Source organism: Polypterus senegalus, chromosome 4 (assembly GCF_016835505.1).
Source record: "Polypterus senegalus isolate Bchr_013 chromosome 4, ASM1683550v1, whole genome shotgun sequence".
Classification (NCBI taxonomy): domain Eukaryota; kingdom Metazoa; phylum Chordata; class Cladistia; order Polypteriformes; family Polypteridae; genus Polypterus; species Polypterus senegalus.
This window is the reverse complement of record NC_053157.1, coordinates 508,994-653,172: the sequence shown is the minus strand read 5'-3', so window position 1 is coordinate 653,172 and position 144,179 is coordinate 508,994. Positions and strand designations below refer to the sequence as shown.

The following is a 144,179-nucleotide window of genomic DNA, read 5'->3' as shown; positions in this document are numbered from 1 at the left end:
ATTCTCAGCTCTGGTGGTCACTCTTGGGGTGAAATGTGCCAGTTCCCCCTGTGCCCACTTGGCAGTTCTCCACATATATATACCTGAGAGTGCCCACAGGTGGCCAGCCCAGCACAGGTTCCCGCCCAGTGCTGCCACATTGACCCGAAACGTTAAGAAGGTTTGCTAGCTGGACTGATGGACAGTCTGGACGTCACGACTTGAAGTCACCTGAAGGAAGGCCAGCTGGGCACGTCGAGAGGGTAGGCAGGCTGGGTGACATGCTCAGTTGGAGTCATCAGGCGCGAGTTACTGGCAGAGTCGGGCGGCTGACAGCTTTAAATTCACTTTGCCTGTGTTTACTTTGAGGGAAGCCGACAGAAGGAGATTGATGGCCCTGATCTTCATGAAGAGAAAGTCACGGCAGCAGGCGGCACTTCATCATCTGACAGTCGTAAACTGCGCGGTAATGGCGGCATCTCCAGCGACAGCTCTACAAATCAAACACCCACCTGGCATGTCATCCTCCTCCAGCTCATGTTATATAGCGCCTTACACCATAGCACAAACAGAACATAAAAAAGCAAATTAGACCACCGCGCTGTCACCAAGGTCTGCTAGAAGACAAATGGCAGCAGAGCGGTGACACACACACACACACACAGCCAGTCTCAGGAGCCAGTCCACCGATAACATGCAAGTCTCTGGGAGGAAGGCCAATGGGGAGACTCTTTTGTGGGACTGGGGGCTGATCCTGCCTCCTGGTGGTCCTGGTCATGTTGCCCCCCTAAACTGTGCTGACATGTACAAGCTGCTAGGTGACATCTGAAGAGGGACACTGACTCGCCTTTTGGTGGCATCTGCCTGTTCTTTCTTTCCAAGCAGGCACAAAGTGACAAAATGGAGGTGCCAGCCCACCACCCATTGTCATGGGGGCTAATTTAGAGCTTGTCATATCAGTGGGCCGCTGTGCCAGTCCACATTGTCTTCAGTTCATGACATCTGCAAGTCTTCAGGCCATGATGGTCATGAAGAGGAAGAGGAGAAGTCAGCATTCAGTAAACGCAGGTAGTTGGATGTAGAAACCCGCAGCCAGGAGGGAGTAGCAGGACTGGGGGGCTTGACAAGTTCAGATGTTCAGATGTTGCTTACATGAACATCCCTTCACAGACGTAATCAGACCCTTCATTCAGTACTTGGCAGAAGCCCCTTTTGCAGCAGTGCCAGCTCCAAGTCTTCCTGTGTAAGTCCCTATGAGGTTGGCACCGCTGGATTTGGGCAGGACATCTCCTAATGCTCTGCTAGACAAAGTGTCACCTTCAGGTCTCACCCCCCACGTTCAATGGGGTTTAAGTCTGGCCACTCAAGGACATTCAGAGACGTGTCCTGAAGCCACTCTAACTGTTGGCGTGGTGATAGGTGGGCACTCGAGAGCAGGTTGTCTTCAAGGACCTCTCTATGTGTTTGGCTCCATCCATCCTTCCCTTCAGTCCCACCAGCCCCCCAGTGCTCCAAGCGTGACGCTTCCACCACCACTTTGTCCCACTGCAGGGATGTCCTGGGCAGGTGAGGAGCAGTCAGTGGTCTTCACCAGGCTAAGTGCTAGCAGTTCTGCCCATCAGACCAACTCTCAGAGTCTCATTGTTGAGGACCTGAGTGGCTGGACCAGGCCCAAGTGACACCCACCTAACACCTGGCAGTGGCAGATAGAGGGTGGCACTGGGCAGCGTGTCTGCCTGGGGTGTGGCCAGTCAGGATCCTGAGCTGTTTTGTTGTGTGGTGGTGTACCAGTGACTTCTTCCCATCCTCCTCTGACCTGTCCCCTCAGTGTCCAAGTGGACCACCATACATCTTTTACTCAACAGAGGCTTCCATCTGGCCACAGACACCTGAGTGATGGTGGGCTGCTGAGAGACTGACAGCGGGCCGTCCTTCTAACAGGTGATCCCATCTCAGCAGAGGACTTCTGAAGCTCCTTTAAAGTGACCGTTGGCTTCCTGGTCACCTCCCTGGCCAAGGGCCCCGTGTCCTGGACATTGAGTTTGGCTGGATGGCTAACTCTGGTGGTGTCCTGCTGGCTCCAAACTCCTTCCATGTCACATTTCCTGAGGCCACTGTGGTCCTGGGGACACTTGGAGCTTTAGAGTTGGGCTCATCTCACCACCACTTCATCACTGAGATCTGCTAAGAGTTCCGTGGACTTTGTGGTGTGGACTTTATTGATTGGTTGATCAATTGATTGATTGATTACTGAATGATTTGCCCACTGTGCTGATTGGTTTGTTTCATTTGCTTGTTGATCAGCGGATGGATGAGTTCCTGATTGGCTGACTGTTTGGTTTGCTAATTGATTGACTGATTTGGTTTGATTGATCGTTCATTAATCGATTGATTGACTGTCTGATTGTCTGCTGTGTTTTTTATATTTTTCTTCTTTTTGATGTAGGGATTCTGTTATTGAGCTTTACTTTTTCATTTTGTGGTTTTTATTTTTTAATCTCGCTTTAGCGGTGCTGTCCAGATGTATCTCACTGTCACACTGATGACGTCACCGATGTGGTGACTTTGCAGTCCATTATTCCTTGGTGGGCGTCACACACGTGATGGGGGCTCGTCAAGTTGGAATTTCTCTTTGAGCCATGGGGTGGCGCTGTCACTTGATGCCTCTTCTCTTCCTCCCTCTGCTTAATGGCTGATTGATAGACGTAACCCTGATGATGTCACTTCCGGTTTCTGACCTCCGGAGCTCCGCCTCTTCCTCTTGTCGGCCATCTTGGAGTCACTCGATGACAGACTTGCGTCTGAAGAAGATGTCGCCTCATTTTTTGAGTGCTTTTCCTTTTGAATCTCTTTCATTTATACAGGGGCTGCCTTCTGGTGCCCCCATCCCTTCATCGTCTCTCGTGTTCTTCCTTTCACTTGGGTTGGTCTTCTGCTCTCTGACTCCCATGTTGTTTTCGACTCTTTGATTTTTGGATGTCGGATTATTTTTGATCTCCTGGTTGACTTTGACTTTGGCTCAGAAATCTTCTGTTGTCCTTTTGCTTTCACTGTTGGGGTCCCCAAGCAGTTTTCTGATGTCTTTGTTTGATTGATCACTGGACAGATGGATGGAGGATGAATTGGTGAAGCGGTGGCCTGTTGGTTTGGGTTGCTGATTGTTGACCACCTGAACTCCAGCAGCTGCTCCTCAGTCTGTTCTCCATTATTTTCTTTCCATTTTTGATGGAGGGGCTTTGACGGATAGATCGGAGTAGTGACTGATGGTCTCACCATTGACATGAATGACATTGTCACCTCTTTGTGACCACACCACACTCTTTGGTGACATCTCTGATTGATTACGCTGCAGAACAAGTTTTTGCTTCCTGAAAAGTTTTTGCTGATTGTGACAGGCAGGTGACAGTTTTGGTTTTACTGCCTCACGTAGGACTCTGAGACGTGGACACTTACATGTTTACTGACAATGATGAGTTCAGTCACGGTTATGTTTCACATAAGCTATTCGATTCAACAGAAGTCAAAGTGTTTTGTGCCTGATTTTCTTTTGTCCTCAATGTCTGGTGCCTCACGTCGCCGTGTCCAACAGTAGTCAGCAAGCATTGGCGGATTCCAGTTGGCCTGGTATCGTCTCTCCATCGTAGCAAACCTCTCACCGTGTTCATCACTGACAGCACTGAGATTTGTGGGGGAGAAGTCCAAGTGTGAGTGGAGGAAATTAATTGAGTGACGCGTGGCACTTCATTGTCTTGTATGCTTTGTCTACCAGCTGAAAGGACTTTGGGGCTCTGGAATTGCCCAGAAAATTGACAACAATGTCTATGAAGGCTTTCCAGGCCCATAGCATAACTTCCTTAGAAGGCTGGCGTCCTTCAACATCTGCAATAAGATGCTGCAGATGTTCTACCAGACGGTTGTGGTGAGCGCCATCTTCTACGTGGTGGTGTGCTGGGGAGGCAGCATAAAGAAGAGGGACAAACTGGTGAGGAAGGCAGACTCTACTGTAGGCACGGAGCTGGACAGTTTGACATCCGTGGCAGAGCGACGGGCACTGAGCAGACAGACTCCTGCCAATCATGGAGAATCCACTGAACAGGATCATCTCCAGACAGAGGAGCAGCTTCAGCGACAGACTGACAGACTGAGGAGACCCCACACTATGCGACTCGGGGGGTAAACGTTAACATTATACAAAGGTATTGTCTGTTATACCTGCATTGTTATCACTCTGATATTTAATATTGTTATTATCAGTGTGCTGCGGCTGGAGTGTGGGAATTTATAAAGTATCTATCTATCTATCTATCTATCTATCTATCTATCTATCTATCATTATATAGCGCCTTTCACTCTATCTATCTATCTATCTATCTATCTATCTATCTATCTATCTATCTATCATTATATAGCGCCTTTCACTCTATCTATCTATCTATCTATCTATCATTATATAGTGCCTTTCACTCTATCTATCTATCTATCTATCTATCTATCTATCTATCTATCTATCTATCTATCATTATATAGCGCCTTTCACTCTATCTATCTATCTATCTATCTATCTATCATTATATAGCGCCTTTCACTCTATCTATCTATCTATCTATCTATCTATCTATCTATCTATCTATCTATCTATCTATCTATCATATAGTGCCTTTCCATTATCTATCTATCTATCTATCTATCTATCTATCTATCTATCTATCTATCTATCTATCTATCTATCTATATTATATAGTGCCTTTCACTCTATCTATCTATCTATCTACCTAACATGTCTGATCTGGGAGCCAACAACAATGCCCTCTTTGTTCTTGGCATCAGTTATTCTTGGGAACATCGGTCTTAAATAACGAAACTCTTCGCCTTCCTTGTTCAGTTCTTTCACGAAATTCTCCATCAGTCCCGTTTTTATGTGAAGAGAAGGTAAATCTATCGCCGAGCGAGTCATGTGCCTCATTTTTCTGGCCAGTTCTGTCGACTCTTTGGCTCGGCCGTCCCGTTCTCAGATGTCCCAGCAGTACTTTGTGTAGCCGAGCTGCAGTCCCAGTAACAGAGCGACGACTTGCAGATCTCCACAGATATCCCAGCTGTACCCGCCGTACTGGACGTGTTTCAGCAGCAGCTCCGTATGTCGTACGTTTCTTTCTCGTGTGCCGCACAGCCAGCAGGTCCTGAAGGAGAAACGCTGCCATTGTGTAGCAGGACAGCTTTCCGGCTCAGCGTTGACTCTTCCAGGCTGTGATCACAACCCAAGGCCGAGAACAACCCTTCAGTGTCACAACAGAAACAGAGACCGTCGACTTGGTCATATCACCATGTCGGCCTCGAAACACAGAAATGTTCGTACCCGGTGACAGCAAACTCCATTCCTGAAGTCTCGATCTCAGCAGCTCCGCTTTTGCTTTTGACAGACCGACACCTCTGAGCTAATCGTTCAATTCGGACTGTGGGTCGCCTGGTGAGGACGGCTCAATATCCGGCTCAATGTCACTGTCAGTACCCTGCATTGCAGTTTCTTCATCTGCTTCATCTGAGGTCGAGTCCTCTGGTGGGTTCAGAATTGGCAGACTGTCGTCGTGTGGCACGGGTCTCATTGCTGAAGGCAGATTAGGTGACTCAGTTGGCAGACAAAGCAGACACATTAGTCAGACAGAAGTCACAGTCCGTCCATCACGTGGTCTTTCTGTTCTCGCCATATCATCGTCTTTCAAGTGCCAGGCTCTCAGACTGGCAGCACATGTGGCACAGCCCATTCCTTGTGTGGATCACCAGCCGAAATCCAGATGATAAGCTCACTTCACAAGAGCAGCCATCCAACGTCTCTGAGGCGCAAGTGTAAATTCGCCACACACAGATAGAGCAGAATGTATGGTGGCAGTTAGGACAGTGACGAGACATATCGCCATGACGACACGACAACGTCTACAGCATCAGGCTCACTTCCTGTTCTATCGCTACAGATACTCCACTTCACTCTACTGGTACTCGACATGCACACTGACTAGCGATATTAGCCAATGAGCAGGGTCGGTCTATGCCAGCCACCCTCATAGCCTGTGAGGCAGCGCCCAGCTCGTTCACTCCTGCCCAGGATGTTCACTTCCATAGCTGGACATGCCCAGGCTGCACAAACTGTTGTTGAGAAGTCACTGATGGGAGCGAAAATGTTTGGATACAAACAGAAGAACAACCAGGACAAGACTGAAACGCTACGTGACGAGTACATTTTGACGTGATATTCGTGATCAGCGCCAAAAACTCGAGAAGAATCACCCAACAGGGTTCAAGAAGCAAGAACTTTGTTGTGCAGTGGAATCGATCAGTGGGCTGATTGGCTGAGGAAATCTCGTTCAGTCCTGACCATTGTCACCATTTCATTCCGGTGTGCTGGCTGTCCCCACATGTCACATTAGCACCTGTTTTATGATTACTTTCTCCACCTGGGACACCGAGGTCACGTCACTATAATGCAACTCCTCTTACATTTCAGAGCATCCTGACTGAATGAGAAGTCAGAGTGAAGTGAGAAGACGGTCGGCATCTCGAATAACACCACAGGGGTGACGATGTGACAACCGGTGACAGGCACAAAGAGAAGAACCAGCGACCTCCTGTAACACCTGACAGGACAACAAGTCAGGAGTGGGTCTGCCGGGGGGGAGCACCCAGAAAATGAAGTCCACTGAGAAACATTTCATGAAATGATGACCCGCTTGGCGATATTACAAAAGCAGCTGTTGGTGTCGGCTACGTGTTTCACGTCTGTGAGCGAATGGATGAATTGTGCAAGTTGTGCGTTTCTGAAGGTCTGGGGGTCTTGAACACTTACAGGTTTATTATCTCCCTGTCCTCCAAAGCCAGACCTTCACCATTAGAACCATAAGAGCCACTGAAGTAAAGTGCCACTCTGTCAGGGTCGCCCATGTTTTTAGTTTAATCCCCACTGCGTAGTTTTTATTTTTTTATTTTTGTATATTCCTGTATTGAGTTGTCTTGGGTGTGACGTTCATCTGCGTCCAGCTCTGCATGTCGGCCCTCCAAAGTGTGGGGAAAAACCTGAGGGTTGGTGGCAGAATTGGCACACCAGCCACCATGAAGAAACCTTACACTGTGCCACTCCATCTGAACTGTGAGGTCACCTGGCTGCACTCGGAGTCCTAATCTGGGATCTTGAGGTGGTTTGTCAGGTGGTGTGGGTGGCAATGTGCTGTACCAGGGTGGGCTCCTTACCTCCTCCTCTCTCCTCTGCATTGATGGATCAGTTTTCTTTGTGATTGCAGTTCTTCTGTGTTTTTCGTATGAGCGTCGCTTTTTGTAAGAAGATGTTGTGGTGGGTTGTTGTACCACGTCAGCCATTATGGATGCAATGAGAAGCCAAGCAGAAGGACACTTTTTATTGACTAACTGCACAGATTACAATAGGCAGGCCATCGAGGCAACTCAGGATGTAATCATTATTATCGAAAGCCTGCATATTGTAATCTCTGTAGTTAGCCAATAAAGGGAGTCATTTTACTTGACTTCTCATTCTAAGAAAAGGTCACATAGAAATACATGTGGGTGTTGCTATTATTATTATTATTATTATTATTATTATTATTTAATGTTTAGTTTTTGTGCTTGAGTGTTTGAGACAGAGTTTGTCATCTTGGTGTTTTCAGACTACCTCGTCTTGAGTTCTGTGTGCAGTTTGGGTCTCCATCTTACAAACAGCCAAGCCAGCACTAGAGCAGGGCCAGGCCGATTCAGCACCACGGACAGCAGTCGACCGGGAGGGCCGCTAAACTGATTCAGCACCACGGAGAGCAACTGAGGCGAAGCGTCTGAGAAAGAAGAAGGGGATGGGCGTGATTTAGAAGAGTCTAGAAGAGGGGGGTCCAATTCTGGTCCTGGTGGGCCGCAGTGGCCGTTGGTTTTCATTCTCACCCTTTTCCTAATCAGTTTTCACTGCTCATTAACTCTTTTTCCCTTCATTCTATTAACCCTGTGTTTAAGGATTCGGCCCTCTGAATTGATTTGTTTCTTCATTCAACGGCAGCCAAACAGAATTGAGGAGTGAAACGAGCCAACAGATGAGCAGCTAATTGGAAATTCAAACTCCAGCCAATTTCATTCCAACCAGTTTCTTAACGAGACGCCAATTCTTGCTGTTAATTAACGCCGTTACTGCTGCTCTCAGACGGTTGATTTTCTGTTTTTTCTAAGACTACCATCAAAATGTTCTGGTGACCTGAGCAGACCAACGTGACCGAGACCCTCACCTTTCTTTATTTTCAGATGAGCTGGGCTTGTTTTGTGTCTCATTATTGTTTGGCTACTCGTTAAGTTAAAGAAACAACTCAGGGGTCCGATTCACGTCAATTAAGATGAAGGCAAAACAAGTGAATCATCAGAAAAACCGGCTCACTAATTAAGAAGATGGTTAGAATGAAAATCTGCAACCACTGTGGCCCACCAGGACCGGAGTTGGACACCCCTGGTCTAGGATGTTAGATTATATAGCGCCCCCTATGTGTGCAGTGCACGTCAAGGTAGCTTATACTTCAGCTTACTTGATTAACTGGAGTGTTGTATGCATTCTGTGTCTCTATATAACTATAAAGAGCAACCAAGCAGAAAGTGAAAGAGCTGAGCATTCACGATTTAAGAAAAAGAGGTGAACGGATGGCATGATTGAAGTATTTGAAATTAAGAAAAGAACTGGAATGGTGGAGCCCTTCTTTGACTTTTTAATAGTGGAAACTAAAGCAGAGTTATGCATCATCAACATAATACATTAGCGTGGCCTCATCTGGAGATCTGAGTGTAGCTTTGGTCTTCATATTACAGAAAAGAGAAAGCGGCACCAGAGAAGGACCCGAGACCACGACTTGGCAGATTCCACACCATAGAAACTGAAAGAGCTGAACAAAATGGAGATAAAGAGGACTGAAGTGGGCAGAAGTGATTGAGAGGCATTAGGTTATATAGCGCCCTTGATATGTGGAGCACAAGTCAAAGGACGTTAAGATGAAGCCTCCGTAATGCGCCAGAGGGGGCTTCACCTGGAGTTCTGCGCACGGCTTTGGTCACAGCATTACAAAGATGACAAAGCAGCACTAGACAAGGCAGGCGGATTCAGCACCATGGACAGCAGCAGCAGAGGAGGACGGACTGAAGGAGCTGAGCTCTCGAGATGGGGGGCTACAAGGAGTGAACTGGACGGAATGAATGAAGAAGGGCCACAGGACTTTAGGTTATATAGCGCCCTCCCTTTCGGATCTCAAGCCAAGGGAGGTCAGGTATATGACACGTGGCCGGGGCCTTATCTCCCGTATCCTGCTCAAGCGTTGGTCTCCATTTTATAGAAAGTCCAGAGGAGATGAATTGTCAGGTTCAGCACCACGGAGAACACCTGAGTAGGAAAGACTGAAAGAAGCTGAACGACACGGAGACCACCAGGTGGCAATGCTGAAGTGGGCAGACACGACTGAGGAGGTTAATAGCATGTTGGGTTATATAGCGCCTTTGGCGGGCGTCCTACTTGTGCTTCATACCTGACTACTCAGGCCTCTTCTGAAGTGCTGCGCGGCGTCTCCGTGTTACAAAATGGCATCTGGAGGGTCCGGGAGAACGAAACAGTGGGCAAGTGAATCTGTCAGCCCACCTGTGCAGGTAGGTCCAGACGGGCGGCGAGCTTCATGTCTGCTAGGTTTGCTCCCTTTGCTCATCCCTGCCTTGTGTTGTGGTGGTCCTCCTGTAATAGAAGACATGGGAAGCTTAGAGGCCTCCAGATAACTTTCATCCTTTCCTTCTCCTGGAAATCCATCTTTATGTTTGTCATTCCACGAGTGACCTTTTTGATTGGCTGTCAACATCAATCCATTTCCCGCCACATGCCAGCTTGGCTTTATTAAGACCCTCATATTTTATCTTCTGCACTCGATTTGCATTGCGCAGCGCAGTGTACACATATGCTATTAAAATGCAAAACTCAAGGACGCCTGTCAGACGGGCACTTTGGAGGCACAAGGCGAGGGCGAGGCCAATGGCACCTGCCAAATCAGATGAGATTTTATTGTGTCTGTGCCCTCGGGCCACCTCAGCTCTCTTCCTCCTCCTCCTCCTCACTGCATGCTCCCTTTGATCCTCCCCTCCATTACTTCCTGTGTCCTGTTGTAGGGGGGGTTCTTTAAGCTCATTGCTGGGGGTCCTTATTATTGTGCCAGCTTAATGGCACCTGGCATGCAGAAATTTGAAATTCAAAATTCAGAAAGGCATAGCAGGTGGGCTTCAAAGGTGGGAGGAGGAAGACAAACAGCTGGCTGTTTCATTGTGCCCCAAGGGTGCCCTGTGATGACCTGGCACCCAGATCCCACTGTATAAACAAGGAGACGCCGTATTATGAGTAAGTATTAAGTGGCACAGTTACAGCATTGGCACATCCATTTTATAACATAGGTGTCAAGTGGGGGAAGGCAGCCCCCTCAGTCCCTGGTGCTTTATTCACACCACAGGGGGCACCACCCCTAGTTGCCAGTCACAGTATCGCTGTTTAGGTAGCAAAGGGTCCCTAAACAGGACTTTAACACCTCCTCCATTTTAGATTCTGCCCGCTTTGTGCCTAACCTGGCAGTGCTGCTGGTAGGCAGTAAACAGCCCTGGCAGAGGGTGCCAGTTGACACTGGGTCTAATTAGAGGCATCAGTCAATCTTACATGTGTAATGAAAACCAGGGACCCCTCACAGACAGACATGAGATCTGAACCCGGGACCCTCACACTAAAATTAATCAGAACCAACTGCTGCCCCCCCCTGCCCCCCTAAGATAAAGAATTCTAAAGTTTGAAAATGACATCCCATAGAGGGCAGTACATTAGGAGCCATCTGTGGCTCTTGTTGAAGCTCTGAGGTCAGACCCCCGGTGTGTCCGCGGTGGGATTAGCGTCTCCTCCATCAACCCCACTTTGTGTTATTTAGATTAGAGTGTTGGTGGTCAGCACCATCTGTTGGAATGAAAAGTGCAGTGCATTGTGTCGGTACATGTGACTCGTGCCTTGTGAGTGTGACACTAGTGACGTCACCAGTATGGGCGACTGCCACTCCTCTCTGGTGAACGCTTTGATTTAAGCACTAGACCAGTAAGCTGTGGTTTATGGTGGACCAGCCAGAGCCCCAAAGTCGTGTCTGTGTGGATTTTCTGCCCACCCCAATGACACTCATCCATCCATCCAACCATTTTCCAGCCTGCTGAATCTGAACACAGGGTCACAGGGGTCTGCTGGAGCCAATCCCAGCCAACACAGGACACAAGGCAGGGTGCCAACCCACCGCAGGGCACACACAAACACACACCAAGCACACAGTTAGGATCGCCAATCCACCTAACTGGCATGTCTTTGGACTGTCGGAGGAAACCCACGCAGACACGAGGAGAACACGCAAACTCCACACTGGCAGGGAGGACCCGGGAAGCGAACCCAGACGGGTTCCCTAACTGCAAGGCAGCAGCTCTACCACTGCACCACCGTGCTGCCCCCAATGACACCCTCGTTGGGTTAATGGAGGACTCTTTCCAGGTGTGCCATGATCAGTGCTGCCCTCTGCTGGTCTGGCACTCTGACAACAGTTGGTTTACCCAGCTGGCACCCAGTGCAGCCAAGATCAGGAGGTGGCTGTGATAAGCAGCGCGTGATTGGGGGTCCCTACACCAGTTCATAGATTTCAAAGAAAGGCAAGTGCAGCTGGTGGGCACTGGCAGAGGGGTCTTCAATGGATCTTGTGGTGAATTTGCATCCTCAGCCATAATTAATAAAATGTCACATCAGGGGCTGAGCACGAGTGACAAAAAGTGGTGGCAACAGGCTGAGGGGGCACAGAGCTCATCTCTTCTGGTGCATCTGAATGATGAAAGGCGGGCATCTCGAGATTTCACTCCTCGCCACTCAAATCAAGCGGGCACTGCACAGAGGATGCCATCCACAGCTCTCCAGGTGTCCATTTAGCACATTTTCTGCTTCCGTCATGACTGAGCGAGGAGGAGGAGGAGGAGAAATGGAGAAGGTAGTGGCAGGATGGGACAGTTCAGGGGACGGTGGCAGGCCGAGGGGTCAGCCCAGATGGACCAGGGTTCAAATCCTGGGTGGAGTCGCCTTCATCCATTCAAATGTTTCGCAGCCTGAGTGGACCACCAGTGACGAGGCTGCCGGGAGCCAAGCAGGCAGTCTGAGGACGTGAAGCTCTGATCTTTGATTAGAGGAGGGCCACTCTGGGTGACCCCATGGACATCTCGGGGTCTCCTCACTTTTCTCTTTTGACTTTCTGACCATTTTGTTCGTTTTCACTCCTCGCTCTGGAAGGAGGAAGACATTTCAGTCCACTTGGGTTTCCTCTCGTCTGCTTATCTCCTGGTCTTGGCTCCTGCGGTTGTCAACTTCCATTTTCTGTGTCTTCATCCATAATCATAAAGGCCGAGATGAAGACTCGCAGACCCTGAAGACTTTGTCACTCAACGGAGTGTCCCCTGACACCATTCGGGGACAAGTTTGGAGGTCGCATCGCAGCTCACATGTCAGACTGGAGGTCATCGCCCAAGAAAAACTATCTAAAAGTCAGCCGGCGACCTATCAAAGCAACCTGAGCAGGAGAGCCCCCCTTAAATGGCAGGGTGACAGAACTCTCTAGAAACATCAGAATGAGACAACTGACGGGTGACAGAGCCGCTCCAATTAAAGGGAGACCAGCTGGAGACCCCCAAAGAGTAGGCCTCACCATCTCAGGCCGCCTGGCCCCAAACTCAAAGGCCAGGTTTACGACTGGGGTGGGCATCAGCCAGGGGACCTAAACAAAATGGGTTTCCTATTTAAATGCTGTTTTTTTTTTTGCCAAAGGGCAGCACAAAAAGACACGTTAGGAAAAAAGGGGCAAAAATGAGAAGCGGCAAATCTGTTGACTCACAAAGAGAGAAACGGCACCTTCAAGTAAAAGTGGGGGTCTCAACTGGTCAATCCAAACGGCAACAAAATCACCAAACACCGAATCAGAGTTAATGCCAATCCGACGTTCAAGAGTGACGGGAATCTCTCCTGAAACGCTAGCTGGGCGGGGCCAGCAGCCCACTGAATGACCGGGTGGCCCCGCCTCCTTAGGAGTCAAGGCAGACAGCCTATCAAACTCCATGGATCCTTCTGTTCAATTTCCAAGCCTGCTTGTCTCCTGGAGCTGATCCCACCAGGAGAGGGCGCCAGTCCGACGCAGAACTACAAATATTATTCATATACTGTAATACAAATAGGGCGGCACGGTGGCGCAGTGGGTAGAGCTGCTGCCTCGCAGATAGGAGACTCATCTGGGTTCACTTCCAGGGTCCTCCCTGCCAGTGTGGAGTCTGCATGTTCTCCCCGTGTCCTCCCACCGTCCAAAGACATGCCAGTTAGGTGGATTGGCGATTCGAAATTGTCCCTGGTGTGTGCTTGGTGTGTGCGTGTGCCCTGTGGTGGGCTGGCACCCTGCCCAGGATTGGTCCCTGCCTGGCGCCCTGTGTTGGCTGGGATTGGCTCCAGCAGACCCCTGTGTTTGCATTCAGCGGGTTGTGAAATGGATGGATGGATTATAGAAATATGCAAATTAATAAACACCACGATATTAAATATAAACACCGCCAAACAAACCAAACCCTGAATTCTTCACCAAATTATACTCAAAAATAACAAAAGGATTAAACAATACACTGAAGTCAGGACAACTGCTGTGGCTAGAGGGCGGCACTGTGCCAGCCTTATGATGGGCAGGACCCAACATTTTAGTGTCTGTTTCACTTTTCATTTATTTTCATATCCTGCTGCTGCCAATAATTTGGTGCCAGTTTGAATTCTGCTTCTGCTGCTGGCATCGTCATTTTGTGGACTTTTGGTAGGACCACCATGCCCATTGCTTGTCACGTGACCTGGAGGGCATACACTGATTATTCAGCAGAACTGCTTATTGTTTATTAGATGAGGATCACCAGGCTGATGCACCAGCCTTTATGTTGGCACCTGTCCTGTGTGCACCACCACAATGTATGATGCCACGGCTTGTGCCTGTGTGTCATGTGATTTCTCACAAATCACTGGGGCTGTAACTGTGGTCTTGGTCTCAATCGTATGACGTGACACACACAGATGAAGGACATCGTGTGCCTGGTAGGGACCTCCACGCCGTTATCAGGACTCGTGTCTTTCTTATCACCAGATGCTTGCCAGGGTGAGGTGGCAGAAGAGAAAAGAACATGTGCAACATGTGCTGAGCGGGAAGCAAATAGCAGGAGCTGATTCTGTGACAGAAAGAAAAATATGACAACTGCGGGGTCTGCTAAGCCCCCAATGCATTCAGCGTATCAAACTACTGGCACCGGACCCTCGACCTTGGGAGGACTGGTGGTCCAATAGGCAAACACAAAGACACAGAGCAAACGTGAGGGTCGGAGAGGAGCGACACCGGGCAGCTTCTTAAATCCTGATGGTGCCATCTGAACGTCACCCTTCACCTACTGGTCCATCTTCATGTGCTTTGGTTGGCCATTTTGAAATTCTGCTCTCCTGCACTTCTTCTTGTGTTCTCTGTGGAGTCAAACCCACCGTAGCGACTTTACTACAAATCAGTCGTCTCCCAGCCCAGCGGAGCACGCAGGGGGTCCTAAGACGTGGAAATCCATTAAGAACTCCAAGCTGAAGCTCTGAGCCCTCCTTAATATCCTCATTACGTCTACATGTGCGGTGGAGGCTTAAGAATGAAACAGTCGGGGGTCTTTATCTGCTACAGCGTCCTTGAGTGTCCTTAGAAAAGCAACATCAGGTCTAAACTTCACTGTCCATAAATACGAACACAAAGCCAACGGCTATCAGCGAAGGGTCTCAGGAGCCAAAGGGAGGATGGGACAGGGACGACCCCCCCGACCCCCCTCTCTCTTACACAAAGGGGTGCAGACTCGGACCCCAAGGCCAACACGTCACTGTCTTCTGCTTAAAAACGTCACACGCAGGAGGTGAAAATGTCAGAGTGGGGGTCTCAGAATCGAGAGACCACCTTAGAAGGAGGATCTGGGAGTCGAGCTTTGAGCCACGTCAGGTTATATAGCGCCTTGACATGAGTAGTACAAGTCACGGGGGGGTCTGCTCAGGCTGGAGTCCTGGGGGCAGTTTGGGGTCTCCATAAAGACACAGCAGCAGTAGAGAAGGTCCAGAGAAGAGAGACTGGGCTGATTACGGGGGGCTACAGGGCCTGAGTTAGGAGTCTTAAAGAGATGAAGAGGAGACCCGAGGGATGTGTTTAAAATGATGAAGTACAGGGGCTTGAGGGTCTACAGGGCTGTCTTAACAGCATCATAAGCCCCCCTGACAAAGTAGTGAGCTGGAGCCCCTGTTCTCATAGCAAATCAGAAACGTCGCAGACCCCCTGCTCCTGAGCCCCCCAGCCAGTGCAGATACGTGAAGACGACCACTTTCAAACTTGTGAAGGGTCCGCTTCATACAAACGCTAAGGACCACCGACTCGTGGAGTGTTTGGGGACTTTGGAGGAGTTGAACGGACAGGACTGGTGGGCTTCACTGAGCTGAGTGGCTCCGCCCCAAACAGGACACAAAGGGGGCAAAGGTCAAACAGCTCCGCCTAGAAACCTGCAGAGCCCTGAGGCCGAGTGAATGTAAAGGTCAGACATTCCAAAAGCCTGTGGACTCCACAAAGTCTGAGAAATCGAAAACCTCAACGAGGCCCAAGACGTCGTAAAAGAAAAAAATACAAAGACGTGGAAACTCAAAGTTTACCAAGGCACCCCCAAAAAGACCCCACAAATCAAAGAGTGTCCGAGGCCTAAAAAACGGAAAAGCTCTCAAGTCCAAAAACACAAAAGAAAAAGGCCTGAAAAATCAACGAGGCCCAAAGAAGCCGAATCCCTACAAGGGAGAGGAAACTCTGAAGCCCCCGGCCCAGAAACTTCACATCCATCCACCCATCCATCACCCAACCCGCTATATCCTAACCACAGGCTCACGGGGGTCTGCTGGAGCCAATCCCAGCCAACACAGGGTGCCAGGCAGGAACCAAACCCCTGGCAGGGTGCCAGCCCACCACAAGGACTTAACGTTTACTTCTTAAAACAAGAACAGAAGTTCAGTTCAAATGAGAGAGGAAATCCACAAAACCCTCCAAGTCCAAAATGAATGCAAACAAATTCCAAAGCCCAGCTCTGTCCCAAACAACAGAAGACCCCCAAAGACTCAACAGAAGACCCCCAAAGACTCAATGCCCCCTCCACCAGAGGCAGCACTGCAAGCATCAGAGCAGACTTGGCTTGTCGTGGTGGTCCTGCAGTCAGGGGGGCTGTGAGGCCCGTGGTTTAGCAGATATGCCCGGTAGATGTTGGCAGCTGAAGGTCTTCGGCTACTTCAACAGTCGCCTGGCAGCCACCTGTTATGAACAGATGATGGCAGCCTGAGCCCTACAACGGGGGGCTAGGTGTGAAGGTGGGGGGTGAGCCCTCTGGACATCAAACATCTAAGGAGTTGGAAGTGCAGGTTACCCACCTGGTGACCACCTCAAGAGGGTCTGCTGATTTAATGGATGGCAGCACCTGGTCCTGTGTGTTTGGACTACAACACGAAATCAGAACCTCGGGAAGTCGGCGATTTGGGCCATCCCATAATTTACACCACATAAGCAATGAGGGCCTCATTTCACTTTTCAGAGGGCTACCTGGGCTGAAGATCGGGTTCTCCTGATGTTGTTGGCTGTCCCGGTTGGCTCCAGCTGCTCGTGATGCCATGTTGAGGAAGACACGCCCACCTGCCTAAAGACTGCCAAAGGAGGCCACGCCCAGGAAGTGCCCTGCCCCGGGAGGTGTGCTGGATGGAGCGGGCAGGACGAGGGGCTTCTGGGCTCACCGCCTGGTCTTCATTACGTCTGACGATTTACACTCGAGTCCCTCACTTTGTCTCACCTTAAGGTCTAATTGTTTGTCACATTGGCAAGGTGAGGACCCCCCGATGACTCCCAGGTGCGTCTCACGTCTTTCCTTCCCACGTGTGTTACTTTGATTTCATCTTCCATGAATGCTTTGTGCTGCTCAAGCCCCCCGGAGTTGCTGTTTCCAGCTGGGAGGTATAAGTGGGGGCAGGTGGGCTGCGAAGTCCCCACAGAGCAGGTGTCGGGGTCTGCGATGTCACAAGAACGTTAGAAAGCTGCTCCTCGATGTGTCACCTGAATGGGGCACGAGAAGACCACCCAGGCCGACTCGGACGTCGGTCTTTATTGTCCGTTGCCTGTAAAGACTTTTCTCCACCACGTTGAATCCCAACACGTCACATTTGACTTTGAGTCTCAGAAAGTGACAGCAGACCACTCAAGGTGGCCTAATGACAAGTCGAAAGTCTGCAGCCCCCGTAACACGACGCATCACTGGTGCAGCCACATCATTAGCTCAATGGACATCACCTGCCGGACCTGAGGGTCCGACCTGTGGTGGCCTCAAGTGCACAATGAAGAGTAAAGGACAGGCTAAGGAAGTCGGTGACGAGCACCAGCTGGGGGGCTTCCTGTTACTTCATCATTATTTACTGTAACAACCCAATGAGCAGGAATGAGAGGAGCAGCCCAGTGAGGTGGTGGAGGAGCCCCCCGTCCCTTATGTCAAAGGGTGTGTCACTCGTCAGTTTGGCCTTCACGCTCCTCTGAATGTCCACAGACCACCACTGAAGTGCCAGCACAGCAGTGCCAGCCAGACCTCCCAAGACGAGGAGGTGGTGGGCACACCTCAGGCTCCATGTCCCTTTGGCGAGGCTGCTGCCTTTCATTCTGGAATGTGCCGGATGGACCCGGTGGTCCTCAGTAGCATCCCACTGAATGACATAAAGGGAGGTGTGAGGAGGTGACGCTGTAACCCCAATGAGGCCAGCAGTGCCACCTCTCGGAGGACGCCCCCTTAAATGCCCCACATGCCTGAGCTGAGTCTCATCAGGGTCCTTGTCACTTTGCGTGTCACTCCTAGACGGCCTGCTGATTTATGGGACGCGTTGTCCAGGTGTCGCTGCGCCTTCTCGTTATCCGTTTAGGGAGGACATGCTAATGCTGACCTTTACCTACGCAGGATGACATTTTAACTGCCGAATAATAGAAACCAAAGTCTGTTACCGCCGGCGATGACCTTTGCTGGCGGGCGAGTGTCACCTGTGATGGCGACTGTCACTCATGGGCTCGTTTCACAGAGATAAGCGCCGAATTACTGGCTGTGATTTACTCCTCAGCCCCCAATCCACACCTCCAGGCTGGACTCTTAGAGGGATTACTGGAGATTAGGAAATGCCAACAGGACGGCGAAATCCGTCTCAGGGGATCAGGCGCACCCCACTGACACGTCCCCAGGCCAGCGCTGGTGCCACCGGTCGTCATCGTTTGTCACATAAGGAGATGAGTGGAGTGTAGCGGAGTGCCGAGGACATCTGAGACGTTCACCTCCACAGCATTTAGAAGGACATAAAGCTGGCCGGGGTTTTCATGGCTCCCCTCTCCCTTTTCGGAGTTGACTGGATCAGGACACATGTGGGGGGCTCAGGCCACAAAGCCTGCTTCTTGAGTTTCTGGAGGTCCGCCTTGTGTTCTTCAGTCCTGTTTTATAAAAGTGACACCCAGCTGTGGAGGTGACGTCATCTGTCACAGCTCCGGCTGGACCCTCCCTTTGTCGGTCACTCGCCCTGTGATGCCACAGCGGTCTCAACTTTGAGTCAGTTGGATCTTCAAGTGTTGCCTTTATCGGTTAGCTGTGACGGCTCCACGGTTGGGGGGCTTGTCACTTTCTCCAGTGACACCTCAGATCTCCACAGCGGCCATCTTGGCAAAGCCTTTGATCGTCCCTCCCCTTCAGGTGTCCCCATGTTGTTCCCCTTTGTGTCATTTTGGGGTGAAGACATTGTGACTTCATCCAAAGCGACTTACAACATTGATGACACAATTGGTTTCATTTCATTTGGTTCTCCAATTGGAGCCCAAGCAGCTTGCTTAGGGTCACACTGGTGTCAGCGGTGGGATTGAAGCCCACAACCTCAGGGTCTGCAGTCCAAAGCCTTACCCTCCACGCCACACTGTCTGCAGTAGGACGGCTCCACATGAAGACCATTCTTATGCCCTCCTGCTGATGCCTGCTAGCGGCTCACTGGCTGGGCACTACAGATGCCCTCCTGGAGGCTGGCAGACACTCTGCAGCTCCTCCACTTCCCAGAGATGCCCCCCCAACCCCTGTTTGAAGCCCCTCTGGTCCTCTGCGTGTAGCTACAAAGCCCTTAAGCGTTCTTTTATCTCCTGATAACATCTTGTTAGGAGGAATCAGACGCCCCGGAGCTCGAGAAGGCTGAGGGCATCGGAGCCTGACAGCCCGTGAATAACAAATGAGTGACACCCGGCCTTCTCTGGGGCTTTGCTAACAAGAAACGCGAGGCGGAGGGGAGCGAAACAAACAAAGCGTCTCCGAAGGCTCGTTAGGAGGCAGCCAGACAGATCAATTGTGTTCGCCGGCACGTTTGGAATTCGCCTTCATTAGAGACGGCAGCGCAAAATGACAGAAATAAAGCAGAGAACTGGACCCGCTCTGTGCCCGTCCGTGTTGTTCCAGTTCAGACGTGGCCTCTGGTGGGACTTTAGCCCCTCGCAGGTCACCCACTCCTGGGTCCCCTGAGCTAATAAAATGGCGTTAGAGAATCTCCATGTCAGCCAGGCCCCCAGCGCCCATACTGTGCAGTGGTGATGGAGGCCAAGGCTGTGGAGCTGGCAAAGGGATGGGGCAGGGGGGCACATGCAGGAAAAGGACAGGGTCTCGTGGCACCAGACATGCAACTAGGGCTGCCACTGGACACTGTGGACATCACAATACTAGGAGAGGCAAGGGGGGACCCCCGGGACAGGAGAAGTGGGCCTGCAGTAATCACCACTTAGGCATTTAGATAACACAAGGAGGCCTTTACGGGGCGTCAGAGAGCCACTATGTGAACTGCACCACCAGGGGGAGCTCTGAAGAGATGACAAGAGGACTTTCTGAGAAATAATGAGACACCCGACCCGACCCCCAGTGGGGACATAAAGTCACTCAGTGCTGTGACTCCATAAGTGGGGCACCCGCTCAACCGTCTTATGGGGTCCTCACTGTCCTGTGTATGGAGAAATTCATAGCAGCACATGGTAATCGACAAGAAACACTGCGGTGGTCTCTGGTGCCGTGATAAACTTTTATTACATGTTATAGACATCATATAATGGAATGATAGAGAAAAGCACTATATTAAAGATAGATAGATAGATAGATAGATAGATAGATAGATAGATAGATAGATAGATAGATAGATAAAAGGCACTATATAATGATAGATAGATAGATAGATAGATAGATAGATAGATAGATAGATAGATAGATAGATGGATGGATGGATGAAAGGCGCTATATGATAGATAGATAGATAGATAGATAGATAGATAAAAGGCACTATATAATGATAGATAGATAGATAGATAGATAGATAGATAGATAGATAGATAGATAGATAGATAGATAGATAGATAAAAGGCACTATATAATAGATAGATAGATAGATAGATAGATAGATAGATAGATAGATAGATAGATAGATAGATAGATAGATAAAAGGCACTATATAATGATAGATAGATAGATAGATAGATAGATAGATAGATAGATAGATAGATAGATAGATAGATAGATAGATAGATAGATAGATAGATAAAGTGAAAGGCGCTATATAATAGATAGATAGATAGATAGATAGATAGATAGATAGATAGATAGATAGATAGATATGAAAGGCGCTATATAATTTCTATTACAAGCCCTAAAGGTCCAGCTGGCAGTGAAATTCTTACGTTTCTGACCAACATATAATGTGTCGCCACCCTCTGGTGGCACTGATGGAATCTCGGACTGATCGCCCTCTAGTGTCTGAAGTCTGCATTGCTCTCGACTATCTCTATTGCTGCTGATGGCACACTTGGCTAACGACTACATCGCCCTCTAGTGGCCACAGCTTCAGTGGTAGACAATGTCGTGAGAGGCTTTCAGAAGTCCATGCCCATTGTGTCGCAGGTTTTGTTCGCTTTGTCACCATCAGAAGCTTCATCTCGTAAACCTAAGATGGCTGCCACTTACCGTCTTGTTTTCTAATTTATTTCCTATGACAGTTTTCATCATTTTCTAGGACTTACAGCTCCTGAATGTCTCCTTTGTTGAACCCCGAGGTCACATTTGCAGGTTTTGAGTCCTCCAGTGCTTCTCGTCTCTCAATGGCGTCTGCCTAAGGAGGGCTGATTGATGGCGTCTTCCGTTTCTTTGACGTTCCTTCATTGCATCTCCATTTCTGATGCCACCCTATCCTTATGTCACTCAGGGTGGCTGTGGCTTTCAAACGCCATTGAGCTGTAGGTTGGTGACAGTAATGTGCACACAAGGCGGCCATGAGATACAAGTGGAGTACACGTGGGCTCACGCTGGGCCCTCACAGAATTCCTGTCATCTTCCACTCACTTCTGGTGACACATGTCAAGTGGCTTGTGCTCGTCTGCCACCACCCAGTTCTGAAATGACGTCTCCTGGGGATCTCTGGGTGGCCATCAGACAATTTAAAGAGCTAAATCTGCGAATCACACCAGCTGAGGCAAACTTGACATTAGAGTCCACTAATCTGCCGGAATGTTTCTCCATTTTAAGATTCCCAGGGTGATTCCAAAGTTTTCACAATTTCCAAAACGGGTTGTATGGGGGACACGGTGATGACAATGACGAGCCACAATGTCCTCAGAGAGTCAGCGTGTCAGACCTCAAGCAGACTGGGAGAGACCTGTGGACAGACAGACAGACACAGCTACTGCTCTTGTGTCAAAAAATTATAAATGTATTTTTATATTTAAATGCCAATCAACATAAATAATGTAAGAAATGTATTTTACAATAAAAAAAAAATACTTGACTTCATTCCAGAAGATCATTTCGGATGAACTTGTGCTGATCAGACTCCACACACAGCAAGGCCATCCTTATCATCTCTCTTCAGCATCTCAGGCCTTGAAATTCGGGGGACGTCTCTGATGGGCTGCAGCTGTGCACACTTGGAGACACAGATGGTGATTCTTGGCTGACCCTGTGGTAGCAGGAATGAAGATAAGCAGTGATTAGGAGACAAAGAGAACTGCATCTGGGCACTGAAGACACGTTGGCAGCATCAGAGTCCAGCTAGCAAGAAAAAAAAAGAAAAGAAATGGAGTGAAGACTCGAGCCTGAGATGAAGCGACTCCAGCAGCTTCAAACACGTCAGGGTGCAGAAGGAGATGCTGAGTTCACACATTGGGTCTCTTTGGAGCCGTGGACCCTTCACAGTGCACCTCCATTGGGTCCCTCCATCGATGTGAATTCAGGGCTGTGTCCTGCACAGGCTCTAACTGTCTGGGTTCAGGTGGATAATTGGGGTCCTGAATTGAGGAGGGGGAAGGGTTTTCCTCTTCTTCTTCTTGGTGGGCTCATTCCATTCCATTTGAAAGGACAACTTGTGAGAAGGACCTATGAGTCATAGTCGACTGGCGATGATCTACAAAGAGACGGTGATAAAAAGGCATTAAGAAGGCTGATAGGGTGGTAAGTTAAATGGAGTCCTGAAGTCGGGAGTAAACGTCAAGTGAGGTCTCATCTGCAGTGCTTTGTGCAGCTTTGGTTGTTAAACCACAAAAAGAAAAAGCAGAGAAGAAGAGCGAAAAGGCTGACACGGAACCATGAAGAGAAACTTACAAGGACACACTGAAGGAGCCGAACCTTTACAGTTTGAGCTAAAGGAGATTAGGCAGTGATGGGATTGAAGTGCTCAGAATTATGGAGGGAATTAGTAGATCAGAGCTGTGACTGATCATTGATGAACGCTAGCACAGAGCCTACCCTCAAGCTACAAAACACACTTGTTAAGGGCTCTTGTAAAGTTCTGGGCTCCAAAATACCAACAAGACACAGTGGAGCTGGAAAAAGTCCAGAGAAAAGCAAAGGAGATTATTCAGGACCATGGAGAGCAACCGGCAAGGAGAGCAACGGGGCTGATTCAGCACCATGGAGAGAGCAGGACGGACGACTGAAGGAGCTGAGTTCAATGGACAAGTTTGAAATGAATATGTCCATCCATCCATCCATCCATTATCCACCGCTTATCCGAGGTCGGGTGGCGGGTGCAGCAGCCTACGCAGGAAAGCCCAGACCTCCCTCTCCCCGGCCACCTCCTCCAGCTCTTCTGGGAGGACCCCAAAGCGTTCTCAGGCCAGCCAGGAGATATAATCCCTCCAGCATGTCCTGGGTCTGTCCTGTGGCCTTCTCCCAGTGGGACATGCCCGGAACACCCCACCCAGGGAAGTCTCCAGGCGGCATCCTAACCAGATGCCTGAACCACCTAAACTGACTCCTCTCAATGCGGAGGAGCAGCGACTCTACTCCGAGTCTCTCCCGGATAACTGAACTCCTCACCCTATCTCTAAAGGAAAGTCCTGCCACCCTGTGGAGAAAACTCATTTCAGCCGCTTTGATCCGCAATCTTGCTCTTTCAGTCACAACCCAAAGCTCGCAGATATACCTGAACTCCTCCACTCGAGGCAGTAATGTGTTCCCAATCCGGAGACAGCATTCCATCCTATTCTGGCTGAGAACCATGGCCTCGGATTTAGAGGTTCTGGCTCTTATCCCTGTGAACCGTTCCAGTGAGAGCTGGAGGTCACTGTCCGATGAACCCAACAGAACCACGTCATCCGCAATTAGCAGAGATGGGATTCTGAGGTCACCGAACGAGACCCCTCTGCTCCTTGGCTGTGCCTAGAAATTCTGTCCATAAAACTTATGAACAGAATAGGTGACAAAGGGCAGCCACCCTCAACAGGAAACGAGTCCGACTTATTACCGGTAATGCGGACCAAGCTCCTGCTCCTCCGTAACAACGAGCCTTGTACCCCGTACTCTTGGAGCACAGCCCACAAGATGCTTCAAGGGTCACGGTCGAATGCCTTCTCCAAATCCACAAAACACATGTGAACTGGTTGGGCAAACTCCCAAGCCCCCTCCAGGATCCTGGCCAAGGCGTAGAGCTGGTCCAGTGTTCCACGGCCAGAACGGAATCCGCATTGTTCCTCTTGAATCCGAGATTCGACCATCGACTGAACTCTCTTCTCCAGCACACCTTAACAGACCTTACCGGGGAGGCTGAGGAGTATGATCTCCCTATAGTTGGAGCACATCCTCCAGTCACCCTTCTTAAAAAGGGGAACCACCACCCTGGTTTGCCAATCCAGAGGCACTGCCCCAATGTCCATGCGATGTTGCAGAGATGTATCAACCAGAAGAGCCCCACAACATCCAGAGCCTTGAGAAACCCAGGGTGAACCTCGTCCACCCCAGGGTCCCACTACATCAGAGCTTTTTAACTACCTTGGTGACCTCAGCCCCTGTTATGGACTGCCACCCCCAGAGTCCTCCAGCTCTGCTTCCTCTAAGGAAAACATGCTGGTGGGATCGAGAAGATCCTCAAAGTATTCCTTCCACCGGTCAATAACGTCTAAAGTTGAAGTCAGCAGGGCCTCATCTCCACTGTACACAGTGTTGGTGGAGCACCGCTTTCCCTAATTGAGGCGCCTGAAGGTTTGCCAGAATCTTCTTGGTGCCAACCGAAAGTCGTTTTCCATGGCTTCCCCAAACTCCTCCCATGCCCGAGTTTTTGCATCTGCAACAGCCGATGCTGCAACACGCTTGGCGTGCCAGCACCCCTCAGCTGCCTCTGGAGTCCCACTGGTTAACCAGACCCAATAGGACTCTTTCTTCAGCTTGACAGCCTCTCGAACCGTAGGTGTCCACCAATGGGTTCATGGATTGCCACCACGATAGGCAGTGACAACCCTGCGGCCACGGCTCCGTTCAGCTGCTTTGACAATGGAGGCTCAGAACATGGCCCATTCAGACTCAATGTCCTTCGCCTCTCTCGGAATGAGATTGAAGTTCTGCCGGAGGTGGCAGTTAAAGATCTTTCTGACCGGTTCCTCTGCCAGACATTCACAGCAGACCCTCATTATACGTTTGGGTCTGCCTGGTCTGTCCGGCAGCCTCTCCTGCCATCTGATGCAACTTACCACCAGCTGGTGATCAGTTGAAAGCTCAGCCCCTCTCTTCACCCTAGTGTCCAAGACATAAGGTCACAGATCCCATGACATGATTACAAAGTCAATCATCAAGCTGCGACCTCGGGCAACCTGGCACCAAGTGCACTTATGGACACCCTTATGCTCGAACATGGTGGTTGTTATGGACAATCCATGGCCAGTACAGAAATCCAACAACTGAACACCACTTGAGTTTAGATCAGGGAGGCCATTCCTCAAAATCACGCCTCTCCAGGTTTCACTGTCGTTACTGACGTGATGAGCGTTTAAATCTCCCAGCGGGACAATAAGAGTCCTCAGGAGCTGCGCCTCACAGCACCTCTTCCAGGGACTCCAAGAAGGCTGGACACTCTGAACTGATGAAATGAATACGTGAATCATAAAGTTAGATGACATTATCAGGGAGCAGGGAGTGGGGTGGACAGCATGGACCTTCAGAATGGTGTTTGGTTATTAAGTTATGTCATCTGAAGACAATCTCTTCATTTCAATGTCTGTCTTATAAAACACTTTATATTTCTTTATATAATATTATATATATATAATATATATATATCTATCATGTAGTGCCTTTCACTCTATCTATCTATCTATCTATCTATCTATCTATCTATCTATCTATCTATCTATCTATCTATCTATCTATCATATAGCGCCTTTCATCTATCTATCTATCTTCTATCTATCTATCTATCTATCTATCTATCTATCTATCATATAGCGCCTTTCATCTATCTATCTATCTATCTATCTATCTATCTATCTATCTATCTATCTATCTATCTATCTATCTATCTATCTAAGACTAAAATTGTTAAGTTGAACTTTAGTAGGGCTAATTTTGAGCAGATGCGACAAAGTCTAAGTAGGATAGACTGGGATAAGCTTTTAAATGTGGAGACAGTCGAGGAGCAGTGGAACAGGTTTAAAATGTTTTACATGTAATGCAGGACAGATACATACCTAAATTTGGAAGTAATAGGAAACTAAAAAATCTCCACGATGGATTAATAAAGATTTAAAAAGAAGTTGCAAAGGAAAAACTGCTGTATAAGGCATATAAGACTAATGACTGCAAAGAGAACCGTAGCGTATGAGAACATGAGGGCAACCATTAAGAAGGATATCAGAGAGGCTAAAAGACAGTTGGAGAGGAATATAGCAGATAAGGCGAAAGAAGACCCCAAGAGATTCTTTCAGTATTTTAGTAGTAAAAGAACAGTTAAGGAGGAGGTCAAGTTCATCAGGAATAGTAAAGGGAATTAAAAGATACAGACAATGAAATAGCAGATGCCCTAAACTTACATTTTTCTGAGGTGTTTACAAGTGAGCAAGTGGATAACCTGCCAGAGGTAAACACAACTACTAAGGAGGTACTGAGGGATTTGGAAATTGTAGAGGGAGAAGTGCTGCTCAGATTAAATAAGATGAAATCAAACAAATCACCAGGCCCAGATAATATTTATCCTCGTGTTCTTAAGGAGGCTAGTGAGTACATATATAAACCCTTGACACATATTTTTAGGAAGTCACTGTGCACTGGAGAGATTCCAAAGGACTGGAAAATGGCAAATATCATCCCATTATATAAAAAGGGTGACAGGGCAGATCCAAGCAACTATAGGCCAGTAAGCTTAACAAGCATCACAGGAAAATTAATGGAAGGAATTATTAAGGATAAGATTGAGCAACACATGACAAGGACAGGAGTTATTCTGAACAGTCAGCATGGGTTCAGAAGGGGGGGTCGTGTTTTACTAACATGTTGGAATTCTATGAGGAGGCAACAAAAGGATACGATCAAAGTGGAGCTTATGATATTATTTATCTGGACTTTCAGAAAGCATTTGATAAGGTGCCACATGAGAGGTTGGGCATCAAGTTAAAAGAAGTGGGAATTCAGGGTGATGTTTTTAGATGGGTGCAGAATTGGCTCAGACACAGGAAGCAGAGGGTGATGGTGCGAGGAACCTCATCAGAACTGGCTGATGTTAAGAGTGGTGTTCCACAGGGGTCAGTGCTAGGGCCGCTGCTATTTTTAATATATATAAATGATTTAGATAGGAATATAAGTAACAAGCTGGTTAAGTTTGCAGATGATACCAAGATAGGTGGATTAGCAGATAATTTGGAATCCGTTATATCATTACAGAAGGACTTGGATAGCATACAGGCTTGGGCAGATTTGTGGCAGATGAAATTTAATGTCAGTAAATGTAAAGTATTACACATAGGAAGTAAAAATATTAGGTTTGAATACACAATGGGCGGTCGAAAAATCGAGAGTACACCTTATGAGAAGGATTTAGGAGTCATAGTGGACTCCAAGCTATCAACTTCCAAACAGTGTTCAGAAGCCATTAAGAAGGCTAACAGAATGTTAGGTTATATAGCCGATCTGTGGAGTACAAGTCCAAGGAGGTTATGCTCAACCTTTATAATGCACTGGTGAGGCCTCATCTTGAGTACTGTGTGCAGTTTTGGTCTCCAGGCTACAAAAAGGACATAGCAGCACTAGAAAAGGTCCAGAGAAGAGCGACTAGGCTGATTCCAGGTCTACAGGGGTTGAATTATGAGGAAAGATTAAAAGAGCTGGGCCTTTACAGTTTAAGCAAAAGAAGATTAAGAGGTGACATGATTGAAGTGTTTAAAATTATGAAGGGAATTAGTACAGTGGATCGAGACTTGTATTTTAAAATGAGCTCATCAAGAACACGGGACACAGTTGGAAACTTGTTAAGGGTAAATTTCGCACAAACATTAGGAAGTTTTTCTTTACACAAAGAACGATAGACACTTGGAATAAGTTACCAAGTAGTGTGGTAGACAGTAAGACGTTAGGGACTTTCAAAACTCGACTTGATGTTTTCTTGGAGGAAGCAAGTGGATAGGACTGGCGAGCTTTGTTGGGCTGAATGGCCTGTTCTCGTCTAGATTGTTCTAATTATCATAATTATCTATCTATCTATCATATAGCGCCTTTCATCTATCTATCTATCTATCTATCTATCTATCTATCTATCTATCTATCATATAGCGCCTTTCACCTATCTATCTATCTATCTATCTATCTATCTATCTATCTATCTATCTATCTATCTATCTATCATATAGCGCCTTTCATCTATCTATCTATCTATCTATCTATCTATCTATCTATCTATCTATCTATCTATCTATCTATCACAAATCCACATCAAGGACACACAGTAAGAAGTGAATGTGAAGGCCAGTCAGATGAGGGTCTCCAGTTAAATCACAACAACAGTCCAGGACTTCCCATTTCTAGGCCTCTGTAGGCCGCAGTCTGCTGGTTGCAGTTGAGGGCAGACTGAGGTGGGGTGAGCCTCTTCATGGTGGGCCAGTGAAAGTCCTGGCCTACTTGGTGTGTCTTTGGGGGGCTTCATGTTTGTGACGCGGTGTCATCTGTCATCATCTCTGGTCTCCCCCCACATTTCTTTTACATCTCACCTTTTCTTCTTGTTCAGTGTTCCTCTCCTAGATGTCTGCCCACTTTCCACAGTCAGCTCCTGGTGGTCTGACAGCTGAGTTTACTGGCATGAATGTCCCTGGCTGGTAAAAGAACTCTGCCTATCAGGCACCGCCAAGCCCCCCTGACAGATGGATTACTGCCCACTCTTTGGGACGGTGGGGTCACCGCATCCCAATAGGACTGAAGTGGAGTGGCTCTGTTGTCACACATGGACGGCGGTGACAGCCACAGAATGGAGAGCTCTGTAGAAAGAGCAGAACTGGAAGATCTGATCAGACGCAGAGCAGCTCAGGCATCCCATGTCCTGGCTGTCCGTCTGTCCATCCTCTCTTTAGTCTTCATAATCCAGTTGAAGATCACACTCTGCCAGCTCTGGTCCAGGTGGTCCAGTGTCAGCACTGGACTGGCTCTTGCAGTAGAGCCCACCCCGCCTGGGTTCATACTGGCGTCACCAGCTGACCACACACACGTCTTAAGTATGCAGATGAGGAAATTGGCGATGAGGAGTAAACCCAACATGCTCACCTGGAGAACTCGCAGACCCCGCATGGGCATTGAGCAGGCCAGGGTTTGAGCTCTGGTGGTCCTGCAGCTCTGCTGCCCTGCTGCCCTGCATTAATACCACACATGAATTCAATGGTATCCTCATCTTCAGGCTGAGTAAGATGGAGGTGAAAGCAGCCATGGAGTAGCAGGTGAAGAAGAAGGTGGGCCGTTCACCCCCACATGGACCACCTGCTCCCACCTGCCATTTTTTCCCCTCTTTGCTCCATCCAAGGGGTGGTCGGCAGTCCATTTGGCTTAAATTTGGGCAGACAGACAAGTGCTGTGGACTCCTTGTACAAATCTGGAGACCCCCGTAGCCTACACCTGATGTCTGTAGGCCGCTTTGGACATAAAGTCCTGCAGTTATCATCTAACACCAGCAGACCCCACACATCATGGGGTCAACCAGGGAGCGAGCCTTGAAATTGGTCAGCAGTGACGTCACCTCGTGGAACTCATGTGCCCCTCATTGCTGGATCTGACCCGCTGTGCCACTCTTCATTCCTTCCTTGTGCCACCTGTTAGGTTGTGAGGGGTGGACCGGCGCCCCCTACTGCTTTGTGCCTGTATGTCGCTGGCCGATGTGGAACCGCTGTTTTTTTCTTCGGCATCGGTCAGTGGCGCCCCCTACAGGCCTAGCGGTCTCAGCCCACCATTCTGCCACTCTCCCCTTTTAAGGAGTCTCTGATACGCTGAAGGGTGGCGTCCGTGTAGAAGGATTTGACTTTTGGTTTCAAATCGGCTCAATGCCCACGGCACGACACGAGTGAGAAGGTGTGAAGATGAAGGTAGGGCTCCTGTGTGTAAGATTCAGCGTTCCTCTCCCTGACGTCTCGCCTGCTGCATGTCTGACCAAATTAAAATTCTGCCCACATTTAGCCGACGCAAAGCTTTCTGCTAAGCCCCTCCATCTGGAGTCCTCAGCTTCTTCCTCTTCATGCATCTCAAAATCCCTCCATCCACTTTCTGAGTGTTGAGTCCAGCATGGAGCGAGCCTGCCCTGGTGGACCTGGGCACAACGGCCAGACTGTGCCTGTAGGGGGCGCCAGGCCGTCACTCACAATGGGAGTAACAAGTTAGTGCAACACGGACACGTTTGGGACCTGACGAGAAGGTGCCAACGTCACGTAGCTGGGAGATGAACCCATGCTCTCACTGCCCTGCCTGATCCTGTGCCATCAGTGGTGACCTTGTGTGTGGTTCCTCTGCCCACTCCAAGCTGGGGTCTTCAGAAAGCTCATTCTGCATGTGAGGAGGCGTCCAGCAGCAGAGACGCTCGCTCAGCGCAGTGCCAAAGGGCACGGCATTCCAGGACGTCTCCACGTCAGACACTGAAGGTTCCTTCTCCGCCTGGTTTTGCTCAGTCATACCGCAGACAAGCCATCAGCAGGACCCATCATCCTGAAGACCACCAGAATGGCAGGAAAAGTGGAAAAATCAAGAAGGGCTCAGGGGCCCAAGAAGGGGCTGAGAAGCTGAGGGCACACCCGAGTAAGAGTACAGAGGGAACACTGAGGGTCCGAGGGTAAACTGGCAGCAGATGAGCAGAGCTGGGCACAAACAAACGCTCAGAAAATCCAAAGTGATGGATTCCAGTGAGCAGATCCTGGGAAAGTGTGAGTCACAGGGACTCATTTGGGGTGGCGCTGCATGCTGTACCCGTATGTTAGGCTGGCAAGATGTGGGTACAAGTGGCTTAATGACCGCACCACAGTGCCACCTGCTGGTAAACAGGGTGAGGTGCCACACTGGCATACTGATACATACGGAGCGTAACAAACGGTGTCACTGCCTGAAGAGCCATTGGGACCGAGTCGTGGGCGCTGAATTCAAGTGGTGGTCCCGGGTGCTCGAGCCACCCCCCACCCCAAGTTAAACCTCACAAACGAATGGAGCGCCCATCTCCTACAGCAGCGGCAGGTCAGCCAGGGACTCGCAACATTCCCGGACTTTCCGTCTCTGCCTCTTCCCTCATTCCATAAAAAACAAATGAAGGACATGTGAACGGCTCCCCCGGTGGTCCTGTCACGCTGACCCCCTCAGTCCCAACACCTCCCCCTCCGCCATGTGCACCACCACTGGACACCTGGGGGGTGAGCTGTCACAGGAGGACTTGAGCTTTGAGGTCAGGAAAGACAGACGGGCATCATGTCACCCCAGGAAATGTGACAGTGGGCTTCACTGGGACTGCGGAGTGTGAAGTGAGTGAACGGCAGGATGCGAGAAACACCCAGCGAAAGGCACTTGATTAACCCTGAGACTCGGAGCTGATGGCAGTCAACGTGAGCACAATAATAATGACGGTGCCATTCAACCTCCTGGCATTTTAAAACCGAGTGCCCACAGGACCATTCCATCCTTATCATTGAACTTCATCTCCAGCCTGGCACAGCCACCCCCTCTTTAAAGGGACGATTCCCTTTGGATTTCACTGGCCTTTCATTAAAGATGAGGACTTTATCACACAAAGGAGATGCGGCACGCCTGGTCCTGTGCCAGGACCTCTCTGACGGCACACGTGCAGACGGCACTCTGCTCCTGTACCTGATGACACAACAGACAAAGAAAGGCTTTTCATTTTTAGGAGCCTGCTGGGGATGGCACAAATACAATAAATAAGGGGGGGGGGGCACTAGAGCCTGCCAGGTATGGTGCCCCAAGAAGGGCAAAAGACAAGGGAGTCAATGATATAGAAAGTGGGCCAAGTGGCATCAGAGGTGTGGTACTGCTTAGTGTCTGTTGAGCTGGCAAATGTCACATTAATTTGAAGCCCTCAGACTGAAGCCAATGTCATCTTTTCTTTGTGTGTGACACTGGCATGACACCAATGTCACCGTTCCGTGGGAGTCATACAAGTATGAATGTCACGACACTGTGACACATGACGGAAAACTTAACATCTGCCTGGGAGAACAAACACTACGGACATGACGAGCAAAACCAAAACCATGCTAGAGTGGCACTCTGTGGTCCTTGAGTGGCACAGCCTTAAACCCCACAGAACATGTCTGGAAAGACCAGAAGATGGCACTTCACAGACACTTCCCATCCAATCTAAAGGAGCTTGAGAGGACAAAATGTCAGGAAAAAAATGGGATAAACTACCCAAATCTGGACGTGCCAACCTGGTAGAGATGTCTAAACTCCTTCTGAATCCACCATGTGCATTTGTGGAGATCGAAGTGAGGACGTCACGCAGGCAGGTGGCAGCTTTTGTCACTATGTCACCCTGGCCTTCCCTTCTTAACACAGGACATGAGTTCAAATCTATCTATCTATCTATTATATAGTGCCTTTCACTTTATCTATCTATCTATCTATTATATAGTGCCTCACATTATCTATCTATCTATCTATCTATCTATCTATCTATCTATCTATCTATCTGTCCGTCTGTCTATCTGTCTATCTGTCTGTCTGTCTGTCTGTGTCTATCTATCTATCTAGTGCCTTTCACCTGTCTATCCATCTATTATATAGCGCCTTTTCCAGGTGTCTGTTGCGTATGTTAGGACTTCTGCAGACGCGCACAGAACCTCAGCTGATGTTGCTCCTGTTGCTTTTGAGAACTTTCCAGAAATCCAATGACTGAAGAAGCCGCAGCCTCCGGGCGCTCCGTGTAAACGGCCGACAAGATCATCGCTTCAATGAGTGAGATCACCGAGCTCGCGGTCTCCATTGACCCGCACTCGAGCTGACCAGCGGCGCGGCACTTTGGGGGATTACAGGCGAAATTATGCGGCTCTGCGGGACCCCGCCGAGGGTTGAACGAGAGAGCGAGCGCCGCTTTCACAGATACGAGGCAGCGGATCTTCTCCTTGGTACGCGCCTGATAAAAAGTGCGTGACAAGTCAGTCGAGTGGTTTATTTATACAGTGCCTTTCATCACAAAATCGCAGGGCACTTGGCGGAAAACAATGAAATACCCGCGAGATACACGAGAACGCGTCGACTTGGGGACTGGAAATCTTCAAGGATTTTATCAGAGCGACGCAACTAAACAGCGCAAATGAAAGCTCGGGAGGGTAAAAATAAAAGAGGAAGAAAGAAATCTATTTTTAGAGTTGACACCCAAACGAACAGTTAATCTCCCCGCTTCACGGCAGTCCTTTTACCGCTCCACGAGTGCGCGCCTGTGGGGCGTCCTCTCGCAGCTCTTTTGTGCGCTTGCGCGTTCGGTCTCGCGGCTCAGTGAGTGCGCGCTTTGCTTGGCTGGCGTCCAGTCCGCCCAGTGCGGGTTCGAACAATTCCTCCCGATTGTTCATGGTGGTAGCCTCCGTTTAAGGTTAATTTGGATTCAACGGGCCAGAAAATCGTTTTTTTTTTATTGTCTTACTTTTCTTATTTTTCGCCACGTAAGATTTACAAAAAGTTTAATAACTTCACCTGCACATGAAGAATTCATTAACGGACTGACATTGTTGGGCTACGCTTATGTAAATTTCTGTTTGAGCCAATCTGCCTTTATGTGAACTTCTTTTGTTATTTCGTCGTTTGTAACGTCTGCGCCTGCGCTCAGTGAAGGGCGCTATACAAAAATAAATTCGATGGAGCGAGAACGGCAACAAAGGTACGTTAAAAAAACGCCACCCTTCGTTCACAAGCACGTCCTAATGCTGCCAAAGGTGACACACAGCTGGCATGTGTCGCACGGGAGAACAAACAGTGTACAGATTGTAATTTATAGGCAGATAACGATCGATTAATATGTGTGTGAGGGGGCTTTAACGGGAACATATGGGGTCTGCATCTCTTAATGTTTCGAAGAAAGTTTGGAAAAAGGCAGACGACACTGTGCTGGTGGTCCGTGTCACAGCCACAGGTCTGCGAGGGACCCGCTCTGACACCACGGGTGACGTCACGAGAGGAATAAAGGAACACGTTAGACATACATGGGGAGCAGACATGACAGATAGATAGATAGATAGATAGATAGATAGATAGATAGATAGATAGATAGATAGATAGATAGATAGATAGATAGAAAGGCGCTATATGATAGATAGATAGATAGATAGATAGATAGATAGATAGATAGATAGATAGATAGTGTGAAAGGCGCTATATGATAGATAGATAGATAGATAGATAGATAGATAGATAGATAGATAGATAGATAGATAGATAGATAGATAGATAGATAGATAGATAGATAGATAGATAGATAGATAGATAGATAGATAGATAGATAGATAGATAGATAGATAGATAGATAGATAGATAGATAGATAGAAAGGCGCTAGATAGATAGATAGATAGATAGAAAGATAGATAGATAGATAGATAGATAGATAGATAGATAGATAGATAGATAGATAGATAGATAGATAGATAGATAGATAGATAGATAGATAGATAGATAGAAAGGCGCTATATGATAGATAGATAGATAGATAGATAGATAGATAGATAGATAGATAGATAGATAGATAGATAGATAGATAGATAGATAGAGAAAGGCATAGTATAGATAGATAGATAGAAAGATAGATAGATAGATAGATAGATAGATAGATAGATAGATAGATAGATAGATAGATAGATAGATAGATAGATAGTGAAAGGCACTAGATAGATAGATAGAGGCGATAGATAGATAGATAGATAGATAGATAGATAGATAGATAGATAGATAGATAGATAGATAGATAGATAGATAGATAGATAGATAGATAGAAAAGGCGCTATATGATAGATAGATAGATAGATAGATAGATAGATAGATAGATAGTGAAAGGCGCTATATGATAGATAGATAGATAGATAGATAGATAGATAGATAGATAGATAGATAGAGTGAAAGGCACTATATGATAGATAGATAGATAGATAGATAGATAGATAGATAGATAGATAGATAGAAAGGCGCTATATGATAGATAGATAGATAGATAGATAGATAGATAGATAGATAGATAGATAGATAGATAGTGAAAGGCGCTATATGATAGATAGATAGATAGATAGATAGATAGATAGATAGATAGATAGATAGATAGATAGATAGAAAGGCGCTATATGATAGATAGATAGATAGATAGATAGATAGATAGATAGATAGATAGATAGATAGATAGTGAAAGGCACTATATGATAGATAGATAGATAGATAGATAGATAGATAGATAGATAGATAGATAGATAGTGAAAGGCACTATATGATAGATAGATAGATAGATAGATAGATAGATAGTGTGAAAGGCGCTATATGATAGATAGATAGATAGATAGATAGATAGATAGATAGATAGATAGATAGTGTGAAAGGCGCTATATGATAGATAGATAGATAGATAGATAGATAGATGAGAGATAGATAGATAGATAGATAGATGAAGATAGATAGATAGATATATGATATATGATAGATAGATAGATAGATAGATAGATAGATAGATAGATAGTGTGAAAGGCGCTATATGATAGATAGATAGATAGATAGATAGATAGATAGATAGATAGATAGATAGATAGACGCAGTGAGCCTCTTTGAATCCTTGCACTTGATGACATCCACCCTTCAGACCCCAGTTAGGACAGAATGTTGTGCTTTTTACGTGTCGAGTCTCAACCCAACACCTGCTACCCTCGTGATGTTTGCATGTTCTCCCTGTACTGATGATGGAGTTCTTAAGGGTGATCAGTCACCTAAAGACGTTTATGGTCGATTAGTTATCCGAAATTGAACCCCTGGGTTCTTTCTATTTCAACACCCACAAATTCACACAGTAGAAATGTGAAGACTCCCACACACACACATGCAACCACCATGTTATCTGAAAGAAAGAAAGAAAGAAAGAAAGAAAGAAAGAAAGAAAGAAAGAAAGAAAGAAAGAAAGAACACATTAAAGATGAAGGTCATCAGTTGCCGTGGTTGTCCCTGCCGTGTGTCCCATGGCCGTTAGCACAGACTCCACTGCCCTGGATAGAAAGGCCGATCAGAAGATGACTGGCAGGCTGGGGGTCTTTTATTAAAGAATCGACGTGAGACCTGCAGATGCTACGATAGTCCAAGTGCCGAGTGAGCCCCCTGTGCCCTCTAAAACGGAAGGAGAGCGCCATTGACTTTCAAACGCGAGTAGAAGCGCAGGAGAACTCGAGCGCTTCTGGACGGAGACTTGCCAATGAATGTAACCTGACATGTTAATTGACTGAAAACAACGTAATAGTTAGGGAATCATTGTATTTAAATTTTACAATTACTTAAAAACTGACCAGAATCACTTTAAAATACATTTTAATATTTCATAAATTAAAATCCTTTCGGGAATATTAAAACTCGTAAATGCTGCTGCATTTACTGCTCAATACAAGAAACAACATTAGGATGGTAATGCGTTTGGAGTTCCGTTATAATCACTTATAATAGGCTGCATATTAAGTACAGTTTAGCATTCACAAAGAAACATAAATAAATAAATAAATAAATGGCACCAGGTTTCTATCATTTCTGGGGGGGCTTGAGGGTCCACATACGGATGGTGCGAACGGGGGTCTTCGTCGGTCCCACTAACAGACTCGCGCATTGCCCACCACAGAACTAAACGCCGTGTCGCACGCTCTTTCTTCTGCTAAAAGTGACAATGCGCTTATTATGCAAAGATCCGCTCGGTGATAAACGCTCCCCTTTGTCCGTTACTCATTTCCGTGCGCCACGATGTCACTTCGTGTGCTGTGAGCGTAGCCGTTTGAATCTGACCAGAGAACATCCACTCGAGTGCAGTCACACCGGCGCTCTTTGTCATATCGCCGGACTGCTTTTCGCTTAGTGTGTCACGCCGTCTAAGACTCGGGGAGAGAAAGCAAACCATCAGCAGCCACTCCGTTCTCCAGGCGAGCCCAAGTATTGCCGCCTGGCTTTCTGTCCTTTCATTTGCTCTTTCATTGCGTCCCCTGTGAAGCCAGCTGAGTGGCCGCGCTCCTGAAGGCGGTCTGCTCCGTAATGGGATCAGTGAGCTTTTGTTAAAGGTGCTTGTAGTGAGCTGATGAGTGGCACGCGCGGTGTGTGGCTGTGGCACCGCAGATGGGAGGTGTGACGAATGGGGGGAGAGAAAGAGAAAGTGAGAGAGTGAGAGCGAGACAGAGAGAGAGAGAGAGAGAGGGTTACCGAGCCCAAACCGGCAAACGGCGCTCTCGCTCTCTCTGTGTCGCACACCGAGCCTTTCAGACGGACTCTGCTTACTCGATGTGCGCCTCGGTGCTCCGAGAATAAAAAGAAGGAAACGGAAATCCGGGCTGCGAGCGCATCCCCCGAGCTGAAGGCGGTATGCCGAATGTGCAGAATGCGCTGTGCCCGATGACAAGCCCGCGATGCTGCTGACATCATGCCCGCCAAGCTCAACAGTAAGTAAGTGAAGGGAGCGCGTGCCGCGTCGGCTCACCTGAGGTGCTCGCCGGTGTCCTCGTGCCCGTGTGGCTGCCCTCTACGCTCCCCGGGCTGGGCTCGTTCACACCTGCACGTGCCTTGCCCAAGTGGCTGCGCGCGGAGGTGAGGCGCAGGTGTGGGAGTCACGCCTCTTGCGTGCCCACCCGATGACTTATGCATAGACGGCACCAGATTTATTGCAGGGCTTAAGAGAAGGGCCCGCGGGGCGCGCTCCATTTGTCAGCAAGTCGCAGTTGCTCCTGCGGACCGACGAGGACACGCGTGGCTGGCCATCTGACCCGTTCTCCTGTTTGTTGACAGGTACAAGTTGTTCTGTAGGTCTCAGAGAAAGTGGACCCCTGCAGCGGCGATGGACCTCGCTCCGGGTCGCTCCAAGTCGGGGAGCGCGCTGCACCGCTGGGTCTGGTGCACTATGAAGAGGAGGCAGAAGCGGGTGCTGCAGATGACTTTCGTGTTCATGGTGGCCTTAGTCTTCCTTCCCAATATCGGCCTGTGGTCCCTTTACAAAGAGAGGCATCTAATGAAGTCGCCGGACGTCGAGGATCAGGTAGGAGTTGCCATTTAAGTTCAAGTAACGCCTGGTACTGGAAAGCAGTGGGCTCGTGGGACCGCTTTGCTATGGCAGGGGGTCTGGTAGATCTGCACTGAGAGAGTTTTTTCTAAGGAGGGGACCGACGGACTTGAGAACTTCTGGACAGGCTGCGATCAAAAGTAAAGCGCGTGCACGTGAATTCTCGTCGGCGGGATCGCAAAGGCAGCGGCAGAGAAGCAAACGGCAATGGGCAGCGAAACGAAGGGGTTAACGCGACCCCAGTGTTCGGGATATTCAGGGAGGGGGCGATGTCAGCGGTACATCTGACGAGGGGGTCATGGGGGGATGTTGGTAGTTGGGGGCTTCTGCTGTAAATATTGGAGTTTGGTTCATCTACACTGCGGACAACAAAACTGATGCTCCAGTGGGGAATGAGCTTCATCACCGTAAGAACAGACACGAACATACAAACAAACAAACAAACAAACAAACAAACAAACAAACAAACAAACAAACAAACATATAAACGAACAAACAAACACGCAAACATACATAACGCGCGGGATCAATGCCTCGGCGCCAACGCCGTTCCTTACAGATGACCCAACATGAAGGTTACATCGACGTACAGTTTTTTATGTGTCACCTTACGGCTTCAACTCCATCAGTGTTACCTTGGGGGCTCCACTGATTTTCCGTGTCATCTTCAAGTGTTTTATGGGTGATAAGTAATACTGAGACCGTCAAACATAACATTGTGAATATCCCCTTGGGATCAATAAAGTATCTATCTATCTATCTATCTATCTATCTATCTATCTATGTAATATATAGCGCCTTTCATATATCTATCTATCTATCTATCTATCTATCTATCTATCTATCTATCTATCTATCTATCTGTTATATAGTGCCTTTCACTCTATCTATCTATCTATCTATCTATCTATCTATCTATGTAATATATAGCGCCTTTCATATATCTATCTATCTATCTATCTATCTATCTATCTATCTATCTATCTATCTATCTATCTATCTATCTATTATATAGTGCCTTTCACTCTATCTATCTATCTATCTATCTATCTATCTATCTATCTATCTAAAGGCGCAATGGACTCTCTTACCGTAAAGTGGGCGCAATGCCGGTGTGCTTCAGACGAAGGCGCGCAGTGACCGTTACAAAGTTGTGACGGGGCCTGAGGTGACCCGCCGATGTCATAAATGCACAAGTAGAACAGCGAGCTTCGTGCCATACCAGTTTAGGGCCCGTGTCCCCGGTGATTGTCCCAGTAAGAGGCCCGATAACGTGCGAGATTCACAATTTCGCGGACGAGCTTTAAGCAGGCGCCTGTCCTCGTGACAAATGCAGCAGGCTTGACGTGGGGACATTCCATTTGGGGGTTGTCGGGTCACTCACCTATAGAGGGTCTTTAGGTCTGAGTGGTGAGGGTCTCAGTCGTTTTTTTTTTTGTTTTTTTTTTTTTCAAGTTTGCAGTCCTGTGCCTCGCAGGTTTGATTTGCGTTTGTGCGTCAACTTCTCGACATGTCGTCCCACTTCACTTAAGGCCGCTGTGAATTGTGCCCCGTGTGCCCCGATAGTCCACGATGAGCGCCTCCGGTTGGTTCCTGATGGCTTAGAGTCCAAACACTTGCGTGCCGCGCTGACACCGAATGACGTCCTGCAGAGACGTCTGGACAAGAACATGGCGGGCAGTTCGGCTCATTAAGGCTTTCGGCTGAAGACTCTGAGAAGGTCAAGTCGAGACCACAAGTCCCGGTGCTGCTCCGTCAGTCCTTCCAAGGTAGACTTGTGACAGGCAGGTCTGGGGATGAAGACGTGACACCCAGCTTCTCACTGCGACCCCCGTCTCCTTGAAGAAGAAAGTCAATGCGAAATGAAGCTCGCAGCCAACATTGTCGTCCATACTGAGGGGCTAATGAAAGCCACTTCTGTACACAGAGACCCTCCACAAAAAGAGCCCGACGACGTGAAGCGACCACACCGGCCTTAACTGTCCCTAGAACCGCTGATGGCCGTTGGAGAAACTCGTGTCACTGCGCTGATGAGCATCTGATGAGGGGGACACGGGCGCCCAACTGCCTCTGTTAAGACCACCCTTGTCCCCGAATGACAATTAAAGCCAACGATGTAATCCTTTAGGTGTCATCTGCTGATTTTGTGGCTCGCGATGTGTTGGCATTTTAAAAATGTCCTGAATGTGAGGTCACCAAACGTTTGTACTGAACTGGCGTCCCTTCCACTAGAGCTCGTAGGGTCGGCGGCGCCCCCCGAGACCTTTTAGGTCGTCACCTCTCTTTATAAAATTCAGCTTTTCATTAAGAATCGTGGAAGTTCTCTCTGTTTCTTTTACGGGGCGTCCTGCATGGCGGAGTTCAAGATGTTGATGGGGGTCTTCGTTGAGCTGCAGGCATCGTGGAGGGACGGCGGCCGCGTGCTCGGGTTTCTCTGTTGTTTCTGATGCTTTGACGCCGTCTGCTCCTTCTTGGATGTGCTGTAACTCGATTTGTAAGTCGCCTTGGATTAAAGGGTCTGCTTCATAATAATAATAATAATAATAATAATAATAATGGATAGGAGTACATGTACATATTTATTTATACAGAACTGCAGAGGAGCTCAGAGTGTCCACAAACTTTGGACAGCATCTTGTCACGGGCATGGTGGTCGTCACCAAGATCAGAAATCTTTAGACAGAAGCATTGCACTTTAAACAGAATGTCCAAGCAATTATTATTATTATTATTATTATTATTATTATTATTATTATTATTATTATTATTATTGTTGTTGTTGTTGTTGTTATTATTATTATTATTATTATTATTATTATTATTATTATTATTATTATCTGCGGTTGTTTATTGCTTACGACGTATGCAGCACTGAGGCAGAGGTGACAGAAGAGTGTCGCTCAAAGAATGAAGACACATCGGGGACTACAGTGGCGCTGCGCAATAAAATGACGGCAAATGAAACAACGCGGAGACGTGAAGGACACCTCGGCCTGCTCCCCTCTCAGTTTGATTCGTAGGGGGTCGTGTGCTGGGGTCGACTATCAAATGCATTTCTATTCACTTATATATTTGTGCTCCCCTTTGTGCAGCACCGCCATTTCCCCTCACAGTTTTTCGGTACATTTTAACTGTTGTTGTCCTGGACATGATAGTGAAGGGGGCGGCGGGGTGATTGGGGGGTCTCTCCTAAGCCCCAAACGTTCATGAGTAGCGCTATACTTCTTCAACCACCTGCTGTGTGTATATGAAAGAGCATCGACAGAACACACACACACACACACACACATCATATATTCGCGTGTGTCTGAAAGTCACACCATCGGGCACGCGGCTGTTAACGGAGCTGACGGGACTCCGCTAAGTCCACCTTACCGTACAGAGCGCGTTCACGTGTCTGTTGGCTTCTCAGAGACCTCCGTGAGCTCGCAGTGGGGTCTTCGATTTGTAGAAATGAAACCAGAGGTGGTCGCCCAGCCATCTGTGGGTTGCTTGCCAAGTTATTTTAATAAGACGGCAGCCAGGAAGTTAGTGCGCAAAGCTTTACCAGCTACTCCAGCTGGCGACCCCTCTCCTCGGTGGTGGTCCGTCCTTATTTTTTAAATGATCAGTACAATCTGTCGGCCTCTTTGTTCGTGTCTTTGAGCTTTTTCCAGGTATTCCCCCCACATTCTAAAGCCCTTCACATGCGGCCGAGGAGAGCCTCTAAATGTGTAATGGACAGGATCCCCCGGACTGTTGCTTATTTATTTATTTATTTATTTATTTATTTATTTATCTATTTAATTATTTATCTATTTAATTATTTATCTATTTAATTATTCATTCATTCATTTTTGAATCCTTAATAGTCTGCGGTCGGCTGGCGTCCTGCCCAGGGTTTGTTTCCTGCCTTGCACCCTGTGCTGGCTGGGATTGGCTCCAGCAGCCCCCCGTGACCCTGTGTTAGGATATAGCGGGTTGGTTAATGGATGGGTAGTGAAATTGCCGGCTGTTTTTGTCCCCCGTCTGGTTCCTGTACCTCTTGGTGGTTCTTAATGACTCCTCCAGACCGCTCGATGATGTCGACCTCCTCTCTAAGTTGCTTTAACTTAAAGCCTCTGCTGAGTAAATACGTGCAGATGGCGCGAGAAGAGCAGAATGAAGTCGTCGCACACAAAGTGAACTTTCAGCCTTCGGTTTGCCCAGAATGTGCGGTCCGGTGGTGCAGCGCTCGGCCCCGCTGCCTGACACTTGGATCACGTGGCCCGGGCTCCGCCTCTTTGGTTTCTTCTCCGCCTCCGAGTTCGGTTAATTGGCTGCTCTAAATTGGTGTCACGTGAGTGGGCGTGGCGTCCAAGTCAAGTGACGGTAATCGTCGTGTCTGCTCAATGCAATGAAAATTGGTGTTCCCAGTGGATTTCATTTTTACTTTTTTTGACTCAGTGATCACGAAAACAAGCGCCTTTGATATCAAAGTGAGAACAGATTTGTGCATGAAATACAAAGATAAAACTCAAACAGTCACGTTTTTACACAATTTAATGGGTCCACACTAAATCATCAGTGGTGTGGCCAGTTCAATGGAGGTCATCTGCCCATTTTGAATCAGGTGTGTCCGACTCCGGTCCTGGGGGGCCGCAGTGGCTGCAGGTCTTCATTCTGACCCCTATACCTTAAGCAGTTGTTGCTAATTAACTCTTTTACTTTCATTACAATTAACTTATTATTCAGGACCCGGATCCTTTAATTGTTCTTTTCTCCTAAACAACAATGAGATACAAAAGGAGCCAACAGATGACCAGCTGCCTGGTGTCCATCAGACCACATCTGATCAGACGACGCACTTGAACCCACCAAGCAGGAGACAGCGGGCCGGCCAAGCGACTTCAGAAGGACCACCTGACGTGGGGGACTTGGCCTTGAAGGCGCGCACAGGAATCGCTTCTTCAGTTTGAACTCACAACGAATCGTCTCGTGGGTGGGAGCTGAGCAACCAGCAACCCGACGGGGTCAGCGGCGAATTGGAGTTTCAGTGTCGGAGTCCCCTCGTTACTGGTGACGCCAAATCGTCGTTTCCTCTTGCAGCTCGGGTCAGATGTAACTGACATGCCAACACTCGCCATATTCGCATACAAAACGTGCGTCAGATGAAGTAAACAACAAAAGCGAGCGCGCATTACCTGGGGGTCGCGCTGTAGTCAAACTAACACAATCGCCTGCCCTTTTCAGAGCCTTTGGCTGGCATCACAGTAGGGGGCGCCAGGCCCAATCAAACGGGTTCAGAGTGGCAAAGCCCTGGACTTCAAGCCATAAAGACATGGGTTCAAATCCCGGTGATGACAGTGTGTGACCGCGAGCCTGCAGGCACTTGGCCTGTCTGGACTAGAAGAATACATTCTGCCTTGGTAGGCATCAGCTAAATAATAATTCCTTGGATTTTTGTATACCGCCCTTCACTGGGTGACCTCGAGATCACAGGTGGAAACAAATGTAAACTTTACAAATTACGAATTAAATAAGGAGTTCACGTAAAGTCGCGCATTTGCTTAAACCGAAAGGCAAATACTGAGTTCATAAACTGATTAACGTCAGCGGAGCCCAGCGATGTTTGTCCATTCATTAACTGGCCAGCTGGCATCGACGGAGAGGAAAGCAGAAACTCGACAAGCAGCTTCAGTGGCAAAAATACACCTGATGGGGGCGGTCAGTTAAAGGAGGTCCAGAAACCTGCACTGCCTCCCCCCCACCCACTCACGCCCCCTGCTGGGCCGACTAAGACGAGGTCAGAGGCGATCGTTCTGCCAGAGCGAATTGGCAGCTCCATTCATCATCGAGAAATCCCGCTCTCCATAACTTTATGACCCACTTCCAAGTAACAATAGACAGCCGGAGTCCTGGAGACCACTGCCCGCTGGCCGGCCGCCCCCTGCTGGCCGTTCTACAATATAAGATTGGTTTGGACTTCGGCGGAGGGGCTGATTCGCCTTATTCGTCTTACGCCGAGCGCTCGATGTCTGCAAGATAACAGCAAGGCAAACAAACGGTGTAACGGACAAGCGTCGTGCGCGCGAGTTTGACACAACCCAATGGCACTGCCCATGCTGATATAGCGCCTGGCATGACCGCAATTCTGAAAACCGCCGTGACGTCAGGTGGGTGTGGGCGGTGGCCTGCCGCGCGCGTGCACGTGTTTGAGGGCCTTCTGGCTGCTAAACTGGCATTTACGGAGCGGAGGCGCGCTCTCGCGTGAGCTCGCGTCGTATGTAATTGAGAATATTTTGTAAAGTTCACGGAATTAAAGAGACTAAAAGACCACCAGCGTTATGACCGGGGCCTCGCTGCGCAGGGTTCAATGGGCCCTGGTGTTGCGTTGTTGTTTGATTTGCCACTTGTCGTCCTGCTGGAACGTATCATTGAGGTTCGATCAAACACGGGGTCTCTCACGACCACTCTGTTCGCAGCTTGAAATGAGCGCCCAAGTTTAACTTCCTTTCAAATAACCCTGTGTCCGAACGGGAGCAAAGTGACAGTGCACATGCAGGCGACAGGGTGACATCAAGGAAAAGCTGAAGAAGACAGCAGAAGGTGAAGAGACGAGCAGCGGCTGAAGAGCCACAAGACAACGATAAGGCAAGGGAGGATTGAAGCGGGGAAGATGGCATAGGTGCCAACACTTCTGGAGGGATACAGTAAATGCCTTGGCACAATTACAGCAGGAATAAATGGAAAGGAATCTCGTAGGGAAAAGGAGGCTGGCTAAGACTGGGACATCTAATCCATTGTGACAAATCTAGAAAGGCGGATTTCCATTTGTAATGCAAACTCTCACGTCCATTCGGTCTTCTCGGTTAACGACATTTTGTTTTCGTATTTTCGTTCGATTCTCGATAAACAAATACCGAAAGAGGACACCGGCTAAAAAAAAAAAAAAAAAGAAAAGTTAAAGCAAAGCGTGTTGTTGTGTGCCGGCGTGTCGGACCCGCGTCTCCTGCGAGGGGTGACGTCACACAGCAGGGGCCGTAGGAGCGCCTGCCGCGCAGTAGGGCGGAGCCACGGGCAGGGGGCGGGGCTTAGGAATTCAGGGGAGACTTCAGGTGTGTCCGAACTCGCGGGGTCTTCACACTCTGAAATTCTTGGGTGGTCAATATGGGTGTCCTTTAGAAACCCAGATAACTGATGCCACTTGTTAACAATTGAGAGATCTGATGGCAGTGACAGGCGCGTCTTGTAGCCCACATCGATACAAGCAGTGAAAGGGACATCATCCAGCGACAGCAATCCAAGTCAACCAGACGCGTAGTACCCAAGAGACCCGCTGATCAGCGACACTGAGCGCTCCTAAGGATCAACGATTTGAGCCCCGAAGTGCCTCTGGTTAGGGGGCGCCGTCTGAATGATCAGTGAACGCGTCATCGGACACACGGCAGGGACAACAACGGCGACTGATGACCTTCATCTTTAATGTGTTTTCTTTCTTTCTTTGGATTTTATATAGCGCCTTTCACTACTCAAACTTTCCTTCTTTCTTTACAAACAAATCCAAATCGACAATGAGGCACACCTAAACACAGACCCCCTTATCCTCTGCCCGCCTCTATTAGTCCAGACCCCCTGGGAGTTTCTTGAACATTCCTGGCACATAATGTGCGTGTAGCGTGACTGTGCCAGGGGTTCATGAACTGCAGAGCTCAGCTTGGCCGTGTGACACTTCGCCGTCAATCACCCATCCAGCCCCGCCCTCTTCAGGGTGATGCACATATACGTTCCCCACATTGGTGACAGTCCCGAGCCTCGAATGCTTTGTTTGTGTCGCCATATTCATGTCCGTGTTTTGCCCGCTCTTTGCCGGTTTTCTCTCCTGCTTGTTAACTTCACGTTTTCTCCACAAACGCGCACCGCACGGGCTCAGCAGGTAAAGTTGGCACATTGTTTGGCATTTCTTTGACACCAGCAGGCACTGAAAATGTCGTTTTCAAAAGTAGTTGTGCTGGTATCTAATTTTGCTAAGATGCCAAGCTGGCACCCGATTGCTGAAGAGGCAGAACTCTCAGATGCAGGGATACCACTTTGGGCTCCGGGAGTGCCAACTTCCTATGCGATGTTGTGATTTGTAAGTTGCTTTGGACGAAAGTAATCCAGCTACTATCTGAATTAAAACGTCTCACCAAAGTCGTCTTCTGGGTTGGATTAGAAGATAGAAGTGGCATCATTACTGATGTGCCAAGGCAAGCCAGGCTCTTCAAGTGTGTGCTGGCAAGTGAAGAGACCGCTGGCTAAAGCAGCTGGCATGGGCATTGCTGCTGCTTCTTAGCGCCACTCCTTCCAGCCAAGCGCTATTGGGAGCCGATTCAAGTTACTTCTGAGGCTCGTAGCAGAAAATTAAAAGTGAAAAATAAAACTGAAAATCCGGGCATTCATGGTAAACACACACAGGGGTGGCAAAAACGTGCGGCATGCCTTCTTCACCTGTGATGCTTGTTTCGGTGCCACCCTGTGCCATCTTGAGTCAGAGCAGGCAGGCGGAGTGGCACAGAAGTTAAGGCCTTGGACTACCTGCCCAGATGTCACTGCTGGCACTGTGTGACCCTGAGTTAGCCACCTTAGCTGCCAGGGCACCAAAATCAGACAAAGTGAAACAAGTGGAGCATCAAATGTTAGAGGAAAGTGTCAGCCACTTAACTGCACATAAAAAGCCTGGGACCACCCTGACACTCACCTGGGGGTCTTCTGTCTCAGGGTGACAAAGGGGGAGACACGGCCAAGCCCTTCCCTTGCTGGCACCTCATTGGAGCTTTTGGGCTGAGGGGGTCTCCACAGGTCACAGGAACGGTGACAGTTTGATCGCATCTCACTGAGTGCTGCCATCTGCTGGCTGACTCAACAGACCGATACGCCCGAGGTAGCCCACCCATGCCACTGAGCCCTCAGCTTTCTAAACATCCAGATGAGTCCACTATCACCTGTGCATCTCCTGAAGACCCCCGGCTGACACAAGGAAACTCTGAGGAGAAATATTGGGGGAGCCCCTGCAAGCCCCCTCGGTCTCAGAAGTAGCGGTGCCCCCTGACTCAGATGTGGTCCCATCGAGACCACCTCGTTCTTCATCCTATCTGTGACCCCTGCCTCCTACATTCACAGCACAGTGCACGACTGTCACTGTGTCACCAGGAGGGCCCCTCGTCCCATGACAGATCCATTAACGTTGACATATGAATGTGTGGTCGGAGTCGGTGTGATTTGGCAGTGACGTGTCACCTTTTGGTGGGACTTAGAAGTTTGTGTTCAAAGACTCCAGCAGGTGGCACTCGGGATGGAGTGGGCTTAGAAAATTGACGTCTGGTGGGTCAGTGTGGCTTTCTGGGTGCAAATTAAGCTGATGTGACATTACGTGACCGCAGTGGCCGATCTCCTCACTGGACCATGTCACATGCACTGATTGGTGACATCTTTCCTGCACAGTTATGCTGTTCCCATTTTTGTGACACCCAGTCGCGTGATGGTGCCAGTGCCAAATGGAGGGTGAGCAGGTATGCCATCTCTGCCACCATCTCTGCCCTTTTTCTGCTCTTTTTAGCACATGAAACAGGAGCCATCAAGGAGACTGTGAGTGTCACAAAGTGTTCCTTATTCCATGCTTTGCACTTCCTGGTGAGCACTCAATGGTGGTCAGCACACAAGCCCACCCCACAGCTAAAGGCAAAAAGCAAATGTGTTTGAGGGGCGACTCACAGACTAGTGGGACGTCACCTTAGGTGACCGACCTTCATAGGAGTGCGACACCCACTGCCACCCACTCACTAAGATTGGACCCCAAATCACTGGACAGGACACATCATGTGACGTGGCCTTCAGCCAAAGTGCTCTGAAATCCTCTTGTCCAAAAGTGACTGGAGAAAAGTTCAGATGAATGGGTGATGCCCCCTCATGCCAGTGGGCTCATTTTAAATGGTGCTGTCCAAGGAGATGGCCACACTGCTCTTCTTCACTTTGCCAGGCTTGCTGATTGACTCAGAGCAGCAGGAAGGCGAGACCCCCCAGCTGAAGCCACCCACCGTGTCACGTGTATTTGAGTCCTGGGGGCCGGGGGAGAACTTTCTTTCTGGAGGTGAAAAGACATCAGCAATAGCAAGGACCTGATTTTGGACACTCTGGGCCTGGTCACTCTAATCAGAGAGTGGCTGTGGAGGTGGTCCGCTCCTACTGGTACTTGGGGGTCCACATCAATGACAGGCTGGACTGGTCTCATAACACAGAGGGACTAGAGAAGAAAGACCAGAGAAGACCCTTGGGACACTGACATCCTTCACATCTTCTACAACTCTGTGATGGTCTGTGTGGTGGGCTTTGCTGGTGACATCACTTCAAGAGAGGACCACTGAATCATCAAGCTAATTAAAAGGGCATGCTCAGTTATGGGACACAGTAATGGAGGAGAGAATGAAGTTAAAATGACCAGTGGTGCTACGCTTTTATAGCGCCTCGCAGGGACCACTCGCTTAGCGTTAGTCAAGGCAGAGCTCCATTACTAAAGTGGACATTTCAGGTTGGACATGCCCACCAAACTAAGGGTACTGCAGGGCCAATTGGGCCACTCCTCGACCCCAAACAGGGTGGCAGCAACTGGCCTCAGGAAAGTGTCAGCCCCCTCATCAGAGTCTCTGGGGTCCTCTGCCCCACCTGGTACTCGCACCTCTGAGCATTCTGGGATTGGAGCTCCTTCACTGACCTTTGTGTTAGGAGTTTCAGGCCTCCTCCCAAAACTCAAGGCCCAGGCTTCGAGGCCTGGGCAGACCAAAAGAAAGGGCAAGACTTCCTGTAAAAGTCAAAAAGGGAGAGGAGGGCCATTCAAAGCCCCGGCCCAACTGGCAGTTTAAATGGAAATTCAAACAAACGGCACGCTGGAGGCGTGGAAGGTAAAGCAGATGGCACACAACATCCACTAAGCAAACCAAAGAGGAGGGCAAAGACAGCCCAAGAAATCCAACAGAGCCACACAGCAAACGTGGTGATGCCAACACCTGAGCCCCCACGTGAGGCGGTGCAGTAGACCAGGGGGCGGTCCTTCAGCTGCCGCATCAGCAAGCTCCACCCCTTCGGCTCACGGGGGAGAAGACGGAGACATCCTTAGAAACATGCAGTTGATGTCAGAAGGGCCCAAGGCAGCGGAGCCCTGGCAATGCCATGTCAATTTGGGCATGTTGCTCAACAGAGTTTGTGGCCAGGGTGGTCACATCATCTGGTGCCCTTTGCCCTGTGCCAGGCTCCACCCTTACTCCTCTACTCTTACTAGCAGCCCATGTTGTTGCTTAGCAGTTTTCATTGGGCTGCAGTCACATGCTGGCAGGGGCGGGGCTTTATCTCTGTGCCCGCCCCCGTGTTGTGTTGCCAGCCTTTACAAGTCGGCTGTTTGGAACTTTTGGCTGTTTTTAGTTTTTTTTAATCCTCACTTTTGACTTTGATTTTAATTCTTAGCTCCTGCTGTCTGCTCATCTTAATTGGCGCCACCCCCCCACCCCTATGGCAAGCGTCACAGGGCAACACCTACTCTGCTGAACGCTGGGATTCGAAGATCACCTTCTCACTGGTAGGGGTCTGAGGCTGTGGGGTCCTATTGCCGTGCCAGGCTCCACCCCTGGCCCCTCCTCTTATGAAGAGGTGTTTCCCCAAGCCCCACCCATCCTAATCTATTGCTTACCATTAAGATGCAGTCAGTTATATGATGGAGGTGGGAGGAGCAGGATAAATGAAAGGCGGAGCTGGACCCCCCCCACCCGCCAGCTTTCGGGATGTCTGCTGATTTGAACCTTTGGCCGCCTCCTTGGCGTGTTCCTCAAACACAGTTTGATTTTCTTCATCCCTGCTGTCTGCTTTTCCTGATCTTCATCCACTCCGATGTTCTGCTGACATCCTTGGGGGGTCTTTGCTGGGTAGGTGGGGTCTTCACACACCCTCTTGAGGCATCTGCTGGACCTGCAGCGTTCGAGGCTGTGTGCCAGTGTGACGTTTGGGGTGACTCTCTCCTTCAAGGCAGCAGAATCATCAGGAAGGCTGAAATGCCAACAAAGCACAAGACGCCAATAAAGTCCAGGAGGAGACCATCGGGAGCAGGGGGTCCACTTTAATAATCTGAATATGAGCATCCAAAGAACAAAAGCAGCAGCACCGCCACCCCAGCAGGGGGCAGCACAACGTGGTATTCTCACCCACCTGGACTTCTTGATTAACTCCAATTGCTGCTCTGCGGCCCCCTCAGCCCCCCAGGGACATCTGTGTGCAGCCTGCACGCTCTCTCCTCACTTCCATGTGCTGGCACCCCACTATGGCTCAGGCGGCACCCTGTGCCCAACGCCCAAGAGTCCACTGCTCTGGCAAGGCCGCCCTGCTCCGTGCTGAGGATTCTCCAAGGGACTTGCGTGACTCGCTCGAGTCGATGAAGACGTGAAGGTGCGAGGCTCTCGGCGGATTACACGGCGGGCCGCCTCTGTTAATTTCCACGTTTTGTCTTCGCCGCCGGCTTAGCGTTGTGACAAAGGTCTTCGCCGTACAGGAGAATCTCATTACTGCGCTTCACAAGTGGGCCTGCGCCGCCTCACCCGCTCCATTAGGGGGGATTAGGCCTACATTCCGGTTACTGTGGAAACCCAATGAAGCCAGTGGCGGTAATCTCTCCTGCCTGGTGGCTTCATTCCGAGGCTCATGGCATCCTAGTCAAGGCTCAGTCACCCACAGCACAACAGCTGAGGATTATGGCAGCCGGCAAATCTCCTGCTTCAGTTTATAGCGCCTTTCTGCAGTGTTAACAACACCCTGAGCGGGTGGTCTCGTGGTTTACTGCCCAGGGACTTCACTGTGGGGTCTCCCCAAACATGGCGGCTCGGTCAGGTGTCCTGCTTTCATCGTAAATCCTGCGGATTCCTCCTGAGATGACTGCTGCGGACCCCTGCTGGGGGTCTTCTCGAGCCTGAAGCGTCCCCACCTCTTAGCCCCGGACCTCAAACAGGCACGGCTTGAGATGGTCCTCTGTAGAAGAGCCTGAGGGGGCCGAGCGTCTTGGTGATGCACATGTGACCGACCTTACGATGTTCGTTGTGACAGTGAGGTCACTCTGACTCCATCTTCTGCTCTTTGTGCTGTCACATTTCCTGGTGGTCACAGCCACATCGCGTCCCTCAGACGTGACATCACAGTGACTCCACCTGAATAACAAGGGTAACAAATGTGACATCAAACCAATAAGCACAGGAACAATAAAGTGACCAGCAGACATGAGGGGGACAAGCAGAATGAAGTCACTTGCAGGACAAGAAAACAAAAAAAAAAAACTCAAGAAAGGAGAAGACAAAAGGATTCGCTCAACAGAAGCAACACAAAGACAACACAACAGACAAAGTTGAGTCCTCCCAAGTGACAAAATGCTGTGCGGCCCCCCAAAGCTTCTCCTCAAGCAGACCAGGATCTTCACTGGTCTGTCCAGCTGAGCCCCCCCATCTTAACTCAGCCAGGCCCACTACAGTCACCTAATAAAGCAAACGTCCCCAAAGAGAAGGGATCACCGTAAACCCACGGCTTGGATTTCAAGAGCAAGCAGAACTTCTTCATAATCGACGCTTCTCTCACAAGAAACTAAAGATAAGGAGAGCAAGAGGGGCATGAAGGGGTCTTCTGAAAGCGTAACCCAAAAGAGCGGGACCCTTCAAACTGAGCCCGAACACACCCTGGTCACCTTCGCCGTTTCAGTTTCCTTTGCAGGATTTGTCGCTCGTTTAGGGGGCTCTTGTGTCCTCGACTCAGAATCGGACTTTTATTCATTTTCGGACGTTTTCACCGCCATTTTTATTTCGGCACGATTTCCACTACTGTGACATGCTGTTGCTAGGGCAGCCTCTCGTGTTGTTAGGGGTGTGTCCTCAGAGGTCAATGATGGGACGGGTTCAAAGGTCACCGCACTGCCGTTACTCTCCGGGTTTGTGGATTCACAAGAAGTGTTTTAGTGTTTTGAGGTCCTGGCCTCGACTTGACTGTCTGACTGATTTGAGATTTGCTGTCAGCGTAGCTCACGTCTCGCTTTTCTCCCAGTTACTGGCCAAGCCTAATGACTCCATGACAAGTGAATGACCTCCTGCTCCGGAGCCTTCTCAGCTCGCTTATGTAACCCGAGGGTGGGCTTAGCACTGGTGACGTCAGGGTGGCCACACCCACAAACAACAGCAAATACAGAAATTAGGGGACATAAAATACACAAACATAAATGAGACCCTCGCAACTGTCCCAATTGTGCAATTAGACCCTCAAACAGGACGGAATGGGGATGAGGCCTCTAAAAATACAATGAATGCCAGCCAAGACCTTCAGTGGTCAACCCAGAAGGGGCTTCCGCAGATCAGCCGACTCCCAACTACCAACAGGGGGCTTTGGCCTGACTGGCCCCAAACACTGCGGATTGGGACCAAAAGGCAAACGACGAGCTTTTAGACAAAAAAAAACGACAGAAGGAGCTTCTTAAAAGGCCAACAACCAAACACGAAATCTGAAGAGAGCAGCGTGAAGATCAAAGGAAAGGCAAAAGTCACCCAGGACTCCACACAAACCTCAGGGACGCGCTGCCCGAGGGCCTTGGTGACGCCAGAGGGCGGGCTCAGGAGCAGTGATGTCAGGGTGGCCCCTCCTCCTGGGACTCCACCCACAAAAAGGCGATTACAAATGTAACTGAAAAGACGTACGATAATAAAAAACAAAATAACAACAAATGACCGGCAACGACGCCAACTGAAGCGGGCACAACACAGCAGACATGAGGTGAGCGAGCAGTGAGGAGCTGACCGGGCATTTGGCTGGGTGTTAGACAGATAGATAGACAGATAGATAGATGAGGTGAAAGGCGCTATATAAATGACCCATATAAAGGGGGCCCATGTCATAAATCAGTGGGGTCTTTATTTTTCCGTTCAGCCTGCCACACTTTGTCTTTTTTTTTCCAGCGTTCTGATTGTTGACCTCAAACCCTCTAAGGGGTCAGCGGGGGGATCTGAATCTGTACCCTGGTTCTTTGCAGTCCATTGACTTGGTCACAGAACCACACTGACATCATGTCACAGCGTGAAGGGCACACAGCAGGAGTGAGCCAGCGGGGGGCGCTGCAGGGAACTTAATAGGCAGGCTGGGTGGTGTTATGCCAGTGCTGTGCCCCTTGGCCTCTGTCCGCTGGCATTGCACTGTGAGGCTCTCTCTCTCTCTCTCTCTCTTTCTCTTTTTTCTTTCTTCCTTTCTTTTTCTCTGATGCCCTCATTATCTCGTTCCTCTCGTCTCAGACATGCTGTTCAGCTTTTGTGCCCTCAAATTAAGAGCCAATTTGTACACATGGTGGGCTTCGAAGATTTCAGTGAAGTGTGTCATTAAGGCCCAGCCAGGCCTCGTGTGTTCAGGGATCAAAGAGAAGATTGATGAAAGGGAGTGGCACAGCATGGCACAGCGGGCATGTCACACCTTTAATCACCAGCTGTGTGACATGTCTTATAGTTTGTGGTTTCTGATAAGGGTTTCTAATAGGTTGGGGATGCCCCTTCACCACAGGGCACCAATCCACATACAGTGACAGGCACATGGTCAGCGCTCATCACGGCTATTTAAGGGACCCCCACACATGGAAGGAGCAGGCAGTGCCAGGTATGGTGAAGCTGGCATCAGGTCTGCTCTTGTGCCCCTTGACTGTTTGTGAGTTTTGCAGGCTGAGGGTTTGCTCCCGGATATTCAGAGCCCACCTGCCTCTGCTCTCCTAGGTGGGACATCCACAGAGTGACCCCCAAAGCCACTAGATGCCCTGACTCAAACTAGGAGACCCTGCCACATCTGGCACTTCATATCATGTATTTGAGCCCTAAAGTGAAAGGCGCTATATTATGAGAAGGACTGATCCGACTTGGCCAAGTGCGCTCACCTCCTGACCACAAACACGCTGCCAGAAGAGTCAGCTGGGTGTCTCGTTTCTGGGGTGCGGGCTGGGAAGCGCAGGCGCCATCAAGCGATCCGCTCAGGCCGTCCCAATGGCCGACGTCACTCGGAGCCGCGGAGCGCCAGCTTTGAAGTGCTCGCCGCTCTGAACGATCGCTCGCTGTTTGACGCGCTGCCGGCGGCCTCATCGACTAATGAGATGCCACTTAGCAGCGTTTTAGTCTGCGGTGCCCCAAATGAAGCCGCGCATTAAAGAAATTAAAAGGCAAAAATCACTCGGTGAACTTTGGAGCGCAATTAGAAATTAAACGTGGAGAAGAGCGAGCGCGTCCCGCCCGGCGTGATCTGCATGCGTGTCGTGGCGCGCTCTTTATCACGCCGCTCCGGTGATTATATCAGAAGAGGCTCATTATTGCACTTTGATTGTCTCCAAATTGGCCATTAGCAGCTGGCGAGGGCTGAAGGAAACCAGGAAGGCTTTAAAGTGCCAAACCGATGAAGAGGGGACAGACGTCTTATTGTCTGACGTGTCCCCACCAGCAGAGATTTTCATTGTGAGCAGAGGGCGCTCTGAAGCCACGCCCCCTCACCCCCACCGACCCCCATGATGGACTGGTGTCCTGCCCGGGGTTTGCTCCTACCTTAGGTGATGACCTCCAGTTCAATTCATGGTCAAGCTGGTCACTCGGGGTCCTGGCTTCACATTCTGGTGCTGGCACAGTGTGGCCACCTGCCACACACTTGAGGTGGCCTCATAAAAGTCAGCACAAGTGGTTTTCAAGACAACATGACCAGTAGCTGGTCTGGTGTGTAATGGACTGGCATCCATGGCTGGTCCCTGCCGGGCACCTCGTGCTGCTGTGACCCCAATCAGTGGGTGGGGAGATGGATGGATGGTGACCACTGAAGCACTCCCAGTGTCACTCCCCAGTGACCTCAGCGTCTCATTTTGGTGGCACTTTTTTATTATATAGTGCCTGGCCCCGTCCTTTGACCCCCCCAACCCATTCTTCTCTTGTTTGTTTGTCACTTCAGCTGTCACAGTGACATTGTTCTTTTTTGTCTTTAATATTTTTGAATTGCGTCTCCTGTGAAGTGTTAACCCCGTCCTCTCCGCAGCTCCTCACCAGCCAGTTTTTCTCCTCACCCATCCCATCCTTACACCCCTCCAGGACATCAGTGACCCCCCACCCTCATCTGTTCTAAAGTCCCTGCTCTGTCCCTTGAACTAACATGTGGCACAGGTAGGACCAGAAGGTGGACCACTTGGTCAGGTCAGCTCGCCAGCTGCAGTTCTTTACCTTCAGCTCAGCTGGACTGGCCATGCCCCCTTTACCAGGATGGCACATTCCAGTGTTGGTCACCGCTAGTACCCACCTAGCACATTCATTTTTTTACCAAACTCTCATCTCACATCTGCTGATTTGCACTTTCTTCTTCTTCTTCGTCTTCTTCTTCTTCTTCTTCTTCTTCTTCTTCTTCTTCTTCTTCCAGGTTGTCCTGCCCTGTAAGGAGACCAGAGGGCATGGCAGCCATGGCATGGTGATAGATTGGCACCCCCTGCCTGTCTGATTTGGTTCTATGGGTCCTGACAGATTTGAGCTCCATGAAATCCTCACAAATCCTCCTTTATATAGTGCCTTACAATATGAGCATGCTCAGATTGATGGGCCTGGTCGGGCTGCAGGTGGCACACCAATCAGCAGCGCCCTCTCTTGGCTGCCCCCCTGAGCCTTTAGTAACAGATTGCTTGACCTGTGGGTGGCACAGTGGCTGGAGCTGGCATCTTACAAATCCAGGGTCCAGGGTTCAAATCCCATGGGTAGTCTTCATCTATGTGGACCCTGCATGTTCTCCCCCATCCCAGAAGAGTTGCTGATTGAGGAATTGATGAATCCAGACTGGCCCAATGCCAGTGTGCCCAATGATGCAGTGGCACCCTCTTCAGGACCCTGTCGTGTTGTTTAATTTATGGCTGCATCACGTTGACTGGCACTTTGGCACCTCACCTGACATCCAGTCCTGCTGTGTGTCACAATTTGAAAGGTAAATGTCAAACAGGGCACACTGGCACCCCTGCCACCACAGCAAAGGCCAGCTGAGGTCTGCCCTACTTTAGTGCCCCCTGCTGGGTGAGCAGTGAGTAGGTGACACTTCTGGACTCCATTATGAGATCTCGAAATTAACTTTCCAGCTTGCAGTGAAAGGCGCTATAAAAAGCGGGCCTGGCTCTATGTGACCGTCCCTCATTTTGGGTCTCTGTCCCTCACAGCACTCAGAATGGGCATTAATTACGGCGTAAGTGACGAGGCTTCACGTCGAGTGCACCCTGATTGAGAGCCGCTGATGTTTTCCGATGAGTTTATTTTTAGCGATGCCGCCGACGGATATTTTTAGGCCGAGGTGTGCCACGCTAGGCGCTGTTTGTTCACCCACTTGAGGGTGTCAGGCTGCATGCCCACCTCACCTCAAGATAAAACGTTCCTGAACTGGCCCTTCAACCAGCTTGTTTTATATAGCGCCTTGCACCGGCAGCAGTTCCTGGTATTAGAGAGCAGCTCAGTCATCTCAAGGGCAGGCTGGGGGGTCTCCTGGACCCTCATCCCATTTATACAAATGCAAGAACGTGGCAACCGGGTGGCATCCTGCCCTGCAGCCACTTTCCTGGCCACAAGGAGACATCCTGGCCAGGTCAAGGCTCTTCTGGAAGGAGGAAAGGGGGACATGCATGAGTACACCCCCCATCCCTCCATATCAAAGACCACTCCATTACAAGCTTTGACTGCTTGGCCTCTAGGGGGCGCTACAGCAAGTGGTAGTGCCAGCAGGTAGTTTGGTGACCCTTTAGACTGGCAGCAGGCGTTGATTTTGATTTCTGTTCACACATCATGGCACTCGTCAGCACATCTGGGTGTAACTGCTACCTCGAGGTCACCCAAGGAGTCGGTGGCAGTGACAGGACCACCAACACTCTGCTTTATGTGGTAGCGTTTTACCAGCTAGGGGGCTACACTAGACAGGTTGAAGACTTCAGTTTCTCATAAAGAGATGCAGCTTGGACCCCTTTGAGTAATGAGACCATCATGGGGACACCTCACGGTCTAGTGAGCTTATATAGCGCCTTTGAACCTGATGTGCAGACTGAGGTTGTATATAGCGCCTTGCGCTCTCTGGCAGCCCCATTCCCAATCCAGATGTTTCTACACTTTGACCCCTGGCCGGTATTGGAGAGCCACACAGCTTCACACTTTGCAGTGCCACTTTTGAACCACTAGGGGACCCCACTGGCCAAATTGTTGTTTCATTTATGTTTCCACTCGTCGTTGTTTTATCTGATCACCTCCTACCAGTCCTGGCATTACTTGGCACTGAATCCTGGCACTTTCTTTGTGGGGATGAGGGGTCTTCATTTCACACCCCACCAATTGGGGGTCTGTTGTCTGGCATTCCCAAGTTCTCAGCATGGATTTCCTTCAGTTTAGCCACGGTATATGTGGGTGTGCACTGGCAGAGGCTGGCACCCCCCACTGGCTGCACGAGGTGGGTACCACAATGGTGGACTGGATAGCAGGAGTGGACTTCGCTGTCATGGACAATCAGTGGCTGTCAAGGATGGCAGGCTGTGTGCAGCTGAGTGGCACTGTGGATGTGCACCCTGTGAAGCTGTGTGTGCCCGGGTGGCTGGCAGCTCTAAACTGGTCCAATATCCCTGATGCACTGGTCTAATAGATCCCACTGATTAGATGGTGGGCACAGAATGGAAGGGCAGATGTCACCTTGTGTCCCATTGTTTTCTTTATCGCCCAGTTAAGGCCTTTTCTCTTCATGTCACACCTGACTAGCTGGCTGGCATCCCCTGTGCTCTATAATGCCCTCACACTCACTGGCCAAGTTAAGCTTCATTCTTCAGATGTCACACTCTGACAATCCCAGCCTGTGCCTACCAGTCAGCCACCACCCAGGAGAGAATTAGAAAAAAATGGCAAAGTGGCAGGAAGATGAGCCATTTTGGGAGTGTCATTGTCACTCATTCACTGCCATCCTGCTGATCCACATGGCACTGTGGTGAAGGCTTATCACCAATGTGCCTTGCCAGAGCTAGTGCCACTGGTGCCACTTCTAGCTGGGGGGTTATGCCACTCCCGTTTTGATGATTTGGGCACAGGATTCACATTGAAAGGTGCTATATAAGGCTGATTGATTGTCTGCTTTCATTGTTGGTCTTAGCAGGTTGCCACCCTGAGGTGGGCAGTTAGCTATGTGGGGAGGGCACCTAAATGCCAAAACAGCACTAACTATACCGTTACTGGTTTCTCATTGGGTGGGCACTAAGCCAGCAGTCACACCCCCTCATAGCCACACCCCAGCACAATACTAAGGCCCTTGAAGGACCACCAGTGGAACACAGCAGATTTGTAGCTCAGCAGCATAGACCACCATAGGCCCACCAGCTGGCACAGGTACCATGGCTCAGGCCTGTGAGGAAGCCCATGCCATGCTTGAACCCATCTTTCACTCCACACACACTTTAATAAAGCTGAGCAGCTGAGGCGGCCACTATGGAGTCTTGTTGGCACCTGAGGTGGCAGGTCCAACATCTGCCATCACCTGCCACATTAATAATTACCCACCACGGCTCTGGCGCTCACTCACTCATTCCATTAGTGCCACCCTAACGTGCTGTCACTTGCGGCTGCTTAAACAAATAAACAGGACAGGCAGCAGAAAAGCAGTGACAGGAAGACAGTGACACCCCATCGGTCATGCCAGCTGAGTGTCCAGGGAACTCCAATGAGACTTGTCATTCAAAGTGTCCAACATCAAGGGGTGACAACAGTAGCCACACAAGACCACAGGGTGATGAAAGAATTTGTCAAATCTCAGCTGAGTAGGTGTCACAGCGCCACCTGATGACCCTGCACTCCTATTGAGATGTCACCAACCCTGCCAGCTTCAGTTAGGAAAATAGGGAGACCCTCAGTGCCACCCGGCCTCCCTGTCCTCCCCTACTGACCTCAGGCCAGGTCTGTCCATTGTTCTTCTCTCTTGGAGCCATCACAAGCTCACAGGTGACTTCATTACCTTGTTGGTGGGGTCACTGTAAGATCTCACAGTGCACCCCCCTGGTGGCTCCTGTGACGCCGAGGACTTGTCTCTTAGATAGGCGCTGTACGAAGGGTCGATGAGCAGATCCAGATGTCCACTCTGTGATACATGGACAAAGGCAGACAGCCATGAAAGGCGCTATATGACAGACATAGAGAGACGTGAAGGGCGCTATGTAAGTAATAGTGGGTGTGAAAGTCACCATATAATACATACAGGGTGGTCCCGATCTAATTATGCAGGTCCAGATCGACTAAATGACTTTGATGTATGTGGGGACGATTCTTCATGTTGTCAGTTCACACACTTCTCGATGGGCCGGGGTTTTAGATAATTAGATCTGGACCACCCTATAGATAAGCAGATGTGAAAGGCACGGTAGATAGATAGATAGATAGATAGATAGATAGATAGATAGATAGATAGATAGATAGATAGATAGATGAAAGGCACTATATGATGGATAGATAGATAGATAGATAGATAGATAGATAGATAGATAGATAGATAGATAGATGAAAGGCACTAAATGATGGATAGATAGATAGATAGATAGATAGATAGATAGATAGATAGATAGATAGATAGATAGATGTGAAAGGCACTATATAATAGATAGATAGATAGATAGATAGATAGATAGATAGATAGATAGATAGATAGATGTGAAAGGTGCTATATAATAAACTGTAGATGTGAAAGGCGCTATATAAGATGTAGATAAGTGGATGTGACAGGCGCTATATGCTATTTTACTGCTCTGTACTTTTTAAGTCACTGCCCTTTTCTTTCCTTCCCCCCATTCACCCTGAGAGCTGTGAGTGCCCATGTGGGCACCCTGAGGGTCTTATGTAGGGTTGTCTTACCACATGCATGTCTGTTAAGTGGGCGGCTTGGTGGCACAGTAATTAGCAGACCACTTAAAGACATTCCCACCACCAGGGTTTGTGTCTCGTTGCTCGCCTGGTGAAGTCAGGGTGTTGCTGAGGCCTGAATAAGAAGGTCAGCAAATGCCTGTGAAAAGTGCCAGGAGATCAGTTGGGATGCGAGGGGCCGACAGGTGACCAGGAAGGTGGTGGCCGAGTGAGTGATTCAAAGAACAAACCCAACATCAGAGTGGGAAGTCGTTGCAGGAGAGTCATTGACCAAGATGAGCCTCATGAAGTTGCACACACAGATGGAGAGTAAGAGGTGAAGAACTTAAGATGGCTAAGAGGGGAGTGAGGTCATGGAGGGTCCTGATGAGCACAGTGCAAGTCAAGGGAGGTTTTACTTGAGTCATCTGAGGCCCCCCCTCTACAGTGCTGTGGGCAGTTTTGGTCTCCAAGAGCAAGAGCGCTAATTCAGAACTATGGAGAGCGGATGAGGAGGAACAAGTGACAAAGCCAAATCAGGCGGAGATCAAGAGGTGACACGGCACAAACGTGTAGGAGCAATGATGAGGGCCAATAGGACGTTGGGATAAATAGAACCCCAGTATATGAGGAGAAGTCAAAGGAGGTTACAGTGAACTCACTCATGAGGCCTCATCTGGAGTACCGTGTGAAGTTTTGGTCTTCATATTACAAACAAAACAAAGCAGCACAAGAAGGAGACCAGAGGAGAGCAACTGAGGTGGAACATCTGGTGGAGTTTAAGAGGCAACTTGATCATACTGGACAGAAACCATTAAGAGGGCTTACTGGATCTTAAATGACATAACACGGTGTGTGGGGTGCAAGTCCACAATGATAAGATATACCGAGGGGCCTCATCTGCAGTACTGTGTGCACTTTGGGGTCTCCACGTTGCCAGGCATCACCAGAGCAAGTCCAGAGGAGAGCAGCTGGCAGATTCAGGACCCTGGACAGCGACTAAGAGAAAAGGACTGACGGGGCTGACACTAATGGAGACTAAGAGGTGACACGAGTGACGTGGATATCAATGACACTAAAGGAGGTTCAGCTTGAGCTCCGCAGTACACTGGTGAGGCCACCCCTGGAGTACTCTGTGGAGCTTTGGCCTCCATATTACAAGAAAAGGACAACGTAGCACTGGAAAAGTCCAGAGATGAACAATGAGGCTGAGTCAGGATCTTGGAGAGCAAGTGAAGGAGCTGAAGTGGATGGGAGGAGAGCAGTAGGAGTACAAGTCATGGTGGCCACCCATAAGTTTCCTAACACACTTGTGGTGAGGCCTCACTTGCAGCAGTGTGTGCAGCTTTGGTCTCCATATCACCCAATTAAAGAGGACAGAGCGGCGCCGGAGAACAACCTGCCAGATTCAGCACCACGGAGAGCAAGTGAGGCGTAAAGCCTGGAGGAGCAGAACCTTCAGCGCTTCGGCAGGAGACGCGATGGAAGTGTGTGGACCTGATGCGGTCCGTCCCAGACTCAAGTGGACCCTGGCAAAGGGCACATTTCTCACCAAGGCGCACAGAATGTCGACTTGTTGTCATTTGGGCTCTTTGATTGTTCAAGTGGTGTAAACATCGGCCAATTCCACAGAGCAGCGTCCCTGCGGGCACCGAGACTCTCCGTACATCAAGTGCCGCTTTGTCCCCAGGGAGCGCCACACATCTCAGGCTGCTTCTTTTGTACCTGAGGGGGTTTTGAGGCGCCACGTGTGACGTTGTAAGACAAATCTCGACAGTGGCGCCTTCCTCCCCGGGCCGTTTGTTTACTGCCTTTCTAATAAGAACTCGGCGTTATGTTGAAAATGCAGAAATGTAGAGTGGTAATAAATTGAACTGACAGGGAAAAAATATTAATAATTACCATTTGACATTTGGCAATTCTACCAGTGTGTGCTTGACTGCTTTTGCTACAGAACTTGATAAGGTTGAGTAAATGCCAAGCCAGCTGACTGGCAGCTCAGCTTTAATAAGGCGCGAGAGACACGCAGCGTTACGTGCACCAGCTTGTGAGTGTCGGGCACTCAACGTGTCATTGGGGGCGGGCGATCGTGTGAACGTACAGAAATGCTGAGCCCCCTGTAAGTGGTGCGGCTGCCAGCGTCCAGCATGAAGTAAAGTTGGGGGTCACCACTGGCCTTAACCTGCTTGGATCATCTGTGGACCCTTTGGACATCTACACTGTGTGTGCCTGGCTGCCACTGCTCGTGCCCAAGCTGCCTGCTGACTGTTATGTGTCACTGCTGTTGATGGGCACCTTGCTGAGGCCCTTTCAGCCTCAGTGCCATCTCCAGGTGGTCCAGCTGCTTCCATTCTCACACTGAGATGCCTCTGGGGTCTGGCCTGAGCTTTGGGGCGGGCAGAAGAAACGGAGGAGCTCACAATGCCATGGACAGGCAGTGATGTCTCGTCACAAAGCCAAGTCTGTTAGGAGGTTCTGCTGGGGGCATTGATTCAGGGGTCCACCTCACTATCAGTGCTATCTGCCCGCTCCTGGCAGAGCTCACTTTCTTCTGTTTCTGTGCTATAGTGCCCCCATCAGCTGGCATCAGTGATTTCATTTCAGAGAAGTGGGAACCCCAATACCCCAAGGTAGTAAAGTGTGGTCAAGTCCTGGACAGAGGGCACCGAGTGTGGCTGCCACAGTCTTTGTTTTAAATGGTTACTGGTGTTCACACTGACATACTGGATTCTCTCTGTGTGTCGCTTCTAATTATTTTTGTGCACTTTTTGTTTTGTTGTCACTCCAGTGCCAATTTGTAGCCATTTTGGGGCGTGGCTTCTGAGTGTCATGCTCATGACATCACCCAGGTGACACTTTAAAGACAGCGCCATGGAGGATGTGTGCTGGAGCCTTCAGTGTGCCAGTCCTCCACATTGTGACCTTTTGTGACGATGTTCCTCGTGTTGTGTCTAAGGGGGCTCTGGAATGGGCCTGTGAGAAATTCCACTCCATAACTCTGACGTTAATAACGAGGCTGTATAACTGCACCCCCTCAGCCGGGGTGCCAGTTCACCCCAAAGGTGGAGGTCTGTGCAGACCACTCGAGCTCCTCCAGACACACTGGGACAGAGACGGGCCTTCTCCAAACTGGTCTCGGTGTCTGGGTGGGCTGCAGCTTCAGCATGGCCTGTCCTTGGAGCCAACAGGCCCCAACTCAGTGATTGTCCCTCCTCCAGTGGGCACTAGGGAGAAGGCGTCTGCACTGCTCTAATGGCAGGTGGGCTTCACGGCACTCTGGCCAGCACTTGGCTGCTTGGCCATGGAAGCCCCTTTCACAGATCATTCACTTGACCGTCACTGCTGCCACCAGAAGTGGGCCACGGTCATCGCAGACACCCACTGGCAATAAACCCTGAGACCTGTTGGTTTGAAATTTGGGGTTAGGCTGGGAAAGGCGCTATATAAATATGATTATAATTATTATTATTACTATTATTATTATTATTACTATTATTATTATTGTTATTGTCTATTGAACGCTTGCCACATTTAAATTCTGTTTAGTGTTCAGGGTCTGCCACTCATAAAGTCGCAGTTTGATGTCAGGTCTGGATCGGTGATTAGGACTTTGCTGCGCAGCGTAATCTTCCTGGTGACGACCGTTAATAAACTCCGCTCCATCATCTTCTTCTTTCACTGCCTCCTCCTCTTCCTCCTCTGACTTTCCTGTTCAGGCCTTTGACCTCCTGGCCTTCAGATGGGCTGCCAGTTCAGACCCTTAAAGCAAGACTCCTGGTCAGAAGTGCTAAGCAGCGTCACTTCCACAGCACTCCACTAGGTGGAGCTCTCATGGCCCCTACGCCACCTCTCACTCTGCCGGGCATCAGTGTGAGTCTACAGCCCTGAGATGCTTCATGGTGGGCTTCCACAGCAGTGCCCACCCCCTGGCACACTCACTGGAAGTCCAAAGTGCTGGGGCTGCACTGGGAGCTCCGACTCCATTTTGCTGGGCAGTTGAACTTGTCACCTCACGTGACTTTATTGTCCTGATGCTGATTTTTGAGATTTTTATTTTTGACTTTTGTCTACAATTTGAAATTTCAAAAAAAAGAAAACAATGAGAGGAAATCACTCATCTGTGAAGAAAGGTTGGGGGTCCAAACACCCACCCCACACCCACCCCAACGATGTCCCCGTCCTGACCACTGACCTCACAGAAGTGTCATCTGCTCTGCTGGTCACATGACACGTGGAGCTTCAGCCTTCCTTTCCTGAAGGGGTGGGGCCAGGGGCGGGGCAGAGGTGACAGCAGACCTCTTCTGATTGGCCACTCTAGTGCGGTGTGCATAACGGCTCCGCCCCCTTACTACTAGTCTCACATTCGGTTTGCTGGCAGGGTCCACATTTGTGAAATCTGAAACTCATTAAATGGGGGGCTGTGTAAAATAAGAAACAGTGCCACCCCCCAACATGTCATCTGTCACATGCCACTCACATTTCTGCTTTTCATTCACCTCAGCATTGGGGGGCAGTGAGGTTTGTCAGTGTGACCTGCGGCCCAACGAGGACAGCCACACATGAGTGTCCCCAGTTACCTAACAGCCACCTCCTCCTGGTGTGGGATACTCATGGAATCCCAAGTTGTGTTTCTGTCCCTATTTTTGTTAATTACGTAACCCAACGACTTTGGAAGTGAAGTCCACTCATGATGGTGGCTGAGATGGCATCACGAATGAAATGATAAACCAGAATAACAGCCAATCAGGCAGAATGGGACCCAAGGACACCAAACTGATGACAATAAAGGACACTCACTGTGATGCCATGGATAAAGCTGGGGGTCCGGGTGTCTTAGGTGACTTGGCCCACCCGACCACATCTGCGTGGGCTCCACGGTGGCCACTGGAGTTCATCTCATTAGCGGCTCTGATGAGATTAGCCGATGGCCGTCAGCCCCGATGATCTGACGAGCGTCACTTTTAACTTTGTTTCCCGCCTGACTTTATCGCTCGGATTTGATTTCACAAAACTCGTGTCTTTTAGGGGTAAAAGCGCCAGGCGCGGCAAATGCGTCCAATGCATCATTCTGACACCTTTATTGTTTGGCTGGCGCTGCGCACTCGGCTCTTTCTGATATAATAAATGTTTACTGTACTGGCGCTTTAATGAACGCCTCGGGCCGCGGCGGAGCTGCACTTGTGGACGCACTCAGGGACGCCTGAGCCGGGGGGCCGAGTCGGGGAGTCACCTTCAGCCTATGGACAGCTCCACAGACCTGGCAGGGAGCGCAGCGGGCCACTTGATGAAAACACACGCTGGCTCTGCCAAGTGACAGGCGGCGTCCGACTCCTTATTGCTTTGTGCTTCTTCATTAGGCTGCAGCCCACTGGCACAAAGAGACACTGCCACTCTGCAGAAGGTGGCAAGCAAATGGTGACCTCACATTTCATCTCTGAAGGCTTCATTAGAGTCGAGAAAAGAAACATCAGTAGTCACAGTGCCCCCTTCAGGCCGCACACACAACCCTGACATCAAATCTGGGACTGGCTGTTTATCGTCGTCGTGGAGACCAAAGCCAACAGTCAGACCACCCGACAGGACAAAGTCCCACGCACTCCCACTAATGTGGGGGCTCATTTACCAGATCTAAATATCTTCAGGATGTGGGGCCAAAGTGACCCACTGGGACAAGAGCATCAGGCAGCCCTGAGCCAGGTGGTACTCTATTGCAGGGCACATTTGTGGGCACACCACTCTGCCAGTTAGGCTTACCTGCTCATCTTTGGGATGTGAGTGGAAACAGAAAAGGTGCCACACAAACATGGGGGTCAAGGCACAAAGAGGGGGATGTCAGGGTGAGTGGCACTATATGGGGTGCATGGGCCTTTACTCCTCCTTATGTTCTAGAACGTTAACAAATGACACGCGCAGAGGCCGTCAAGCTCAGCAATTCTCGTTCTCTAATTCCTCCAAATAACAATAAGTGTGCAGTTCTTTGTGTAAAAAGACGTTGTAACAGTTCTGTGAAACCTGCCCTTGGCCCGACTCCATGTAAGCCCACATATTCTTGGTGAAGAACTCCTGGTAAGAAGCAGCTGAGATCCGCCGTACTCGTCCTGTCAGTCCTCCGACCTCCTCATCGCCTCTCACTTCCTCTCCATGGTCCTGAATCAGCTGTCCTTGTAGAATGCTGTCCAGAACTCCTCAAAGCACTCCAGATGAGGCATCACTTCAATAGCTTAAGTATGACAACCCCCCTTTGATTTGTAGTCCACGTCTGGGGTCTCTCTATAACTCAACATCTCATTAGGCTTCTCAAAGTGTCCTTCTCAATCTCGACACCTCGCCATCTCCTTCAGTCCGCTTTCCTCTGTTGCTCTCCATGGTCCTGAATGAGCCTACTCGCCTTCCTCTCTTGTGCTGCTCTGTCTCTTTAGTAAAATGGAGACCCCAACTGCACACGGACTTCAGGTGTGGTCTCAGTGGTAGCCTTCCTTGACTTGTGCTCCCCACATCAGGGCGCTATATAACCTAACATGTTCTTAACTGCTTCAGTCCACTTCAGTTGTCCTCACCGCTGCGTCTCTTCTGTCAAGGTGCTGAGTCAGCCCAGTTCTTCTTCTTCTTCTTCTTCTTCTTCTCTGTTGTTTCTCTTGTATGGCTTTGTCTTTTTTGTAGAATGGAGACCCAAACTGCAGACGAGGCCCCCACTAGTGAGTTACCTGGCTTAGGATCTCCTCTGGTTACTTGTGCACCAGGGGGCGCTGTACAGCATAACCTAAAGATGAGGGGGGTGCGAGGTTGGGATCATCCACAGCGCATTGCTACACCCACCAGATGATGAGCCACCCAGACTGGGACCCAAGTGCAGCCATCAATGGGTGACACCTCAGCACCACACAGTTAGAGGATATTTATTGTGGCTAGAGTGCCAATCCTGCCACCAAACCCCCAAATTTTCCCTACGAGTTGGAGGACCTGCTTGATGGGCTAGACGCAGATTAATGTCATACTCAATTGCAGGTTAATGGTCTTGCTCAAGGTCACTTCTGGTGGCATCCTTCTGATTGCTGGCACAGATCTCTACCTCAGAGCCACCACTCCTCCCAGTATAATCTGACATCCCATTCATTTCTTCAGTTGCTTTTGCCCGATAACGTGACCTCTTAACTTCCGTTTAGCGCATCTCCTCTGTTGCTCTCCATGGTCCTGAATGAGCCGACTCGCCTTCCTCTCTTGTGCTGCTCTGTCTCTTTAGTAAAATGGAGACCCCAACTGCACATGGACTTCAGGTGTGGTCTCAGTGGTAGCCTTCCTTGACTTGTGCTCCCCACATCAGAGCGCTATATAGCCTAACATGTTCTTAACTGCTTCAGTCCACTTCAGTTGTCCTCACCGCTGCGTCTCCTCTGTTGCTCTCCAAGGTGCTGAGTCAGCCCAGTTCTTCTTCTTCTTCTTCTTCTTCTTCTTCTTCTTCTTCTTCTTCTTCTCTGTTGTTTCTCTTGTGCTGCCTTCTCTTTTTTGTAATATGGACACCCGGCCTGCACTCTCTTATGATTTGGCTCTGCCGTTTGTTATTTTGATTTTTTTGTGATCATTTTGATTATGCCGTATGATTTTGTTCTTGACTTGGGCGATGAAGGTCGAGGATTCAGTCCTTCTTATGATTTGTTTGATATTCTTAAGAGTTTGGGGGTTGTGTCATTTTTTTAATTTTTTTATTTTTCTAAAGTCTTGCCCGTCCCTTTCGGTCCCAGCGTTTTGTGTACCCGTTGCTAGGTCCACATCTTGTGTTTCTAGGGGTGTGGCCTCAGAGGTCATGACCTGTTGGTAGTCCTCTCGATGGGGGTTCTCTGTCTTATCCGATCTCCGCTGCTGCTTTTCCTATTTGCTTGGACTTCTTGATTCTCGATGTTTGCCTGAAGGCTTTTGTTTTCGTTGCTCTTTTAAATTTCTGTCTTTATGCCCATTCCATGTTATTTCTTTTTTTCCTGTCCAGTTTGCTGTCAGGGCAGACACAGAGTACCTGAGAAGGCCACCACCCCAGGGCCCACCTTTGACTTGTACACACACCTCAGGTGGTCCTGCACACAGGTGGACTGACTGTGAGGTCAGCTGATGCCACCCGCTCTTCGGCTGGTCCTGCTCGTGCCCTCTCTTGTGATCCAAATGTTAAAGAGCTGCTCCTCAGTGACAGTCCAAGGCGAGGACTCCCCTGAGGTGTCACCTGACCGGCAGCCTCTGATTGGCCAGTGAAGAGGTGGTGGGCATTTCACTCTTTGGTGGTCCTGTCTGCCCACCCTGCTTGTGACACGCTGCCCACCAGCTACCAAACAATGTGTGTGGCGCCCCTGCAGTGTTGTGTTCAGGTTTCTGTTTGAGGGGCCACTCATGTGTGGGGGTCTTTGTATAGCTCCTTCTGCAGACAGCTTGACCAGACTGACCGATTTCAACAGCTCGACCCCCCGTTCTTCACCCCAGAATGTCCTGCTGGTCACTGGGGCAGCCATCTGCTAAAAGCCTGAAGGTCCGCTGTGCCAGCCAGTGCCAGCCAGTGCCTCTGATTTTGTTGTGTTGTGTCGGTGGCCAGTAACTCACATCAGAAGTGGCAGGTCAGCATGGACTGAACTGAACCGCTAAAGTGACATTAGGGGCCCTGGTGGTCTTTTGTCAGCGTCCTGCAGCAGTGAGGAGGTAAGGAATTTGTGGGTTTACTTCAGTTTGTGGGGTCTGTTTAGTGAGTGACTTGCGCCTCCTAATTGCAGTAGGTGGGAGTTGCCACCTGGGGGCGCCCTGAGCCGTTGTCAAGTGGGGGTGTCAGGTTGGGTTTGTGGCCCCATAGTGACGTATCTCAGTCAGCTGTGACTTCACCACCGTCCCTTTGAAGTTAGAGCAGGACCAGGGGACAGCCACCGTCTCTAAGTAAGGAGCCCCCGTGCGACACGTCCTGTGCGTCCCCCGACTGGCACCTCTGATGCCACCTTGGTCTTGTGTGAACGCGCCGTGCTGAACTCCTGTGAATGTGTTAAGGTGGACGTGTGACGAGGACGACGGTCAGGTTTGAGCAGAGCTTCAAAATCAAACATCGAAGAACTGAGGTAAGAACGAGCCTGAGGTGAGAGCCGAGTGGTCTTTGTCACTTTTTAGGATGGAAGGTGACATTTCACGTGGGGGTCTCACCTAAATGTCACCAAACCTTCCAGGTTTCTCTGCCACACCATCAAGGAAAGACAACTTGAGCCTACGGAGTGAGCTGGAAAGGCGCTATATAGAGAGAGGGGTCTTGGGCAGGGGCACACCGTGGGCTTCTGTGCATTACCTCAGAAGACCCACCATCTGAGGGCACATAGGAATCCTCTGCCTGCCCACCCACCTACTCAAACACCTGCCCGCCACTCATGGTGGAGCTCCAAGGCTGAAGGGTGGAGGTCCGCCGCTGGGACCACCTGCTCATTCACATTGCTTACTGACGCTCGACCCTCATAAAGCCACCCACCTGAGGTGCTGCAGAGAACTTCTTGGTGGGCTTGTTCTTGTGTGGCGCGCCGAGCAGCTGAGATGGAGACCACCAGCACACGGGGGTGTTTGTGTGTGGATGTCAGGGTGCAGACGCGATGTCCTGTGTGTCTTTGCCCCCGTGTGGGGTGCCATGTGCCCTGAAGTGCAGACCGTGATGGCCTTTAGAGAGTAGCGGGCCACCCAATCTGTTAGCTGACCCGGTGAATGCCGTGTGGAGCCCCCTAGGTCTGAGGGTCTTGAAGTCATATGGGTGGGAGGTGCCAGTGTGGCCGTGCTGTGACTTTGTCCCACTCTGTGGGATCCTGCAGGCCGTTTGTCAATTGGCACCTGGCTGGACGTGTGGGTGGCTAACATCGGAGTTTGGGGGGCATTTCAGAGCCGTCTGTCACCAGCTGTCCCTGTGGCATTGTGCCTTCTGCTTTTCAGTCTTGTGTGTAAGGCGCTATATGACCCGACTGAGCGAGTGATGGCATGCTCGTCTCCTTGTTCTCATTTCTTCGTTCCTCGTTTTATGAATGGGTGACCACAAAACGAGAGGGACGAGTGGCACGGCATCGGAGGAGCTGTCATAGGCCAAGGATGCTCCGCCACGGCCCCTTTAATAATTCACAGGCCCCTCTGATTAATGGCGCTGCCAGGCATTGCCCGGCCAACACGTTTGCATTTCTCAAGGTTGCACTTTCGCTTATTTACATCCCGTCCCCCACTCCCCCCAAAGAGCTCCGTAGATCTTCATGGAATGCGAGACGAGTCCGCTGGGCCGCGTTGGTTTTTCTTTTTATTTCCTGTTTGTTCCCCTCGAGGACTTTTCATCTCCAGTCATCTCTCTCAAGGTCACAGCTGGCAGACTATGGGACCCCCAGGGTGCTGTACTTCAGGGGTCTGCCTTTTCTCAGCTCCTACACAGAGTCTGTTGAGGCCCACTCAGGTGAATCCGGGGTCTGAGGGGTGGACACATCTCAGAAATGGGCTCCTTGTGTGCCCAGTGCCAGACTGGCATGTGTCCCTCTAGTCCATCCTGTCTGTCAGGACTGACTTTGGGCAGGAATAAACACCAATGGAGGAGCGATGACTTGACCGCCTTTCTTCTTCTTCATCATCTTCTTCTTCATCCCTCTAGCCACATGTATAATGGACCTCTGAGCTCAGCGGGCAAAGAGACAGGCAAACTAAGAGAAGGACAAGACCTCAAAACAAGACCCCGGCCCCCCATTGAATTGGCATCTATTCTGCATACCAACCCAGCACCTCCCTCCATCAACATCTGCCTGACGTTTAGCCGATTGCAGTCGTCACCTGCCGTGATGGCATCTGTCCTGCAGGGTACCAGCGAGAGCTCCACCTACTGGCCAACTCCTCTTTAAACGGGTAGCACAGTCTCCTCAGAGCAGAGAGATGGCGCCCCCTACCTGCCAGCCTTTTGTTTCCATGGACCCTGCATGTTTCCTCCTTGAAATGATAGCCTGGCAGGGAAGCCCACCTGGAGAATCAGCACAGCCTTTCATTCTGATTCTTTAATATAGCGCCTTACCTCATGAGCATGATCGTTCAACTATTTAGGAACTGGTGGGCCTGGTCAAGTTTGCAAAGGGCACTACATTTTGGAGCCAACACACTCCAGCGTCCTCTGTACCCCCCGACACATCCAAAACAGGACACCCCACTGCTGAGCTCTCCAGGTGGGGGTCCTCGGTGAGCTTTGGGCCCATCTGATGGTCCCCCCCACCCATTTCAATGATGGACCCTCACGTTTTGTTCATTCTTTTTGTATTTTGATCGTCTTTCATTGTTTCACAGTCTGCTGGTCTTCATTCTCGACCTGACCGCTGCCACAAGCATGGGGTCCTCCTCATAAACATTGGGCACAGTTGGCGTTGTTTTCATGATGTGCCATAGAACGAGGAGCAGAGGCTGCTGTTATGGCATGACAAGTCACCTCAAGGCAGCGTGCATGGACTTGGCACCTGAATCTGAGTCCAGGAGGCAGTGCCATACCCTCATGATGTCACCTGTGGAGATGGTCGGGTGTGTCTGATGTCCACCCGCATGCCAATTTGTCCCCAAATTCTTCTACTGTCACATTGAAAGAGTTGGCCTTTCTGCTTTTCTTAGGCTCTTCCAGGTCGTTTATGCTCTGTCTTGGACCACCGATGCCCAGAGTAGCATGAGAAGACTTGTGGGGGACCCCCGTGGCCAGGTGAGTGGTCCACAGCGTGTGACCCCAGTGTGGCCCTAAGATCAGGCTTGGCCAGCCCCATTCAGCAGGTTGACATCAGCACAGTGACAATGACATCATGCAGGTGAACCAGGTGGTGGCCAAGGGTGACAAAATTGCGTGTGGGGGGGGGGGTGCATCTCTTAAACAATACTGTTACCCATGAACACTCAGACCCAATACTGCCACCCAAGTGCCACGACTCCGATGGCAATGGCTGATGGGCCCTCTCCGGGTGGTCCTCCCCCTCCCAGGATGCACTGCTCTCTGCGTCACAGGGCCCTCTTGATGCCCACGGTGGGTGCTTCTTGATTTTCGCCGGATGTTTAGTTCCGATTCCCTCTCCGCCACTTTGTTCCTCATCTTTGTCTTCCCAAGAATTCCTCGTGAACGCCTGGAAATCACTTCAGTTTATTATTGAGGCCACCGCTATGAGAAGACCCCCACATGTCACAGACCTTTGGACTCACCTTCATGTCCGCCGATGCATGATGTTGAGGTTTCTGGTGTTCTCCCCCATTTCTGGCCCCCTAGACCCCCAAAAAAACAGATCGCACTTTTAATGAAGAGTCAACCAATTGGGGTCTTCAGCAACAACAATGAGAAGGACTTGAAGTTGCGCCTCAGCTAACCCCCTAAAGGGGGGTCCCAAAGTCCAGATGGGCTTGTATGGGGGTCATTTTGTGGTACTTTTTGATTTTTTTACCGGTGGTCCTAATCCCCTTAGAGCCCCTCCAAGAAGGTTCAAACCAGACAAATTTCTGACCTGCCCGTGTGGGGTGTCGTTTTAGACGATTTCAAGTCAGCGATTATGAACTCGATGTGATTTTTGATTTTTCATCCTGTCTACGGACCCCCATCAGAGGTGACAAATGACAACTTTCCATTACAATTGTGAATATTTAGACTTTAAACCTTTAAACTGAAGCACACATTTGAATATTTCAGATATCTGGTGCCACTCTTCTTGTTCATCATGGATTTTGACTTCATAACGTCAGTCCTTAACGTCCTTATGAAGACCCCTTATGTAAACTCCAGCTGTCTTTGTTTTCCGCCTCTAATTTGTCATTTGCTTGGCACCACTCATTGTTTTTTACCAGATTGGCCTGAACACTCAGAGCGGGCACAGTGGTGACAAGATGGCGGTCCCCGCCATAGCCGGTCTGAGACGAGGGGCTCACTTGGACGTCCTACTGAGCCAACATTCTCAGTGTGCTCACCGCGTGGTGCCCTCTGCCAGGTGGCATGTCAGCCATTCCAGGCCTGCTGTCCGTACTCGAGTAGCAATGGAGACAGGTGGGACCAAAAAATAAAAAGATAATCACGCAGCTGAGCCCACTCTGCCTCTACAAGCCCCCCAGCATCACTGGCGACACCTCCACATTGTCCTTCCTGGCTTTAATCAGAAAGTCGCCAGTCTAACGGGGCACAAACCCCCCCACCACTTCGGTTAGCAGCCAGCGTCATCACCAGTTTAGTGGCCATTGGCTAAGGGACCACCAGAAATCAGCAACTCCACTCTGCAGCCCCCTGGGCACCCAATGGGTGCAGAAATGAAAATAATTTAAAAAACAAATTCAATGAAATCAGCGGGTTACAAAGAGTGACCAAAAGTAGCGGGACGTCCTGCACCCAGCATTGTGGTCCTCACTGGTGACTAAAAATGACAACTAAGGCGAGCTGAGGTGGGTGACACGTGCGGCCAAATGAGGGGCTCTGCTTGGACACAATCAGCTCCGTCATGGCACTGGGCAGCCACAGTCCTGCTCTTCAGAAGAACGTCACTGTCCTCGGCACAAGGGACAATAAGACCAACACTAGGACTGCTGTCATCGGTCTTTGTATTATATAGTGCCTTAAAAATCAGTACTGGGAACGGGAATAAGAGCCATCTGAGGGACCACTCTCCATGCCAGTCAGGATGCCCTTTCACTTTATCTGCCTATCAATCTGTTATATAGCGCCTTTCATGTCTCTCACACACATGGCGCTCTTGGCCCACTTTGCTGTTTTAACACAGACAGGCAGACGCCACGCAGGACACGCAGGACACGCAGGTTGGAGCCCTCAGACAGGCGGGTGTCTGACCCTGCCCACTGTTTGGGACCCCACCACCAACAACACCAAGGCAGGCCACACCACACCACACCTGTCCCTGTCCCTGTCCCTGTCCCCTCCGTACACACCATGGGATGACTGAGACCCCTTTACCCACACATGAAGGTCACAGCTCCTGACGCCCACCTCTTCAGCTGCTGTCCCCGACCTGTTGGTCCTCGTCATGCTGTCACCTCGTGCCCCCTGTGAAACAGGCGGTTGCTTCTAGAGAGCTGGCTGTCAATCCGGTGGTCTCTAAGTGCTGCCCCCCTGTAGTGACCAGCAGGTGCCTGGCCCCCTGTGATTGATAAGTGCTTTGGCCTGTTGGCGCTGATATTTCTAAGTCCGTGTTGGTGGTCTCGCTCTTTTAAGTGCTCCCAGGTGGTCTCATCTCTCCGCTCCTTTTCTAATTGATTTCTTGGTGTTTCATTTTGGTTTCCTTCGTCAGCCAAGTGATTGCAGAACACGCTGTGAACGGCGCTATATAAATGGGAGCCAGTAAACTGATGGGGTCTAATCGTGGGACTGTCCCTGCTGTGCCCTCTTGAACTAATTGCTGCTTTCTGCACCCACCGCCATCAGCAAAACAGGGGGCTCTCCTCGAAACTTCACACCCAAAGCAGCCCACCATGGCCGCGTCGCCCCTTTAAACTCGATTTTGTTTTGTTCTGGAGACTTACAGTCTGTACCAGGGTGGTCAGACTGGTCATCAAGTTGAAGCGCCAGTCCAGGGTGCCCCCCTGGTTTGTGTCCCAAAGCCCCCCGCCCTTCGAGTGACGGTGAAAGAAGACGCGTGTCGGCGACCCCCGCGATCTCCTGGACCTGCTGACTCGACCACCGCTCTCATTACGAGCTCCGCCGCCGCGGCTGCCTGCCTGCCTGCCTGCCTGCAGTTGAAGCTCCGCTCTGATCTTCCCCAAGAGAAAGTTTAGCAGGTGGGCATCCCGTGGGCTCGGAGGTTAATGTAAAAATCAAAGAGTTCAACGTGGGGTCCGTGTAATCCCCCCGGCCCCCTACCAATCGGAGCTCCGCTGTACCTGGCGGCCGGTAGTTTCGAGAGCGGCGTCGCGGTAATCACAGAAGTCTCTGCCGCCATCCTCCGTGGGCAGGCACGAGCCGCGCGCCCCCGTGGCGCGCACACCTCTGGAGGAGGAGCCGGGAATGGCAGCCGAGCGCCCGAGTTTCGCTGTGTTGGGCAGCGCGCGACGATTCGCTACAAGAAACCATTGAAAGACGCCGAAACACCGTCCGGTTAGCGAGGGTTCATCGGGCTGAATTACTTGAGGAAGGAGAGCCGGACCCTAAAAAAAAGGGGGATTAAATGTGAATTAAAAATCCGACTTCAATCGCTTCATTCTGCGGGAATTGAATTCGGACTGAAGGAAGTGGAAAATAAGCGGAGTGACCTTGGGGGTAAAATCGAGTTTACTGAAAGAGTGCAGATCGACTATTAATGTCTGTGTGTGAACAATGGGGGGTTCAGGGGGCGTAAGTAGTAAGATTCACATAAGCATACACAATAAAATCAACGAGTCCAGTCCGCCGCCTGTTGTGTCATTTCGGTAACCCGGTCTCGGCAACGCCACCCTCCTGACAAGTAACTGAATTGTGGGTCAGGGGGGGTCAGCGTCCTTAGTACTGAAGCTGAGGCCTAACCGGGGGTCGGCACGCGAGACCAGCCTCCATCAGTCCAAACCTCAATCCGCTCTCAGCCTTCGGACGCACATTCCCTGCGCTGTCTTTGCCTTTGACGCCCCTGCGGACATCAAGGTGACAAACAGGAGGGAGCTTAGTGTCCTGCGGACTGTACAATTAGACTCGGACCACGCGAGATGTGAAAAGAAGAATACGCTCATCAGATCTTTAGTTGGAATAAGGTGGGGAGTAAAGGTTCAAGTCACGTGCTGCCGCCCCACACTTCGGCTGGCCGGGGTTCAAATTCTGCGCCTGCTTCTTGTCTGCGCTGCACGTTTTCCTCATTCATCTCCGAAGACGTGGAAGTTCAGGGTGTGTTCGTGGATTAAACCCAGTGCTGCGTGCCGTGGCCTCGATTAAGCGGATCACAGGATTGTTATTATTAATTCCACGCACTTTTACTGCTCTATTCTTATATTTATATATATATATATATATATATATATATATATATATATATATATATATATATATAGGCGCAGATCTCCAGGCCGAAACGCGCGCGGCTCCTGTTAATGTCGCCGGCTCGTCCATGAACTACCAGAGGGGCGTGCCTTGTGTTGGAGGGGCGTGGCGTTTAGGGCTTCAACTGCTCCAGACAACACGTGGTTAATAATGCTGCCAAGCTACGTAGGCTCTGTACTTGTATTGCGCCGGGTAGTAGATTAAGCAGGTTCGAGGCGATCATCATCATCATCATCATCATCATCATCATCGTCATCGTAATAATAATAACCTCCGAGATGTTCTGCGCTTCACGGACTCGTTCGTGACCTTAAAATCCTCAACCGAGCGCTTTCTTCAGTGTCGGCCTATTGGCGCTATACTGATAGTATTATTATTATTATTATTATTATTATTATATTATTTTTATTATTATATATACAGTAAACGCACTCCTCTGGACTGAGCGCTCGAGGCTGATCAGGCAGCGTCGGCGTCCCTTCCCTTCAGTTCGGTGTACTTGTGTATAGCGCCTTTCACCGAGCGCAATCGCTAAACTCTCAGGTGAAATGCCACTCCGCCACGCCCCCCACCCCCCACCTTTCCTGCGCCTAAGGACACCCAAGTTCATTGACACAAATGGAGCCCCCGCGCTGCTTGTCCGTTATCGGCACTTCGCTTGTCACTGAGCCGCGGTGTAAATGCGGGGTCCTCCTTATTGTGCCACCTTCTCAAACAGCTTAATGCAAGTGAGTTCTTTGGGTAGACGGAGCCCACCCTGGCAGCAGTGGTGCAAGGCAATGAACGGCGGTGGACAGGAAGTGCGACCTCTGCAGGCTCCGCTTTACACACACACACACACACACACACACTCCTGAATTGTCGCCGTGCCGCTGCAGGTGGTCTGCCCAGAAGGAAACCTCACAGCACCCTGAAACCCCAGCCTGAGCAGGGAGTTTGAAGCAGAAGGCTGACTTGGCCAGCTGGGGCACTGCCACCTTGTCTGTGCTCAGCAAAGAGCACCATGCAAAATAATCTGAAGTGAATTGTGCCACCCTGAGTGGTGCCCATCTGGGCATACTGTATGGGTCTTCTGTTTACTTCGCTCCACGGTGAATGTGAATGACACTCGACATAACGAGAGCTCAATGAAGCCGACATTGAAGTGATTTCACGCCTGCGCCCGCGCCATTGAATTGGGGGTCTTCTGGCTGCTTGACACTCTCGGCCCCCCGTGCTGCGGTTAGCTTAGGTAGGCCTTCTCATCCCAGAGCGTCTCTCCTTACACACAGCTTCTTGAGCAGCCCCCACCATGACCCCCCCAGTATTATCGAGGTGCCACCACCTGTTGAGGTGGTCCCACTGAACTCTCGAAGGGTCTCCATGTTGAGCTGACTTTGAGTGACGCTCGAGTGTCATCGATTTCCCAAAGCGGCCACTAGAGGGCGAGGCGGTCAGGATGGCATCATTTGGCGTGTTATCTGAACTGTGAGTGACGGAGTGGCAGCCCTCAGACAGTAAGGTGACAGTAAGGACCAAAGATGGCGTCATCAGTGGCCCTCTGCGTAGGGACAAGGCGGTGACTGCTGCTGTGCTTTTCTCCCAAAGCTTCCTCACTTCCCTGTCATCTCCATGTTGAGCGCCTCCTGAAGGTTACGACCTGAAGTGTGGCTTTGGGAGGAGGAGGCCTTTTACACCCCCGCCATCGCTGTGTGACCCTAATGGCTCGTGACGTCTCCTCACAGGCCACTTTACCTGCCAGCCCGAGCCAAGGAGCCAAACAGAGTGGCATGTATAGCACCTTGACGAGCCCTTGTCACCTGCAGCACCAGTGACGCTGACACTGCGTTTGACCGAGCAGAGCGTGAGGTCCTGGTGTGACGTTAATCTGCAGGTGGTCCTCCAATGTGCAGGGAAATCTTGGGGGCTGGCGGCAGGACTGGCACTGCAGCCCCCTTATAAAACTTCACGCGGCTCTGAGATGACAGATGGGACTCTCCTCTCTGCTGCTGCTCACATCATGAAGGGGATGAGGGAAAGCCCTCGGGACCCTCATGTCTGCCAGGAGAGTCCAAACTGGGGATCAGAACTGGTGAGGCGCTGAGGCGTCGCCCGCTGCGTGGCAGCACATGTGTCCCAGTAGGAGGCGGCCCATCCGGTGGGCAGGTGGAACATCTCGTCTCTCCAGTGTGATGATCGTCAGTGGCGGCCCCCTCAGAGGTGTGCAGACCTGGGCCACTGTAGGTGGGCACAGCTTTAATTGGTCTGGTGGCTCTGATGGCTGGCATACTTGGCGAGTAGCTGTTACTCCTTCGATGGTCTCTGATGTCACTCCTTTGAGCGTATTGTGACACTCAGATGATGTCACTCTCTGGGGTCTTCTCTGCTGTCTCAGTGACTGCGGTGAGTGATGTCTTGGTAGGGGGGAGACGTTGTATTTGTAACATCAGTTGGCAGCTGAGGGGTGCCTGTGAGGTGACACTTCTCTGGTCACGGGTGACTTCAGTGACACCACTGGCACTGACAGGCCTGGCTATGGGGATTGTCTCAGTCCCTAGGGGTCTGGTGACCATGGTGAAAGTGGCTTCATGTCCCTTGACTTTGATCACTGATCCTGGTGCCAGCACGCTGAGCCCCATCATTGGACTTGGTGGTCCAGTACTGGTGGTGCGCTGAAGGAGATCAATGACATCCTCGTGTGGGTGACATTGGAGGGTCTTACAGAGTTGCAGGGTCTACAGAAGGTCCCAGTTAGTCACTTCTGACCACAGACTTGTTGTTGCTGCTCTGAAGATCCAGCTGAGGTCCAGTGGGTGACCACCTATAAGGAGAAGGAGGCTGGACTGGCAGGACCCCAAGATCAAGACCTTACAGACTTGGGTACGACTGCTGATCCCAATTTGATGTGGGAGACCCTCCGTGTTGAGACCCTGAAGGCCTCAGGCTGAGGGTTGTGCTGGTGTTGCTGGTGTTGTTTCATCTCACAGGGCACCCTGGGTATCCTCAAGTGGGGCACTCCAGTCTGTACTGGGAACTGGGCTGCAGGGGGCTGCAGGGGTCTGTGGTATCCACGGTGAACTTCTCCAGGCTGGTGGTGAGGCTGCCCTCCTGGCATTGCATTGCTTTCATGTGGGAGACGGGCATCTGACCACCTGCACTTGATGCTGACCCAGCTGTCAGGGTGACTTTTTACCTTTTGATGTTCTCCACAATTTGGGGTCGTTGGCTTTGAGGGCCGAGTGAATGCTGGCAGCACTGGGCACCAGACACAAATCAGGTGCCCGGATATCACAGGGTCGACGCCCACACTTTGATGCTTACTCTCACGTCACTTTCATTTTGCCCCCCAAGTGAAGACGACACTTGCTTTATGGCTCAGAGGGGACTGGCAGCAAACAGCGCATGTCAAAGGTGCCCACTGCCAGACCAGCCGAGGTTACGGACGATGACTTTCTGGCTGTCATTTCGAGCTCTGACTTCCAGGTCCCTTGTTGTCACTTGGGGGGCCGGGCCTGCTTTTGAGCTTTGAGAACCTGGCAGCCCAACTGCCACAGCAAACATTTTCATTTTTACGATAAAGCGCCTGCGTCTGTCAATGACTCCCCCCGGGGGGCTCCCATCTATTCAAAGATGGAGGAGCCCACCTAAAGAGAGAGCTGGAATGTGGAGAGGGGGGTCGGGACACACTGAAATGCGTGCTGCGTCCCTCCAAAGAGCTCTGGTGCTGGGAGGGACCCCCAAATGACAACAAGTGTCCCAGCCAGCATGTCACTAAATAAATCACTTATCTCTCAGCTCAGCGAAGTGTCGGCGCAGACCTCCGGCAAACGCACAGAGGGGACGACGAGCGACGACAAAGACCATTCACGGAGAGGCTGTGCGGGTGGGCACCAGGACCCCCTGCTGCTTTGTGCTTTGGGACCCTCGACAGGTCAACTGACAGGCGCTGAGGTCAGAGGTCAAAGTGAGGGGGCCGGGGGTCTTGTTAGGTTTGCCTTCATCCTGAAGGTTTGTTTGTTTGTTTGTTTCATTTGCTTTTCTGAGGCTCTCCTTCCTATTCGGGTTTCTTTCCATTTTAATTGTGTTTTTGGCGTAACAGATGTAAAGTCATTTTGCCGCCGCCCATGATGGCCTTTTGTCTCCCGTGGTTGTCCCCTCCTGATGCCCAGTCGCCTCCATGTTGGGCTGGCTGTCGATTTTCAAACCAAACTAATCCCGAGGGTGTTTTCATTTTGCTTACCTTGTTTTGGCCTGGAATTCTCCTTAACGGTTTGGTGAAGTGTCGGGAGGAGAACATTTACTCAAATACGGAATGAGGCCTACACCTCCAAAGTGGAGCCCCAGACTCAAAATGCAAAATGCCCCAAATGAGGCCTTACTGCCTAAATCGAGCCTCAGGCTGCTCAAAAAAGGAAGAAAGCCTTCCACCAGCCAAAGCCATGTGTTTGAAGACCCCAGGTGTCGGTGTGCCCACTGATTGTCCATACGGATGGTGGGCTCTAACGTTTGCTGTCAGAGTCAACCCAGGAGAACGTTAGAAGGATCAAACCTTGTTTGGCTTGACAAGGACATTTGAACCCATGTCCTCTTTCAGTGGATCCCTATGAGGGTTTAGCACTCACCAAAGAGTGGGACCTCCAGCTGGGAGACCCCATGTAACTAAATATCTTTGTGGTGGTTGAGTGCAGGAATTGCAGATTTTTATTTTTCCTCTTTGGAAGGGGCGGAGCTGGAGGCGGGGAGAAGTGACGTCAGTTTTCAGCCTGCTGGTGAACCATCTAAGCCAGGGTTCAACATCACCGGCAGTGGCCCAGGGAACCCCAAGTTTGGCTGAAGTTCCCCTCCTGAGTGTCATTATGGCAGAGACGGACAGATGGACGGAGTGAATGCTATCCTCCTGTCAGTAGACTTTCTGTTTCTAATGACAACAAACAAAGTTCACCAGTCAGTAAGATGCCACCTAAGAAGACGTCAGAAAAAGACGAAGGCTTTGGATCATCTGCTCCTGATGACCCTAGAAGAGCAGTGGAGGCCCCTCACTCTGGGACTTAGACAACAGGGGGGTTTGTACATTTACATTAATGATGATTCTAGTCAGGCTAACTCCTTGGCATGCTGGCTGGCACTGTGGTGTGGCACTGGGCCACCCCGACACCAAGGTTCCCAGTTTAATTCCCACTTGTGGTTCACCGCGTGACCCTGACTGAGTCACTTCCCCTTTCGCTGCTCCTGGACACAGTTGAACCCCCCCAGTTGCCAGTGCGCAGTGAGTCCCCTAGTGGCCTGCCAGTTGCATTCCTTTCATGGAGGCACGGCTTTGGATTGGCTCATTTCATTCTTAAGTATGAGTCGCCCTGCTCCTAATCTCCATTACTTTCTACGACTCATAAAGCAACTGCCGATGGTCTTTGCCGTGAGGAGCCCCCCTGATATAATAAGCTGTAGACCACAGATGACAAGTCTTTGTCTCCTTTGTCCCTTCATCTCGTCTCAAGTGTCTCAGTGGTGCAGGCAGAAGACCCCTCGCTGCGGTTGAATTTCCGTTTCGTTTGGGCTCTTTGCCCGCGGCCGCCTGGCTGGCAGTGCCCTCACTGGTTTCATTAGTGAGATGAGAGCTCAGCGCATGGCGCCTTTCTGTGTCCAACATGGAGATAAGCGGCAGCGAGCAGCTGTGCTTTTATTAATTGTCGAATTAGGCCCGATTCAATAAGCCGCTTTGTGCTAATTTAGAACATCTCTCCTGAGTGGCAGCGGCGTGCAGCACCAGCATGGAGGCCCTGGAGGAGCGGGCACTCGGTGGCCAGCAGGAGCGAATGAAAGTGAATGGCGTCACGTGTGACCCTCAGATTCTGACAAGCCACACCTTGTGCTACAATTGTTGACTTTTATTTTGAAGGTAGGCTGACCTGCGTCGAGCCTCAGTTGGACAAGGGTTCAAATCTGGCATCGTCTTCCAGGCTGTATAGTATTCTGGTTCCAGCTTTGCCAGTTTGGTCGAGACTTTATGAGTTCATCTTGGCTTGCACCCTGCTCCAAGGTCACTGCTCCATGGCCTCTGCCACACTCTCCATGGTCCTCAATCAGCCCGGTGGGTCACCTGGCACATTGCTGTCCATGGTGCTGAATCAACTCGGCTGCTCTTCTCCTGCTGCTTTGTCTTCTCTCTGATTTGGAGTCTAAAACTGCACACAGCACTGCAGACCATGAGGTGTTATGTAGCCTGAGTGTGACCTCCCCTGACTTGTGCGCCACACGTTGGAGTGCCTACTATTAGCATGAGCCTGCCATCGGAGCTGGCACCCACTCAGAAAGCAGTGCCCTGAAAGCCACCACTCAGTTGTGCTTGTCTTTGTATTTTCAGGGGTTCATTTTGGGATTGAGTGAAGGACACTTGTACACCTGGACTGATGGCTCAAAGAGGAAGGACTGGCATGACACCCAACGGATCTGGAAGGAGGAGCTGCGCACAGGTAAGATGCCATGCCGTGCCATGCTGATGGTAGAGGGTTGAAGAAGCTGATTTAATTTTGATACATTTGTCCTGGAGGACAGCTGGCCACCCTGATAAGTGGGGTCACCAGCAGTAGAAGGGGATTCAGCTCAGGTTACTGTCAGATTTGTGACCCCAAGAGAGACGTCGGCTTTGTGATATCAGGTGAGATGCACAGCTGGGCTGTCAAAGATAACTTTGAATAAATAAATAAATAAAACACAGTAGGGCATGCAAGAAATATGACATCACACGGAGACCACCCAAAGAGCCGGAGAACAGACTTGACGTGAATACCATGGAGATGAGCTTTGAGGGTCCCTGATGTCCTTCTGTGCAGCACTACCTGGTCACTTACTCTATGTGTCTGGAGAAGGACGTCCTTTGTGCCAGTTTTCTTCTTAACCTTCCGCGTCTCCATGTTGTTCATGTTGTTATTTTCATGGGACCCACTGGCCTCGCCCCCTCACAGTTTAAAACACGTCAGTCCTGCCGTCTCCTCCTCTTCTCAAGTCTTTGCAGACCCCCATGGTCACTCTCCATGGTGCTGAACCAGCCTGGCTGCTCCTCTCTTGACTTTCTCGAGTGCCACTTTGTGTGTTTTGGAGATCAAACTTGGGTCTCATCCAGCTTCAGCATGACCTCCATTGACTTGTACCTCACATATCATGGCGCTATATAAGCTAGCCTCCTGTTAATGCCGTGAAGCTGCCCTTCAAGTGGTCCTCGAACTTTCAGTGATTGACTTGTGCATCATATATTATGGCACCATAGCCCCCCGTGAGCTCCCGTCCACCTCTTAATCTCCATTTGGCTCCAATGCCCTCCTTTGTTGCTCTCCATGGTGCTGAACCAGCCTGGCTGCTCCTCTCTTGACGTTCTCGAGTGCCCAGTGGTGTCCCGTCTCAGAGTGAAGCAGTCAAGGTTTGTATTGATAAGAATCAGGAGAAAGAAGCCAAAAGGTCAGGGCGATCAGTCATGAAGTTAAGCAGAACACAGGGTACCAAAAACAAGGGTAGAGCTCAAAGCCATGAAGGTCACATCGCCAAAGTGACACTAGGACTACCCACTACATTCAGATGAGAGTATGGACGCCAATGCCAATTAACCCTGGTGTCAGATGTCACAACCTCCTGGGCAAACTCCCTGGAAATGGTGACATCCATACACAATACTTAGACGGGGTTGTGGCATTGCACTGTAAATGTGTCACTTCACCAAATGACTTGTAGGTCAATGACTGCCAATTTCATAATGCTCGGGTTCCACCACCCAAAAGACACAAGTACTCTGGGAGTCCACACTAAAATATCAGACCTGCTGATCATAACATAGAGGACGCACATCTGCCTTGATTTGTACTTGACACATAGGGGGCGCTATACAACCTAAAGGGCTGTTAGCCTTCTGTCTGCTCCAGTCTCATCACCTCTGAAGTTTCCTTCCAGTTCAGCCCCCCAGTCTCTCCCCGTTGCTCGCTCTCCATGGTGCTCGTTCAGCCTGCTTGCCCCCTCTTCTCGACTTTCCCAAGTTGTCTTTCTTGTGTCACCTAACATCCTATTGGCCTTCAGAATCGCCTCTTAATCTCCGTCGGCCCCTTCAGTTTTCTCCCCGTCAGTTGCTCTCCAGGGTCCTGAATCTCCCGGTTGTTCTTCTCTGAACTTTTTCCGGTGCTGCTTTGTCTCCCAGAATTTGAGTTTTCTAGGCGACATCTGGGATTTTAGAGGTTTTCCTTTTGTTTCACGTTTCTACATATTTCTGTTATATTTATTTATTTATTATTCCATCTTCATATATTCTGAGTCTAACTCTTTTATGTTTCTCCATTTGTCACTAATGTCACCACTGAGCCACCACACTCAGCTGGGGACCCCGAGCCCCTCAGAGGTTCATCATTAACTGGGGTGTTTGCAGGGCTTGTAATGTTCTTTGGGTTTGATTTTTGGATTTTGATTCGGACTTCTGAGGCTCAGGTTGCCATCTTCAGGTGACCCTTTCCGTCATTTTTGTTGTCTCTTCTGTAAATGTTCGTTGTTGGACTCGTCTCTCAAGACGGAGGTTTGCTGGTTTCTCAAGACATCTGGAACTTGCTAGGCCAGGTGCCCAGTCTGTGGAGTTTGGGGTCAGGGTGCCTGGGGTGAAGCCCAGTGACAGTCCCAGTCTGGCCTGAGGTCTTTCATCCACTTTCCTGATGTTTGTGTCACCAAGTCACATCACAGGTGAGGTCCCCTCCACTGCACCCTCACATTCTTTTGAATGGTCCGATGTCCAATCACCTTTCATTGGTCACATACAAATTATTGGCTCAGTGCTAAACTCCAAGATTGTGACTTTAATAGGAATACAATAGGTGGCTTTAGGAAGTTCAGTCGAGGTCATTGTGACAATGCGCTGCATTAAAACACGAGAACCAAACAAAGAGGCCTACAAGCTGAATGACGTTCTTCTCCTCGTGTATTCACACTCGTGATCCTCTGCCTTTACGTACTTTAAATTCATCTTCACACTCCTCTGCGATGGTTCAGCTGGCTCTTCATTGTCCGCCATGCCACCCAGTTTGGTGTCACCTGCTAACTCTGCCAGCCTGTCCTTCCTATTCCTACTCGGCTAACTTCTGCCACTGACCCCTGATGGACTCCATGCCTCGCACCACTGGACTCACAGGACCTTCCTCGGACCCGTCGCCCTTTCACTGCTGCTCTTCATGCCAGCTGCCTCCTGATCTCCCCCCATGCCCCCAAGTCCACACTTCTTCTAGATGGTCAAAGTCTTCAGTCATCGCGCCTGCACCACCCTGATGATCTGCTTCTGTTTCTCCTTCGTCCAGTTCCACCATATTGACCGACGTGCCCCCCGACATTGGGACAGTAAGTGACTCCAGTAGCTGACCCTGGTGGAGGACTTCTGTCTGTCGGGTCCACCAAAGCCCCAACCTTCTTTCTGTCCTGGTGGCCCACCCATGAGATGCCGACGTCTGCTCAGTTAGAAGAGCCCTGGTGGGCCGCAGGCTGCCTGTAATGAGACCAGTGGTGACGTCAGGTGTGTGGGTGGGACTGAGATGAGATGCGCATTTCAAACTCGGGGGCTCGACGCCTGTGGCTGTTCAGTGGCTTTTGTGTCCTTTTTCAAGGTCGATTTGTCACTTCTCTTGTCCTTTTCAGATTTGTATTCAGTGAAGCCATTTCAAGGCTGTTTGTCTGGGTGGTCCTGGCTGGCTTTGAGGGTATTTCAGGTGGTCTTAATCCCCTACACCCTGCCCTGGCTCTGTGGGTTTCAATTCCGTGTTTTGCTGTCATTTCTCTTTTCCGTCGTTTCTGTGGTTTGTCATTCACTTTACATGTTTGTGCTGTGACTTCGGGGGGTGGAGCCACAGGAGGCGGGGCCGCTGTGACGTCACAACGAGGCCCCGCCCCGCGCCTTTCTGTCCTATCAGACTCCATCGTCCCTCAGGCTGTCACTTTGCTGCTTTTCTTTGATTTTCTTCCTTCTTCCTTCCTTACCGATTGGCTCTCGATGGCCTCGGCTACTTTAAACGATTCTTTGGGGCTTCTCTCATCGAGCCTGAAGTTTTACGGTTCCTCTCTCTCATTACCTTGAACTTCCATTCGCCTCAGTTTTGGGCCTGTGTGGGCCGCAGCCCGCCTGTGGTAGTTGGCACCGTCTGCCTGCAGTGGTCCTGCCTGGCTTTCTGCCCTGTGAAGGACTCCTGGCATCGCGCTACACGGGATTAGTTATCAGCTGTGGGGTACGTGACAAGTGACAGGGTCATCCAACTGAACCGTAATGGGGGTCAAAAGAGGAAAAGCTACAGCACTGTTGAGACCCCCAAACGTCAAAGTCAAAAGGGAAAAGCAGGAAGTGAACATCTGAAGGATCAGCTCGCCGTCTTCCTATTGGGTCCTCAATCTTGGACACCGTGTAGCACACAGCGCTGGCCTATAAAACGTCACGCAAAGGACATCATGTGACACGACTTCCAGAAACCACAGCCACAGGATCAAAACAGCAGAACAGCAAACATGAGATAAAGAGAGACGAGAAGTAAAATGAGGAGAAACTCGGAGCCCCCAGGAGAACATCACTTGGTCTGAGAGGCATAAAGGGCACATCATGTGACACTCCGACTGCGGGTATCGTTTTGGGTTTCACTGCTTCGGCATTTCGAGTTTTGACCCTAAACTCTCACCTCCACGGCCATGCCCACCATTTTTGACTGCCATTTTGTTTTGATCCACATTGGCAGCACACAGTGTGCTTAAGTCAATTTGGGCAAAGGATAGTCGAGTGCCAGGATGCCAGCTGCACATCTTAGGTCAGTGAAAGCCTTAGAGGCCACCAAGAGAGAAGACTGGGAAGATGTCAGCCGTCCAGGGCTCTGGTATGGCTGGCTGACTTAAACCTCCTCACCTGTGGCACCTTTGTGCCCCTACAATGCCCACTGGGTGAATGGTTCAGATGAGAAGAGGCCATGCCTATGAAATAGCACCTCAGATTGATTGATTGATTATTATTATTATTATTATTATTATTATTATTATTATTATTATTACCTCGTCTATCCAAACTAACATCAATTTATGACTTGGGGGTCCCTGAGGCACTTCCTTCACCCTCCATGCCAGCTGGCAGCCTTTGGATATTTGCCATACAGGGAGACCAGAATGTTCTTACTAATTCTCCCCATACGTTCTTGTGGACCCCCAAATGTGGTTTATAGGATCCTTATTGTCTTGTGAAAAGTCCAATTAAGTTCTAGTCTACTTGTGCTAATTAAGATGTAGCATGATGTCACTCCCTGGCACCATGATTAGTGATTGATGGATATGAGAGGCGCTATAGATAGATAGATAGATAGATGTGAAAGGCACTATATAATCAAAAGATAGATAGACAGATAGATAGATAGATAGAATGAAAGGCACTATATGATAGATAGATAGATAGATAGATAGATAGATAGATAGATAGATAGATAGATAGATAGATAGAATGAAAGGCACTATATAGATAGATAGATAGATAGATAGAATAAAAGGCGCTATATAATAGATAGATAGATAGATAGATAGATAGATAGATAGATAGATACATAGATATGAAAGGCACTATATAATGATAGATAGATAGATAGATAGATAGATAGATAGATAGATAGATAGATAGATAGATAGATGAAAGGCGCTATATAATAGATAGATAGATAGATAGATAGATAGATAGATAGATAGATAGATAGATGAAGGCGCTTTATGATGTGGGGTCGTCATTGTCACATCTACAGAGTCCAGTGAAATTCTTCCTTGCATGTGCTCTCTATGAATATTTGCACATCTGTGTGCCCCTGGGACCGCCTGGCATCCATGCCTTGTGCCCAGCCATGCTTGAACTCTACCTTAGGTACAAGAAATTAAACTTTTATGCTTTAACCTACCAGCCAGTTTGCCCTGTCATTGCCCACTTCAGCAGGATCCCTGAATATTTTGTCTTGGTGGCAGCTTTTTGTGCCGTGGCAGGCAGCTCCGTTGGCAGAGGTCCTGATTCATTTGAGGGCAGTTCTTCATCTTGGCTGATGGTTCAGCACAGCTCACGTTTAAGAGACAGAGAGGCAGAGATGACGTGGGGTCCTTGTGTCTCGCATTCCCGTTTGTAATTTACAGAGCAAGTCAGAGTGTCAGATGAACTCCTTGTTGATTTATAGCGCCTTTCTCGCCAGATGCTGTCATAAAATAACAAATCTGTGATGAATGTCTGGGCTACACAGCTGGATAAAGATGAGGATCAGACAGGGCAGGAAATGCCCGCCGTCTCGAAGACTTTTCCAGTCCCCCAGCTGCAGTTTCTTGCTTGTTCGCAGGGATTAGAGAAATCAGGAGTGAGTGTGTAGCCATGAAAAGCGGAGGCTAATCCTGAACTCCCTGTGGCTCCCTCTTTATCTGCTTATGTACCGAGGCTTCCTGACTATTAGATGCGCTGAAAATGGAAGCCTGTAAGCAGAATGTTCTCCAGACGGCAGCCTATAAACCCTCCCCCAAACCCATCGGCTGACAGGCAGGCATCAACTCCAGGGGCCGAAGAGATGCTCGTTGGCTGTAATCCAAGAGTGCCCAGGAGTCTCACATAACTGGGCGCAGTGTGCCAGGATGATTGGCAGGTCATCTGGAGGAAGGCCGAGGCGCGTCAAGTCCAATCGGCGTCAAAGTGCGGAGCTGTCCGCGGAGGCTGGTGCTGAAATCGGCTTCGCTGGCTTCTCACTCACTATGTGAAGCGCTTGGAGTAGCGAGAAAGGCGCTATATAAACATAATAATAGTAATTATTATTATTATTATTATTATTATTATTATTATTATTATTATTGCTCAAACATCTCCTGCCCTGGGGAGTAAAACAACAGTGGGGAGCAGCTGAGGATGAACTGGCCAGCTGTGCACAGCAGACATTCGTAACAAGATGGTGGGCTGGACTCCTGCTCAGTCTGTCTGATCGTCTCCATCACTTTAACTGATGTTTTCTTAAATCTTCAGTGGCGCTGCAGTCCCATCACTTGTGTTTTTTCAGGTGGGCTTTAAATGGGGGCAAACAGGATTTAATGAGTTAAAAACCTGAAAGAGGGCAAGATAGAAAACTTGAGGTGAAGTGCTTTACGTGCTCCTCAATGGGAGATGTGGTGCCATGAGTTTAGTGTAAGCAGGATGATGATGATGATGATGATGATGATGACGATGATGATGAGTATGGAATGTTAGCAGGAGATGCTTGTTCAGTGGTGTAAGGTGGAGCATCAGTTTCAGTTACTTTGTGACATTTTGGGTTTGTTTTAAATTCTTTCATCATGTCACGTTTTTTCTAGAATTTTCCATCGTTTCAGTCATTCCGAATCTGTCTTGAGGAGTATTTAAAGACATCCAAAGAGTGGGACATTTTTCACAGATGTCTTACAGAGTTCATAAAGAGTCCCAAAAGCACTTCCAGAAATGGCCACCAGAGGGAGAAATCCCACCAAAACCCCCACCTAGACACAAAGGCCCTCGTAGAATCTTCATCGAGTTAAAGATTTATTCTTCTAATCACAATGAAGGTCAAGAGAGCGCAAAGCCAAACTGCAAAGGCCCTTAACACAAAGGCAATCCAAGTCACGCATGGATTCCAAAAGTGAGGTCAACAAACCACGGAGCAGAAAGTTGAAAATCCCGAAATCCAATAAACCCAGAAGAGCGATAAACACAAAGAGACTCACCAACTCTGGAGGGCATTCACCAGGAATGGTGGGAGACCCTCTGGATTTATAGGCGGGGGCAGCTCCTCTCACAAGAGGCATGGAGACCAACACAGGCAGAGATGATTAACAAATGTAACTTTAACATCAATGAAAGAACAAAGAGGACATCAAGCAGGACCCTAAAGCGCAGGCCTGGCTGGCACCCTGGCGCAGATACAGCCCACTCTGCGTTAGCCTCAGGTGACAGGAGGTGACATCAGAGGGACAGTTCATTTATATAGTGCCTTTCCAATGCACTGAGCACTACCATCATCAGTGTGTCACATCCACCTGGACCAAGTGACAGCTGCCAGTCTTGTGCCAGTACGCTCACCATATATCAGCTATTAGGTGGTGGAGGGGTGATTAGGGGGTCCAGAATGACCAGGGTGTGGTGGGCCCTGTAGCCAGGACATCAGGGTACAAACTCCTCAGGGGTCTTTAATGACCACAGAGAGTCAAGGCCACCATTTTACATCTCATGAAAAGGATGTCACCAATGTTGACAGTGCGATGTCCCCGTCCCTGCACTGAGGCATTAGGGTCCTCACACAAACCACAGGATACGCGCCCCCTGCTGGCATCCCCAGCTTTCCTAAATGGATTTCAATGCAAGTAGTGATGAGTGGGCATCAAATGCAGCAGTTTGTGGTGAAGGGCACAGAAAGGAGGGTGGGCTGCCATGAGGGTCTACCCTGTGCAATGGTGGGGAAAGCCAAAAAGTGAGATGACAAAGAGCAGGTCACGGTGGTCACTAAATAAAGACAATTTCACTTTCAGAGACTTCTTGGCCACTTTTTGGTGCGGCCATCTTTATATTCCATCCAAAGTGGATGTTTGGTGGCAGTTTGGTGACAGAGGAGGTGACATCAAAATCTTGTGTTTGGTCTGTCCTAGCAGGTAAAAAGGAGACCAGTTACCAACAGCGCCCTCTCACGATCAGTGATGGCATTGCTGATATTGTCATAGCCTTGAATGTGTGACACGGGACCTGTTCAGCAGTGAGGACATGTTTGGTGGCACTTGGTGACAGATGGGTTTTGATTCTGGTTGATGAACTCTGCACAACGTTTGTCGCCGTTTCTTCTCCCGATCCTCCTCTTCTCTTTTGAAGGCCCCGAGGAAGGGGGCTGCTCCTGAAGTCTGAAGGACTCAACTTGGACCCCCGCATACCACCGGCCTTCTGTGTGGCGCACATCAGGCTTTAATGGACGTCTCTGCGTGATTTGACCAAACCCAAGGACGTGATGCACGTGATGGACTCCCTTGGTTTTCTGAGTACTCGGCGGTCCCCACACCAGCCATCTTCATTAGGTGTGGTGGCTTTAGGTCAAGTTTCTCTGCCCACTCACTTCTGCCAGTTTAATTCCTTGGCAACACTGAAGAGGCCGACCTGCCAGTAATGTTCAGTGCCCTCTGTGGCCCATTCTCAAAATGGCATAATGTCTGACAGCGGGCACCAGCGGGCAGTACAGTCCACTCCACACAGCTTCATGCCAGGGCAAAGTGCTTACTGTGTGATGGATTGGCATGGCAGCCGTACCCAGATGGGAAGTGGAGACTCGGAAGCAAAAGGAAAAGTACAGACCCTGGTGAGGTGGACCTGCCTGCTTCCTGGGACCACTGCCTTCAATCTGCCCACCTGTGCCCCCAAGAGGGTCACCATGCTAGAGATATCAGCTCTTCAGTTGATTGAACGCCTCATCTGACCAACTCGGACCCCTATGATAACAGGACTGTCCTCCAGACTTTTCTCAGCTTGGCCCCTCAGATGCTCTCCATCTTGACCGACTGTCCACTAGCCGAGGCCGGGCAGCCAGAATCACTTCTAAGACCCTTGGATCGGCGCCTCTTCTATCGGCTCACATTGCCAGCACAGCCAAAGCCGACTGCCAGCGTTTAAGGACATTGTCACCGAGGAGTGCCATCCTCAGAAGGGACTCTGATTTCTTCAGCCTGGATTGACGAAGCCCCCCGTTCTCTTTGGAGCCCTCAACGTGCTGGCTGTGCTCTCGCTCGAGTCATTTCTGCTCCTCTTTGGGACACCACGATGACCCAACATGTGACACGGTGCTCCGTCTTACTTATTCAAGTGAAGGTCAAGTGGCATCAAATAAAGGAGACAGAGACCACCAAAGAGTTGGGGTGGCAGCTCAATCCACATGTTAGGGTTCTGCTGTGACCAAAAGAAAAGAGAAGAGACGGCCTGGAGCTCCGCCTCCTATGGTCGACGCCCATTTCAGTGACTCGCCAGGTTTAGAAGCGACCCCCTAGAAGGGGCGGGGCCTCATGGGTCAGCGGGGATGTAAGGTCACTCGTCCTCCAGCTGATGTCCCTCTGGACTGTGGCAGTAAAAGGAGGTTGTGTTAGTGATGGCGCCCCCTGTCGGTTCACCTGGCAGGAGCCATGAAGGTGTCCCCTTAGCACACATGCTTGGCACGGCTAAAATAAATGTGTGAGGACCCCTCCGCCTTGGGCTGAAGCTCAAACTGCCCTTCACTGTGCCACTTTCCACTGTGGTCATGTGACTAGCTCAGGTGGTGTGCCAGTCTGTGCCACTGCTGCCACTGCCCTCTACTGGGAAGAGGTGAGAACAGCTGTATGTGAAGAATGCGACTCTCACTGTGCTTGATTGACAGGTTGATTGTTTTTCTTGGTTTTCTTGCAGCCAATCACACTGAACGATATTTAAATTAGGGGCGGGGTGTTATTTTATCGATGTCCTTTTTGATCTGAAGTGCCAGTCCATGCTGAGCCCTCTGCCTTGTCTTGTAGGTAAAGGGGAGCACGGAAAGCCGTACCCACTAACGGAGGAGGAGAGTGACGACTTGGCGTACCGGGAGAACGGATTTAACATCCACGTCAGCAACAACATCGCGCTGGACCGCTCGCTGCCCGACATCAGACACCCAAAGTAAGTGCACACTGTGTACCCATGCAGGGGGTGCCCTCCACTTAGAGCGGCACAGCAAGCACTGAAGCACAACTTTGAGTAACGTGCCACACCATGAAGGCTGCTTCAGCTCACAGTGGGCACCAGGGGGCACTAGAGCCAACTAGCAGAGTGTGGCACTGGGAGGCAAATTGGTTATTGTGTAAAATACGGTAGTGGAATGGTCGTGACGCTGACGCCATGAGTGCCAACTCAGGAGCAGCACCAGCCCATCGAGCCTTCAGTGTGTTTCCTTCTCCACTTCCAGAGTCTTCCTTTCTCTTCTCCCCTCCATCTTTCCTGCCTACCACTGGTGGCCCCGTCCTCCTCCTTGAGTGACACCAGATGCCAGCAGGGGGTGACAATAAACAGGCCCGATGTGTTCTGGCATCGTAAGGGGTGATGAGACTGAAACAGACTGGCATAAGGACCAGATAGGAGGGCACAGAGGGCCCAGGTGGGGTAAGTCATGTGTTGGCTCAGCTGAGAAGACATGCGGGTGGGCTGCTGTCACTGGAGGAGCCCCCCGTCCTTGAGTGTCCAGACATCAAATCAAATCCAGTTTAATTTGTCACATGTAATGACGCAGTGCTGCTCGTAAACACACGACTGGTGACACGTCGATAAACGTCGACACGCACGGCGATGCCATTCTATGCGCCACCTAGGCCTGGCACACTCTATGTAAAGGCCCGGCAGTTTCTCTCCCTCCAAATGTGGCCCTCTGTAGAGTTTGCATTGCCCCAGGTGGTCCGCGTCGGCCCCAGGACCCTCGCTGCTCCCATTTCTAATGGCGACGGAGCTGCGCAGCTCGTAATTTATGGCCGCCGATCACACCTGGAGGGGCCGCGTCGACTTCATTCCCCGCTAAGCAGCGACATTCGTTTTCTTTAGTGCCGAATTAATTTGGTCCTCATTATGCTGCCAGCGGAGAATCCTGTGCCCGGAGAGGAGGGAGTGGCGGGCTGTGCGCCCGTCTCAATCTCATCTCAGCCAGGATTTATGCGTCAGTGAATTCTCCGAGTCGTATATTGTGAGGAGTCACATTAATGTGCAAATGTAGGCCATCAGAGGGACACCACAGGGTCCTCGGGGACCGGCGCTGGAGACGGAGAGCCACAGTGGCCCACTCTTCAGCCTCATCAGTGCCCACACTGCCCTTGGGCAGACTCTGGCTGGGGGACTTTAACCCACAAGACTCCGGGCAAAGTGACCTCCAGTGACCCTCAGACGGCCTTGTCACCCTTCAGAAAAGAATGAAGAAAACTCAAGAGGCAGGCTTTGTGACCTGCACGTGCCACCAGGAACCATCAACTCAAAAAGGGAGAGGAGAACAGCAAAAACCCCGGCCCAGTTTAGCGACACTCACAACTAAAGGGTTTATTGACAAAACTGTCCAAAAAAAAGAAGAAAAAGCAAAACAGTGCTGCCCCCTAGTGGCTCCAGTGTCACTCGGTCTCCTCTTCAGTTACCCAAACGGACGGTCACAGCTACAGGAACAAACAACGTCATCGTGTTGAACCCCCAAGGCCCCCATGTGACTCTTCACCTGCCACATCTCCATCCGCACGATCAGCTGCAGACATAAATGGAAACTTGGGGGTCCGGCTGACCCTCCTTTGTGCTCCTCAACCCATCCATCTAACATGAAGCCTCAGGATGCCAGCATGTGGAATCCAGGGCTGGACACACACACACACCCTGAACCCATCTGGGACCAGTTCAGAGTCATCAGCTGGCCTACCATACTGGCCTTTGGTGGTGGCTCAACACCCCCTCCCCCTCCCCCAGCGCTCCCAGTTAAAGTCCTGGCCTTTCTCCAGGTAGTATCCCAGATGGGTCAATGCACAGAGTGACCAGTGGCACCAAATCTGTCCGATGTGAGCGAGTGGACCCCCTGAGCTGGATTACCACCCACGTGCCCAATTTTGCCAGGACAGGCGTTGGCCCCGAGAATAAGATGGACCAGAAAGTGAATGGAGGACAACAGAAAACCAGGAGAACATGGCAGCTGACACGGGTCTCCAAGTGCTGTGTGCCACTGTCATGCTGCCCACCTTCTAAAGCTGCTGAAACCTGAACACACCACGGGCGACTGGGCGGCACACAGTGGAGGACGTTAGACGATAAGCGTGGCGGTGACGACTTTGGCGAGGGTCCTTCTTCACCGTCTTGTTCGCATTCCACAAGTGAATCGTGAGGTCAGCGGGCACCTGGGGGGCGCAGCAGATTAACTCCAACACAGCCTGTGCCCATCCTGGTGTGCCTTTTATTTCGTCCTTCATCGTAATTATGATAAATGACTTCACGCACCCCCCAGACCTGCCGTCCCCGTGAGGCTCATTAGAGCTCATGCAAATTAGCGCATGACAATTAGACTTCCAATTTGCATTCCAAATATCTGCCCAGATCTCACACACTCCTAAATACATTAAAATAAACCTCAGGGACGCGAGTGTCCCCTCAGGGCCTGACTGCCACGCTGCCTGTCTTCAATGCCGAGCAGTATGGTGGCACAGTGGGAAGTCCTTCTGCCTCCATATCCCACAGACCCCCCCGTCAATGGGTGCCCAGTCTGCCAGGCTGCATCTTCTTTGGCCATCCATGTGGCTTTCATCCCAGGAGTCACATCTCATGGTCACCTGGCCAGAAAGAAGGATGTTGGGGGCTTGGGGGAGATGGGAATAGGGGCAGGCAAAGCCGTCAGGACCACCATTAGCAGGGCTGGGAAAAAGTATTTGCCCCCATTCTGGTCTTTTTCACAATGAATGCCTCAGACCTTTAGACAAAATGCAATGATAGAGGAAGGGAACTGAGAGAATTCACAAGGCCGTCTTTACTCATTACTCGTGTGAAAAAGTAATTGCCCCCCAATACTGTGCTACATCAGTTATGATAAATTTACCCCATGGGACAAATAAACCACTCCCAGTGTGCCTCACTATTGTATGACACATTCGCCATCTTTCTAGTATGTAGAGCCTTCCCCATCTATTTATTATGTGGCGCCTTTCTCGAGTATCTTTCTCTTATATAGCGCCTTTCCTGTCTATCCATCTGTATCAACATGTCCACTAATTTAATAATAATAATAATAATAATACATTATATTTATATAGCGCCTTTCCCATGCTCAAGGCACTTCACAGTCTTTCCCTTCGCTCTTTTAGCCCACTTTTCATTCTTTGCTCTTCTGCGCCTGATGGCTTTGCCAGCGTGAGGTGCTCCTCTCATGCCCACTCTTTGCCCAGTCCACTCCACCACCCCACTGCAGAGCTGCCTCTGTGTTTCTATCAGCTGTCCCGGATTGAAGAACATGGAGCCCCATAGGAATAAATGTGAGGAAGAAGTGGAATATGAACAGAGGGGAAGGAGAGCAGAGACGGGACACACTGAAGGGAAATCCCAAAACTGAAAGGGGCATAAAGGGGCGAGTGGGGGGCAGGAGGTAAAGAAGACCACCACAGTGCTCTGAGCTTTACAAAGTGCAAGACCTGACAAGTATGGATGCAGCAGCCACTGGCCTGGTCACTGAGTGCCACCACGGTGATCTGATTGATTCTCCTGGAGCAGTGACTGGGTGACAGCGGTGACGTTTTTTGAGGACAGTCCGAGTGACTGTGTGAGCACCAGTCTGTGGCACAGCTACTGAGAGGACATCAATTCCCAGCAGCCAGTGGGAGTGCACAGGGGACATTGGAGGTGGTCAGATGGCACTCAGCGGTGTTGTGACAGACTTTCTCAGTGCCCGCATGTGTCACCAAAGTGGCTGCAGTCCCTGCTCAATGTGTGATGCCACTCTTCTGCTTAGCATATTCATACAATGGGTGGGCTTTGTATGGCTTGAAACTCCATTGAAGGACAATCACTGACTACACCTGGTATTAGGTGAACAATGGACTGTGCCAGTGTGAGGTGTCCATGCCATGGCAGTGCCAGCAGGTGAAGTTAATTGAGGGGTAAAGGCTTGAAATACCAAAAGAATGGCCCATCAAAACCAGCAAGTCATGAGCCCGCCAAGCAAAGGACCCTCGGACCAGTAGGGGGCATCTGCCTCGCAGTAAGGAGAGCGGGGTGCTGCATGGAGAGCAACGTGTGTAGTGAGAAAGAGAGAAAGAAAGGCGCTATATAAATGTAAAGATCTCTTTATTATTAATATCTGAAATTCTGAGGCGGGCGGCGACCTTTCAGCTTGTCAAGACGCTATACTAAGATAAACAGAAGTGAGTTCAGTTTTGAAATTCATCAACTCCGCTGGACTTCCACCAAGAGTGGTTGGCCTTAGCAGAGTCGTACAGGTGTATAAACGCAAGATGAGGGCGCTATATGTGGCATATGCCCGAGAATTAGGAAACGCAATGGGCTCACTAAACCAACAAGTCGCACTCAAATGACACAAACGTCATCAGTAAAGGACGCGACTCGTTCACCGAGAGATGCACGCTGGGAAAGTTCAGAAACAGAACGTCAGAAAACTGCAGAGGCCACTGTTTTAATTTCAATGTGGGATGGCAGGATGGATGCGGGCACGCATGGCACCGACATGTGGGTTAGCAGTCAGGGCAGATGATCTGAGCATCGAGCACATTGGGAGCTCAGGGTGATGTGTTCAGAAATCGACTTGCTGTCACACGCATTGGCATTCAAAGTGATGAGATCGCGTGCCACATAAAGTCTGCCAGCACAATGCGGGGCTGCTGTGCCTTAACGGGCCCGACAGGGGCCAACATGGCCGATGTCACATGATGACCTGCGCTCCTTTCATTCATTTGTCTTCTTTAGTCCATGCCTTTGGATTTGCCAATGCTTATTGTGGAATTATTATTATTTGTCACTGTGGCTTCCAGGTCTGTGTGCCAATCCCGACTCAAGGAGGTGGCATCACAGGGCACCAACGCTGGTCCAAAGTAGAGAAGGCAGCTAGCCAAATATACAAACCTCAGTACCTGAAAGCAAGAGTCCAGAGGAAGGAGGCAGCAGCACAGAGTGGTGCCCCACTATGCCCCCTCAGGTCACACAGCAGGCCTGGTCATCTGTGCCCACTCCTTCCTGCTCACTCCATCCTTTTCAAGCTGAACCCAGCAAGCCCATCAGAAGGAGATCAGACATCTCCTCCTCGCCTGTCCAGTTCTTACATTTTTGTGATTTCATTTCCAAAGGTGGGTTTGTGTGAAGCTCTGGTTTGAGACCCCTCTGTAGAGGGGATGCCAGTCCAGTGTCTTTGGATAGGAACATGTGGCTGGGGTCTCCGCAGGTGACCACCCAGTAAAACATGGGAACTGCTATGATGCTGAACCCGTGTCCAAACCATGTAAGGCAGCAGTGCCCCCATCTTTGATAAGACTCTGGGGTCTAACTGCCAGTCTCAGAGCCCACCAGAGGGCAGAAGCGAGTGCCATGTCCACTTCTCACCTTTTTGTTTTTCCACTCCTTAGCTGCAAACAGAAGCTCTACCTGGAAAAGCTGCCCAATACCAGCATCATCATCCCCGTCCACAACGAAGGCTGGTCCTCCCTCCTGCGGACAATTCACAGCATCGTCAACCGGACGCCCGATGATCTCATCGCTGAAATCATCCTGGTCGACGACTTTAGTGACAGAGGTAAGGCCTCTTGATGTGTTCATTTCATTTGCTTGCTTCTCTGGATTTGCGCTGGTGCTGGGTGGTCCTGGGGGGCTCTCTCACTGAGTCCTCAGCTGGTGCCGCTTTTTAAAATGATTGAATTGAACTCCACAGGCGGCTGAGGTTGTCCTGTGCATAGTCATTTTTACAGCGTCAAGTGGGTGGTCTTAGCGGCTCAGGGTTTGGCGTGTCAGTCACGAGGATGGAAGTTCAGCTTCACCTGCAGCTCACGATGTGACCCTGAGCGAGTCGCCCTTCTGACTTCAGTGTGTTGAACTGTGGATTTGTACTGGGAAGCACTATGGACAGTAAAGACAGTATGGACGGTCAGTTCAGAGGGCTCACCCCTTAGCTTTATAAGGAAAATCCAACGTGGACAAGAATGAGTCACCCGGCCCAGCAAAACCTGACAATCCTCTTGACTTTTTTAACTCCAAAATGACATCAGATTGAGTTCTGAGGGTCCCCAATGTCCGTCTGTCCGTCACTGCTTGGTCACTTATTCCGTGTTTGTGGTTCTCTGTCTGAAGATATGTGTGTGTGTGTGTGAAATGCCAGTTACCTTCGGCGTCTCCAATTCCCTCCCTAATTTAAATCTCTTCCGTCTGTCAACTCCAGTAGTCTTTGCTCCTCCGTTGCTCTCCGTGGTGCTGAATCCGCCGAGCGGGGCTCCTCGTCGGCCGCTGTCCGTGGTCCTGAATCAGCTCTGGACTCTCTCGGCGGCTGCTTAGCCTTTTTCCAATAAGTAGATGTGAGCGCTTTACTAGCGGGCCATAGGAGTGACTGAGATCTTTTATGTTAGGGGGGCTGGGTGGTCTCGTGGCTTCGGAACGCCTGCAGATTTCGTTATTTGTTTTTTTGTTACCGGATCTTACTTTATTCTTTGTTACTTTATATTTCCTAATCTTTTTTTATATATTTTTTTCTATATTTTTCTTACTTCATCTTGTAAAGCATTTTGAGTGACATCATTTGTATGGAAACGTGCTCTGGAAATGCATGTTGTTGTTCATGGAGCCTAAGCGTAAGCTCCCTCGACTTGCTCTGCACACAAGCAGGGCGCTATAGAGGCACATGTTCTGTTGGCCTTCTTAAAGTCCACTAAAGTCTTGTGTCCTCTAAGTCTCCGTTAGATCAGCTCCTCCACTCTCTGATGCTCTCCATGGTGCTGAATCAACCCCGTTGTTCTCCTTTGGGCCTTCTCTGCTGCTGCTGTGTCTTTTTTGAAATACAGAGACCCTGGTACTGCAGATGAGGCCTCACCCCTGTGTTACCTGAGACGTCTGTTTCATACATCATGGACGCCATATCATCTAACATCTTGTTGGTCATCTTAATTTTTCCTGTCCACTCTCTGGTTGGAGATAGTGTTGTGACTTCAGCAATGTCATTGTCCTGGGGTGGGTATTTAGATATGCATGGAGGTGTCCCCTAGATGCCAACATAAACTAAAATTTAATGTTTTCTGATTTGTTCATTGGGTAGGCAGACGACATGCTAAACATGAACAGAGTCTGAGCAGCCTTCATCGTCAAGGTTGAAAATCATCCAGGCCAGCAGAGGGCAGCACATTCAGTGTAGCAGTTGGTCTCTAACGATACCAGAGGATCAGAACTGAAACCCCTTATAAGCTGTGGCACTCTGTGACACTTGAAGGGTCCATAGGGTATCATGAAGCCCCCACACTGTGCTTGGGAACTCATCAGCCCTGAATAGTCTGAAATATGCCATCCACCTCTAGGTTTTGACCATAGGGGGTTTCAGTGTGGCAAATCAGCTGGCAGGTCATTGGTGTCACATCTCCAGTGAGATTCTTACTGTCATTATGTCAGACCTCTCCAGTGACGTGACAGCTGATAGATATGAAGGGTGCTGCACAATAGATTGTAACCTGTAGGGGGCAATGCAAGGCCCAAAGCCCCAGTCATAACTTCACCGAGCAAATCCTGGGTTCAGATAAATAGGAGGTCTCCATAAGGCTGTCCCACTATAAACAATTCTTCTTCTTTTATGCCCCCCCAGCACAAACACACACTTTCCTTTCCTCCTCTTCTCCTCCCAAGTGAGTGTCGTCCTCCCTTCATGAATTCCAACTCCTTGCTGAGGTGTAGCACCTTCCTTCATGCCAGAACTGGGGGTATTTCCAGGGCCACCATTTTGTATCCAATTCAGAAGGAAGCTCCCTACTCCCCATACAGCTAACCACAGCTCCCCCTGGTGGCTCCTCAGAATCCCAGCAGGGCCACCCATTGGAACTACAGGCAGCCTATGAGTGAGAGTATGGGAGACCCCCAGTAGGGTGCTGGTTACGGTTTTGAACTTCAAACCCTGTGTTGGTGGGTTCAGATCCTGCTTCTAACTGTTGAGACCCTGAGGCGGCCACTTCACCTGTTGGCACTTCAACTGGAAAAACAAAGAAATGAAACAAATGGTGTCTCAGATGTTGTAAGCTGCCTTGGATAAAAGAAGTCACCCAAATCATAAGGAAGATAATAATAATAATAATAATAATAATAATAATAATAATAATAGTAGTAGTAGTAGTAGCAGTATTGGGTGGGCTGCTCCCTCCATCCACCCTTTATAAAGGCTGCCCATCCAGGTAGAGTGCCACCCATCCAAGACAGAACGCACGCCAGTCCATGTCTTCTTCACAATGAGGTCCTTGTCATCTCGTCTCCAGTGATGTTCTGACTTACGTGAGCCAATCAGCATGCAGCACTTTGACTAGTGAAGGATATGAAAGGCGCTATATGAGGTGTGGCGGGCGCTTGGGGACAGTGCCCAGACAGGACGCCTGGAAGGACTGGGAGAAGGACTGTACCTCCCCCAGGTTACGAGAGGGCAGCTGCCCTGGTTGGTATGGGGGCCACGGAAATGGAGCTTGGAAGCTCAACCCTGTACCAGGGGGTGCCCAGAAGTGTGAGGAGCCCTGGACGCCAGCACTTGTGCCACACCTGGAGGTGCTGCAGGAGGTTCATCAGGGGGCACCTGGAGTACGTCTGGGTGGAGATAAGTCATGAGGGAGCTGGAGTCGGGACGAGGAAGACGGAGCTTGTGGGGATAGGAGTAGAGGCGGAAGAGAAAGAGGACGAAGGACTGAGTTGGCGCTTAAGGCTTTGTGGTGTCTGTCTGTCTGTCTGTGTGTCCGAGGGGCTGCCTTTCCAGAGAGGTGTACGTGAAAGGCGCTTTATAAGAACTCAAAAGATGGGACAGCAGAGACACAACAAACACCTACCTGTGAAAGTGTGCCATATAACAAATCAACAGGTGTGCAAGGCGCTATATAATAGGCCTATGAGGCCCTTTCTGTGTCATTGACAGAGTCTGGTGACAACTCCACAGCTCTGCCATTCCTGACTGCGGTCTTCCCGGCATTCCCAGTATGAGACCAGTCTGGTGTGGTCATTTCTGCTCGTTTCCTCTCAGTGCTAATCGGCAGCAGCCCAAGGGGGCCGAGCCACTGGGTGATGGCGGTGGGCTGAAGAAGGTGGGGGGACAAGAAATTTGGACCTTCAGGGGCTTCCTGTTTCAGTTTCCATCCCTCCATCTGTCTGATCCCAGACAAGGCCCCAGCACCTCAGGTGACTCCTTAATGGGCAGGACCATGTGGTGCCAAGTGGCACAGCAGGACACTGAGAAGAGAACCAGATGGCAGAGACTCACTGACAGTTCATGAGGGTCACGTTACTCGTATTTTTATTTAGATGACTAAATGACGGAGGCGTAGCGGGCACAGCTAGGCAGCAGCTCTGATCAGGGTGTGCCACACACAAAGGGGCATCTCCAGTCCTCAGCCTCGTAACTCGTCCTCCACTGCCATTTCATGACTTCTTCACACCTTTAACATTCCAGCATGTGGAGATCTCAGCGCACTCTGCTTTGAGGGCACTGATAAGTTCAGGGGGGCAACATCACAAAAGGATGTCAGCTTCTGCTCAATGACCCCCAAAACACACCTGCATATGCAGAATATGCCTAAGGGGGTCTTTGAAGTGCCCGTCACTTCTTCAGTGACTTCTATCTGCTTAGGTGCCACCCAGAGCTGCCCATTCCACTGGACCATCTCTTATACCCTTAGACAGTTCCTTGTATGGACCACCTCCAGATGGCACCAATATGGCGTCCCCCAGTCTCAGATGCCCACATGCCTGTCAGGTGGCCACAAAGTGACAATAGGGGGCGCCTCAGACCACAGAACACATCTGCTGTTCCATTCCATTCCCACACCTCCCATTGCAGAAGCACAACCCTCAGCATTTTCCCCACTGCACCCCCGCCCCCTCCCTCCAGGTGGGCTTTGCCCTCCTCCAATCTTCATCTGGGCTGAGGCTGAGGGGATCCTGTTCATGTGTGACCCGGGGGTACTTCAGACACATCACTACTGGGCCCAAGAAGACAGGGAAGCCTCCTCCCTCAAGTGTCACCCTGGGTCCCCAATAGGGTGGCTTATTGGAACCTCAAGTTTCAGGCTACCTTGTGGGTGTCCAAATGGGTGCCCCCATGAGACCACGAGAGGGATGCTGCCATCTGGTGTACTTTGGGGGACACCCGTCTCCCTCTGTCCATCCATTATGGTGGCCACCTGAGTGACGGTAATGACGCACCACCTAGTCCAGTTACGGGTGTCCTGCTGTCCTGTAACAATAAGACACAAGGGTCAGTCCACATGGTGTTGGGCACAGTGTCACTCCTGACTGGCCACCGTTGTCACCCATGACTGTCATGAACACCAGGGTGACAGCGGGTGCTGAGGGTCAGTAGAGGAAACAAAAAAGAGCCATGAGAACCAAAAGCCAAAGCAGGACAAAGCAGTCAGGGTGACCGTCACAAAGACCCCGGCACAGCAATCGCCATGGAGACGCCTTTATGAACCGAAGAGCTGGGAAGCTTTTAGTAGTGGCCTGCTGCTGGGTGGGCGGAGCTTGATAACCTTTATACCACATGACCAGCAACCGACATAGCAACCGTAAACAATAAACTCCAAAGCAAACACGACCAGCTGCTGCAGGAATAAAGACTTGAAAAATCAAAACTCGAGAAGATGAAGGCATCAAAACTCCAAACATGGGGTCCACAAGCTCAGCGATGCCCACGACGCATGTCTAAGCCCCCCAACAACCCCATCAAATGACACAGGCGTTCTGCATGTCCTGAACAGAAGACGGTGGGGAGCCTGGCATACTGATTGCCACCTTCAACACCCACCCTTGGCTGAGCAGGTTCTCTGCCAGGATGTGATGCCACCAGTTATGATGGAAGTACCAAGATGGACACATGTAAGCTTTGGTCAGGGCTTTGAGGAAGTTGAGGTACTTCTAGATGAGGACAGACTTGTGTTGTGCCCACTTCACTCCAAGATCAGCTCACCCTCTCCTCATCCTCTTCCCTGATGTCGATGCCAGGGTGCGCTGCCTTCTGTTTCCTCCAGTCTCTGCCCAGCTCCTTGCTTTGTCTGGTCGGATTGTTCTCCTGGCACCACAGAATCAGTTGTTAAAACCATCTTACATTATGGTGGTGGTGCCATCAGCTAATTAAATAATGGAGTGGGCACCGTGTCTGGGCACACAGTCATAACAGTGGGCTGTGCACACTACCCTGGCTAGTGCCAGTGGTGAGGGTCAACAGTGAGGATGTGATGCAGCCAGTCCCCAAAAATTGACATCTGCCCAGAATCTAGTGCCAGTGGGAGACACTAAACCAAAGGGCTTGGTGGTCAGCTTGATGGCACAGCAGCCTACAAACAGGACTGGCAGAGCCGTTTGTATTATCTAGGTGTGCCAGGATGGTATGGCTCACTGGAGATATCTATTGACTGGTGGTGATGACATGCATTATGGGCATGAGCTCATTTCAAAGTCCTCCTCATATCACATACAGAAGCAGAAAAGCAAGAATCACATGAGTTGGCAGGTGATAGAATGATGGGCATCTTGTTAATGTGATCAAAGTGGGCACAGCTGTGGTGAAGCTGGATGACGACTTACTTTGTAGTCCACAAGCATCTGTGAGTGAGAACTTCATGTGTGGTGCAGACAGGACAGCAAATCTGAGCGATGAATTAGACACAAAGCACATGGCACAAAGGGCACAGCTGGTCAGATGGGCACACATTGCACTTCTTCCTGTGACATCCAGAGGGGGCCAGTCAGTGCTGAATGCCACCCAATCAGTCCATAGACGACTCGCCCACCTTCTCACCACTCTCCACTGGCCTTAACAGGGTGCCATCTTCTGCTCCTGGGACTTCATGCCAACACCCCTTTGGTTCTGTTTCACTCTTCAGGCACCCCCGGCATGATTATCGGTTGCCCTTTTTAAGTGTATGGGCACAAAGTGCCCCCTCTGTGCCCCTTCTACACCTGCCAGCATTGTGTTAGACTTGTTGGTCCACAGAGGCGAGAAGGGGCTACTAAGGGGCATCCAGACTGGAAACACTGGGCTTGGCTGGCAAAGGTCAGAGGGCAGGCCTGGGTGCCAGGAATACAATACTCACACTGGACTGTAGGTGGCCAGAACTATTTATAACGTCGACCCAATGGTGGCATTAGAGTGACCTTCAGCTGAAATTCAGCAAGCCCCCTGAGTGCACTGCTGCCCCCATAGAAGACAATTAGCTTCACTGGCACTCCAGTCCTTTTGTTGTCGCTGTTGTGTGCACCAGGGGGCAGCATAGCAAGCTGGCAGTGGATTAAAGGAGTTTCCATTCAACTTCTCCCCTTCATCAGGAGCAAGTGTGGGTGAGGGGACAGACTGGCATCATGCCCAGGTTCCTGCCCTATGCCTCTGGTTTAAGTGGGTTGGATGAATATTTGGCAACAATCAGGACACAAGAGTGGCATAAAGGGCAGATGGCCTTATAGGGTCACCGGGTCAAAGAGCCTGGTTTGCTGCCCTAATATCTGCCCAGACTGAGTTTGCCAGGTGTCACAGCTGCCATTACAGCAAAGCTTTTGTGCCTCAGATGTTAAGCAGGCTCCTGCTCGGCCTTGGTGACAAGTTGTGGCCTCACGCTGACACTCTGGGTGAAGGATGGGGGGACTGGCACGGGGGGAGCACAGGAGAGACTTTAATGTGACTTTTAAGTGACGACAGGGGCTGATGAGTGCCATGGGTGTCACTAAACATCAGAGCTGAGTCTGTGTTACATCTGATCAGCTGTTCTGGTGTATATAGCGCCCTGAAGCCTCCAGAGACACTGCAGTGTGCCACTTTCTGGTGCTCGAGCACTTGGCGCTTTGTTTGTTTTTCTTTCTTTCATTTCTTTTCTCATCTCTGCAATTTGCCAGACCCCCAGCTGAGATCTGTGATGAGCCAATCGGCCCGTCCCGCTGAGCTCTTGATGGGGTCTTTGTGGTCCTGCGCTCTCATTGGAGCTCCACTCACTAGAAAACAGCAAAATGAGGGTCTCGCGCTTCATGAGGGGAGGATCAGTGCTGCTAACACCGAGGACGAGAGGAACTGAGAGGAACTCCAGGAACAGCTCAGGCGGAGCTGAAGTCGGACATCTGAGGGTCAGCGGGAATTCAGGATGAGGGAGGGGACAAGGGGGCGGGAGATGTGGCAGATTAGGTGGGGGACAAGAAGTTGGTGCATGCGTCGGGCTGATGTGCAGGTGACAAACACCATGACAATCCACCAATCTCGATGGAATGTATATAGCGCCTTTCACTCTCACAGTCCACATTTTATATGGCGCCTTTCACAGTGAGCGGAACTGCAGCATCGCGAGGGTCCTTGAGGGGAGGCACTTGATTGTTCCATGCATGGATCGGCCACCCTGTCCCTGTCGATTCTGCTCATGATGGGATGGTGCTGGTGACAATTCAGCATCTAGAAATCTGAAGTAATATGGGGCTTTCATTTCTGCATTTTTCAATATAGTGCCTGTAATATCCCTTATCTGCCTATTTATGTATTATATAGTGCCTTTCACATCTGTTTATCTGATATAGCGCCTTTCATGTTTAACTCAGCAGATTTCATGTCTTACTGTCTAATTTAGTGCCTTTCATATCTGATACTGTATAAGACATTTAATGGGTCGCGCCTTTCATCTCTTCTGATCTACGTATGTATTATATAGTGCCTTTCATGTGTATATATTATAATGCTGTCTGTCTAGTATAGCGCCTTTCAAACTCATCTAAAAGAAGCAAGAGATCAATGTCCGTGTAATTAAAGAGTCCATGCGCCACCACGATGTTGTCCTCTTCTTCATGGGAGGCACACTGTAGACGTCAGTGCCCGCCCACTTTCTCTCTCTCTCTCTCTCTCTCACTCACACACACACACACACACACACACACACACTTCCCTTATAAGTCCGCCTGCGTTACCCCGATGACGAGCGCTTTCTTTTCACCCCGGTGCTTGGTGACGACCGTGGTGGTCTTGCTCTTCTATCTCCCTGAAAGTATCTGCAGCTAATTACGAGGTAGAAGTTAAACAGCAAAGCCCCCCAAAGCCCCCCAACTGACGTCTTCTGACACGCACCTCCTTTGGACACGCCGTTTAGTTTACCTGAGCTTTAGCGCACTTCTTCTAAGCCCCTGCGGCTATTTGCATATTTCCCACAATTCTCGGCTTTAGCTTGTTTATTTGCATCCCAGAATTCCACGCTGCGCGAACTGCTCGGTTTTTTCCCTTCAGTTTGCTCAGCTGACGGTTCAAACGAAGCGTAGCCGATCTAACGGAGCCCCGTTCCTAAATTGGTCTTAAACATCTCAAACGGTTTCTTCAAATGCTTGGCCTTCGTTCAGCTGCCCCTCTTGTCACATCTTTTGATGTCATTTCCTGCCCTTTGGTAAACTCTTAGTCAAATGACTGTGACAGTGTTGGTCACACAGTGCATCCACTTAAAAGCGACTCAAGACCCTCCAATTAAATATTACAAATCGAATTTAATAAATGAAACAAACCTCCCCATTACACGACATTTAACATAGCGCCTTTCACATCACCTCTCCCGTCCATTGTCTTTCATTTCTGTCTACCTGAGTTGAATCAAAGTGTCGCCCTCTGATGCACCGCCTCTCCTATCTGCTTACCTGTTGCATTTCTTTTCTATATTGTCTTTCATAGCTCTCTCTCTATTATATAGCGCCTTTCGTGTGTATCTAACATTGTGCATTCGATATCTATTTGTTATGTAGCGCCTTTCTACTCAAGTCTCCTGTTGTGTTTCGTTGTCCCCACTGTCACGTTACTCGTCACGCTGATCGTTGATTCCTTCAGTTACTCGATTGCTGTAGGGGGCGCTAGTGACGTATCTCCCACAATGCAGCAGGCCGAGATGGATGGGCGGGTCTCGGGTCTTAACCGCGCCTGCCGAGTTCTCCGAGTCTGAGACTTTAATCGGGAATCCCGTGAAGAGGAAACGGAAGCGTATTTAAGAGTGAAGCCGAGACGCCATTCGTAATTTATCTGAACGCGTGACCGAGACTGGGACTTGGACCGGAAGGTGACAAGACCCTTTGGGGGGGGGGGACGGGGACGGGGAACAGCACGGCTTTTGGGCTAGAATGAGGGGCCAGCCGAGCGCCACCCGACTGACGACCCCACGCCGCTTCAGGGTCAGCGTCGGACTCCAGGGAGCCCCCCAGTGTCCTGACGAGGGCAGTGCATGAAGAGGCGCAGTGAACTTTGGGGTTGGGGGGGGTTGTTGACTCTGCCTTTCTGTGAAAATCCCACTGAGCTGGTGGTCTCCGCGCCGGCACTTCTGATTATTAATTTATGGGGTGCGTTTCGTGTCGAGTTCTGACGTCCTTTGATTTGCTTATTAATTTATGGATGTGTTTACATCGTTCAGTAATTTCTGTAATTAATAACAACCTGCTTAAAGCAGCTGAGGGGCACGGGAGGGGCACAGGGAGGATTGGAGCCAATCCTGACATCAGTCCACCAGGGGGCGACACAAACACAAACTAGTAGGATGTGGGAAGAAGACCCCCTGACTGTGGGGCAGCCGTTCGTGCGTGCCGTTTATTACGCTCTACGCTGTGGAGCGACTGACGTCCCGCCATTTTCTGAACCCGTTTCTCCGTTGCCAACCTGGGCAGGGCATCCGACAGTTGGGGACAAGGCGGCCAGAGACGCCACTGAACCTCAGCCTGAACACACGAACGGGGCAGAACTGAACCCGAGTCACTAAAGCTGTGGGGCAGCAGTGCCACCCACTGATGGCAGCCCTGGCATTAATTACCCGTTGTAGTGCCTTTCACATCTGTCGTAATATATAGTGCCTTCCAGTGTGAATATCTGTCAGTTTCTTCCCTGTTCATCTATCTGTTATATCTTTCTATTTCTTAGTTTCTTGTATAGTGCCTTTCATAGATCTGTCTGTCTATCAGTTATATAGCGGCTTTCACATCCACCCAACTGAAGCTGCCAACACAAACACAAGCTGCTTCACAGGTCCAGAACGAGACTTGAGTTCAGACTCTGGCCCACCTATGTGGAGCTGGCATGCTCTCCCTGTGTCTCTGTACATTTGTCCAGAGTCTGCAGATTAACTTAACTAACAGCCTGGTGCCCGTGTGTGTGTGTGTGCCCTGTAGTAGGCTGGCATTCAGTCCAATGCCGTTGAGTTTGGGCTTTAAGCGAGGTTAAGCAGCTCTGAGAAATGAACAGATGGACATTTGTCTCTTTATCTTTGTCTGCTGGTGAAGCTTCTCTTGATCTGATGCCCTCCTTTGTGCCACTCTGCCAGCCTCTGTGATGACCTAATTCCTCCCCTTGGTTTTTATCATTGTTTTCCCCCTTTTATTTTTTTAATCTGTCATTCAAATCCAAAGATTCTCCCTCCAATATCTTGGCATTCCTCCAGTGCCCAACAGCTGGAGGTGGGTGGCACTGGCAGGGCTGGCACCCTTGACACTAGTCCTTTTAGCTTCACTTCCTTTAGTCAGGGCACTCAGGGTCCATCAGGTGACATTTCCTGCCATTCCACCTCCCGGCAGACAGACGAGGGTCTCTTCAGGTGGCAGTCGGTCAGGGCAGGCAGAGGGCTGAAGGTGAATGTGGAGGCCAAAGAGGACAGCGGGCTGCAATGGCCAAAGGAGGGGATGCTGCCATGTGTCACTCGCTTTGGCCTGAGGTGGGGAAGGGGACCTGTCCAGGGGTCTCCACTTAATGTGCCTCCAAACCCCCGTAATATTCACATTCCTTCATTTTGCTTTGCACTTTGGAGTCCAGGGTAAGGCGCTATATCATACAAAGACAAATATGACAACATAAAGACATGGGCAGTAAGTGGAGCCCCCTGGTGGTCCCAAGTCTCAAATGTAACATGTGACCCCAACTGAGTCATTTCACTTGTGCACTGTGGAAGTCCGCCTCCCCGTGGAAGGGCACTTTATAAAATACAGTCCTGCCATGATGGTGAATCTGTGCCATGGGCACTGACTGCCAGCATCATCTTCACGTTGACCACTAGGAGGCAGTGAGACAGTAAACCACAAAGGGGCCATGCCATGCCCACTGCAGAGATAACACCAATGCTCACACTGCAGAAATTAGGATACCCACAAGGTGCCAGCCTATGGAAAGCACTATATAAAGCTTGGAGTTGTATATGTCCATGCCAGTGCCAACCGTGTCCATATGCATTGGGATGGTGACTGCGGGTACAACTCTCACTTAGGGGGACACACACATGCGACTGTTGGTGTTTTCAGCCTCAGAAGAGCAGTAGCAGGCCCGCGTGTGCCAGTGCGTGAGGGAGCAAGGCTGACTTGCAGACTGGCACAGCTACCCATCGCACATTTTAACAGCAGGATGTCTGTGAAGTGCCAGCTTATGGTAAGGCGCTATATAAAGCTGGCAGTGCTTACCTCACTTATATGTACATTGAGGCAGTGGAGTTCAGGGTACAAGCCCATGCCGCATATTGGCACTATGATCCTAAGAAGAGGAGCAGAAGGCCCTGAGTGCCAGTGGGTGACCTACAGACTGGCGCAGCCGCCTGCCGCATGTTTAATTCATCTGCAGAGCTCGGCCAGGGGATTATCCTGCCAGCACGTTTGTGAGATGTCCGCGTCTGAGAGACAGCACCTTAATGACCAGACAGGCCTCCGGTAACCGGTGCCACGTCACCTGTCACAAAGCTGTCACCCAGCCAGAAGTCGGGCAGATGGCCAGTCCAAACAAATCTCCGCTTCGCTTTTGTCTTCATTGATCAGAGAAGAGCGGCTGCCACAATCGCCGACCCTCACGAGTCTGTGACCTTGACGCTCCGCTTTCCTGAGAAGCTCTTTGGATGCCGAGTGTCACGGTGGCACAGAGGTTAGCTCTGCGGGTGTGGACTCCTGGTGTTGCTCCCTGTGCCCATCTGCATTTTCTTCCCACGCCCCCACAGAGGTGCTGCTCGGGTTGATTTGCCATCCTGGGAAGTTGATGTGGGCACCTCCAGCCTGTTGGCTCCTGCCCTGCACCCAGTGCTGTCCAGTTAGGTTCTGGTGTCCCTGCACCCCTGAACTGGACTAAGCGGGTTAGGATGCCCCCCCTAAAGGGTACATGCAGTGCATCATGGTGTGTTTCCTTGCCGGTCTCAGACAAAGGAAGGCTGTGTTATGTGCCCCTCTGTTCCCATGGCATTGGTAATCGGTTATTACTGGGGTCAATCCAGATGCCCTCACTGGTCACCTTTCATGATTTAGGTCACAGTGGGCTTGCGTATTTCTCATCACGCCATTTTGCCCACTGCCTGATTCTGTTTATTTATTTGCCATTGGCACTAGAAAGCTGGGGCAACAAATACAGCAGGATAGCATAGGATAGGAAAGTGGCAGACTTAGACCACATGTGGGCAACTGGATGCCAGCAGAGGGCAGTAGTGTGGGGACAACATACATTAAGGGACTCATTGGCTTCAGAGACATCAACTACTGAGGCTCTGGGTGGCCATCTAAACATCAGTGATGGGCTGCAGGGACACAGGGGGTCCACCAGGGGGTGCTGTATCATTTATGACGAGGCCCCAGAGAAGACCCCCTGATCTAAAAGGCCATCCCTGACAAATCTAAATGGGCATAAGGGGCCCTGAGGGACAAAGGGATACAAAGGAGCCTTGGATGCGTGGCAATGATCTAGGAAAGGGCAGCCAAACAGAAACATTCACAAGGTGCCCGGGAATGGCCGTAAACCCGTGACTGTCAGGCTGCGGCACTTTACACTCCATTCCTTCGTTCGCTGTTCTAGGAGAAGGAGCGCCCCCTGCTGGCGACGGATGGAATGGCTTTCTAGAGGATGGTGCGTCCCGCCTCTTGGCCCTGGTGGGTGGGGTGGGTGTGCCAGGCGTAGAGGTGTCTCGTTTACGGCGAGCCCACTGTCTGGGCAGCGAGAGGAAAGGCGCTTGATAATGAAAATGTCCCCGTAATTATCGTTACACAAAATGAAGAAATAAAGTGAGAGAAAAGGGGAAGGCGGAAAAGTCGACGTGACAAAGAAGATGAGGCTCGGCGCCCAGGGACGGCGCGGCGAGACTAAAATTAGAAGCTGGAAGCCCGCAGATTAATTGCCTTTCACAGCCGAGCTGCTCCATCACTGCAGCTGATGAATGAGCTGCAAACCCCGCCGACTTCACTGGGCAAGAAGCACGGCCGGCGGCGCGCTCGCGTGCGTGTGCGTGTGCGTGGCATGTGCATGTGCGCGTGCGTCTCACATCCCGAACGGACAGGGGTCCGGCATCCCACCAGGCCCGACCCACCTTGCACCCCAAATACCAGTAGCACTTCCAGTCTGGAGTGGCGCAGTGCCGACTGGCACGAGACGCGCTTTGTCACTGCCGCTGCCCGCCGCTGGCCTCCCGATTTAAAGGACTGCGCGAGTCACTCGCAGGGAGGTGACGAGGGACCTCGGGGGTGGGAGGGTGCGGGCACAAAAATAGCTTTTACTGCCAAATGATTAAGAAGGACCCGAGGAGTCGGGTGACACACGGTGACACGAGACATCTGAAGTGCGCGACGAGATGTTCATTTACGAGCAGCCTGAGGCGGGCCTGGGGGTCGTAAATCACGGGAGGACGAGGACGCTCTTGAAACGTCCGGCACTCTCAGGGGCTTCTTTCGTTTTTCTTCTCTTTTGTTTTGGACGATTTTCGACCATGATTTAGTAGTGTTATTTTCTTCCTTCTTTTGGTGTGTTTTTTACAGCGCCTTTCATCATGAAGAATATTCTAAACTGTCCTGCCATTTTCCAAACCGCTCTCCTGAGCAGGGTCTCGGGGGCTGCTGGAGCCTACCCCAGCTCGCATAGGGCACAAGGCAGGAACAAACCTTGGACAGGGTGCCAGTCCATCGCAGGGCAAACACACACAGTGAAACTCGGGGGCGACCGGGGATGTGAACCTTCGTCTCATTAATGCCAGGCTGCAGAGCTACCACTGTGCCACCCTGCTGCCCTTATTCAGAAATGACGTAGCATCGCTTATCCTTTCTTTGTTCCTTGCATATTTTCTAAAGTGCCTTTAATGATAGACAAGATTAGAAAAGTAATGACCATTAGTATTTTCTTTCTTTCTTTCTTTCTTTCTTTCTTTCTTTCTTTCTTTCTTTCTTTCTTTCTTTCTTTCTTTCTTTCTTTCTTTCATATAGCACCTTTCATCGTGGACTGGCACCCTGTCCAGGGTTTGTTCCTGCCTTGCCCCCTTTGCCAGCTTGGATAGGCTCCAGCAGACCCCCATGACCCTGTTCAGGACTAAGTGGGCTAGACAGTCACTGACTGACCTCTCATCCTGGTCAATATTCCGAAGTTATCTCTCCTTCTCCTCCGCGTTTTCTTTTCTTTCTTTATTTTTGCACCTTCCTATGCTGTCCTGCACATTTCTCTCAATACATGGATGTGCATTTCAATGAGACCCTGAGGGGTCACTAGAAGCTCACCAGCCAAAATCTCCTGCCTAATCCTGGGGTCTCTAAGGCTGGTTGCTTGGACAGAATCGTTGGATCATTGAGGTTCAGTGAGATCACCTTAGGGGGTCAGCCAGCCTGCCAACTTGCTGCCAGCCACCATCCCTCTCTGGTTAGGATGCCATCGATGCCCTGGGGTTTGGCCGCTGGGTCCACTACATCCCAGATACCATCCCAGATGCCCGACAGGGAGGAAGGTGAAGCCTGCAGCTGGATGGGCCAGTAGAGTCCAGCTGAGACCCCCAGAGCTCTTCTCTTTTGAAGAGCCAATCAGATGGTACACATCCATTTCTACCAGTGATGTCACATGACTGCCCAGTCATTTCCATATTTTGTGCACACCCACTTTTGTTGTGGGCGGGGTCATGATGACTATCGAGTGGGTGTGTCATGGAGGGCCTCATGTAGCAGAACTGTCTCTCAGGTACCAACTGCATCATGCAGTGTGGCAAATCATGTGACAAAAACATGCAGTTTGATTGGCTGTTCAGCCGAGCCCCTAAATCCCAGAGCTCCAGAGGTCTGCAGCTGGACCCCTCTTGAATGGGGTGCTATGACAGTCCAGTCCTCCTTAAGGCCCAATAGTGAGTGGACACATCACGGCTCCTTCTGCTCTGATACTTAAGGGGGGCTGCTGTCCTCTAGGACCCTTCACCGGGCTGGGATGCAGCACCATGGAGATGACCACCAACCCGAGGACATCATGGCACTCCTTTGTGTTTCTTCAAATCTCAGAGCCTCAACATGGAGGTTCACAAATCCAGCGGGGCTCAACGCGTTTCTTCTCCATTACGCCCAACTTCTTGTTGCCCTAAACATCCTGACTTGCCATTCTGTTCTCATTTCCGAGACTGAAGACCCTGAGGAGAGACCCTCACAGAGTACAACTGGCTTGGACGCTGAGAACGGTGACCACTTCCAGGTGACATATGAAGGCTGACACAGATGACAGGAGATGTGCCAGCTCGGCCCGATTTGTCCCTTAAGCCCATGTCACATTTCACAACTTTACCAGCAGTTTTCTTTCACAGCCTCAGAGAGGTCACCTAATGTGACGTCCCCAATGACTCAGACTAACTACTCGGTGACAGGTTGGACTTTATGTTTATTTGGTGGCAGCTCTGTGTGACAGCTGACAGGAGATGATTGCACAATGCGTGTGGTGGAGCAACGAGGAATAAGAAACACGCGTGTGTGGCACCTAGCGGACAGAAGAGACGTCTGTCTGATGTCTCGTGTTTTACGTACCACGGCAGATGGAGAACTTGCCGCACCCATTAACCCTTCGTAGAGTATGGGCTCTGAAAGGCAGCACACTATTGGCTGTCACAGAAAGAGTGCTGCAAGGTCACCATGCAGGTGATAAATTTGACATGGCCAGCGATGTGGCCTGGGGACGAGGACATCTGACCTACCCAAGGACTCTCTGTCATGCAATGTGACATCGACTTTAATGTGCTGCCTTCTCTGGCCTGCGGGATGACACTGCAGTCTTTTCTGATAGACAGGAGGTGTCGTCCAATCAGATCTGACCAATCCACTTTAAGAGGGAGCTGATCCTCCGTCAGCCACACCCCTTTTGCACCCAGCAGGCTGTCCGGCCATCGACAGCACACATCTGACTCGGTTTGCTCCACGACTTGAGATGCGTTTCTTCTCATTTTAATTATGCTGAGCCTGTGCCCATGGGCAGGGGTGTGGCATTTGAATCGGAGCTCATGACTCAGCTGAACATCTGAAAGCAAATGACATGCAGATGGAAGGGTGGCACTCTAAGCTTCAATAGCGGCCCAGCACTGCTCTGGACACACCGGCCACCACTCCAGTTCCCGTGTCACATGTGGCCACCTCACCTCCAGCTAGTAACTGTCACTGCGCCCATAGAAGGACAGCAAATGCTGGGTGTGGTTCATGAGACTGCCGGACACATCAGCCTGACTTCATCACCACATAGAGACCACCATCAGTGTGGAGGACATTGACCAAGTCGTCCACAGCGTTACATCATCAGTCAGGACTGGCAAGGCCCCTCACATTTAGTCTGGTGGGCTGGCATGCATGACTGGAGGAGTCAGTGAGAAGGAAGCAGCGGCCAAAGGGTCTGATGGGGCATGCGGGCTGAAGACGGGCCAACCAGTCATTGTGTCTCTGTGCCTTTAATGATAAGAAGAATTGTACATTATTTATATAGCGCCTTCCTCATGGAGGACTACATCCTTAGTGGACCAGCTGAGGGACCCCTGCTGGAGGGTTGCTGCTCAGATGGACGACAAAGTGAAATGCCAGTAGGGCAATGGTGCCATCTTCTCACAGGACCACCTGCCTTATCTCTCAGTTTAGCTTCTTGCCATTTCCTTTACAAGCAGGAGTTGGACTTGAACTGGGGAGACTGGCATCAAATATCAAACGATGAGTGCCACATCACTCATGTTGTGCGCAGTGCCAACGAGGACCTTCATGTTACAGTGCGCGGTGGCGTCCTCTTCATGCATCATGAGACCCTAAAAACGGGACCGGCTGCGCTGCCTCTGCTGGTTCTGGTCTCTCACTTCTTTTTATATAGCGCCCTGACCTGCATGCAGGATCATTTCAATGACTTTATTTAGTGTGTCTCTTCTTCTCACAAACTTCAACGTCACTCGCCAAAGAGCTGCCCGTCTTCACCGACATGGCAAGAAACTAAAAGCCAACTTGACGGAGTTCAAACAAGACAGCATCAACCTCAAGGCATCCGGCATGACACAAAGGAGCCGACTGTCACCGCGGAGTCACCGGGGCCGCGACACACTTCCTCCCAACTCCCTCGACATCGCGTCCAGATGGATGCTGCACGGCGCGCAAATTTGTTTGCATCGATTCGGGGACTTTTTCATTCCATTACCGATTGACATCCTGCCATTATTTAAAATGCCATCCGCTGGAAAAACGTCACCTGTGGAATCTTAACGAGTGCCACAGCCATCGAGGGGACCAAAAGCTGAAGAGGCGGCGAGCGGCTTTAAAGGACCCTGGAGGGAATCGAACTAACCTGGCGATCTGATTTGAACCGTCATCCGGCTTAACTGAGTGGGAGGAAGGCGAGAAGAAACTAAAAGAAGTTCATGACGACGAATTAAACTGCGCGGGACACGAGCTTCATTAGGAGATCTCTGTGTAGCGCCTTTCATCTATCTATCTATCTATCTATTATATAGTGCCTTTCATCTATCTATCTATCTATCTATCTATCTATCTATCTATCTATCTATCTATTATATAGCGCCTTCTATCTATCTATCTATCTATCTATCTATCTATCTTTTATATAGTGCCTTTCATCTATCTATCTATCTATCTATCTATCTTCTATCTATCTATCTATTATATAGCGCCTTTCTATCTATCTATCTATCTATCTATCTATTCTATCGATCTATCTATCTATCTATTATATAGCGCCTTTCATCTATCTATCTATCTATCTATCTATCTATCTATCTATCTATTATATAGCGCCTTTCATCTATCTATCTATCTATCTATCTATCTATCTATCTATCTATCTATCTATCTATCTATTATATAGCGCCTTTCAATCTATCTATCTATCTATCTATCTATCTATCTATCTATCTATCTATCTATCTATTATATAGCGCCTTTCAGATCTATCTATCTATAGGATGACTTCCTCTGTCCGTCTTCTGTAGCCAGTGTGCCCACATGCAGACATTTGACAGAATCGGTGTGTGCCAATTTGACTTCCAAAGATGACTCGTCAGAGCCAGTGGAGGTGACAAGGTGGCATTTGGATGGCATGATAAGTCAACCAAGAGACAAGCATGCGCAGTCCTCAAGCTGTTAAATGTACGACCCGAAGTGCGCGAGTCGTGTTGTAGCCCTCCAGGTGGCGCTGTCAATCACTCAGTCCGGAGATCAGGCGGTGATGCCCGTCAGAGTTGTGCCCTTCGGAGATCCTTCAGTTGCACATCTGTGACACGTGCACCGGGTAATCCGCGATCAGGACTGGCCCCCCAGTGAGCCTGGAGGGTCCGAGTCTGCTCCTCCTTGTTGTTTTTTAATGGTGACCTGTCAAAAACAAACAAAGAAGCACACAAAGCAGGAGGCCAGACGGTCACCTTTCAATGGCCGTCGATGGCTCGGCAGGTCTGGCGTTGTGGCTCAGTGCTGCCCTCCTGTGGGTGACTTTGTTGTAAGCCGCTGCAGCTGCATTGAGAGGGAGGGGCTTTATTAGGAGAACGGCCTCTAGGGGGCGGTCGCTCAGGGGTACGTAAGGTAGCGAGCCCTGAAGATGACCCAGCAGTCTTGTACTTCTATATAGCGCCTTCCTTTCCCGGTTTACAGTAAATCTCTTATTTAAGGGGCTTGACCTTTCTTTTACAATGTGAGATCATACAACAGTGGCGGAGGCAGATGTGTAACGTTCTCCTTATTTATAGCGCCTTTCACCGTGAACGACATCACGTTTCTGTGTCCGTGACGCTCATAGCTGCACACCAAGATGGGTTTCTTTCAGACATTCGATAAAGTGCCATTCTCGGTGGGCATCACACCAAGACACTTATTGGGTAGAGTCACAGATTCAGTGGAGAGCCTGTGGTGGTATATAGTGCCTTTCACAGAGAACGCCACTCCATGACTTTTCTCCACACATCTTTGGGCAGCTCACGCAGGACGTCACCGCCAATCTTGAGTATTGTAGTTCACCTCCACAACCACTAGGGGGCCCTCAGCACACTTCGTGTTCGTTGATATGGCAGAGCAGCTGATTTTGAAGCCGAGTGGCACAAGGGGTTAAAGTGTGTGTCACCAGTGGGCAGCCTGAGTGTCCCAGAGCTCGGCAGGGCAGCCCATCAGATGCCCACCTAAACCGTAGCGGCAGAGTCGCCTTCTCACGGTGTCGCTTCGCCTGTCGTCTACAGGACAATATTAGCAATCTAAATGTTGTCACACGCAATGAAACCAGCGGGCCACACGGCCCCGTGAACAACGGATGGCTCTGTAATTGGGTGTGACGCGGCTCCAGCCGCCTGCCCGCACGTCCCTATTCAATTTTGCTCGTCGTAAGTTGATTACTTCTCATTCCATCCCACAAATTTCATTACATGAAGCGAGTCGAGTGCCGCCTCTGATGTGATTGTGCCGCTAATTAAAGGCCTCGTTATCTTCCCCTCGTGTCGTATCCTGGTAACCCCACGGGAGCGGCCGCCTCATTCAGCAGAGGCTCTGGAAAGCCCACCGTAATTAAATTCAACCTGTGCCATCTTGGCGGGCACCGGCCTGTCCCCCTCCACCAGCGATGCCCATGCATGAGTCATTGTGGGGGTCTCCAATGCCACTTAGGGTGTAGGGTCATATTACAGCATCGGGCCACTTGAGTCACGGCCAGTCTGCCAGTGGAAGGTGGTTGGCACCATATAAAAAGTGCTGCCTGGCAAACTGTCCCCATATCTGCATAAACCTCTAGGGACCACTGCTTGAAGACCTCCAGGAGTTCATGGGTGACCTTTCACTTATCGCTTATCCTGCCAGAGAATGAGGGCAGTGTGACTGTCCCTGAAAATGACAGGCGGGCACCACATCAAGTGACAAATGCCAGCTAGACGCTGAGTGAGGTTCATCACTGTGCTCACAGTGCAGGACATGAAGATGTTTGAGAGGTGCTTTATAAAATGACACCCCCCATGGCTCTCTGGGCAGCCCTGGGTGAGTGCCCTTAACTGCCTGTGCCCACCTGGACATGTATGGGGCACCAGTGCCCCCTTTGGACTCCCCTTGGGACCCTTCAGCTGTTGAGGCTCTTCCAGAGTGACACTGAGAGAGCCCACCAGCGCCCCCCCCATCGATGCCAGTGCACCCGAGACTGAGCATGCACCTCTGATGAAGACGCTGGTTGACACGTCAAGTCCAAGTGCCGGACGTCCTCTCACTGCATTGCTATGCGTCGCCTTCTCCTCCCGCGAGTCCCTGAAGCTTTTGTTGCTGGGGGGGGGTTCATTGTCATTCACGTTGGGAGGCGCCACTCCGCTCCGCTCTGCTCGATGTCCATTACAGCTTAATGCAAACCGGCCACTGTGACTCCAATTGTTATTCATGAAGCTTCCGACACACAAACTGCAGAGTCATCAGAAGTGAGTGGCGGACGCCTCAATTATCTTGTGAAACGTGTGACCGGTTGGGGGATGCGAACCTGAGACACGGCTGGCAGCCCCGGCGGGTACATCGTGTGTGACGAGTCTTTAAACACAGTGGCTCGGGGGTGACTACCAGCAAGGGAATCAAACCCACCGAGTGGGCGTCGGCTAATTCGACTTACTATGCAAATCAGGATTGTTTATGCATAATTTATGCAGATGTTGAGTGTAGGGTGCAGGGAGCGCACTGACTAACCAGTAGAGGGCGCAGGTCTGGGTGACGACGAGAAGCCCCCTAGTGGTCATCTGAATATGTAAATATTTATATTTAAAAAACAGAATTCAAGTTTATGTGTTGTAATAAAACCAAAATGAAGCCGTGAAGGGTTGGGGTCTCAGTTGGGGGAAATGAAAGACAAATTAAAGAGCCAATGACCGCGTCTCACAAGGGCCGTGAGGTGACTCGGTAGGGAGAGGTCCTTGGGTGGGACGCCTCCTGTCCTGGAATTGAGAGTAGGCACTGTTGTTCTGAGTGGTGTGACCCTCTCTCTACTCCCCCAGTGTCCCCACGGTTACAGAAATTAATCAAAACCACCGATGTGTGCCACGCTAGACGTGCTCTCCGTCTCAGATGGGTTGACACCCGAGTAATCGACGTAGACCTCCACCCACGTTAACGTCCGGGGTCCGTCTGCTTTCTCTTTCTCTTTTATATACCATTTGGTCCAGGATTCACAGGAGCAGTGCTAGTGTTTGTGGTGCGCCACCTGTTGGATCGCAGTGGCACAGTTAACTTCCTGAAGTCCGCCCTAAACTCAACTGGAAGCCAGCGTCACGACTCCAGGACTGGGGTGATGAGGTCAGACTTCGGAGTTCTTGTAAGGATTCTTGCCGCGGCGTTTTGAATGAAATCAAGTGGTGGCTGCAGTCTGTCTGGGTACAAGTCCTGGCACGGACTCGGGTCCACAGTCACTTTTTAGTGTTCCAGTATTTTTAAGTTGGACAGAACAGGCTTTAGATGGTGTAGAGATGCGCGCTTTCAAAGGTGATGCCTAAGTTGTGTGTTGTGACACCTGCTGGGGGCCACCGGGCACAAGTCATAGGGGCGGAGTGCCAATGTCTCGGCCAGACCTCCAATACACAATGAGGCCCCCCAGACACCCTGGACAGCACAAATCAAAAGGGGGCTCCCTGACCACAGCAGAATGGAAGATGGCAGCTTAACTGGCAACACCTGGGCAACACTGCTATGGGCACCAGCAGGACATTAATGGGCAGTCGAGTGGTTTAGAGATTTGGAGTCCTGAGCTACTTGTGGAGCCCGTCATCGCCTGCTGACCCTCGTCATGTCACTTGACATCCTCAAGTCAGAGATGAGGAGATCAGCCAATGAAATGAATGCCAGCCATACGGTGTCAAACCCAGCATGGCCAATTGTGATGAGCCACCTCAGCCAATCGAAATGAGTCTGGACCAGCGTGCCTGATGCTCTCTCATTAGTAGGAAACTCCACATTTGCAGCTGACCATTTGATCCCAACAGTGGGTAGAAGAGAAGGAACGGGCGTGTGAAGTGTGGGCCATTTGTGCCACCCTTGACCCTCCAGTCTTCTCCAGTATGCAAATCGTGGTTAGCCGACATGACGGGCATTCAGCGAAGCACAGGCTTGACAGGCGTGAATGGGTCACTCAGTAGAGATGGGCAGGCATGTGGCACCTTGTCTGGCCTTTGGGCAGCTGCTTCTCGGTCACTGGCATCAATAAAACATCGAAAAGCCACAAGCTGTGAAGAAAGGCACAAACATCAGCTGTGCAGGATATAGCGCCTTTCTCCCAACTGCTTGGCACATGCTATTGGTTCACTGTCAGATAAAGGGGTGGCTTCATGCCACACTGCCAGCCCCTGCTTGGGTTAGAATTCACAATCTCGATCTAAGGTCGGGCACCAGACGTTGAAGCCTCTCGGGGCTCATAACTGGTGCCACTTCTGGGAGTGTCTGCCACGGAGCCTCCTCGTCACTTTGCTTTGACCATTTGGAGTGTGTCAGGTGAGCTGGTGACACTAAACTGTCTGAGCAAGGGGGCTCTGCGATGGGCTGGCATCTAAGCGCTGGCTGTCTATGATTTGAGCAGCTCTGAGCGTGGGAGAGTGCCAGGGGGCACACAAGCAGGCAATACCTCATTTTCCAGGTCCCTTCCTTCTCCCCCCAGAATCTTTGAAGGGGTCTTCCTTGTGTCTCCCACTTCTGCCCGCTCTGTTTGCTTCTACTTGTGTTTTGGAGTCCCTTTGGGTTCATTCTCAGATGACTGTCTGGATGACAGAGTTACGTCCTGCACCCTGGGTATGAGGTGTACAGGGTGGGTCAGTCCATCCCAAATACAGAGAGACCCTAATCTTGACCAATTGAAGACCCTCATGGGCACGGGGCAGCTGTGGCCCACTGCTTAGACTCTGGCATCCCCTCCAGTCCTGGTCATGGTGACCCACCTCTGACCCTCCGTGAGCCCCGGCAGGATGAGTCCTTCACTGAGAGGCTGGCCACTTGACGGGCAAATAAGAAAGTGTCGGGGCGCGAGGGTTGCCATCCAGAAATCCTGCGGTGATTAGGGCCTGGTAGGGAGATGAGGCGGCGGTAATCCTACCATCCGGAGGTAATTATCTGCCAATCTCCACATAACGAGCTGGTGATCTCCAAATCCTGCAATAATCACCTCGTGATCTCCGCGTAATGCCCTTCATTCTCCATGCCGACTCTTTACGGAGCACTGGGCAAAACTGAAGAGACCTTACTGAGATGAAAGAGACGAAGGAACGACTGCCGAGAAATTGAGACCTCATGGACGAGTCAAGGGACCGATCCCTGAATACAGCCCTGCTGGCATCAAACGGAATATGGCACACATTCCAAAAGGTGACAAATGGATGTGGTGACACTTGAGTGGTGATGCCAGCTCTGGCTTGTCACAGTGAGGTGTCCCTCTGCAAGTGTACAAAGAGGCATTCCCTACGGATCCCCATCTGGCTCTTCATGTGCCCTCTAGGAGTGACTATGAATACCACCCAGTGGTCCATGGGCACACTCTCCTTAACTGACCTGAGACAACCAACTTAGCAGCATTCATTAACCAGGAATCCCAGATCCTACCAACTGCGCCGTGCTGATCTCTGAAATGTCACAGCTACTGACATGCCAGCCTTGGGTCACATCCAGGGTTTGCTTGTGACAGTGACGAGTGCCCCGTGTCTTCTTCACTGCTGAGACTGAAAGTCTGTCTTTAATCGTAGCTCCCTTAACAGATCTGTCAGACAAGGAGTGACCCATTAAATCATGCCCGGTGGAGAAATGGCCGGGTGCTTACAGTGCCAGGAACTCGAGAGATGGTGAAACACCAGAGCCCACCCTTACCATTTACAATCCAGGAGTGGGCGGACATATCCAGCAGGGGGCCGAATGCAGAAGCTCCGCCTTACTTCAGAAGAGGGAGCTCCGCCCACCCTTGGCTGTCTCTGTCTCAGGCCCCGCCCCTGTCTCTCTCTCTCTCATCCACCCCTTTTGCCCACCCAGGGCACTTTCAGCTCTTTGTCTTCCTGGATGTTTTCAGGTGGTCCCGTGTAAAGGGGGTTGCTTTATCCAGACTGTGCTGCTCGTTTGGCTGGTGGGCAGGCAGGTGGGAGCAGACTGGACTTTTACACTTTTAAGTGGTCACTTCTGAGATGTTATACTGGTGGTCAGTAGTGCAGGTTGCCCACTCTCCAGTTATTTTTGCTGGGAAAGGGGTGACAGAAAATCAGTCACCTTCAGGGGTGTCAGAGGGTCCTGCCTGGTGCTCTGGTGGCCTCCCACTTGAGTTATCTCACTCTCTTTGAACATATTCCAGGTGTCATGCTAGAAACTGGTGACCTGCCATATTTTGAGCTTCTGTTCTTGTCTGAACTCTTTGAGAAAGGCGCTATATAAGTGATAATCCATTGAAATGAAGCTCCCACAGACGCCTGATGAGCAGCCATAGAGGATCCGAGCACTGGCATAAGTGTCACATACGATGGCATCTGTGACACTGTACCTGCATGCATGTCAGTGTTGTGCCTGAGGATGTCATCAACGTGCAATGAAAACAAACAAAAAGGTCGGGAAGAAGCCAGAAAAGGGCACCAAAAGGGCACTCGGATGAGCCCCTAAGGTGACAGGCCAGTGGGTGTGGTTTTCATCTTGTTCTGGTTCATCTGATTGATTGATTGATTGATTGATTCTCCCTTACTCCCCACCCCCTTTCTGTATGCTGCCATCCAGTGGACAGCGATGACCTCGGGCAGTCGTCATATTGCCAACCTCCAGTGACTGCGGCCCTCCAATGGCCCTTCTCTGTTCCTCAGTGGGGTGTCCTGAGTCCAGGCGGTAGCTGGCCACCCATGGCCCACCCGGGCCCACCCTTCGCCATTTCCACACTAGGCTCGCTGCCCCTTTGGTGGTACCGTGAAGGCACTCGGAGTTCAAATCGCCTTTCTTGTTTGTTTCCCTTGCAGACCACCTCAAGGAGCCCCTGGAGGAGTACGTGGCCCGGTTCCCTAAAGTGAGGATCGTAAGAACAAAGAGACGAGAGGGGCTTATTCGAACCCGTCTCCTGGGGGCCACTGTGGCGACGGGGGAAGTGCTGACCTTCTTGGATTCTCACTGTGAGGCCAACGTCAACTGGCTGCCACCCTTGCTTGGTAAGTCTGGAGGCAGGGTGGCCGTCTGGGTGGTCTCTCCGTTGAGCCTGTCTGCCTGCCCCCAGTAGGTCACTTGCCTTTTTGATTTCATAGGGAAGGATGAGAAGAACTCAAAGTCACCTGCGCTGCCCCCTGGTGGGCCTTTGAGCTCAGCTTGGTAAACCAAAACAAACACAAGAAACAAATCAACATGAGAAACGGAGGAATCCTTAAAGCAGGGGACAGACAGGACATGCCACTGCTATAGGGTGGCACATCTGCCAGGCCTACCCATTAAGCCAGACTGGCACTCTGCCAGCGATGCACCTGCACAACAGTGTGGGAATGAGCCACCCTGGTCTGAAGGGGCATCAGGTGGTCTTATCTGCTCTACCTTTACCTATCTGACCAATCGAAATCTCCTGGTGGCACAGCACCCCACATCGTATCCTCTCAGCTCCAGAGGCCCGGGTTCAAATCCTCCTCCTTGGTGGTTGGTGACTCTGAATGAGCCCAGCATGGCTGTGTGTGCGAGTGTCCTGTGATGGACTGGCACCACACCCACAGCTCTTTCCTGCCATGTGCCCAATGCTGTGTCCTTGGGTGTCCATCTGCGTCAGCGCTGACCCCTCACTGCTCCTTTATGCCACTTCTGGACTGTTGCCTCCTCTGCATGGTGCCCCCTTCTGATAGCAATTCAAAGCACACCAAACTGGAGGACGGAGGACAGGTGGTCAGGACTCGATTAGGGGGCACCACACCCCCAGGTGAGCTCTGTGCCAGGGACCCGCAGGTCCTTTATAGAAGCCATTGCTGTGCTCGCCCGGATTGTCCCTTTCAGTGTTTTCTGTGTCACAAGACAGGAAATCTTACGACTGCCATGAAAGTCACCATATGAGGTAGTGTGACATTGTATGACTGTGGGTGCCCACTCTGAAACGCAGGCAGTAACGTAATGCTTGGTGCCCTGAGGGGGACGACTATACAAGATGGATGTCTGCGTTTGTACCTGTGGTGAAAGACGCTATATAGGGCGCTCTACGTGGCTACGGAAAGCACCGGTCAAATGGCACCTACAGCCACGTGCCACCTGTAAAGGTGCGCCCCTTCTGAGTAGCAGGCGATCACTGCCACCATACTCTTAATTGTGACTGATTCCTGCCTCTGTGCCATCCTGTTCTCAGCATCAGGATTTGGGAGTAGGGCTGAGCGGGCAGGGGTTCAAGGACGAGTAAAGGCGCTATAAATTGATATCCAGTTGGCTCTCACAGCCAGAGGCCACAGGGGCATCAGGTTCATTTCGGCCATCCAGTACTTCACCACAGGGCCTGCTCAGACACACCCACCCATCAGACTCCTACTGGGTCTCACGTGGGCACATGGAGACCATGCAGATGGCACCAAGTTTGTTAATTTAGAAAACAGCAGTTTAATATCAGACGGCAGGGTTCAGATTCTGGTCCATGAATTGTCCCTAAGGGTTCTTTAGAACTGAGCCTGGGTGAGTGAGGTGAGTGTGGGCATGTGCTCTGTGATGGGCTGGCATCTCCACTTTGGTCAGTTCTGCCTTTGGGGTTCAGACTTGTGGCCCCTTAAAATGTTTTACAGGACAGGGCGGGTGCACCATAAAGGCACTATAGTCCAAATCCAGACATCGTGCCACATCGTGCCACATAGTGCCACCGGCGTCTTGTCAAAGGTCAGACCAGCATTGTTCTTATTTCTGCACCCGCCCATTCCTGCAGCTTTGATAGAGAACTGACCAGGAGGGGGCGCTCTCGGCTCACGGCTGGACGCACGCTGAGCCCCTGTGTGTCGTTTCTGTTCAGATCAGATTGCTGCTAACCGCAGGACGATCGTCTGCCCCATGATTGACGTCATTGACCACAACCACTTTGGCTACGAGGCGCAGGCCGGAGATGCCATGCGAGGCGCCTTTGACTGGGAGATGTACTACAAGCGAATCCCGATCCCACCGGAGCTTCAGACCGCTGATCCCAGCGAGCCATTTGAGTAAGTCATGCTTGTTCTCATGTGTGGGGTGGGGGGTGGGTCTCCTGATGCCACCTGCCGTGAAGCCGGGCTGCCTTCGTGGCACCCAACCAGCAACACTGGGTGTCTGGCTTATGACCGTGACCCTCAATCAGAGACACCCTGACCGCCTGCTTGTGACAGTCACCTCTTGTATGTCAGACACGGGGGTCTTCTAAGGCACAGTTGGTAGGAGCTTCACGAGGCGTCACAAAGGCGCTTTATTAACTTTCAGCAGCACCCTGGCAGTGAGGGGTGCTACATGGGACGGGCACATCCATAGTAAGTATTAAAAACACTACAATCACTCTTTGTTACTCCTTATATAGCGCCTTTCTGGGCAGACCAATACCAACAGGCTGTAAGTCACAGAGAGAGAAAAGCAGCTGACTTAACAAAGGACAAGACTAGACAAGGAACCCATACCACCGGGGGCTTCGGAGGAGACATGGGAAGGTGGGCTTGGCACTCAACCCAAACTACTGCACAAGTCCAGCAGTGGACCACACCCTGCATCTGGAGGGTCTCGTCTGAGCTTCTCAGCGACCCACCACTCCCTCACTTTATTATCTCTTGAGTTATCTCGGAATGCCAGCTGGTGTTGGGATTGGCTGGGGAAGGTGCCAGCTGGAGCCTCTGAACAGGAAATGTTTGAAGGGGTGGACGGGGAGCAGAGGGAATGGCTGGAACAGAACTGAGGCAAAAAAGGGATGAGAAACTGTCATGATAATGAAGGGGCCGTCTTAAACTGAAGGGGTGGAGCTGCATTGAACTGAAGGGGCGGGGCTGTGATGACTTTGAGGGTGGAGCTGTGATCAAATTAAGGCATGAGGTTGTGATGGCAATGAAGACTGGAGCTGACATCACCTGAAGGGGTGGAGCTGACATGATAATGAAGATAATCATAAACTAAAGGGGTGGGGCTACGATGGACTAAGGGGTGGAACCTGAAGGGCTTTGGCTGTGATGGCATCAGCACTGGAGCTGTCATGTTAATGATGGGGCAGTCATAAACCAAAATGGGGGCTGTCAAGACTGATGGCATTGGGGCAGAGCTGCCATGATAATGAAAGGACAGTCCTGAACTAAAGGGGTGAGGCAAGATTAGATCAGAGGAGTGGAGCCTAAAAGGGCGGGGACTGTGATGACATCACTAATAAAGAAGGGATAGTCATAAACTAAAAAGGTGGAGCTTGAATGAGATAGTAAAGAGGTAGTGAAAAAGGGGTGGAGCTCTGATATCATTGAGGTGGAGCTTGCATAATAATAATCGGAGGGCTTTAAAATGGCGGTATGGATCAGTCAGGGCCTCATGGCATGAAGATGTGATGATGATACAGGGGTAGTCATAAACTAAAGAGGTGGGGCTATGATGAACTGAAGGGGCGGGTCTGTGATGCCTTTGAGGGGGTGGAGCAGTGATGACATCAGGGTTGAGAGGTCATGGTATCGAGCGGGTGGCCCTAAACTAAAGGGGTAGCTCTGTCATTAACAAAAAGAGTGGAACGTGAATGACAATGAAGGGGGCGGTCCTAAGATGAAGAGGTGGAGCTGTTATGATAATGAAGAGGCTATCATAAATTAAAGGGGCAGTGCCATGATGGCAAACCAGGATTGGCCTTCCATGATGTTGGGGTGGCATTATGAGGTGCCATGCCAGTGGTTAGCACTACCAAATCACAGTTGCAGGATGCCAGCCTAAGCAGGGTCTTTGTGCCCAGGTGGGTTTTCTTCCCACCATTAAGAGATGTGCCAGCACAATGAATTGATGAGTCTAAGATGGCCCCATATAAGCAAGTGAGGGGTGTCCAATCCAGGACTGGTTGTCCCCTTTGACCCCCCAAACTGGATAAGTGGGTTACTGCTGGACGACTGGTTTCCAGCTGTTCATTTCCTTGATGTTTAACGTGACTTACAAAGAGCACCATGAGGTGACCGCCGTATTCCTGCAATGGCATCTGAAGCGACGTCACTCTGGCCTGAGGTTCTGTGCTCTTGTGGTTTTATATAGCGCCTTTCTCCAGATCACACAGGTCTAAAATAAACAGTGGCAGGTGATGAACGATGTGGAGGTCACAGCAACTGGTTTACCCTGCAGTGCCGTGAGGCACTTTGGCCATGACAGGCGCCATCTCTTCCTGATGACAGGGTCACGGTGGCGTGTGTGTCGTGCCCACTCAAGTTTGAGCTGCTGTCACGTGACTGTCCCCACTTCACTGTTGACAGCCCCACCTAGGGGTGAGATGAGGAGCTGATGTAGACAATGTGTCACCCCTGGTTCATTACTGGTCCCTTGACATGCGGGGGCGCCGTTGAGCATGCCAGGGCTGAGGGGCTGCTCCTCTTCGCCCATTGAGTCACGCAGGCTTTACATTTCATTAAGATGAATAAGGCGACTTGCGGATCAAACAGCCGCTTACCGTGGAGGGAAAAACTCGTTAATGGAAGGCGGCATCGAAGTATTCAGTTATTACCATCAAGGCAGATTGGCCCTCTGAAGTGCCAGTAGGTGGGCATGGTCAATGAGGTAGGTCAAACCACCAAGAAACACTTCACTGTGTATAGCGCCTTCCACTGTGCCGGCCCTCTCAACAGAGCAAGATGTCAAGCCAAGGGACCTTCACAGAGGCACTGAAGTGACAGGGCAAAGTCGGGCACAACCCAATGAAGCAGATCATATCAGGGATTGCCTGGCAAGGTCACCTCAAACAAGTGGGCACCACTTTCAACTGCTGGGTGAGACCCCGACATCAGAGCTCTTTGGCCACTAAGACCAAAACAAAATGAGGCCCTCATGGAGGATCAGTGCTGCCCCCTAGTGGATCAGCGCCACTGCAGACCTCAGGGTCACAGGTTTAACCACCAAAGCCTGGAGCAGAGGGCTGATGTGAAAGGCGCTATATAAAGCAGGTCGATGGCACCCACTAACTTCTCAGCATACCCCAAGCCAGCCACTTTACATATGAAGCCTGCCGTTGTTTGACAGGGTGGTCTCTAAATTAAACCACACCCCTCCATCTGTGACAATGCCAGCCTGTCCATCTTAGCTCCACCAAACTCAGCTGAGCCACATTGAGGGACCCTCACCTTGTCCTCACCAAGCCTTCGGATGGCACACAGTGGACGTGTCACCTTGGCTCCAGGTCCGAGTGCTATGAAGACCTCCAAGGTTTCAATTTTTTTCATCTTTTCCGGTTTTGTGGAGGAGCAGCTGGCTGTGCCACTGCAGTCACTGGACTGCCAAATGGGCACCCCAACTGAGAAGAGGGAGAACATGCAGCCCAGAGGAGTACCCGCCAACCCCTTGTCCAGCGCTGGTGTAGGAGTGTGTGGTTGGCCAGCTGCTCAGCCCGTTCTCACTCACTCAGTCATTCATTTCCAAACACGGCTCACTGGTCCACAGCCCGCTCTGGAAGGGATGCCAGTCCCCTGGTGTCCCACCCATGGTCTCCCACATCAGGGCAGTTCAGAGTCACCAGGAAGATCTCTGGATGACAACATGAAGAAAGATGAGGATGCCAAACTGGGCCGGCCTTGAACCCGGGACACCGTGGGTATGAGGTCCTAGTGCCACCCCCTCAAACTCTGCTGTACCCTTCAGGGTGAAGTTTTATAAATGTGCCCATCCTAGGCCTCTTATTAATAACACACTTTATGTTCAGACAACTGCCTGTCAGGAAATGCCAGCCCACTCAAACCAAGGACCACCCTTCCAGAGTGCATTGTGCCAGTCTGTGATGCCCTCTTACAATGGTCGTTCTTCTCCAATGGGGGCCCCATGACTCTGTGTTACAAAGACCCTCTGCTGGAGGTTGTTGCCTGAACTGTCACCTGGGTGGCACCCCGGCTGTGCTCCGCCAGCTCTTATTGCCCCCAGCTGGTGACAGACCTCCATGCTTCATTTAGATGCCAAGTGGCGCTCTCACTGTATTTGTCTCTCCCCTCCAGATCGCCCGTAATGGCAGGTGGACTCTTTGCTGTCAATCGCCTTTGGTTCTGGGAGCTGGGGGGCTACGACCCGGGGCTGGAAATCTGGGGTGGTGAGCAGTATGAGCTCTCGTTCAAGGTAAGTGCCACCTCAACAATGCCAACTTCTGTCTGTCTGTCTGTCTCTGCCTGCCTGAGCGCTCACTTTGTCTGTCCCCGCTCGATGCCCCCTGCTGTTGACTTCTCTGTCCTTCACTGCATGGTGACTTGAGGTGACAAAGACTGTCTGTCTGCCTGTCCTTCAAGTGACAAACCAGTCGAGTGCCAGCATGAGTTACATTGTCCCCGTGACTCAGAAAAGCCACTCTATACAATACAGATTGAGTGACAGTCATCTGTTTGTCACGGACTCTGTCACAGGGTGCTCTTTCTTCATTCACACCAGTATGTACACTCTGTGAACACTAGGGGGCGCACAGTAATTAAAGGACTCTCCTCATTGGACACAAAGACCCTCAGGTCGGTCTGCCCATTCGCTTTGTTTCCTCAATCCCCAGCACCCTCTCCCAGTGTAGCACTGGCACAGGTGTCACTCCAGGCCACAGGCACATCGATTTGCTCTGTCACACGGCCAAGCAGTCAAGTGGCATTTATTGTCTCGGTGACACGCCACCACTCTGCAGACTTTTCATTAGACGACTTTGTAATTGGGATGCCGAGCATCGTGTCTTGTCTGGAAACCATAGCAACGGGTGGCCGAGTTCACGCATCCCCTCCCTCGTTTTTTTCTTATTTGTTCTGCTGATTGATTTTTCAGCGTCTTACTGACCTCAGTGGCACCACATGCCCACCGCGCCGCTCCTCTCTGCTTTAAATAATTTGTTTCCTTTTGTTGTGCGAATTACACCAGGAACAATGTCCAGCAAGGAATTGGATGGCAGGTGGTCCGAGTCCTGATTCACTAAACACAAGATCACAGGACAAACCCAGTAGCTTGGAAGGATGGGCATCTGGATGGGCACATGCCATGGTGGCAGAACTGGGCACAGGATAGGGGTAATTGGGGTAAATCAGCCGAGACCCCAAGAGGGTGACAAGCACATCAGAAGAATTTGAACAGAAGGACCACCCTGGTGTTTAAGCTGCAAGTGTAAGGCGAGACTTTCATATAGCGCCTTTCCATAGCAGGGCAGGTTTGATCAAACTGAGGAACACGAGGAGTGTCAGGTCAGGGATTAGACCCCCAGTGCAGGTTCATATAGTAAACAGCAGCCCAGGTTTATTGAACGACTCTGTCCGTTCACAGAGAGGGTCCATGCAGTCACACACCTTGATATAGCGCCTTTCCACAGCAGAGGTGGTCCCGCAGGATCCCATGGGCAGCCAGTGGTGCGGTCAGGTGCTTTCATATAGCGACTTTCAGTGGTGAGCCCAGGCTGCTCCAGTTTGTTGTTCTGTGTGTTCAGAGACTGAATGGGCAGGTGGGACAATCCCTTCAAATCCCAGGGGGAGTCACTGGTGGGCACTGTAACCATAGCCAAGGTGTTCCATATAGCGCCTTTTCAGAGTGAACACCACCCCAGGCTGTTGCTCTATGGCATCGTTGTACCAGCACACTGAAGGGTAGGGAGGGTGGCAGGCCAGGTGGCTCACTCAGGGTCACACCGGGGAACAGCAGAGAAGACTGGCATTGCAGTGCGTTCATATAGCGCCTTTCCATAGTGAAAGCCCTCACACAGTTTATTACACTTGTACTCAGCTGATTCCCTAAAATCACAGCGTGAGTCAGTGGTGGGCACTGAGACTGCAGTCAGGTGCCTTCATATAGCGCCTTTCAGTGGTGAAGGCTCACCTACATTATTACAGTGTGGAGTTCTGTTTGTACAACACGCGTGAACAGCACAAGAGCCGACGACAAATCACCTTTCATATAGCGCCTTTCTTTTAGCCCAGGTGTGAGGGTCACCAAGATAAACGAGTCATGCAGGGTCCCAAAACCTGTCACCTCAAGGGGCCACACGCTGGGTCACCATTAGGAACTTGTTGGGTGGCCTGTCTTCATTCCCCCCAGATGTCCACCACTCACTGTCCAGTGTCCCATGCACAGGGACCCCCAGGGGTGCATTTCTTCTCCCTTTAGTGAGCCTGAATTGAGATATCATCGTCCACTAGGGGGCGCTAGCTCTTTTGTAAGAATTCTCTTTCTTGTCAGTTTCACGACATTTTAGGTCTCAAGGACTTTATTGTCACCTTTTCTGAGTGCCATCAGTGCTCTGGTGACAGGTGACAACATTTTTTTTATTTTTTAAACATTTACAGGAAAATACACAACACAGTGTTGTTGTCTAGAAACTCTGCACTTACAGTACATTTGGTGTACCAGTACAAGCAATTGCTTAGGGAAGATGTGCCAACAGTTGATGTGCCCACCATGGGTGATGGAGAGAGACCCTCTTAGGAATGAGCTTTATGTGCCAGTGTGGATGCTCCATAGTGAAAGAGAGGCTGTGCCATTTCTAGGCTGGCAGCTTGGGCATGACCTTGGCTTGTAAGTGTAGTTCTTGTAATGGCCACAAGGGGCCAATGAGGGTTAGCAGTCCTGGAGGTTCTCGATGTTGGGGGTCTCTGGCCTCAGGCGTCTGTGTGCTGAGGTCCATTTTGATACTCGGTGTTCTCCCTTTGCACATCCCTGCCTTCTCGATGGTGGCTGCCCCTCGAGGGTGACTGTGTAGAAGTCCTGCTGCCCAGCGGTGCTATCGTCACCCTTCACTATAGCGCATTTCTCTCCCAGAAGGCACTTGGGAATGAGGGCGGGGCCTGTAATCATCCAATGTGAATGCCTGAACTCACTGAGTTTATCGAATGAAATCGCTGCTCTGCTTTTCCATCTTTTGATGAATCGACTCCTAAATAAGCACAGGGGGGAGCAGACATCCATTGGGGGTCCGGAAGACCACTTCCTTTGGCTTTCTCACGTTTAGCTTTGTGCTGGCTTTGTTTTGTGTTTCTTCTCATTGAGGGTCCTGCTGCTCAGTCCATCTCTGAACGGACACTGAGGGGGGCCACCCACCCAGCCCATTTGTGGGGGCTTTAATAGGTCTGTAGAGTGGTCTGCCCCCAGCCTTTGTAAGCAGTGATTCACAATAAACAAGGAGGGTAGGGTTGTGCCCCCTGCTGGGCACCCTGCACTCACTGTACCACTTCTTAGTGTAAGTGTGCCCCCTGCTGGGTGACAAGGCTTGACCCACTGCCCCCCTCTCTGGGCGCCATGAGTTCAAATCCGCATTTCATTCAAGCCTGCGGTGTGTGGGCTCGTGTTACTCAGTTTGCCAGCAGAAGCGAGTCAGTGCTTATCTAAGGGCACCCCCTACTGGGCCACGCCAGCTCACGCCACCTGCTCATTTAGGCACACTGCTTGTGAGCCAATGTGCTGCTGCTGTGCCGCCTGCTTACCGTCTGGGGCATCGACCACCAGAGCCTGGCTTTGACTTTACAGCGTGAACATCTTCTGCTTCAACAGCCTGGTGGCTCAGTCGGTGGTCTGCGGGGGCTGTGGTGACGTGAGTTGGCCCAGTAAATGCCCAGGACCTAACAGCCTGGCAGCTCCCTCCCTTCATCACCTTCATGCCTTCATGTTTACTGACAGCAGCATGGCCTCCAGACTCCTTCTGTGTGCCAGTCCACTGCCCGTATGGTGTGCCACGGTGCCAGTGCTCACTTCACACTGCCCCCTTCTGCCCACAGGTGTGGATGTGTGGTGGCAGTATGTACGACGTGCCTTGTTCCAGAGTGGGACACATCTACAGGAAGTACGTGCCCTACAAGGTGCCATCAGGGACCAGCCTGGCCCGAGTAAGTCTTGTCGACGTCATTACTGGTTATGTCCTGGGGGCTGGGGGCACAGGACACTCAAAGTGACATTTTAAATCCATCAGGTGGGCTCCTCCAGGCCAGGTCACAGACGAGGGTGAGGGGGTCCATAGGTGCATGTCGTGTGGAGCAGTTGAGACCCCCTCACATTGCTGCCCCCTGCAGTCAGTGCACTTATTGTCAGCTCAGTGTACAGAACAAAGTCAGAAAGCCACCACGTGGGCACACAAATCGACTGGCAGATTGGTGCCATCTGTGATTCTGCAGGCCACTGGCTAGAGAAGTGACCTCAATAGCCAAAGGTGTGACGGTGACCTTTCATGGCCATCGACTGGATAGCAGCTGATGTAAGGTCATGTCTTGCATCCTGCCATCCCAACAAAGAGACTGGCATGAGCTTAAGTGGGTGACGACTCGGCTAGAATGAGTGCCAGTGGCACACACCCTATTATCTTGATCTGACTGGGGAAGGTGGTGAGTGATAGTCACTGGTATAAATGGCCACCAAGCCAATGCCAAGGATGCCTGTCACTCCCATGTGCTAGGTGGGCACATTCAGGGTTGGCTTTAGGGCAGCTGTGGTGACCCTGGTAATACAGCAGCCCCTTTAAAGCCCATTTGGTCAGCTGCTTACCTGTTTCTCTGCCCCTGCCCTTATGATGTGGCTTGTCACCCCTATGGCACAGTCTGAGCCTGGGCACCTACTGAGTGAACCTTTACCGCTGTCTCGCTGTCCATCTGGCCAAACTCCATGTGACCTCAGCCCAGTATGCTGCTCTTGAATGTTGTCAATGCCCACTGCATGCCCGCCAGCTGAGGAGGTGTGGCCTGGGGGTCACTGGGACTGCACTGTGCCCTCTGCTCTGCCCCCTGCTGGCATCTTCTGCACTACTCGCTGATCTTCCTCCTTTCTACTGCAGAACCTGAAGCGAGTGGCTGAGACGTGGATGGACGAGTACACGGAGTTCATCTACCAGCGGCGGCCGGAGTATCGCCACCTGTCCACGGGCGACCTGTCGGCACAGAAGGAGCTCCGCAAGCAGCTCGGGTGCAAAGACTTCAGGTGGTTTATGGCGGCAGTGGCCTGGGATCTGCCCAAGTACTACCCGCCGGTGGAGCCCCCCCCTGCAGCCTGGGGAGAGGTAAGCAGTGGCAGGCTGTGGCTGTACTCTGCCTGGCGCGTGTCTGGGCACAGAAGGGCAGAGGCTGGCATGCTGACCTTTGGCTCAAGGATCACATCAGCAGAGGCAGCTGGAATGAGGAGCTCAGAAGAGTGAAGGGTGTGTGACGTTGGTGTCAGCGGTGGGATTTCACTCGGCACTTATGTAGTTTAAATTAGTAGAAACTGAAAAGCTCTACTGTGGTGGGCTGGCGCCCTGCCCGGGGTTTGTTTCCTGCCTTGTGCCCTGTGTTGGCTGGGATTGGCTCCAGCAGACCCCCGTGACCGTGAAGTTAGGATATAGCGGGTTGGATGATGGATGGATGGAAAGCTCTAAATGTAATATAGCGCCTTATACACCCTCAATGGAAGGAGATTTCTAACCACTATTGGGGTCGGTCCTGGGTGGGCACAGAAGAGACATCACCTCGCCAGCTTGCTGTCCTTGTTTGGCTTGGTATTCGTGTCCCACACGTCATGGCGTATTAATGGATGCCAGCTGTCCCACCTCACCTGTGCAGCCTGGTGGGTCTTTCTGTGTTCATATGGTGCATCACGAAGGTGTCACATGTTATGTCATTCAGCCCAGTAATGTGCAAAGCGCCCAGAAATCCAACAGTGAGATTGGCAGCCATTTTCTCCCCATTATAAATGTGCCCACTACCTGGCATCCCCTCTAGGGCAGGGCAGGTTCTGCATCATTATGTGCCACTCACCAAGCATGGCCGGGTTAAGCAAGTCCATGAGGTGGTGCTGTTAAGCACGCTGATATATGAAATATGCAAAGGTGACAGGGTGGCACAGTGGCAAGTGCTGCCACCACACATATCTAGTGCCCAGGGTTTAAATGCCACATCCAGTTGTCACCTATTCAGTTTGTGCCTTTCTGCCAATGACAACACATTTGAGTTGTCCTCCAGATGTGTGTGTGTGCTGAGCCACTGTCATGTCCTGCACCATGCCACATGAGGTCCTCCGCTGGGCACCGCCATACAACACAAACGTCTGGGAACTTCGGCTTTTCTTCCCATCTACTTTGTGGCATTTGCTGTGAAAGGCGCTATATGTCATCAGAACTGACACTTTTCTTTAAGCCAGTAATCAGCAGATGAAGTCTCTCTGTAACCGGGCACACACAATGGCAGGCACCATCCATAACACTTTGATGCGCCAGTGCCATCCCATTAGGCCAACTACTCCTTATCTCGTTTGTCAAGTTGGAAAATCGATAAGTGAGGAAGAAGAAGTGAAGAGTCGAGCCGAGGGCTATGCGTCTGAGTGGCTGTGAGGCGCTGTCACCGCTTTGTCACAACCCCTCCAGTGTGTCACCTGCTCAGCCAAGGCGCTCAATGGAGGTATCATTTGGGACACTGATGTGGCGCCATCTGCAGGAGAAAGCTTGGCTTGCAGCTGCAGAACAGTAACGTGGGGGTCTGCTGCAGGTCAGGAAAGTGGACCGCCCACATTTTTATAGCGCCTTTTAACAAGTTTCAATGCTGCCCATCCGTTTTCAGTTCAGGGTCCTAAACCTGCAATCATTTACTTTATATAGCGCCTTGCACATCAGCAGCATCACAGTGTGTATTGCAGAGTGCCAACCCAAAACATCCAGGCTAAAGGGTCGATCATGTGCCAGCCCACTTTGACACTACACTGGCACCATTTTAGTGCAAAGATGGCAAAGCTCTGCCTCCATAGTCGCCCTCTTTAAACCCAAGGGGGCTGTCGATGTGGGAAACCCACTGTTAAGGGGGCCAAGCAGTAAACACTGAGTGACCATCAAAAGTGTCCCTGGCTGCTGAGCCCACCATAGCAGGTCACTGGGTCCACTCTAAAGGTTCTGCAGCTCCACAACTCTTAAAGCACCAGAGAAGTCAAAGTCAATGTGCTGGAGAAGTGGCATCAGTGCCCGCTTAGCACCCTGACTTCAAGGGTCTTTGGCACAGCCCTCAGGCACTGGTTTTATTCCTCCATTCACATCAAACCTGTGACAGGGTGGTGGGTGTCAGGGCCTGCCCTGGTAGCATCGGGTACAAGGAACCATCCCACCCAGATAGATGGGCCAGACCATCAAAAGGCACCCTTATGCCTGCAGGACCATTTTAGAGGCACCAGTTAGCCTGACACGTTTGTATTTGGAGGGTCGGGAGGAAAGCAACATGGACGCACTGTCTACAAAGACTGTGACCTGGAGCCACTGTGCCATCGTGCCACCCACTCATTGGATATACTGATGAGTGCCAATATTATTGATCATTAATGAGTGATTGGTGCAATCCCCTCCCATCTTCCTTGAGTGATGTGTACAGGCCACGCCTATCATTCCCAGTGATGTGTGAAAACCCCGCCCATCATTTCTGAGCAGCATTTGAGATCAATGAGTAAATCAACAGACTCCACCCATCAGCACTGAGTGATGCATGTAAACCCTGCCCACCATTATTTAAGGATGTGTGCAGACCCCACCTGTCCCTGTGAGTGGCATGTGCAAAACCCGCTCATCGACGTCAGCTGATGAGTGACATATATAAAGCCCACCCTCCATTCTTTAGACCAATCACTGTATGAGTGACAGTGCCCACCCAGGTTATCCTCATATACTGTGAAATGTTACTTTGCCTTGGCAGCCCTTCTGCCTCCTTTGCCCCATGTGCCATCTTCAGCAAACCTGGCACCAAACGGCAGAGGCAAATGGGGGCAGAAAAGAGACCAATGGAGAGGCATGCTGGAGCTGTGGGCACTTTCAGTGGCACTCTGACTCCCCAGGCTGCATGGGCAGAGCCATTAGCTGTGGCGCCCATCCTGAGGATGTTGGCAGGTCCCGTGACTTTGGAGCTCGTCCACACTGATGAGGCAGTGGCTCAGTCTCGGTTGGCGATGGAGGATTAAAGTGGCCGCTCGGCGAGGTCGGCTCACATTCTGTCTGGCCAGCTTTGCAATTTGCCTCTGAGCTCTTCAGCCTGCTCCGAGGATTCTTGCCAGCCTTGGTGGGTAAAGCCCCTTATCTGCTAAAAGCAGTGCTGGCCTTGGCGCCCCTAAGATTTAATACCTGAGGGGCTTTCCCAGATAAAGCCGATTATGTTCAGCGTGGATGGGCGCTTTATCTCCAAGTAATCCTGACCTCCCACCATTGCGATGATCCGTGTGACCATCCAAGGTGGCAGGGTTGCCCAGGCAGCACACGATGAGTAAATGTGCCCAGTCAGAGAGGTAATGAAGCACTTGACAGAGTCTGTGATTTATATAGCGCCTTTTACAGCACACACCTACATTATATGAATAGCAAGTGCTGCCATCTCAGCCAGTGCCAGGATATGGTGAATATCGACTCTGTAAAAGGTGCCAGTCCATCACAGGGCACACTGAGAGCCCAAACTGGAGTCTTTGAGGTGAGGAAGGGGAAACTGTGAAACCCAAACAGAGAGGTGCCAGGCCACCATTTGAACCCAGGGCCTTGTAGCTGTGGCGCAGCAGCATGGACCCCTGTACCACTGTGCCACCCCACAGGCACATCAGTCAAGACCTATTTCATGTAGTGCCATCCATCTCAGAGCCTGTCCAGATGGCACTGGCCACAAAGTGGGCAGCAGCTCTGAAAGTGGTGCCTGTGCCTGGCAATGCCAGCTTGGTGGTGACTGGTGGTCCAACTGGTGTGTGGCTGGAGCAGGAGGTGCTGCACTCTGACATGCCCAGTTTACAAGGCACAGCCTTATCAGTGTTATATAGCGCCTTTATGTGGTTCAAGCCACCACAAATTAGGCACATGCACTGACTCACACACTCTGTGACATTCTGTGACACTCTGTGACACTGACATTTTAGCACACACACCAGCAGACACACCCCAGCCCCCCGCACACACACACACACACACATTGTCCTCATTCCCGACAGGCAGACCCTCAGACCTTCTCCGTCTGTCACCGCCGTGGGGTGTCGTCTGTCCAGCCCCTTGCAGTTTCGGTCCACTTTGCCCTTCCTCGGCTCCTCCACTGACGGCGCCGCCTTTTGTCCCCCTCAGATTCGCAATGTGGCCTCCAGCCTGTGCGTTGACAGCAAGCACGGGGCCACGGGGACCGAGGTGAGGCTGGACGTGTGCGTCAAGGACGGCTTGGAGCGGACCTGGTCACACGAGCAGGTAAGGCGCGCTGGCGGCGCTCACCCGGACAGGCTGGGGCGCAGTGACATCTAGTGGACGGTTGGAGTATTGCGCACAGCGCCGGCTCTTTCTACGAAGGCAGGAGCGGGCGAGCCCCTTGAAGTCGACGAAGGGGTCGATGCAGTGGGCCGAAGTGTCCCGATCTGAGTGTCTGTGACCCGTTCAGACAGGAAAAGAGCGGGCATCCTCTGGCAGGCAGGCAGGCTGGCATTCCCTGGACCCCCTGTTGCCTTTTGTGGGGAGTGCAGGCTGTCCCTGTTTACTGCCTTTTGTCACTTTATAGCGTTCTGCCAGTTTGGAGTCGTATGGCTCACCCTCAGGATGCCCTATCAGCTCCAGGTGGCTAGAGGTGGCAGTAATGGACACAAGCAGACTGTCACTCCACTGTGACTTGGAAATGGACTGGACAGACCAACTTGGTGGTGGCCCCAGGTGTAAGAGGGGACCAGAAGGCTGCCATCGTCTCGGTACACAGATGTCTGTGTCGTACGTTGTGCCTCGTAGAACGAGCAGATGGTAAAAGGAACCATTGTGTTCTTCCAGTAGAGCTCTCCTCACCCCACTGGTGTGTATGCTGTATAGCGCCTTAAACGGTCAGCACAGAGGATGGCACCAGTGGCCTCAGGCCTTGCCAGGTGCTTCATATTTCACGTCACTTATATAGTGCCTTGCTGAATGTGCCCACCAAGTTCTGCCCCTCATGCACAGTGTGATGCTCTCATTTGCTTTTTGAAGCATTTTTTGACTGTGCCGCAGTTTAAGGCACTACTGTATATAAAATACGCCAGAGTACGTGGTTTGATACCACCCTGCAGACACAGAGGGTACAACGAGAGGGGCCACAAGTGTCTCGATGTGCGAAGGTGACCGATGCCCCTTTGATGTATGGACATTCCCGAATCAAGCGCCTTTCACTGACATGCCACTCTTGGCCAATGTGATGTTGCAACCAACCAGATGGCATGTCGGTTAAGACTCTTTGGCGCCCCCCAGTGGCCTTTTCCCCTGTGTCCCTCCTATTTTTTGTGACCACCCCACTCAGTTCCATTGATGTGCCACCCTCTCCTGCCACATTGAGATGCCCCAATCTCCTTTTCGTTCCTTTTCTTGCAGGCTCTTAGAGGTTTGTCCCCTTGTCCCCTTGTCATGATTTGTCAGCTGCCACCCTGTTCTGTTTCAGCTGAGCCACTCAGCCTCGTCATGCACCTGCTTTTGTGCTACTGCCACTCCATTGTGACATATGGGGACCCTGACCTGCTTGACAAGGCCCTCTAGTGGTGAAGGTGACAACTTCCCGAGTTGCAGCCCCTAACAATGAATTGTCCTTCTTGTTTTCTCTCAGACGTTCACCTTTGGCTGGAGAGAAGACATACGGCCCGGCGACCCGCTGCACACCAGGAAGTTCTGTCTCGATGCCATCTCTCCGACAAGCCCCGTCACCCTGTACGACTGCCATGGCATGAAAGGCAACCAGCACTGGCGATACAGAATGGTAATCTGGGTGATGCTGGGCGGGCCACTTTCAGAGGGCCACCACAGGAGCTGGAATAAGAGCAAAGGTTCTGCCATCCTGCATTGTCACAACACGACCAGGGCAGCGTGAGGCGCCGCTCTGGAATTGAATTTAGGGACTGAGAGCCACCTGATGACAAACCACAAGTTGGCACCCCAGTGCTCATTTGTAGCATGGCGGCCGGTCAGCCGAGTGGCATCAAGCACCAGTCAGCCATCCTTAAGATAAAGAGGGGAATGAAAATTACAGTCATAGCCACTAGGGGGCCTCACTCATACACTGACATTACCTCACACTTTATACACAGTTCAGGGTCTCAACCGCTAGGGGGCCTCAGCGCCAAACTCGCACACGTGACATATCACAGTACACACCTGAGTGTCGCAGTCCAATGCCGTACCACTAGGGGGCCTCATTCGCACACTGATGTACGCCAGTGTAGTTGTAGTAGTAGGAGAAGCGTTGCCATATCCACTGCTGTCCAGCATCCCAGCCACTAGGGGGCCACACTGCATGATATATGCATTACAGTATGTCACAGCTGGCACAGTCTGAGCCACCCTGTCAGTGACAAACATGGGCACACGTACCAACGTACCACAGGCACTGACCACTCATTTGTCCAGTAGGGGGCACACTAGCATACAAACACATGTATTAGGTCAGACTTGACACACATGCGGCTTGTTAATATTCAAAGTCGAGGCCACTAGGGGGCAGCACTACCTCAATGGCAGACATTTAGTCAGACTGTGTAAAGATGTGCTTCTGGGTGTCTTGACAGGCTTTTGTCCACCAGGGGGCCTCACTAAGACCCTAACACACACACACACGCACAGCAGGGCAGACTCTCTGCTCAGGCTATCCACAGTACAGAGTCTTAACCCTGTGGGGGCCTCCCTGACATCATTCCCTAAACCACTGGGTGGGGTCGGTGTGGGGATCTTACTGCCAGTTTGCTAGTAGGGGGCCACACTATGATACTGACATATGTATTAGGCCAGATTACAATCCAGTGTCTCAGCCACTAGGGGGTCTCTCTATGCCAGTGCCACATTTATGTCCTCATACCCCCTCAGATCAGTGTCCAAGCCACCATTTAGCCACTAGTGGGGTCTCACTAGCTCAAAGACCCCTGTGTGAGGTCAGACTTGACACACATGTACGTGAGCCTCAATATCCAAAGCCACTAGGGGGCACCACTGCCTCAATTGCACACATTTTCTTAGACGTTGTGTTCAAAGCTGGCTTTAATCTACTGGGGGGCTCACAGATGGAGGGGGGTCACTATCTTTGCTCCCAGCTATTTGCCAGGTTGCACCCCTGCCCACAGAATTGACTTGTTGGCCAGCATTTTGGTTTCTTCATCTCCCAGACGGCTGCCAGCATGTCAGGCTCTGACTCGGGGTCCTGCAGCTTGTGCCAATATGGCACCTCCAAGCTGTGTGATTTCACAAGCGCCATAATACCCATGCAGGTGCCACTCCAGTCTTTGTCTGACTTCTCATTGGTCGATGACCTGACTCATGACCCCCACCCATCATCATCCTGCCACAGTTTGATATGTGAACTTTTAGTGCTGGTGGTCCTCAGTAACAAGACCCACCCCCCAATCTCGACGTCACCTTCTCGCCTCTGTGTTTAGGACAACACGCTGTACCACCCGGTGAGCAACAGCTGCATGGACTGCAACCCCCTGGACAAGAAGATCTTCATGCGGAGGTGCGAGCCGCAGTCGCAGACCCAGCAGTGGATCTTCCAGCACAGCAACGCCTCCGTCCTGGAGAAGTTCAACGAGCCGCGCGGTCCGTGAAGCCGGCGGGCCGGCGAGACGCACAAAGACCTCCCGGCGCCTCCGGGCCTTCGTGAAGCCGGCGAGCTCTGAGAGAAGCGAGCTGATGTCCGGCGAGCGCGCCGATCCAGACGGCAGACGGACAGACAGACGGACAGCAGTGAGGCTTTGCACACGGAGCGCCGCAGACGGCGTGCACAACTGACGGCGGACTCCTCACGGACTCTCGCGTCCGGGTTCAAGGGAGCAGAGGATTGCGGTTTAATAAAAGAAATGACACGAGTGTCACATCAACGGCTCCATCTGTCTGTCTGCCTGCCTGTCACGTGTCCACCCTAATCTGCCAGCTGACAGGACGGGGTCATTGAGCGCCACTTCGTGGTGACCACTAGAGGGCAGCACACCACAGGAGGTTTTCTAATGGTGGCCTTTCACGGTGGACTCCGCCCACTTTTTTATAGCTCAGTCACACTGGTAGGACATCTCCAGGGTGCTGCTATATAGCGGGCTCAGCTGGCAGACGTATGATGCCCACTCACTGTGTTTTAAGTTCGGGACCCTGAAGTGGTCAGTGCAGCTGTGTAGCGTCCCCCATTGCCCACGGTGACCCCCTGCTTCACTTGGACGCCCGTAGTGCCCCTCGTCCCTGAATGTTTCTCTCCCTATTTATATTTAACTTACTGTCAAGACGATGCCATCCTAACGTGTTGGCTCTGGGGGACATGAGGGTCCATTTTACAAAGCGCCTTGTGATGGTGTATGACGTGGAAGGCACGCTACAACTCCACATCTGACGTCATTCCTGCTGCCACCGAGACCTAAACTGGAAATGAGGCTGTGGCCTGCCCCCTGGTGGTCTCTTGTTGTATAGCGCCTTTCCACCCAATGAAAACGCATTCTTCCATTCGGCCATTTATTCAGTTCATAGAAACCACTGAAGGCCGTGCCACACAATTAGGTGACTGATGACAACATCGCCCCCCTGTGGTGTAATGGTGGACACCAGAGAAATGCTGTGGATGTGCCTAAATATTAATCAATAAAACTCAACATAGCAGAAAATGTGCATCCATAAAGTGTGGCACATCAGCAAATACTGCCACCTCACCCATCCAGGTACCCGGGTTCAAGTGCCAGCCTCAGTCCAAAGACCTGCATGAATGACAACTGGGCCCATTATTGTGAGTGTTAGTGTGCCCAGGGACAGACTGATCTCCTATCCATGACTGGCATCACCCTCATGGAGAGATTCAGAAACCAGATGGGCATCTTAGAAAAACAGGATAAGAATGAAGGGCGGCTATCCTGCCTTGTGCCCAGAGCTGCCAGAAAAGGCTCCTTGTGCCAGAACCCGGAGCAGGTAAGAAAATGGAGGGATGCTCATGTTCCCAAGTCCTGTGTTGTATTTCAGTTGGCATTTCCTGTCCCGTTGTTGACTTTCATCTCATAAATGGATACCTTTACAGTGTGGGCAGGGGTGGGTACAGCGGGCACCACTTTTTCATCCTTGCTTTTCCATTCACTGAGCAGCACAAACACACCTGTGGGGACTTTATGAGCCACTTCTATATGGACAGGTGACAATGACCTGACCTGTTAATCACTTTGGCAGTGACATCAGGACTGAGTGGTGGCATTCAGACTCCACAAAGGTCACAAAGATACATGCTTTATATACTGCCTTTCAA

The 144,179-nt window shown here is 50.6% G+C and overlaps 1 protein-coding gene across 2 annotated transcripts; it reads left to right on the top strand.

Annotated features, from left to right (window-relative positions):
- Positions 1-33,004: 33,004 nt before the first annotated feature.
- Positions 33,005-142,808, top strand: galntl6 (polypeptide N-acetylgalactosaminyltransferase like 6). Of its 2 annotated transcripts, none has more exons than XM_039750085.1 (13): positions 33,005-33,026; positions 37,892-38,138; positions 82,369-82,477; positions 92,529-92,667; positions 98,121-98,287; positions 123,876-124,061; positions 125,870-126,053; positions 130,020-130,137; positions 133,743-133,850; positions 134,789-135,010; positions 139,049-139,165; positions 140,529-140,678; positions 142,345-142,808. In XM_039750085.1, the coding sequence occupies exons 2-13, from the start codon at positions 37,941-37,943 to the stop codon at positions 142,510-142,512; spliced, it is 1,866 nt and encodes a 621-aa protein (XP_039606019.1). In that variant the 5' UTR covers positions 33,005-33,026; positions 37,892-37,940; the 3' UTR covers positions 142,513-142,808. The 2 variants fall into 2 exon arrangements, with proteins under 2 accessions (XP_039606019.1, XP_039606018.1); XM_039750084.1 differs by lacking the exon at positions 33,005-33,026 and adding an exon at positions 36,622-37,548.
- The last annotated feature ends 1,371 nt before the right edge of the window (positions 142,809-144,179 follow it).

Bases quoted from the DNA above. Each gene is read 5' to 3' on its own strand.
- galntl6 (XM_039750085.1), top strand. From the start codon at position 37,941: ATGGACCTCGCTCCGGGTCGCTCCAAGTCGGGGAGCGCGCTGCACCGC. The intron at 82,478-92,528 runs GTAAGATGCCAT...CTTGTCTTGTAG, and splicing joins GAAGGAGGAGCTGCGCACAG to GTAAAGGGGAGCACGGAAAG. The intron at 124,062-125,869 runs GTAAGTCTGGAG...GTTTCTGTTCAG, and splicing joins CTGGCTGCCACCCTTGCTTG to ATCAGATTGCTGCTAACCGC.